Here is a 144,179-nt window from a genome sequence, read left to right as displayed (position 1 = left end):
AATGTGTTGTGTGGTCTAAGTTAAAATACCCAAATATAATCATTTTCAGGGCGACGCAGTGGAGCAGTAGGTAGTGCTGTTGCCTCACAACAAGAAGGTTGCTGGTTCGAGCCACGGCTGGGTCAGTTGGCGTTTCTGTGAGGAGTTTGCATGTTCTCCCAATTTAGCTTACCAAATTCACCTATATTGCATGTCTTTGGTCTTGTGGGGAGAAACTGTAGCACCTGGAGGAAACCCACGTGATCACGGGGAGAACATCCTAACTCCACACAGAAATGTCAACTGACCCAGGCAAGGCTCGAACCAGCGACCTTCTTGCTGTGAGGCGATACCCACTGCGCCACCGCGCGGCCTGCTAGAATCTTCACCTTAATAAAAAAATCTTTATTCCAGAACTCCTGAATGTAATGACAATGTACCGCAATAAGTGTATCACCGTTTCGTCAGCATTCACTCAAGTCAGTGTCAACTTTTGTCTACATTTCTTGACATGATAAAACCTATGGATCAGTTTAAAGAAAACCTTTTACTTTATTTGTGGGAGAATTTTTGTTGTAGTGACCAGATTTTCCCCCTCAGTTAAGACTATCAAAAAGGTTTTTCCAAAATTAGATACTATGTGGAGTAGAAGTTAGATTCTCAAGAAATAGTGATCTTATTTTGTCATTTTTGTTTCTGGAAAAAAAAAAGTTTACACTTGTCAAAGTGCTTCTGGTGACACCAAAGTCAAGAGTTGTGCCAATGGACTAAAGCAGAGAGCATTTAAAAACCAAATGTTCAGCTCATTAAATGTGTTTCTGATTAAATAAAAATGATTTGGGATTCAGACTTCTTCCTGTTGGTGCTAAACTGCAGTGCGAGTCTAAAAACTGGCATAAAATACAATGCTGATGAATAAAAGTGAACAATTTCCAACCGTTTTGTTCTGTGTTGGGCTGAGTTAGTGTTAAACGATGGGATAGATTGAATTTGGAATGGAAAGCATCTTGTGTTTCAGTGCTGCAGAACTGAAGAGTGGCTGCATCCGTGTGTCTGATTTAGCACTACACTGATGTCCAGGTGTTCATTAAACTAACAATAGCGTGCATACGTCACTGTGTGCTGTAGCCACATTCATTACCAATGCAGCCTGAGTTGTTAATGCTTTTTTTGTTTAAGGCAAAACTGGCCTGGATTTTAAATACAGATGAAATAAATTACAGAGGGCCAGAGCCTGGCATGCTGATATACGTGTGTGTGTTTGTGTGTGTGTGTGTGTGTGTGTGTGTGTGTGTGTGTGTGTGTGTGTGTGTGTGTGTGTGTGTGTTCATGTTTGTGGTTTTAACACACTTTCTAACTTCTGCTGATTCAAGCTTTCTGACGTTTTGAGCCAGTGATTTCACTATTACCTTGCGACAAAACCATTTACATACACAATTATTACACGGACCGACCAATTCTAGAGTCGCAAACTCCTTCAGGCATCCACAGTAACAGAGCAACACAACAGATTGCTCAAAAAAACACAGTTGTTTTCCACTTTGTATGCAGAACATGCTGATTTAGGGGTGAACGCAGGTGAAAGTGCTACAAATAGAAGAATTTGTCACTGTGGCGGGTTTAAGCAAAGCCTCTCATGATGCCCCTATTTGTTTTGACACTTTGACGGTAATTTTTTTAAAAACAGTGACACAACAAAGCTAGAAAGTAATCTTTGCATACACGCAGAGGACAGTAGGAGAAGCTGTTACTAACGTTCTGTGAAATTGAACAGAAAAACAGAAATAAAGTACCGGCGGAATGTCTTAGAGGAGAGTTTGAGTGAACAGCATCTCTAAAAGGATCTGACAGATGCTGTATTGAAGAGATGGTTCAGCAAAATAAAAATAAGATTTATTATTTACTCACACTCAAGTAGTTCCAAAGCTTTATGAGTTTCTTCATTCTTTTGAACACAAAAGAAGGTATTTTGGAGAAAGCTGAAAACCTGTAACCATTGACTACATTAATAGGAAAAACAAATACTATTGAAGTCGATGGTTACAGATTTCTTCAAAATGTCTTCCTTTGTGTTCAACAGAAGAAAGAAACTCAAACAGGTTTGCAGTAAGTAATGGATAAAATCTAGATAGGATACACGGCTGGCCGGAATATAGGAGCATTTTTATGACACTGTATAACAATACTTAAAATTTTTACAGTACTGTGACGGTTGGGTTAAGGATTGGGGTAGGGGTAGACGTTAAAAAATACAATTTATTGGGCAATTTAATTGATAACATAAATAATACTTGGTACAACTACTGTTTTTACAGTACTGTGACGGTTGGGTTAAGGATTGGGGTAGGGGTAGACGTTAAAAAATACAATTTATTGGGCAATTTAATAGATAACATAAATAATACTTGGTACAACTACTGTTTTTACAGTACTGTGACGGTTGCGTTTAGGGTTGGGGTAGGGGTAGACAATAATAAAATACAATTTTAGGGAAATTGAATAAATAATATAAATCATTTTCGTTTACTTCCGGCCACAATCATATCTGATCTAGCAACAACCTAAGTAAAGGGTGAAGAAATTATGATAGAATTTTCACGATTGTCTAATCTATCACTTTAAAGGCGCTTTGAAATATGCACTTTTTATTCGATGTTTGACATAATCTCAAACGAAACACGAAGAGAGGGTAGGACATAGTGTAGCTCCTCCCCTTTTTAATAAAAACAGCCAATAACATTTTGCTTTATCACCGCTCAGGGGTGCGTTTCCCAAACAACGACATAACTCGCGGCTGAACTATCATAGTACGATGCATCGTTTGGTAAAAGAACAATGTAGTGACGAGTGTTTCCCAAAACTGTAGCTTTTCTGTCACAGATCCATCATTTGAACCACGTTAGTTATAACGTAAAACGTCCACAATGACGCTCTAAACTTCTTAAAAAAAAAAAATTAATTTTTTGTGCAAATTAAATTGTTTTACACGCACACGCATTTACAAAAAAAATCCAATATTAGTTTTGATAAAAACATGCACTCGTCTTCCATATTAACTGAAATATATGTAAACGACACATATAGGACCTATATATGTTTCCTTTACAAATATCATTGAGAATATTCCATATAAAATCACAAAGCTTACACATTTTAATTTCATATATAAGTCATATTATTAATGGCAGTAGGCTTATTACAGTAGGCTATTTATTAAGAAGTGAAAAATAAATACTATTCAATATTAATAATAAACACAACTATTTGTTTGACAGGATGGACTGTACCTCGCTTTCACGTTGTTTTCAAGTGTAGTTGCTTCATTTTAAAGTACAGATGTCAAGTTTTATTTTGATATATTTCTTTTGACTGTGAAGCAAGTCTTCACTGAGATTCCAGTGCATTTGTTGACCACCAAACTGTCATAAAGACACACATCTGGTCCGAGCTTTTCCCTGGAGAAACGTAAATCTATAGCGATCGATGATTGGCTCGCGTACTAAAAGGCGGGAAATCATTCGCCATATTGACCGTGACCGCTTTTCCCATTTATAACTATATGAGTGACATTATTATTAAGTAGGATATTGTTTATTTATTTATTTATTTTTTGAAATGTCTACTTTCACAATTTGACGCATTCAAGCCACTGCAGAAATCTTCTAACCAACAGGCCCATCATATACAGTACATTTCTTAATAAATAACCTACTATTAATTAAAGCCACTAACGTTTGCTATATATATATATATTTGTTTTCACAAGCTTTGGAGAAGTAACAAATTCTGATTTTAAATAATAGGCCACCTATAGCTTTCATCATAAGCCATGGCTGAGTTCGAAATGGCATAAATGTTTTCAAAGTGCACTGCGACGGGAGCGCATTTGTCAATATGAAAATCGATAAAACTGAACTGTAAAAATACTTTGAAAGCAAATCACACCTAAGAGAGATGACCTTAATGTTTTTTTTAATCATTCTGAGTTGTTAGAATGTTCTAAATGAATAGGGCACAGGGGAATAACTGGGAATAGAACACAACCAGGAACTATACTTCTAACTACAGCTCTAGAGGTGTAGTTGCAAGCGTACAAGTTTGCGATGTAGTTTACAAATGTTCGTTGGAACGACCAATTTGGGACATGTCAAATCAACAAACTATGTTTTTAACAACGCAACTTGCAACCTAACGATAGTTTTCGGAAAAATGCACCCCTGGCCAGTAGGAGTGGTAGAGCGCAAGTGCATCAAATGGAAAAGTCTTGAAGGGGGTGGGGCATGTCAGACACTAGAAAACATTTGATTGGTCACAATTTGATAAGAAACAGAAGTATAAAGCATAAATCCACAAACTACATGCCTTACATGTTTATATTAGTTTTATATCTTATAAACACGAATTTTGTCACTGTTTTGGATCACACTAGCCTATAAATATGCTAAAAGCTAAAAATACTAAAACTAACATCTAAAAAACTTTATTTTAATTTCATAGGATCTTTAACGTGTATATTGAGATTTAAATTGACCTAAAAGCATGAGGATGTTTATTCATTTCTTGTCTGTAATGAAATAAAGCGAGAACACTGTCATCTCTCACAGCAATATTCTCATTAGAGCAGATTTAAATTAGATTAATTCAGCGCTGAGACTGTAAACGTAGTTCAGCTTTCTCTCAGAAGAGTCTGTTCATGTGAGAAGCGGAGGAGACATGTTTTAGATGAATGTCTTATTTTACTTTTCATGCTTGCAATGACAACATGCTAGCCACGGGTGACTGCATTATTGTAATTTAAGCTTATGTAAAAGGGGGGCTCATGGGCAGTCACCATGACGTTAAGCTCCAATTACAATTACAAGTCTGAAAATCTGTCATTGATCACAGGCCATTTGTAAATTACTTTCTGTTCAGACTATAAATTGATAGGGAAAATGTTTAGAGTTTGGATGAAATAATACATTTCAAGTTGAATTATTAATTAATATTAATTAATATTTTGAATTGAATTAAGTAGTTTTTTTAATTGATTCTGAAGTGCATGTCAGTGCATATTTCATATTTCTAAAAATAAGACCTAACTTTTCTTTTCTTCTAGACAAAGTCTTCCTTTCATGCTCACATTAATGTAAATAAAATAATACACACAATAACACAAAGCCAAAAGCACGGGTGTCAAACTCAGTTCCTGGAGGGCTGCAGCTACGCACAGTTTAGCTTTATCCCTAATTAAACACACCTGATCAAACTAACTGAGTCCTTAAGGCGTGTTTTAAACCTTAAGGTAGGTGTATTGAAGCAGGGTTGGAACTAAACTGTGCAGAGCTGCGACCCCCCACAAACTGAGTTTGATACCCCTAGCGCATTTAACGAAATGTGAGTGTTTTTTTTTTATTACTTTCTTTGTAAAACATTAAAGATGATATTTTACATAATGTCTCTATTTAAAACAAAACTTTACAAAACTTTTGTTGTTTTTGTTTTGTGGTTTGGCAATAAGTGTTCCTTAAAATATACTTTGTGTTTCATAGAATAAATAAATGGGGTGAACTATACCTTTAAATTTGTTTATTAATGAGAAGGTAACTATGACATTTAATCTCACAGTTCTGACTTTTATCTCACAACTCCGAATTTATAACCGAAATGTGAGATATACATTTGAAATATAAACTAAATATGAAAGATTCTGTAAATAGGTTAATTTCACAATTGTAAGAAATTGTATTGTAGTCTGACTTTCTCTATGTATTTTTTTCTCAAAATTTTGAGTTTAGATTTCACAGTTCTTCTAATTTGTGACTATTTCTAGCAATTGCAAGTTTTTTTTTTTTTTGCAATTGAGCAAAAATAATTTTCTCAGTAGCTTATTACAGGATATAAACTCACAATTCTTTGACTTTTTCTTGTGATTCACAGTTAATTTTTCATGACTCTAACTGAATATTTATAATAATGTTTCTTTTATTCTGAATTCTGAAATTCTGAATCCTCAGATTTCTGAAATTACAAAAATTTAAGTTTTTATTTGCAACCTTCTTTCTGACAGGTGCAAGTTTTGTGCATTTCAGCAAAAAGTCAGAATTGTGCAATAATATCTAGATTGGTATAAGATAGGCTTGTATAGGCTGGTATAAGATTCTGAAGGTATGATAACCTTGGATAAAATATATGACGGTTTCACTGTATTGTGATTACTGCTCTAAAATATATTCTTTTTGAATGTCTGGCTAAAAAACAAAAGTTTTTTTCCTCTTTGAACACAATCTATTTTATTTTGAGAAACTTATTTTGGAAAATTAAACATGTCAGGCTAAATAATTCAAATGAATCATTGACTTCTACTGTCTTCATTACGCCCGATTCACAAGGGGCTTCAGCGTCAAAGCTTGACAGAGGGCGTGTTTAAAGATTGGGCTGACGCGATCGTCAAAGCAGCGTCAGCCAATGAAATTAGTCCGCAATCGACTACTGTCTGAGCTGGTGTATTTGCATACAGCAATCTGATTGGCTGACGCTTCCGTTGGCGCTTGAAAAGTTGAGAAAGTCCCAGCTTTGCAGCGAGCAACGCCACCAAAGAGCATAGAATCACCAAGAGGCGACACTCTGTTGCTATTTGGAAAACAGCCACTAGATGCCGCTAGTGTCATGCGGTGGCCATTTTGGAATGAAAATTCCAAAAGGAAAACAGCATGGATAACTAAAACTAGACAGAATGAATTAAAGAGCCCATATTATACATGAAATAGTGTCATATGTAGGTTGTAAGGGTCTCCAACAACAGTCTAATATGCATGCAAGGTCAAAAAACACTTTTATTGTCTTATAATCTGCATTTATCTTTACCTAATTATCCCAGCGACTCCCATATGAATCGTTCAGCGATTCATTTGTTCCCAAACCCTTCCTCAGCGCGAAGCTAATCTGCGGTGATTGGACCAATGACAGCCTGCTGCCGTCGCGTTGCGTTTTCAATGTGGCTTACATGCGATAAGAGAATATAAAGAGTAACCGCGTGTACTGTACCAGGTTAACAAGTAACAAAACACAATAAATACATAATTTGCAAGCTAGAGTAAACGAGGCAACAATTTTAATCGCACTTACTTACACTAGTGAATAAACCTCAACCACTGACTCTTCACAGTTTCATCTTTGGGTAGAGACTGTCAATATTATCCATCTGAGCACAGCGTGACTTCATTCGACCGGCGGCATCTGTGTGTGTGTGTCTAGTGTTTTTTCTGTGTTAGTGGGCGGGGCCGCAGGTTTCAAATCTCCCGGATTTGCGCGCGTAACTACTGGCGAGGCTTGTGTTTCGTAGCTGCGTCATCGCGAAACACCTAATAACTCGTTATCAAGACGACTCGTTTGAAGCACTATGAGTCGACTCTTTTATAGATGAATCAATAATTTTAAACACTGTACACTTACAGATTTAAGCCTTAGCTGGATATTTCACTTCACTTAGAGCTGTGTTACACACTACATGAAGGGCATTTTCAAAAACCCATAATATGGGCTCTTTAAAATATTGAGTTAAATATGAGTTTAAATGAGTACATCCCCTTTGAAAAGTAACATTTTAAAACAATATCCCAACGAAAACAGACAATTTTCAAAATGTTGACAAGTTTAATTCATCTAATATCTAAAATATCTGTTTCACATATAACATAAAAGGTCAACAAAATAACTTCACTATTTTTTTTTTGTTTGTTTTACTCAAATTAGGGTGAAGCAAAAATGGGTATACACAACTAAAACTGCTTTATCTGGTAGTTTGTATGGCCTCCATGATTTTTAATACAACAGCAACAAAAAAACAAAAAATAAATACATTTGGAAAAAGTAGCTTTTTTTTAAATAAAAACTTTATTAGTCTTTTTTTAACAGACAACACTGGAAAAAAACTATGTACAATTATAATAGAATACTCCAACAAAAAGTGTACTGTTAATCTGTTATCAACATCCCATTTTGAAAGTCATGTTAATTTAATTTAACATGTCAGAATTAATATGTATTATGCCAGTGTGTAAACTATTAAATTAAAGTCATTTAAAGTAATTTCACCTAAAAGTGACAGTTTCAAGAAAACAAGTATAGTTAATATATTAAACAAGTTTGTAAAAATAAACTATTAAAAGTGCTGATAATCACCAGTCTTCTGACTGTATGTGTTGTATTGTCATCTTTCAGGTTGTATTTCAGCTTTGATGCGCTTTTTAAATGAATAAATAAAAAACAAAGCAGCTGCTTGCCATCGAGACAGCAATAAGATCCAATGGATGGCCGATCGCTTTCACTCCAGAATGGCGGAATCGCTGAGCGCTGCTGTTGCAATGGAACGTTCTATTGAGTGTCGCCTCTTGGTGATTCAAAGCTCTTTGACGCCGCTCAAGTAGCGCAGACAGACCCACAACTCAGTTCGGCAACGCTAGACATTACCCATTCAAGTGAATGGGATGGATTGACGCTGTTGCCCTGTCTGAATGGGGCGTAAGTTTCAAAAACATTTACAGATTTCACAACAATTTAAAACAGAATCTTTGGATATCTTTTCTGCTGGAGATACTGGTGTCCTAAAAAAACTTAAAACTAAAGTAAAAAAAAAACCTTACAGATACCTTACGAACAGTATAGCAGAAAATTTTGGCTATTTCAAAACCCAAACTGCGGTATACCTGGAAAACGGTTATCGCCCCATGCCTAATGTGAATGCAGACTTGGATTTGCAAGCTGAGACTGCACATCTCAGACTTGCAATGTCAGACACAATGCCCTCAAAGGAGGTAGTTATGTCACAGTGAAGGGTGGGGTTAGGGGTGAGATTGGGTGTAGGTATTAAAAGCTTTGCATGCAGCTCACCTTGCGTCTGCACCCAGACCCTTCTCGAATTGGGAGATGTTGTTGATAACTCATAGTTGATTAAAAAAATACACTTGCAGATTTGGAATAAAATTTTTAATTGAATTGTTAACTTCAATTGGCCAGATTAAGAACACATTGTGTTCTGGGGCTATAGCAAACCCAAGGCTCCCGTTATTTTATTTCCACGCCAAAATATCTTCTATCACAAAAACATTTTTCTTTGGATATTATTATTAACATTATTATTAACAGGCTGCCAAAATCAGCAATAAACATTAGCAAATATAAAGTCAGATTGTTTCTATACTTAAATAAACAATCACCTTATAGCAACATAACATTACTATTAATTAATACTAAAAATATTCTGTTTGTATTAAATAAGTTCGCAAAGTGATATTAAAGAGACTACAGGAATACAAGGACTGGTGACAACATGAATGTTGCACTGGTTTCAATTACAGCGGTGACATATTGCCTAGACAAAAATTAGGAAATAGAAAAAGGAAATACCTACGTCTTAATATTATTGACGCACTATTATGCACTAGAGCTCCTCAAGGCACCAGCAGTTTTTTCCCTTGGTGGCCTGCTGTGCATCAGATCATCGACGGCCCCCTCTGATGATTTTTGTCATGAGAGAGATCTTCTCAATTTTTAAGCCTATGATTTAATAGAATTCTTCCTCTTTGCCATTATTCAATCTTACTGATCTCTTGAGTTAAAAAACACTCTTTTTTCGCCTTAAAATGAGTTCAGCGGGGACTTGCGCTTTGTAAAGAATGTTCTCAGAGCACTTTAATCAGCGGCCTGTATTTGCCTTTCTTCTGTCCCTAATCTCTGAACTTTGAGAGGCAATTATCAGACAAAAGAAAGAGTCCTTTTTAATATAAGAGGAGCAGAGCACTCCTGCAAGTACTGTCATAAACCCAGAAGGACACATCGGTGATGACACAGGCAGGTGGATCAAAATATACAGCGCTGAGGTGAGAGAAGCCTGCAGGACTAGGAAATAACCCGACATACATTTGTTTTCAGATGTTGTCTCCCGGGACCACTTTACAAATGTCAGCCCCGAGGCTTGGACTGGACTCTGTCTCTGTAGCAATGTATGGAAAGGTCTGTTGGATGGATTTTTCGTTAAATGCGAAATGGTAGGACCACGACCCCACAAAACAAAAGCTGTCACTGTAGATCCATTAAACGCGTCGTTTAACACTACAAATAACATCATGAGAGAAGTCTTACCTGCAGTGTTTATGTGTTTGCTGCAATCCAAATTAAGCTAAAGCACTGCACTCTTGTGGTCAAACAACTCATAGCAGAAAGTAGCCTATCTGGACACTTGGAAAGGTGAAATAAAGTATACATTTTTTTTTTACTCCTAACTTTTAAATAGCCTATTTCTCCAAAATCCCGCTGGATTTGTATCAATATAGCTACTGTGGCCTATATGTTGTATCACAGTTTTGAGTACAACGAAATACAAACGAAAATGTACAAAAATGTATGTTGTATTTTTAAATACAACGAAATTGAAATTAATAATTAATAAATTAATAAATAAATTAATTAATTATTTGGCTGACTGACTGATTGACTCATTAGGCCTACGCCACTCAAGATTGAACTGCACTTTTTATGTGCATTTAATTATTACTATTGTTGTTGTTATTATTGTTGTAGCATGCTAGAAAATGTTTAAATACACTTCCTGTGTTTTATTTTGGGGTGTGTCTGTGTTTTTAACTTTTCTAGCATGCTACATTATTTTTTATCTCATCTAGTTGCTAGAGATGCGCTCATGAAAAAAAAAATACTATAGTGATTGATTCTAAAAGCTAGTGTGTTGGAACCATACTCAGGTCGTGAACTGATCAACTGTATTAAATACTCTCGTATACACTCACCGGCCACTTTATTAGGTACAAGTGTCCAACTGCTCGTTAACGCAAATTTCTAATCAGCCAATCACATGGCAGCTATTCAATGCATTTAGAAATGTAGACATGGTCAAGACGATCTGCTGCAGCTCTAACTGAGCATCCGAATGAGGAAGAAAAGTGATTTAAGTGACTTAGAATGTGGCATGGTTGTTGGTGCCAGATGGCCTAGTCTAAGTATTTCAGAAACTGCTGATCTACACAATCATCTCTAGGGTTTACAGAGAATGGTCAGAAAAAAAGAATATATCCAATAAATTGGACAATAAAAGATTGAAAAAACGTTGCCTGGTCTGATGAGTCTTGATTTCTGCTGCAACATTTGGATAGTAGGGTCAGAATTTGGCATCAACAACAAGCATGGATCCATCCTGCCTTGTATCAATGATTCAGACTAGTGGTGGTGGTGTAATGGTGTGGGGCATATATTCTTGGCCCACTTTGGGCCCATTAGTACCAATCGAGCATTGTGTCAACGCCACAGCCTAGCTGAGTATTGTTGGTGATCATGTCCATCCCTTTATGACCACAGTGTACCTTCTGACGGCTACTTCCAGCAGGACAATGCATCATGTCATAAAGCGCGAATCATCTCAGACTGGTTTCTTGAACATGACAATGAGCTCACTGTACTCAAATTGCCTCCACAGTCACCAGACCTCAATCCAATTGAGCACCTTTGGGATGTGGTGGAAAGGGAGATCATGGATGTGCAGCCGACAAAAAATCTCTGAGGAATATTCCCAGTGTCCTTGTTGAATGAAGGATTAAGGCAGTTCTAAAGGCAAAAGGGGGTAAAAACCGGTAACATTAAGGTGTACCTAATAAAGTGGCCTACATTAGTTTTGAATCACCACAGCAAATGAATTCAAGTAGCTTGCTTTAATATAGTAGGCTATGGTTAAAAACCACTAGTATTAAATGCGGTATTTTTAATGTGGATGTTCTTGTTAATTAATAACGTGATATGGGCTGCTAGAAAAATGGCTCAAATGTAGTTTGACCAGAGAGGTAATTTAATAATTATTAAGTGTGGAATAAATATTAACATAGTAATAAATAGGATTCTGGGGACGGTGTTGTGAACTTGTCAGTCTTTTACATTTTGAAAGATATTATTTTACCCTAACTGTTAGAAACTGTTGAATAAAAAAAGTATTGTGAATTTTAAATCCTCAAAAAACGGTACCCGAAAAGTCTATCAATAAGAGTAACCCGTCTTACAGTCAAGTGTAGTGTAGTACTTACAGTGCATGAACTACAGAGGGAGACAAAGACCACTTGCTGATAATACAGCTTTGCTTATTTGAGGTATTAAATATTTATTATCTAATTTTATGCAAACTATTTGATGTGTAAGGCAACACTTTATTGTACATTGCTACTTAACCTTACTTATATAAGTACATGTTGGTACTCACTTAAAATAGTTGGGTTAATAATAACCCAACAGGTAACCCATAGATTTGGCACCGAACTTCTGTTGGGTTATTTTTAACCCAATCCATTGGGTTGATAAGGTTAATGATACTGCTTAAGTGTGTGTATCTGTGCATTTTTACATCATGTACATATTACAAAATACAGAGCTGTTGTTTTCTCACCTTTCTCAACAAGATTATCAAGGAGGATTAAAGCTCGCTCTGTCCAGAGCAACCTACAATGAACAAACAAACAAAAAATAAAATAAACCACAAATCAACATGAGCTGACAGACAATATTTATCAGTTGAGTGGTCACAGCATCACTAAAATCTCACTTGAATTGAAAACTGGTCAAGGACATGTATGTTTAAGGGCTTTGTATTAATGTTTATTAGCATATATTACCACTATTATTATACAAAGCTAACAGATGTTACAATTCTTATATATATAATTTTTTAGCTTATATTTAACTGTTGTAGGACTTATATAACTGATTAAACATTTATATTAGCATCTAACATTATCAGGGTGTGGTTTCCTCCCTGTAGGTTAGTATAAGATGTAGGGGAAATGTAATTTTCAGGGCCTTCAATATAGTACACACAAACAGTAATAATAACATTTAACATTTCAATAGTTAATAATTAAGTACCTTCAAATGGATAATGAATCCTCTTCTGATGAAAGATGATGTAGCAAGCTTCTGCTCTGCTCTGCTCTTGTCCAGGATAACTTTCTCACATTGCGATCCATTCAGCGCCCTCTAGCGGCGAATAATAACCAATAATAATATAATGCTCGGATTCCGTACTTTTTGGAAAAACCAGCAACTTCCTGAACAAAATGTTGCACATATATGTGTCTATATTAGCATTTAGTTGTTACAATATAGTTTCCTAGCGAAAGGACTGTGTTTTTTAAGACAACATAACCTTCAACAAGACTGGACGCGACTCCGGTTTGATGTCTCTGCTGGGTCCTAAAGGCGAGAATGACGGCGGAATATCTCAAATACGTGTATCATTTCCTCCAAAACAACTGTAGAGATGAACACGGAGGCAGAGAAAGCGTTTTTATCCGCATATAGATCGGCTATGAAGCGTGAACGTTTATATCATCAATAATTTTGAGTCCAGGTGAAACAGATATAAAAAAAAACACAACACAAAGAGGCAATTTGATTAAAAAAATAACAACATTACTCCATTAGAGCTTGCATAAACTTTATATCGCAAGAGCAACATCACGTATGCATATTAATACATCGGTTCTGTGTCAGTTTAATCAGTTGACTGTTGAAATTTAAAAATTGTAAACCAACTGGTTGAGTTATTAAATAAATAACCCAGAAAAGGTTTAAAAATAACCCAACAAAGCACCAAATATTTTTAACTCAACCATTGAGTTAAATAAATAACCCAACGTTTTTTAGAGTGTAGTTATTATTATATGTTTGTGAAGTTTAACCAATTTAAAGTGTATAGCCATGATTATTAAGCAGTCAATATTTTTTTATTGAATGCATTGTCTAGTTTATTATACAAGACAAGCTTTGACAAGTGATGATCAGCTCCATCATAACAGGGTAGAGCAAGCTGGCAATGACCTATATAAAACAGTGCAAAAGGCAAAGTTAACAGTGAGACAAGCCTGCACCACTGGAGAAAAAGATTATAAATCCCACTCTAGAAATTCATAACAGCAACAGTGGAATAAAGGAAACACGAACATGTAGTCAATTGTTATTCTAACAAATAATTCGATTTTGTTAGTATTGTCAACATAGCAGTCTATCTGAAATGAAAAATATATAAAGGTATATAGATCCCACCCCTGCTGAACATCACTGAACAAAAACAAAAGGCTGCAACGTGGATCAAACTGCTGTCAAATCCAGTCAAAGAATGTCATAATTATATCCTTGCTGCAAGATCATTCAAAATGCAACCTTTCTGCAAATGCAATGACAGCATGGGCCACATTTACTGAGCAGAGAAGATATAAAAGATTTCTGCAGATGCTCCTACTGATGATAGGACAATTATAGAATTAGACCAAAAGCAGCTCACATGAAATATAATGTGGTTTGGTAATCGATATGTTAGAATTGTGTATTTTCTCATACTCCAAGTGATATAATGTACTGAAAGTCTCTCTACAACACATGCTCTCTGTTCTCAGTATTCCTCCAGCAGCTACAGCAATGAATACAGCATGTCAAGCATAAAATGTGTACATGCCTTTTTAGGGGGTTAAATGATTGCAGTAAATTGTAGTAAAGCTGGTCACACAAACATTTTAAGCTTGATTTTTATTGTCAATTAAACTTTTGAAATCGTCAAGGCCAGGGGCACACTTGGTGATTTGGGTGCCCTAAGCAATTTCAGGAATGGGGTCCTAGCACTGAATCTCAAAACATTCTCTTTCTCTATAGATAATGTTTTCTCTGTAGATTTATTTATTTATTTATTTATTTATTGTAAATAAACTGCTTGTAAATTCACCAAAAAACGATGTATTTACTTAGCCATTATTTGTGATTGGATTTTTAATATAAAATTTAAAAAAACATTTAATTCACAATTTATCAAACTAATCTTGTGACCATTTTGTATAAAAAAATGAGTAATTGCGGTTTGTAAATCAATGACCGTTCCTTTTCATTGGGAAAAGTTATTTTATTTTAACTGACCCTCTCTTAACAAGTTCACAGCACTCATCATCTAACAGGTGTTTGCACTGTGTTGCAATGCTTGTCTTATTTCGACTTCTTTCCTCCCTAAAGGTTCTCAAAAGTGTCACTCTTGCACGCTCTACTCAAATCGCTGGCAGTGTCTTTGAACTGCTCACATCTCGCCTACTGTATGTGCAGTAGGAAAAGAACGTTCCATTATTCATGGGGGTTCCCAGTTTTTAAAAGAAGTATTAACGTTACAATGTTAACAGTTACAGATAAATTTGATGGCATTTGATAGACAAATTACAAGAGAGCTATATGTTTAATTTACAGTAAGGTTCTGGGCATTGGTTGTGGCCCCCTAATTCCCTGGGGCCCTATGCGGCTGCTTACCTCACTTAACTAAGTCCCCCCCTGGTCAAGGCCTAAACTGACTACCACAAACCCTGGTTTATCACACTAAATGATTAATTTAAACATTCATGTCAATGTTTGCATCTGAAAGGAAAACCGTAAATGCACACAATAATTCAGTCGCAAAAATCAAATCCATGTCCTGCCTTTTCATTGCCAATTGTTCACTGCATGTCTTTAGTAACTCCTGACAGTAGTTTTTAACCCTTTATTGAACCATATATAATAATATATTAGTGGGCGAAGAACCATACATGGTAATATATATATGTGTGTGTGTGTGTGTGTGGGTATGTGTGAGCAATATCACACGGGTAGCAGTGTGATGTGGCTGTATATCGGCACTGGTGGGAGGCGTACGTTGTGTTCCACCAGTGACAATATACAGCCACATAGCACTGCTACAAGTGTGATATTGCATTTATACAACAGTTTAATGGCGCAATAGTGTATTTAAAAAAGAAAATCAAACACGGAGAGTCTCAAAACCCTATTGTATGACGAACTACTTTCTTACTACTCATTCACATCTGCAGCTGTTCAGAACAGCAGAAGCCGTTACTAATTCACCAACTTTCACTTTAGAGCTAGTATTTGAATGATTCTCTGGTGTAATGTCTAGAGTGATTTTGCTCACATTTTAAGATTTTAAGGCTGAACGTCATAAATTGCCATCAGTCTACAGATATTTCCCTGTGATTCGCTGTTGCAATTGGGAGATCACAATATTACTATGGTACAGTATAAATATAGCACTACAACATACAAAAAAGACAGATCGACATAGAAAGTCATTTACCTGTTTAATAATGATTTGATCAGCTGATGAACATCGTCAACCGTCTTTGCTCAATGACTCTTAGTCAAAATATTTGAAATAGGCACTATACGTTTAAATAAACAGCATAGTTGCAATCTAAACAACTACATTCTCGACTAAAAAAAAGCCTCAAAAGTACATTATGTTGTCCAACAGCAGCAATATGTGTCAAACTTTAGAGTGTCCTCTGCTTGTCGCTGTATGTGGGCGGAGTAATCGGCTATCAGCCAATCAGATTCAAGAACCAGACAAAACTGTTGTATAAATTTACATATAAGCGTAGTTTACCCAAACACGAAAACCTTTCAGGATTTACTCACCCTTTACTGTGGAAAAACGTTCTATAGTATTTGTTTTTCCTACTAAGGAAGTCAAAGTTTATAGGTTTTTAGCTTTCTTCAAAATATCTTCTTTTGTGTTCAACAGAAGAAAGAATCTCATAAAGGTTTGGAATCACTTGAGGGAGAGTAAATAATGAGTAAGTTTTCATTTTGAGTTGAACTTTCCTTTAACGTCAACAAAGGCATTGCGCTGTTAGTAAATCTGGCCCATGCATTCAATCACACAAAAGTCATCTGCAACTGTACACAGTATTTCCTCATTTATATGCCACAGTTTCACTTATTATTAATTGCAAAGTGGCACATAGCTGTTTGACTTTAAGCATTTTTTTTTTCCAAATTAAAAACACAAAATACTATCTTAAGAATCTTTGTTTAGAAAACACGACAATAAAAAGCAAGTTTCATCTAATTCTATCAAAAGAGTAAGAACAGCGTATACCAAAGAGGGAAAGGCTCAGGTGGGAATCGTGATGACAGTGATTGAGAAAGTGCGTGTGTAGGCAGTATGATAGCTCTTCAGCTCTTGTGTCTCTGCTAAGGCGAGAGTAGAGGACAGACACGTACAGATCCTCGTCAGTCTGAGATTAACCTCCGCTGAGACAGTGCGAGATAATGAACCAGTCCAGAGTTTCTTCCACACGTTACATTATCAAGACAATGGGGATTTGATTTGGCAGGTTTCCTGGTTTCTCAGAGCAGCTCTTGGAGAGATTTTGGAGGGCAGGATAAGTGCCTGCTCTTTATAAACCGGTTGATAAGAGTCATCAGTACCTGGAAAAGAGAGGTTTCTAGGTTTGATTAGCTTGCAGATTTTGTAGCAAAAAATAAACAATGCTACTGAACTTTTATTCCAGAATGAAAATGAGTTAAATATTTTTTACTATCATACATTTTTACTATGATTTACACAGGTAATCGCTAAAATGTCATTCTGTGTAATTTGAGTGTGTATACCAAAAAGTCAGGTGTATGTAGAACAAGAATCATTTGCATTTGATGACATGCTTTAAAAACTATTTAAGGAACATAGTGCAGTAATCAAATTACTTAATAAATGTAATGATGACACAAAACATGCATATATATAGTATGCATGTATATGCACTTACTGGCCATTTTAATAGGAACACCTGTCCAACTGCCCGTTAACGCAAATTTCTAATCAGCCAATCACATGGCAGCAACTCAGTGCATTTAGGCATGTAGACATGGTCAAGACGATCTGCTGCCGATCAAACTTAGCATCAGAATGGGGAAGAAAGGTGATTTAAGTGACTTCGAATGTGGCATGGTTGTTGGTGCCAGACGGGCTGGTCAAATCAAATAACCACTCGTTACAACCGAAGTATGCAGAAGAGCATCTCTGAACGCACAACACGTTGAACCTTGAGTTAGATTGGCTACAGCAGCAAAAGACCACACCGGGTGCCACTCCTGTCCGCTAAGAACAGGAAACAATTCGCACAGGCTCACTGAAATTGGACAAAAGAAGACTGGAAAAACGTTGCCTGGTCTGATGAGTCTCGATTTCTGCTGCGACATTCTGATGGTAGGGTCAGAATTTGGTGTCAACAAAATGAAAGCATGGATCCATCCTGCCATCCATCCATATATTCTTGGCACACTTTGGGCCCATTAGTATCAACTGAGCATCATGTCAACGCCACAGCCTACTTAAGTATTGTTGCTAACCATGTCCATCCCATAATGACCAGTGTAACCATCTTCTGATGGCTACTTTCAGCAGGATAACGCGTCATGTTACAAAGCGCTCATCATTTCAGACTGGTTTCTTGAACATGACAATGAGCTCACTGTACTCAAATGGCCTCCACAGTCACCAGAGCTCAATCCAATAGAGCATCTTTGGGATGTGGAGGAATGGAAGATTTGCATGCATGATGTGCAGCCGACAAATCTGCAGCAACTGTGTGATGCTAAAATGTCAATATAGACCAAAATCTGTAGAGAATATTTCCAGTTTCTTGTTGAATCTATGCCAAGAAGGGTTAAGGCAGTCCTGAAGGCAAAAGAGTGTTTAACCTAGTGCTATTAAGGTATACCTAAAGTGGCCGGTGAGTGTGTGTATATGAATATAGTATTTGCAGGATGGTCCCCCCTTCTCAGAATCCCTTCTCAGTTTTCAAATTCTAACTATCAGAAGAGTTAAGCAATTAATACTTGGTGGATTTTTAATAGCAATAAGTAAGAACCTTTGTTATTCTGACCAGTTGTTATTTATATATAAAAAATCTAGCTTTAAAAAATATTTTCAGATCTTTGTCGAATAAAACAGACATTAACAAACTACTCAAACCCATACCTAATAAATCCTGTAAATCAGAGAAACTGAGAATTTCCCAGTGGTCTGTAATTTTTTTCCATCATATCTGTTGCATTATATTATGCACACACATTATTTCAGTGAAGAATTAGTGCAGTTTTTATAATTGCAGTAATAAATCTACTTCCATGATATTTAAACTATATATCTAGCACACTCCACACTGTGCTCCATCATAGGAGGATGTTAAGCAGCCCCTCCTTCAAAAAATAAAAAGTCCTCCTCAAATTACAAATCACTCCAGTTCTGGTGTAGCATATCAGATAACATTGCAGGAAACTGCATAGAATTCAAAAAGGAAAAAAGTAAGAAAGGATGAATGGATCCACATCATATCACAGCTATCTGTGCATGCTCAAATTCCAAATCACTTTAAACAATGTAAAAATCATTGATCGCGGGGGTTTACAAAGAGAACAAACCCTGACCCCAGCATTAGCGCTGCTGTACTTCAGCTCTCATTGAATTATCTGGATAGGTCAGCAGAGGTTAGTACAGTAATTGCTGGACAGATGTGAACAGAGGAGTGGATGTGGATGAGCATGTTAAGAGAGGATGAGGAAAGGCAGAAACAGACAGCGATGGTGGAGGGTTCTAGTCAGCTACTCGGGATGAGTGGGAAACTGTTGATGATGGTTCGAATTGAGTGGTAAATTCAAAAATACCGTAATGGCGAGTGACTTTTATTCCGTTACAGCAGGGCCCGGGTTTTCTTTATTTTCAGAGGGAATGGCTAAGTAGTCTGTCCTGTAGACACATAGGTACAAAAGAAAAATGCAAAAGAGTCGAGGCCTCTTTAGCAAAGCAACAGTTGTGACACCACCTACTGTACCATCAACACTTTAGAGGAATAGTTCAGCCAAACAGATGAATTATATTTACCTACCAAGCCTGACTGGTATTGTTAGAAACACAAACGTAAACCTATTTCTTGATTCATTATGTTTTTTGTGTATTGTAATTGTTGGGAGCCTGATCTAGCTCTTAGATGTCTTAGGGAAACTAATGTATTTTAAATGATTCATTGATGTTAAATGATACAAAACGTAAACTTTTGGAATCTCTCAAAAGTATTTCTATGTTTGCCATGGAAAAACTCTGGGTTCTCTCATAAAATATTTGTCATTTCTCACAAAAGTATGTTGTTATTGCTAAGGTAGAGCTTTCTTACAATAAAAAACTCTTGTAAAAGTATTAAATTCAATTGCATTTCATTATGAAACTTGTTTTGCTGAAATACATTTTGGTTGTCTATCAAATATATTAAATATTGCTCTCCCAAGAAACCTTGCAATCAATCACAAAATCATGGAAATAGCTCTGTGTAATGATTCTTCAAATAGTTTTTTCATCTGCGAAACAATGCCAAACTTTGTCCCATGCAGCCCTTTACTTATTTAACACCTTTGTATTCTTCTGTTTTGACTATTGTAACTCTTCGCTGGCTGGAGTTCCAAAAGCTAACCTAAACAAGTTACAGTTAATACAAATTCTGTAGAATTCTGACTAGTGCAAGAGAGCACATTACCCCTATTTTGAACAATCTGCACTGGCTTCCTGTCAGTTTTCGAATTGATTTTAAAATCCTCATGCTTATGTACAATATTTATCTGAGCTTTTATTGCCATACACTCCTAGGCGTGCTTTACTCTCGTCTGATGCTGGTCTTTTAACTGCTCAGTCAATGCGGCTAAAATCTATGGGAGAACAGGCATTCTCTTCATTGGCACCTAAATTGTGGAACTCTTTAACCTCTGATATTCACAACGCAGAATCCCATATTGCAGAATAGAGTCTAGGTCTAGAGTTTAAATCATTTCTTAAAACTGACTTTTTAGGGTAGCTTTTATTTGATTTTTAGATCTATTACTATTATTGTTATTTTATGTGTTTTTAATTATTTTTTATTATTACTTTTTTGCATTCAGCCTTGTGTCTTTTGCTGCTGCACATTTTATGTCTGTAAAGTGCCTTGAGATGCTACTTTTAAAGGCGCTATATAAAGATAAAGCATTATTATTAATATTATTTAAAAACAAAGAAAAAAAGATCGGGATGACAATTTCCTTCTTTTTGGCTGAGCTATCCCTATAACACTCAATGACTGAATATTCAGTGATTTAGAAGTTTGGAGATCTCCATGTTTTCATCTGCTGGCAGAGTGTGGACAGCAATATAATCACAAATTTTAATAAATGACTGACAAACAAATCAATAAGAAATGACTGACAACAAATTAAACTATGGCAAAGAAGGAGCCAGAAGAGAAGAGGGGGTTAAAAAATTACCCAATGTTGTGTCTTATGTCAGTAAGAGTTCAATGAATATTGATTCAGGTGCAGGTAAGCCTGACGGGCCACTGCTTTATTTCCCATCTGCACTACATGACTGATGGGCTCACAGTAATGCACGCTTTTAAAGCACTCATTATCCATGTATGTGTGTGTGTGTGCGTGGATACATGGCTATATTTGTGTGTCATGATAGTCTATCATCCAATAAAACAACTCAATCTCCAGAATAAAGCAGGAAATTATCACCACCCGTCAAAAAGGTCCTCATTATCCCTACAATGTCATTATCATATAATTTAGAGGTTGATCAGTATGATCTTTTTGCTGATTAATCAGCCTTGATAACGATGGTCAGAACAAACTTTATCTACATGTTTTTATATCATTTTAAAGTTGATTACATGCTGCAGTAGCAGAGAAAAAACAGTGTGTAAGCCTAAGAGAGCTCTAATATTATAGCAGTTACAGTTTTTCTCAGTCACTTTGGTTTGTTTCTCAGATCAGAATTGAAATTTGCAGTAAGTGTATTTCTCAAAACAACACGTACATATAGCAAAACACAATAGATTTAGCTGCGGTCACACTGGACTTTTCTCCTCATAGACTTCTATTCATACGCAAGCGAATGCGTCAGACCAGAAACACAAGCTTGCGCGGCAAGTTTTCGCAGTTTGATGCATTGCAAAGTTCAAGCTTGGTGAACTCTGACCTGTGAAATCGCATCACTTGACTGCATGACACCAAGCAAGGATTGAAACATGACCTCTTGGACAGAAATTTAAAATATGGACCAATCACTTGCTTTTTAAATGTCTAGTCATGTTGTTTAATACCGCCCCTTTTCGCAGCGCCATACTACAGAATTTTACAAGCTCAAACTCTAGTGTGACCGCAGGTTTACCTGCAAAACCCAAAGTATTTTCGGTAACACTTTATAATAACTACACACTATGAATCATTTACTAAGCATTAGCATCTAGTGAATTCATTATTTGTTAAGCATTAACTCTACATTAATAAGCGTCAGTAAGCAGTTTATAACTGCAGCTACAAATGCAGTATTCTTGACTTATAATCACATTTATAATGTGCTTAATAATTATACTTTCATAATTTGTGACTGGTTAATTTTTCATTACTAAATTAAGTATTGCTTTATCTACAAACCATTTGTATTTAAGAGTAGTTGGAGGTTTTTAAGATCATTCAGAATGAGTTAGTAAATAATTAATAATCTATTAAAATTAACATTTATATATCTTATTATTCAGGCATATAATAATTGTTATATATTTGTTAATAAATACTTTATTAACTCAACTTCATGCAGTTTTGTGACCTAAAGTGAGGATTAGTTATGGTTTATAAATCTCTTGTAAATGACGATTAAAGGCTCAGTATCAAATGAACAATAATCTTTGCAATCTTATCTTAAAAGTAAATTTTAAACATTGCTAAATAACAGGAGTGTCATAATCTAACATCAAATCGGATAAAACAATAACAATATAATAATTTAGCAATATAATAGGATGCAATGTTTAAACTGTACAGTCATTTTACTTTTAAGATAAGATTGCACAGATTTATTCTTTATTTGATACAGTTTTATTTGTGTATCTTCAAATGAATAGAAATGAATAAAGTCGTTTATGTTCTTTTTCCTGTTTAGAATTTAACTGAGCCTTTAATTGCCATTTATAAGGGATTTATAAAGCATGAATAGTCCTCACTAGATTAGGTCACAAAACTGAATGAAGTTGAGTTAATAAAGCATTTATTAACATACAAATTAACTATTAGTATATGCCTGAATAATAAGATAGATAAATGTTAATTTGAATAGTTTATTATTTATTCACTAACTCATTCTAAATGATCTTAATAAACCACCAACTATGCTTAAATAACTGGTTTGTAAATAATGCAATACTTAATTAGTAATGAAAAATAAATCATTAACAAAGTATGAAAGTAAAATTATTAAGCACATTATAAATGTGCTTTTAAGTCAAGAATAAAGCTTATTTTTTTTAATTAATTAAAGCTTAGTTTATTAATGTAGAGTTAATGCTTAACAGATGATGAACTCACTATTTGCTCATGCTTAAAAGATGATTCATAGTATGTAGTTATTCTAAAGTGTTATCATATTTTTATTTATATATTTATTTTTTTGCTCTTTGTACTATAATTGTTTTGATCATAATAAAAAACAAACAAAAGTAGAAATGTGAACAATCTCCTTTGCAGTGGTGGAAAGAGTAGTGAAAAATCATTATCAAGTAAATCTACCATTACTTGCCCCAAAATGTAGTGCAAGTTGAGTAAAAGTATCTGTTGTAAATATTACTCAAAATATGAGTAAAAATATCCCTTTAAAAAGTACTCAAGAGTAGTGAGTAGTGAGTATTACAATGTGAAAAGTGTTTACATGCAGTTTGTGTAGGCATGTGTAAATGTATCATTCTTTAGTGCATTTACTGATCTTCCTATATTCGTTCCTTCCTTCCTCTCTTCCTTCCATTGTTTGTTCATTCTGTCCTTCCTTCATTCATTTGTTCCTTCCTTTGTTCCTCTCTTCATTTGCTCGCTCTTTCATTCATTCGTTCATTCTTTTGTTCCTTTCTTCATTTGGTCTTTTGTTCATTTATTCATTGGTTCGTTTCTTCCTTCCTTCCTTAGTTTGTTCAGTCCTTCCTTGAATCCTTCCTTCATTCATTTGGTCCTTCCTTCCTTTATTAGTTCGGTCCTCCCTTCCTTCATTCGGTCCTTGCTTCAATTCCTTGTTTGGCCCTTCATTAATTTGGTCTTTCCCCCCTTTCTTCATTTGGTCCTTTTTTCCATTTCTTGTTTGGCCCTTCATTAATTTGGTCTTTCCCCCCTTTCTTCATTTGGTCCTTCTTTCCATTCCTTGTTTGGCCCTTCCAAAAGGTTTGCTGCTTTTATAAAGCGCCCATGTCTTGAGGTTGTTTAGAATGACGCAATTTACTTTCTATGTGAGATTTTTTTGGACTGATTCTGATTTTTCTACTCAGCCAATCACCATAGACAAGAAAGAAATAAAGTAGCGATGCAGGTTGAAGGAAAGTAGTGGAGTAAAAGTACTGATACAGCACTAAAAATGTACTCAAGGCAAAGTAAAAGTACACATTTTTGAAACTACTTAGCAAATTACAATTCCTGAAAAAAACTACTCAATTAAAGTAATTGGAGTATTTGTAATTTGTTACTTTACACCACTGCTCCTTTGAGAGGCACCTTAGTTAGAAAAAGTCATCAAAAATGACAGCTTACCAAAAATATGACAACTTGTTTAGCCATTTTGCATGTAAAGAATTATGCTATGAACAAAATTAAACGATATATTAAATGTTGTGGGGGGTGAGACTTTTTATGTGCACAAGTGACACAATGATGTGAAGATTGAACGGGTAATTTTGAGAATTTCAAATGATCTGAGAAATGTACCAAAGCGACTGAGGAAAAACTGTAAAACTGTGGAAAAATACTAAGCCGAATCGTTTAGCGTGATGATGATGATGATGATTTTTTTATTACTAACTGTTTGCATTGTTTTATTTCTACTCTTTCACTTATTGACATTTATGCATTTGTTAGTCAGCGAAGTTGATATTCGTTGATCATTTTTGGTAATGCGATATATTGTGCATTGTGTGGACGTAAAAATGAATGTCAATTAAAGATCATGCAGTTTTTTTTTTTTTGCTAATCGTGTTTTGAAACCCTGTATGCTTTATTATGCAATCTTATTGAACCAAATTTAGGGAGTGATGCATCTTTACAATTTCAGGTTTACAACAGGATTTCTATCAGGATTTCTAAGGATCTTAGAATATTAAAATAGAACTCGAAATGGATCTAATAGTACTTCAATCTTTTGCATTGCTTTAACAGAACTGGTAAACGTTGTTTTATTATTGTCTTCAAATTGTGTTGACATCTGAAGTGTTGTTTTTATTTATTTTAAGATTTTTTTTATATTTTACCTCACAAGTTGTTTCATAAATCCAAAATTTGTTGATAGTTAAAGTGTTTTTGAAATTATTATTATTATTATTATTATTATTATTATTATTATTATTATTATTATTATTATTATTATTATTAATGGATATTGAAATTATTTGTATTTATTTAGCATGCTACTATTGTTTTTTCCATCAATTTTAATGATTTAGTATTCAATATTAAAATATTAGTTCATCCAAAACTGAAAAATCAGAAAACAAATTAAGATATTTTAGGTGAAATCTGAGAGCTCCAGGTTCCAGGTTCATTAAATACCAAAAAACATCCTCAAAAACATAAATAAATGAATGAATGAATAATTATATATGTCGCTTCTGCTGATGTACCTGTATTATCTCAGACGTGCAAACAGAAGAATCTGTGTGCGGACATCTAGGGTATACATCCAGGGTACATATCAGTGCACAGTGCTCATGAACGTGCACGCTATACTGACACTGAGAAGAAACTGTCAAATAAAGTCATTATTTTTGTTTTATGTGAGCACAAAAGTATTCTCATAGCTTGATAATATTCCGAATGAACCACTGGAGGCATATGGTGTGTTTTGAGGATGTTTTTTGGCATTTTTTGGTACTTTTTTAGGAACATTACTGCCTGTGGAGGATGAGAGAGCAGTCAGATTGCATCTCAAATCTCTTAATTTGTGTTTCTCAGGGAACAAACTGAGAATTAGAAATTAATAACATAATTTTCAAGATTGGGTGAACTAACACTTAAATAATAAATATATTAATATTTACCTATTTATTTGATTTTGTACATTATCATGGTTTACTCATTTTTTGAACCTATGGGTTATTGTTAATTATCATTATCGTTATTGCCAAAAATGCAATACTCACGCAGTGTCCTGCACTTGCTCGTCAGATTTGGAAATCTTCCTGTAGCAGTAGACCATCTCCACCAGCAGCCAGAAGGTGAGGAACACCAGCAGCACATACATCATGATCTCCGAGTACAGCGCCGTGATGTCTTCACTCGCTGGGAAAATGAGAGGGAATTTGAGCAATCAGTTGAGCAATCAGAGGATGTCTATCAGACTGATATGGTGTAATGACTTCATCCAGAAAGTGACTAAAATCTCAAGTGTACTAGGAATGAGGACAAGAGTGCACAATGCATGAGTGGGCAAGTCAAATTATAGCCGCACCGCTGTGATTCAATAGGAGAGATACTGAAGCCATTTCAGGTTAACAGGATCTAAATGCGTTAGTAAAACGTGTGCAACTATAAGTCGCTTAAGAGATGCAGGTCATGCTTTGCGTCCTTGTGAAACATTTGCAATGCAACTGGTGACATACAGTATAACAACTTCAGCTTTCTTTGTGTTTTTTTTTAAATGCATTTTTATTGTTATATGAACAAATCACAAAACTGCACTAGCATGCACAGACAATCTGTAAAGTATCAGAATGAAGTGAGTTTATTATTAGGTAGAGTTTATTTTATTTAAAAGTGGCCATATGATGCTATTTTTTGTTTCTAGAATAAAGCTAAAAACACATTTTCAATAATACGCAGTATAGAGTGCATATTATTGCAGCACCTCTTTTGCCAGTCTGTCTGAAACACTCGTTCAAGTGCATGTTGGAAATGTAACAGCCCTTACCATATTTGCTAGTTTCAGCTTCCGAGACTTCTGTAAGCACAAACAGTTAATAATGGCATTGCGTTTATTGAATCAGTTTGAGCTGTAACTGACTGAAGCCTTGCATTCTTTCTTTTTATTTTATTGCATGCTTTAGGTTTTATTGCAGTTTTATTTTATTGTATGCTTTACATTTTAAATGCTTTAATTAAGCAAAATAGTTTGGTTGTTGATCAATGTATTGTTTTCATAGCACCATATTCAACTCAAAACTAAAAATGTTATGCAGTTTAGTTATAGAGACCAGAAAACATCCTAAAAAATAAATAAACATAAGAAAACTGTTAACTATATTTGTGTAAACTAAAAATTCGTGAAAATGGGCTATGAGTATGTATCTCTGTAGATTTTCAACATGCATGAATAGATTAACTAAAGAAAAACATTCCACAGTATCATATGGCCTCTTTATGTAAGTCATTCAACCCAGGCTCATTCTGAAAACGTACCGCTATATACATTTCTGGAGAGTGCCAAATACGTCATAAGAGGTACGATTTTTGCAGCCGTCCATATGGAGTTAAGTGGTCAGCTGGTAAGCGCGAAAAGGAACGACATCATACCGCCCCGTAGCGTTTGTTCTAAAGACGAAATGCAGCCATAGATACTTCTGGCTACATAATTCGCGATCTCCAGAAATGTATATAAGGCTATGTTTTCAGAATGAGCCTATGGTGAAGTCATTTGTTCAGTCAATAGTTCATTGGGTAGAAATGGATGGATAAATAAACCTTAAAGAGCTATTTCACCCCAAAATGAAAATGTTGTTATTAATCACTCACCCTTATGTCCTTATAACAACCCCCCACCCCCACCCCAAAGGCCTCTGTTCATCTTCAGAAAACAAACTAAGATATTTTAAATGAAATCAGAGAGCTCCCTCATTCTCCATAAACACCAACTGTAATAAACATCCAAAGTCCAGTAAAGGAACACATATTACTGTCAAAACACTCCATGTGACTTCAGTGGTTAAACTGTAATCATACGAAACTCCAAAAACAACTTTTCTGCTTCTTTTTGTCTTAGCACCATTGCTGTCTATAGAGGATGAGGGAGCCCTCTGATTTCATCTAAAATAATCTTAATTTGTGTTCCAAACATCTCAGAGGTCTCAGGGGATTGTAATAACATAAGTTTAAGTAACTACTTAATAACAGGATGTTAAAACTAATTAAAACCAATCCCTTAATGCTTGTCCAAGAAGACACATCACAATAAATAACCAGTCCATAATACAATCATTCCCAGACATTTCATATCAACTTTCCTCTGAATGACAACAAGGCTCAAAGGTTATATGAAATACAGGAGATTGTGTTCAAAAAGAGCAGAGTGGTTCTCAGCTTCACTCTTGAGAGCAGAAGCCCACTCACATTGATATGACTACATTCATAATTCATCCACAGGCTGTTTTAAAATGTTTTAATAGATGAGAACCACTGTATTAATGTTAATGCAGCACATGTGACATATTAAATTAGCAATATGTGAATAACTATTAATGAAACCTAATTTTTACAGTGTACTGTATGTCTCATGCACTGCAGTCAACATCTAAAAATGGCATGAAATGTAAAAGAAGTTGTACTTCAAGTTTGTGGTTCTTGAAGGCTTTTTGCGATTCAAAATATGATCTAAAGCCACCACTTAAATACAACATTAAATATTTCTATCTGCAAACCGAGAGCACTCACAGATAGAGATAATGCATGCGCTTGCGTGGTTAAGTATAGACAAATATACATTAGACAAAGTATATTCGATTAAAGTGAGAGGAAGTTCTCTGCATTCTCAGCAATCTCAGGCATTCAGAGACTATAATACAAACCAGAATCTTTACATTACCCCTCACAACAGATTGACAGGTAAGTTGTTGTTTAGATATAGCCCTGAAAACAACTCCCTGCCTTCCAATAAGTAAGCTTAAATAACAATAAAACAGAACAAAGCACATCATTACTAGAACGACACAAAGAGCATGTCAAGACACATAACGAACCATAATGAAGGGCCAACACTGTACTGAAGTCAATAGCATCTGATTTTGGGGTTACAGCATGTTTGAGAATGGCCTGCATTGCAACCATCCAAATCACACTGCAGAGATGAGGTAATCAGATCCAATACATCCGGACAAACTGAAAGTGTGTAGCGTTGTGTGTTGCGCTCACTTACCTCGCATGTTTACCTTCAGATTGATTACGATGTTCTTGTTGGCGGAAAGCTTGAATGAATCAAACTCAAAGAAGCGAGTTACTTCACATTCGTATGTGCCAGTGTCATTTAAAGTGACATTTAGGATGCTAATGGAGACGTCCTGCATGTCCTTACTGCCCGTCCACGTTACACGGCCTTTCCATTGAGCATCTGCATCCTTCGGCTCCTGCGGCTCACGATCATACAGATAGATCTGTGTAGTGGATAGAATTATGTGTCAGAAATATTTATGTATTATACACACACACACTTAAAAGCTAAGAGATGATCACTCACAAGTGTTTTGGTTTTGTTTTTATGTTGGCCCGTGTAGAACCACTCCACTTTGGTGGTAGCCAGGATTTCCTCTCGCTTCATGCAGTAGATGCAGGTTAATTTCTTAACTTTGCCTACAATGGCCTCTCCATCGGATGGCACATCAACACACACCAGCCTGACCTCCACCACTGAGAAAACACAGAGAGGATTATCACATATTGACTGAGTGACACATTCATAACCCATCACAAAGATGCTGTTTAAATTCACCTCAGTCTATCTATCTATCTATCTATCTATCTATCTATCTATCTATCTATCTATCTATCTATCTATCTATCTATCTATCTATCTATCTATCTATCTATCTATCTATCTATCTATCTATCTATCTATCTATCTATCTATCTATCTATCTATCTATCTATCTATCTATCTATCTATCTATCTATCTATCTATCTATCTATCTATCTATCTATCTATCTATCTATCTTACACCACTATTGAATCTTACTTGGCCTTTGAAATGAAAGCTTAACACCTTTTCCAAAAACTGCACATACTTAATGGAGGTCAATTAAATCTGAGGGAGAGATTTCTCAAAGGAGCACCAAAAAATGAGAAACAGAGACAGAGGAGAGAGAGAGAGATCATTATACATTACAAGCTCCAAATTCCAGAAAGAGCTCACAGCACACTGACTCCTGGTCAGCCAAAAACATATCTCATAGACACATGCTTAATACTGAAAGCGGAGAACATGCCTGAACATGAACAGAGCAGAGGCCAGGCTGATGCCTCAGCGATGTGAAGATTGTTCTGGAGTGTTCGCTCGATGGTGAACATAACCTCCCTGCCATTGTTGAAATAGAGGCCATCTTACATAACTCACAGCCTCAAGCACAAGCTGTCAACACTGATCGCGCCTTTTCTGTTTGAAGGGTCATATGGGCCCATGGAAACACCAAATGTAGCCGTCCAGCATATATGAGCACAGACAATGTATAATAATAATAATAATAATAATAATAATAATAATAATAATAATAATAATAATAATGACTAGTTGTGACATCCTTCCCTACTGGTCAAAGGTTGCAAACTTAGTGGCAGATGAAATACAATGCTAAATCTATTTCTAAACGTATTATTCTGATAACAGCAGACTGAGAGGCAGTGTGAGTCAGTGACACTTATGGTACTGTTTACATCTGAATCAGTGCCATCTCTGTATGGAAAAACTGTATTTTTGTGCATATGCAACATTTGTGACTCATAATGTGCAAGAAGACATATCAGGGCTGGGTCGATAAACGATATTAGATCGAATTGCAATAAAATGTATGTCAATAACAATGATAAGCTGTGGACTTTTTTACTCTGTATTGATCTATGAGCCAATCACACTGAAGAAATGTGCAACAATGGGAGTACAAAAGTGTCTTAATATTAGAGATCGGTCACCGAAACTTTATCGACTAAAATGTTATGCCAATTTTTGTGGCTTCAGTCATTGTTGGGGTACTCTTTTAAATCTACAGGCATTAAGAACTTATATTGAAATATATATGAAGAGGTCAGATGCAAAAACCTCCAAACACCATCAAAAATGTTCTCTTTAAATGAACATTTTCCTCAGGCTCTTGTGTGTAGGATCAGCAATTTTACTTATTTAGTGATGAATATGTTCTTTTAGGTGGAATAACTGAACATAAACTTAGGAGACTGAGAAAAATGCTCATGTTAAATGAAATTTCACATGGTATTTAGAGGCTTTTGCATCTGAACTCTTCACATTGTTATCGTTCATCATGAAAAATAATTATGGAGATTGCATTTTTGACATATCGCCCAGCCATACCTCAAACACTGTCTGTGCTAATGCTCTGATCTATAAAGTTGTCTAGATGATTTCTGTATTAATGATCGTTAATGCTAAAGAATGATGTCTTTGGAAAAAATGGATTTGTGTAACTATTTGTATAGTTTAAATATTTTAGCATCATGTTGTGAAATACATTTTTAAAAATCCAACAACATCTTAAAATGCTGGAAATTGTGGAAATGCTGAAAAAATCATCATTTAATCTTTAAATGTTTTTTTATTTCACAATTAGCATACACATAAGGATGTTAAAATAGTGCACAGTAATGACACATACATTTGGTTCTTTAGAGTGTATGGAACATTTTAATAAAATAAATCACACTTCTTTTATAATTCAAAGAGCCTTTGTAAAATGAAAAGTGCATTTCTTAATAACGATGACAAGATTTTGCTTCTAATGCTGTTAACATTTTACATTGTACTGTTAATTTTACCCTACTATTTTCTTTCGTTTTTCTTTTTTAAATGACAAAGATGTCTGCTACGTGAAGTCATTGTTTAGGCTTTCATTTAAATTCAACATTTAAAATATCAAAACACTTACCAGCGAATATGAACAGCAATAGCAAATGCAATACAAGCCTCCCGTGAGTTTCCATGCTGGGAGTTGTAACAACAGGGCGGCGTCTCAGACTCACTTAGCCTTCCTGTTAGTACAGTGAAAAAAAGAAAAAAGCTTATGTAAAAAATTTAAGCTTAGGTAAAAGGCTTATGTTTATTGTTATTCATATATACATGTAACATTTAGATCCATGTGACTTATAGATAGAGGATTCAGAACCACGGACAGCGCCCGAAAACACGCGATTGTCAATTACTTACTATTTACAACAACTGTTTACAACACTGACACAAATCACAAAACTGTGAATGAAACAACGCGGACCTGATATTTCATGTATGTTTACAAGACGGACAGAACATTTTCATGATATTTTCCAAAATAAAGTTTGAGCTTTCTTACCGAGATACAAACATCCGCGAGCGCGTCAAACTAGAAGCGGACGCAGCTGCTGCTCCATGGCGACGCTCGACAATCAAAAGACCTGTGGATCTTAACGATTCCTGTCGAAAATTCGCGCGTAATGTAGAAATCCGGTGAACCCAAAACGAGCTGTTTCACAAGATGTCAGTGACAGGAAGATTACGCTTTCCTCCTGCATCCACATCATGAAAAGTACAGACGCTCCATCGTCAAACCTCAGCAGCTGGAGAGAACAGAGACGCTTGCCTTTGTTTTCTTACCAAGTAGCCACTTACTCATGTCAGACGTGCTCAGTGCGCATGCGCTGCTGGGTCTACTTTTAAACTGGCCTCTACAAAGTAAAGAAAAGATTCGAATTGAAACTTGTTTCACTGCCAAACGAAAGAGCACATGATTAGGGTGTTTTTTTCATGAATGTTATGTTGAAATTAAACATATTTTAAATATTATAATTATGAACTCGTTAATTACGATAATTGCAGTCCAAAATAACGTCTTATTTCAGAATGTTACCTTTTAGCGTTTCGCTCCTTTGGAAGTTGCGATTCATAATTTTTTTTTTTTAGTTTACAACTACACATAGCACTTTATATACGCCAAATTTAAGTTTATTTTATTACCTTAAAGTTTAAAAAAAATGCAAAAACACTCTAAAATGCTATAAAAGTAGTAGTTTAGGACAACATAGGTTTTGTCAGAATATAGTTTTAAAAAATTTAAGTTAGTTAAGGTTGTAAATAAGTAACATCACCTGCCTGCACGACCAAAAGGTTGAGCCTATTTTAAGTCACTATATTTTATTCAGAAGAGTACTAAACTTAACCAGATTTAACCAGAGCCATCTCTAACATCTGGTTGAAGTATGTTACAGTATGCCAAAAAATCCACAACACAAAAACAAAGAAATCACTCCTGCCATGTGGACTGTTTTTGATACGAATTTGCAAGGTTAGCATATTTATTTTGACATATTACACTCTAAGAGCCCTGACTTTACAAAGTTATGTTACTTGGTGCCATGAAAAATATTTACATTTACATATTTATATAGGGTGACACGGTGACCCAATGGGTAGCGCTTTCGCCTCACAGCAAGAAGGTCGCTGGTTCGAGCATCTGCTGGGTCAGTTGAGTGGGTCAGTTGCGTGGGTTTCCTCTGGGTGCTCAGGTTTTCCCCACAGACCAAAGAAATGCTGTACAGGTGAATTGGGTAAGTTATATTGTCCATAGTGTATGTATGTATGTAAATCGCTGCGTAAAAACATATGCTGGATAGGTTGGCGGTCCACTGATTAATAAAGGGAAAAAGCCGAAAAGAAAATGAATTAATGAATGTCTGAATGAAAATTTTATTTGTTTTATTTCGGCTAGAATAAAAGTAGTTTTAAATTTTTTTAAACACCATTTTAAGGTCAAAATTATTAGCCCCTTTAAGCTAATTTCTTTTCCGATAGTCAACAAAACAAACCATCATTATACAATAACTTCTCTAATTACCCTATCCTGCCTGGTTAACCTAATTAACCTAGTTAAGCCTTTAAATGTCACCTTAAGCTGTATAGAAGTGTCTTGATATCTAGTAAAATATGATTTACTATCATCATGGCAAAGATAAAAGAATTCAGTTATTAGAAATGAGTTATTAAAACTAATATGTTTATAAATGTGTTGAAAAAAAACATCAAACAGAAATTGGAGAAAAACATAAACAGGGGGGCTAATAATTCAGGGGGGCTAATAACTCTGACCTCAACTGTATATGTGTGTGTGTGTGTGTATATATATATATATATATATATATATATATATATATATATATATATATAATATATATATATATATATATATATATATATATACTTTAAATTAATACACTTAAAATGTTTGACTAATATGGCAGGGTTGTATACTAAACTAGCAGTATTCCACTGTATTGTATAGACAGGCATTGCCATTTGAGTTCTGAATGAGCCAAATAGGCTCAACACACCTGTTTACTGTAGTAAAAATCACTTTCTATATTCAAGTAAATTCTTTCCATGTTTTAAATAAATAAAACTGCCACTTTGTGTGGACATATATGTTTCTGACATATAAGGGACATATGTGTTATACATGTAGGTGACATGTTTTTGGCATATATGTGGTCAAATATGTGTCTGACATTTATGGGCCATATATGTATTTGAATATATGGGACAGTTATTTGTTATACACATAAGGGTTGGATATCTTCCTGGCATATATGTGGAAATAGATATTTCTGGCCAATAAGGGACATACCTTATGTGTTTTATATATATGGACATTTATGTTTCTGGCATATATATATGGACATAAATGTTTCTGGCATATATGCACATATGTGTTATATGAGTAGGGGACATATATGTTTCTGACATATGTGGGACATATATGTGCTATACATACATATAGGGGACATATATGTTTCTGGCATATATATGGGCATATATGTTTCTGGCATATATGTGGACTTATTTGTTTCTGGCACATAAGTGGACATACACGTTTCGGACATATTTAGGACATATATGTTTCTGGCATATTTAGGACATATATGTGTTTTACATATATGGACATATATGTTTTGGCATATATGTGGATAAATGTTTCTGACATATATGGGACATGTATGTGCTATACATGTAGGGGACATATATGTTTCTGACAAATATGGGCCATATATGTTTCTGGCATATATGTGTAATATGTTTCTGACAAATATGGGATATATATGTTTCTGGCTTGTATTTGTACATATGTGCTATACATGTAGGGGACATATATGTTTCTGACAAATATGGGCCATATATGTTTCTGGCATATATGTTGACATATGTTTCTGACATATATGGGACATATATGTTTCTGGCTTATATGTGGACATATATGTTTCTCACATATAATGGACATATATGTGCTGTACATGTAGGGGACGTATATGTTTCTGACATATATTGGACATATACGTTTTGACATGAGACTTATATGAACATATATCTTTCTGGCATATATGAGGACATGTATGTGTTTTACATATATGGACATATATGTTTCTGGAATATATGGGACATATGTGTTATTCATGTAGGGGACATATATGTTTCTGGCATATACGTGGACTTTCTGACTGATATGGGACATACCTGACGTCATGACCTAAATCTAATCTTATATTAATGTCTTATGATGTGGTGTGCCTGCTGGGACCTTTGTAACTTCATAAAAGTATATACATTCCTAAAAAGATATAGCCTTAGAATCTGCTACTGTTGTTTAGATTTTTTTTGGCTACTTAATAGTTCAAACCAAAATCCATGAGTGAGAACTATTCACTCCCAACAGTCTCTCCTATTCTTGATCATTGTAAACCCATGCCTAATGTGTGATTTGTTCATCGGTGGCAGTGGAGTCTTCATGTCCTGGCAAATGGAGCAACAGAAAGAGACAGATATGAAGCCCACACATTTAGCACAGATCAGTGAGTTGTACACTAACGTCCATCCTCTCCTCTCTCATAAACAACATCCATCAAGCGGTCAGAGCAGCACATCATCAACTGTGTGCTTCTCTAGGCTTCAATTGTCTCTGCTCTAGAACAGCATTTTATCTTTCAAACCCACACACTGGTCCTACTTATCCTACGCATGGTCGAGGGAAAAAGCTTTATCGCAATTACTGCAATTATTACATGAGTCACGGCAAATATAACCTTTCTATTCTGCAGTCACCACATGGATGACGACTACTGAAGAAACTGACATATTTAAAATGCCATGTTGAGCTTGAATAATGTGCAGTATGTTGAAATTAAAACTTGTAATGCAGTTTAAAGTTTAAAGCTTACAGTCTAGGTGTGCGTGATATTGACAAAATATACCTCATTATCTTTTTTCGCATTTTTTCATTAATAATGACTATTAAGGGATGTTTTGCTGGGTGTGTTTTATGCTGGTCTTCAATTTAATGATAGATAAACATAACACTTAACTGCCAGTATCAGTACCTATCTTAAAGTTCACCAAAAAATATCATTTCCTCACCATTTACTCAATAGGTTCTAAACATTTATGAATTTCATTCTTCTGTTGAACTCAAAACAGGATTTTCTGAAAAATGTTGGAAAATCATTGACATCAATAGTGCTTCAAAAAATATGGACATTAATGACTGTTTTTTCACCAACATTGTAACAGAAGAAAGAAACTCAAACAGGTTTGGATCAAGTGGAAGAAGGGTAAATGATGATGTATTTTTATTTTTAGGTGAACTATGCCTTTAATGAGTGAGATACCAATTATGTTCATGAGTGACTCATTGAATCATTGGCTCAGATGATTCATTGAAAAACAGATTTATTCAAAAGTCAGCCATCTATTATATTCATGAGTGACTCATTGAACCATTGGCTCAAATGATTCGTTTTCAAATAGATTTATTCAAAAACCAACCACCAATTATGGTCATGAGTGACCCATTGAATCACTGGCTCAAATGATTCATTCAATAATCGATTTATTAAAAAACAACCACCCATTATGTTCATGAGTGACTCTCATTGGCTCAAATGATTTGTTCAAAAATAGATTTAATCAAAAACCAACCACCAATTATTTTCATGAGTGACTCATTGAATCATTGGCTCAGATGATTCATTAAAAAACTGATTTATTCAAAAGTCAACCATCTATTATATTCATGAGTGACTCATTGAACCATTGGCTCAAATGATTCATTTTAAAATCGATTTATTAAAAAACCAACCACCAATTATGGTCATGAGTGACTCATTGAATCACTGGCTCAAATGATTCATTCAATAATAGATTTATTAAAAAACAACCACCCATTATGTTCATGAGTGACTCATTGAATCGTTGGCTCAAATGATTTGTTCAAAAATAGATTTAATCAAAAACCAACCACCAATTGTGTTCATGGGTGATTTGTTGAATCATTGACTCAGATGATTCGTACAAAAATGGATTTATTCAAAAATCAACCACCGATTATGTTTATGAGTGATTAATTGAATCACTGACTCAAACGATTCATTCACAAATAGATTTATTCAAAAACCAACTACTAGTTATGTTCATGAGCGACTCATTGAATCTTTGGCTGAAATGATTCGTTCAAAAATTGTTTTATTCAAAAGTCAACTACCAATCATGTTCACGAGTTACTTATTGATTCATTGGCTCAGTTGATTCGTTTTAAAATAGATTTAATCAATAACCAACCACCATTTATGTTCATAAGTGATTCATTGAATCGTTGGCTCAAATGATCAGTTCAAAAATAGATTTATTCAAAAACCAACTACCAATTATGTTAATGAGTGATCCATTGAATCATTTGCTCAGATGATTTGTTCAAAAATAGATTTATTCAAAAACCAACTACCAATTATGTTAATGAGTGATCCATTGAATCATTGGCTCAGATGATTTGTTCAAAAATAGATTTATTCAAAAAGATTGAAATCCCCCTAATTTACACAATAGAACAAATAGAGCATGAAAGGACAAACAAACACATAACATAAAACATCTGAGAATTAGGATAAACCTGTTTTCCATACATCCCACTAATCCACACGCTCTGAAGTACATATGTTATACTACATGTTCACACTCATGATGACTTATATAGCCATATGCATAAGTGTACATTCACATCTATATTGCTCTTCTACACAGATAAAATGAATCCTCCTTTTTTTTCTTTTTACTGGTTAGATATTTTGTTTGGATTAGATTCCTGCTTGGATGCGAACACAACGTAAGATTGGTGTCTAATCTTGCAATGAGAAAGTCAACGATTTAATCTGGCCAAAGTATTAATGTATAGGAACCTAGTGAAGCTTAATACTAAGGTCAGAGTTAAGGATTACAGATTTCATCATTGGGATTATGGCTGCTTTATTATGCCGAGCGCACAGGAAAAGAAAGCTCACAGACCTAGAAATTATTTCTACGTGACACACAGACCGTTGTGTCTGTGCCAGAAGATTTATAATCTACAAACACACACACACACATACACACACACACACACACATATATATATATATATATATATATATATATATATATATATATATATATATATATATATATATATATATATATATATACATATATATATATATATACATATATATATATATATATATATATATATATATATATATATATATATATATATATATATATATATATATACATATATATATATATATATATATATATATACATATATGTATACATACATACAGTGCTGAGCATATGAGTACAACCCCCCAAAAATCTTTCATTTAAATTAATATTTTCTATAGCATGCTTTACAATATTATATTTTTGCATATATATTAATTTAGTCAGTACTGAAGCCAAATCTGGAGCTAATCTAACTAAATAACTTATTTAGTAGGCCAAATTTATATGTTAGGGAAAAATATTAAATACATTTACTAAAAATAGCAAAAATCAAGAGAAGTAAAAAATATATACAATTGTGTTGAAATGCTGTAGTTTGCAATATTTTTTTTGCAATATTTTGCATGAATTTAATTGTATTATCTTTCCATTTCTGAAGACTAAAATATTATTTAATAAATATATCTGTTTAATAAATCTGTTTTGTTCAAATGCACCAATATAAATTACCCATATTCACTGAGAAAAGGATAAAAATATATTTTTTTAAATGGGGTAAACTCAATTATGCTGAGCACAGTATACATTTATTTTTTATTTTTTGAAAATGTGTAATAATTATATTAAGTTGCAGCAATATCGCAATTCAATAAAATTAAAACAATTAACCCTTAAGGTGCTGAATGTTATATTCTAAGGCATAAATATACCACAATATGTTTGCAGATATTTAGGAAACAAAGTGAACATTCTTGTTAATCTGAAAAACAATGCTGAAGTCAGATATTCTGTTTTGAAAATGTGTTTTCTGTGCCGGAATGCTGTCTTTGTTTTGGTAATTTTAACCTGCCCAATGCCAGTTTAGCCAATTATATTTCAGAACCCGGGGTTGCCTTGGTGGAAAACTGGGTCTTTCATTCATTCAGAAGGGCTCTGAAAGCATGTGTCTGTGACCAAAATGCGACCTCCGGTGGACAGTAGGAGACTCCGAAATGAGATTGATTCAGGGCCCTATCTTACACCCGGAGCAATAAGGCGCAAGACGTGTTTTCAAGATGTGTTGCTGTTTCAGACCAACACAACCCGACCTATATTAAAATGAATTTGAATACTATTTTGGCTATTGTTGTTATCCATACTTTTTTGCTTAAGATGACATCCTACAATCTTTTTTTTAGCTAAAATAGTGCTTAAAATGTCACTAAAATGCAATATTCATTATTAAATAGTAGCCTAAATTAGGCCTATAACCGCAAAAAGGTCCACCCCTTTCACCAGGCTGGCTACGGGCCTGCGAATGTAAAAACATTAGGTGAGCATGTAACATTGTAATCCCGTGTCCTAACAGTAGGCTTCCTGACCAGATTTGCAGTGATAAGCAATTTGGCTATTTGCACCACACAAAACACAACAGAAATTTAAATACAGCCATTCAGAAGCACAGAATAGTGCACTCACTGCGTTACAACGAAATAATAAGGTTTATCATCTATTTAATAGCCTACATATACCCTCTTTAACATTATTAAATGTACATGCTGAATCACTCATATTAGTTCTAATGTTCAATTTCAAACGGTTTATTTTATTTTCAAGATCTGAGGTGAATTATCTGCTGCTGCTTTCAGTATATGGCAATAAATATAATGTAAAATGGCATTCAAACTCACACTGACTACGTTTACATGGACATCAGTAATATAATTATTTGCCTTAATCTAATTAACACAATAATAAGACTAAGGTGTTCACATGAGTTGCTTTTTGAATGTTTCTTTCATGATCTCGTTTTACATGTTATAGCGCATATTTAGATTAACGTCATTGCGTCACCGCGCTATCCATATTTCCTCCGGAGTTTTATGTTATTTCAGGTGTTTCATTATCAATTTGTCGACTTTAACTGCGGTTTGACACTTTCACTTTCATTCGGACATGCCCCCCGAGACAAACAAGATATTGGATGCAACTATGAACTGCTGGAAGACTGTTGTTTTAATGGAAGTTCATACCGCATGTTGAATGGAAGAAAAAATATCTCAGCGTTTCCCGATGCAGGTGTCTGTCTGCACTGACTCGGTAGGTGCAAAGAGTGTGGTGTATGTGTGTGTGCGTGTGTGAACTATTCTGTCGCAAAACGTGACGAAAAGTATTACATGAGGTAATAATTCGATTAAGGTGTTTACATGCCTGTACTGCACTTCAATAATGAGACTAAAATCGGCATACTCCACACGTCTTAATTCGATTTCTCTTTAGTTCGATTATGACCTTAATCTGATTAAGTTTATTAAAAAATTGCTGTTTACATGGTCGAATCTTAATCAGAGTATTGTCTTAATCGCATCAAAACCGAATTATTGATGTCCATGTAAACGTAGTCATTGTCAGTTTTCTGTTGTTCACCTTTGAGAAATAAAAGCCGTTTCTAATTTATCAATTTGAGATGATGGTTAGAACAAAAACTCCTTTTAATATGGAAAATATTCCTTCTATCGGGTGCTGTTGCTTTTATTTAGAACACCGTTTAAATCACTCGCTCCTCTTCTCAATCTGGCAATCTGCACTTGCGTTTGTTTCTATCCAGGAGTGCAATACCTAGTTCAACCGCTGGGTGTCAAACTTACATACTGCACCACCTTTAACAATGTTAAAAGTGACATATGAACTTGGCAAGTGAAAAGCAACTGATCTCAGAACTGGCATTACCATTGTTACTGCTCATTGATGGAAGCAAGAAACATTATTGTTAAAAAAAACTTACAGCCTAATAAACATGAGCTGTACTTTTCAGCACATTAGTAACCTCAAAACTTAAAACAGTCATAGAAACTCTTCTAAATCTTTGTAAATAATTTAATATTAAACTTAAAAAATATTTCTCTTTACTCAAAACACTTACTTTAATCTTATATTTAACAATTTACCTTTGAATGCACCTCCACTATTCAGTTAGACCAACCAGAAATATGAATGTCCCAATGCAAAAAACAGTAAACTTCCTTGCTTATTTACAAATTTAAGTAGATTGAACAAACAAAAATGTAAACAAATGGTCAAAAAAATTCACAAACTGTACCATTTCAGCTTATGAAATAAAAGTAATAATTGTGGTGAAGTCAGCTAAAGCGCAGAAGCAAGATTTGAAAGTGATCTGTGTGTGCATAATAGCAGGAGAGCGAGATGCTGTCAGCAGGATTGGTCTCGGCACAGACTAAAAATGGCAGGCCTGGTGGTTGCTATACCCACGGTACAGGAAACCAAGGCAACAGGAACGCAAAATAACTGTGCGGAGAGAGGGAGAGAGAGAGAGGCCAGTGTAAAGCTGCAATCCAGCAGAGGATGAAAACCGGCCATGTGGTTATTAGTACATGGATGGTTAACAGTGTATGAGTAAATAAAAGCCCATCTGTTCTTTCTAGAAAAGTGTAGAACAGAATAATGCCTTAAAAAAATAAAATGGATGTGGGTTTAAAATTTATTGTAGGATTTTATGCCGATAAAAACACACAGTTGCTAAGACATTGATTGAAAGATGTTTGTCTCACTGGGCAATGCATTGGCGCAGTAGGTATGCTGTGGCCTCACAGCAAGAAGGTCGCTGGGTCAAGCCTCGGCTTGGTCAGTTTCATTCTGCTGTGGCGACCCCAGATTAATAAAGCTTGGTCCCTTTATTAATCTGGGGTCGCCACTCGCCACAGCAGAATGAACCACCAACTTATCCAGCATATGTTTTACTCAGTGGATGCCCTTCCAGCTGCAAGCCAGTACTGAGAAACATCCATACACACTCATTCACATACACACTACGGCTAATTTAGTTAATTCAATTCACCTATGGTGCATGTATTTGGACTGTGGGAGAAACCGGAGCACCCGGAGGAAACCCACGCCAACACGGGGAGAACATGCAAACTCCACACAGAAATGCAGACTGACCCAGCCGGGACTCGAACCAGCGACCTTATTGTTGTGAGGTGACAGTACTAACCACTGAGCCACCGCGTCGCCTATGTTCATCTCTGTTTTGTTTTTTTAGTTTATAGTCAAAATTTAAAAGCGTTCCTGCACAGAAAGCACATTTTCCAAGCAGAATATTCTGACTTCTGACTTTATCTGCTGTTTTTCAGATAAACAAGAATGTTCACTTAGCATGTTTCTTAAATATCTGCGAACATATTATGGTATTTTTATGCTTTAGACGAGTCAAAAACTTACATACAGCACCTTTAAAGATATGGTTCACCCCAAAATGGAAATCATGTGCCAAAAGGAAGATATTTTGAAGAATGTTGGAAATCAGTAACCACTGAATTTTCTACTGACAGTCGCTATCCAACTCTTCTCAAAATATCTTCTTTTGTGTTCAGCAAAAAAAAAAACTCTACATATATATATATATATAAATGAACAATAAAAAAATTATAATATATTATTATATTTTATATGTATTATATATTTATTTTTACATGTTTATATTAATAATATACTATATTATATATGATTATGTAATAATAATAATACAATATTTTTTATATTATATTATATTTTTATTTTGACCTTAAAGCAACACAGAGCAATACAAAAGCAACAACAACTATAAAGACAGAAAAGAAAAGGCAAACAAAACAAAAAAAAAAAAGACAAAAGACAGGAAAAAAAGAGTATAAAGCCATTATTACATCAGTTCCTCCAGTTTTATACATAGGTTACATATTTCTAGACCAGTGGGCACAGAACAACATGGAGATCTTGCAGACAATGACAGGGTCATATCATTAAACTTTTATCCTTCACATTTGACAGATAATTAAAAAAGGCTATCAGAAAGATAGTGTCTAATCTCTCTAAATGTAAAGTGCTAGAAAATTCTGAAAGCCTGGATTTAAAAAGTGGTTTTGATGCCTTTATCCATAGACAAAGAATCATTTTTTAGCTATCACCATTCCATATTGGACAGCTTTTTTAATTAGATGACTGAACCCATGAAGTGAGTCAGACCAACAACAAACAGTGATTGCTGGATCAGGGGCTACAAGAATAAGCCTTAGCCTCTGAAAATTTAGCTCCAAAACTCAATAAGTTTTGAACATGACCAAAAAACGTGTGCCAAGGAGCCTTCGGCAGATTTACATTTGTAACATTTAGAGATTAATACAATAATAATTAGTAAAAATCTGCCACTACAAAAATTCAAAGCCCACCAGTTTGGGGATTAAACAAACAAACAAACAAACTAACAAGTGACTTTTTTATATTTTCATTCATGCAAATGAAGAATACACAAAATATTTTCAAAGCAAAATAGAGAATTTCAAAAGTGTTCAGTCTGATTTCACACAAAGAAACTTGATATTTGGACTGGATGATCTCAGACCAGAGTTTGACCGTTTCCTGACCTGCTGTATTCTCAGAATCACTATGGAGAAGCTCAGGAAACAGCGAGGCCATTATGTTTCCGGACCTGCTGTATTCTCAGAAACACTGCATATGAAGAAGCTCAGGAAACAGCGAGGCCATTATGTCAGTCTGCATTCATTGAAAAGCACGGCACACTTCTAGTTTGCTACTGAAGCATTGACCTAGAGTTCTTTCAACTGTTTACAACATTCCTCCAAGAGTCTGTACTACTGAACAGAGAGACAGCGTGTTTCTAATAAACACCGGATAATACTCAGCGGTTTTCACTTACTACTAAGAATATTACATAGTCACTGTTTATTCCAATCCACATTTCGGCTGATACATGGATGTTGTAAATGTTTTCCATCAGGGAGCATCTACCACATCCAACATTCACATTCTGTTCCACCTCTATCTGAACTCTGCAAACCTACAGTACTAAATATCTCCTCTGACCTTAACTGAACTGACTGCGATGCTTAATGTGTGTCCATGAACAGTATATGTGTGTTCTGTATGTGTGTGTGAGTGAAGTTTTACTCAAGCCCAACATAGCACTTTAAATCGCAAATCATAAACAACAACGTGCACATGTGATCCAGTACGAGATCAATTTTACAGCTATAGTGATCACATCGGGAGCTTCAGTGAAAGAATTGAAGTCAGAAGTAGTTTTATTTTTACTCATTTCAGCGGTTTAGAATCTATTGCTTTTATGATACCATAGCCAAGAGAGCTCAAACTTTCTGTAAGTTCTGAAAAAACTACAAACACACAAACTAAAAAACCCAAATCTTCATCAATTTGAGAACATTTGTAAACATATTTTCACAAAACATGCAAAGACAGAAATGTGCTGCCAAAAGCTCAGACAGTTAGCCGTGTTGTCAGAGATCTGAGAGGTAGAGCCCTGCATGGGCCTTAAATCTAAACCCTAGCCCCAACCCTTGTCCTAACAGCTTATCAAAATGGCTCGAGTCCGACTTGAAGCTCATCTTTTTCCACCAAACAGCTTATACTGTTACAGCCATTAAAATAGATCTGATTTGTATTTAATAGAAAGTTGATGTTTTTTTCGTTACGTTTTATCAGAATGATTCATATCAAATGACATCAATATCCAAGTGGTATGTTGTCCACAATGAGTTTACTCAAGTTGTGCATTGTGCATAACCAGTTGGCTCATCATTTAAAGTTGTCACTATTTGAATAGTTGACGAGAAGTTTGCTTTTCCTCTAGTGTTTTTCACAGTTTTAAAGCTCACCATTGCCAATTTTTCTCTTTGCCCTGGGCAATCGCCCTTACTGCCCACGCCTAAGTCCACCACTGATTGTGTAATTCATCAGATTATTGGGGCTAAAAATAAAGAAACAAGAAACCATATGATCAGGACTTTAAAATAAACAAAAACTGCTGACTCTAAAAGGAAGCAGCTAGGTTCTAGCTAACTTTTTGGGGTCCCCTAACACATTTCTGATGTGGCCTGCACTGCACTATTTGCAGTATTTGCACATGCACATAAAGATGTTTTCTCAGTTTGTTCGTGTTTTTTAATTTGAATGTTTTCTCAACTTGCAATTTGTTTGAGCTCTCTTGGCCACCGTACAGTAGCTTTGTTTCCATCCGCCTATTTTTATTTTTGCACATTTTGGAATATCATATTAAAAATACTTAAAGAGCCCATATTATACATTAAAAAGGGTCATATTTCGGTTTTATGGGTCTCCAACAACATACTGATATGCATGCAAGGTCAAAAAACACTTTCATGGTCTTATAATCTGCATTTATTTTTACCTAATTATCCCAGAGACTCCCATATGAATCGTTCAGCGATTCATTTGTTCCCAAACCCCTCCTTAGCGCAAAGCTAATCTGTTTGTATTTGCTGCTAGGTTAGTGGGCGAGGCCGCAGGTTTAAATTTTCCTAGGTTTGCACGCACAACAATTGGGCGGAGCTTATGTTTCGTAGCCACGTCACACCGAAATGACTAAAGACTCGTTATGAAGACAATTCATTCTAACCACTATGAGTCGACTCTTGTTTTGGATGAATCAATAGTTTTAAAAACTGTCCACTTTCAGATTTAAGCCTTAGCTGGATATTTCACTTCACTTAGAGCTGTGTTACACACTACATGGAAGGTCATTTTCAAAAACCCACAATAGGGGCTCTATAATGGAAATGGTAGTAGAGTAGGATAAACATTTTATTCGATTAGAAAATCACATAAATTACAATGGAAACACATTTACCAAATAAATTCAAGCAAGTGCATCAAAAAATTTTTGTTTTTGTTTTAACATATTAGGTCATAAGAGAAAATAGGCACGATAGGATGACATTAATGGACAATCCAGCAGACCAACCACATTGTAAAACATCTAAATTGATGTTTTGGTTATTCTAAAATCTATTAACCAAAGTCTCAAATATGATAAAATATTTTAGCTATAATTATATATATATATATATATTGAAGTCAAATTGATAAGCCCCCTTAGATTTTTTTTTCTTTTTTAAATAGTTGTCTGGCAATATTTTTTCTTCTGGAGATAGTCTTATTTGTTTTATTTTGACAAGAATAAAATCAGTTTTTCATTTTTTAAAAACCATTTTAGGGTGAATATTATTAGCTCCTTTAAGCTATATATATATATATATATATATTTGGATAGTCTACAGAACAAACCATCGTTATACAATAAGTTGCCTAATTACCCTAACCTGCCTAGTTAACCTAATTAACCTAGTCAAGCCTTTAAATGTCACTTTAAGCTGTACAGAAGTGTTTTAAAAAAAATATAGTAAAATATTATTTACTGTCATCATGGCAAAGATAAAATAAATAAGTTATTATAGATGAGTTATTAAAACCATTACGTTTACAAATGTGTTGAAAAAAATCTCTCCATTAAACAGAAATTGGGGATAAACTGGGGGCTAATAATTCTGACTACTATATATATATATATATATATATATATATATATATATATATATATATATATATATATATATATATATATATATATACTGTATATATATATATATATATATATAATTACCCAACGTTGGCCATTGAATTTCAATAGACAAATGTCAGAAAAATGACTACAATGTAAATAATTTGATTGTCTTTCTTAGTTATAATGCAGCCACAGTGGTTGTTTATTAGGATCATTCTAGAAGATCTTATATCTACAAATGGACACAATTTAAAATGCTGAGTGCTACAATATGAATAATAAATGATGACACTTACAGGACAATGCTCCGTTAATGGACATACTGTATCAGAGGATGTTTATTCCTATAACGGGGCAGTATTTCTGCAGGTAAATCAGTGTTTCCTGTAATAAGAAGTGCCACTGTAACTGAAGCGTTGTCCTTTCAGGTATTGCAGCTGTCTGTTTTTGATAAAGAGAGCCAGGACAGAAATAGGCCTGATCACAGCTACAGCATAACAACCTGTTCATAAATAATGCAGATTAAACAAACAGAGCAAATGCTGCATTAGCATTTTCTGAATAAATACAGTGATTGTCTAGTTGGAAAATAAAAATATATTAAAGATTAATAATAATACATTGTTTTTCATTGTTACCGTTATAAATGTTTTAATACTGACTCACTTTCCTTAAGCTTATTCCTTGCTTTTCCAGGAGTACCCACAGCAGAATACATACACTCTGAGATACACTCTGAGATTTCTTTAAATTATAATAATAATAATAATAGTTATCATTAGAAGTAGTATTAAACTACAACAAATTCATGTCAGTATCAAATCCATTTTCTAAATTTGATTATTATATAACTATATTGAATAAGGTAGCTACAACACACCTGCCACTTTATTAGGTACACCTTACTAGTAAAGGGTTGGACTCCTTTTGCCTTCAGAACTGCCTTAATCCTATGTGGCATAGATTCAACAAGGTACTGGAAATATTCCTCAGAGATTTTGGTCCATATTGACAAATTTAGCAACACGCAGTTGCTGCAGATTTGTCGGCTGCACATCCATGATGCGAAACCCCCATTCCGTCACATCCTAAAGGTGCGATTGAGATCTGGTGACTGTGGAGGCCACTTGAGTACAGTGAACTCATTATCATGTTCAAGAAACCAGTCTGAGATGATTTGTGCTTTATCCTTCTTAACATGGCGCGTTATTCTGCTGGAAGTAGCTATCAGAAGATGGATACACTGTGGTCATAAAGGGATGGACATGGTCAGAAACAAAACTCAGTCAGGCTGTGGTGTTGACACAATGCTAAATTGGTACTAATGGGCCCAAAGTATGCCAAGAAAATGCCCACACCATTACACAACCACCACCAGCCTGAACCGTTGATACAAGTAAGGATAGATCCATGCTTTCATGTTGTTGATGCCAAATTCTGACCCTACCATATGAATGTCGCAGCAGAAATCAAGATTCATCAGACCAGGCAACTTTTTTCCAATCTTCTATTGTCCAATTTTGGTAAGTCTGTGCAAATTGTTGGCTCAGTTTCCTGTTTATAGCTAAGGATTGATGTGCTGTGCCTTCAGAGATGCTCTTCTGCATACAGTACCTCAGTTGTAATGAGTGGTTATTGGAGTTACTGTTGCCTCTCTATCAGCTCGAACCAGTCTGACCATTCTCCTTTGACCTCTGGCATCAACAAGGCATTTGTGGCCACAGAGCTGCCGCTCACTGGTTGTTTTCTCTTTTTCGGACCATTCTTTGTAAACCCGAGGGATGGTTCTGCATGAAAATCCTAGTAGATCAGCAGTTTCTGAAATACTCAGACCAGCCTGTCTGGCACCAACAACCATGCCTAAATGCTGCCATGTGATTGGCTGATTAGAAATTTGCATTAACGAGCAGTTACCTAGGTGTACCTTATAAAGTGGCCAGTGAGTGTATATACATTATAAATTAGCAATTAATGTGAATGGCACAAATATACACATATAATAATAATAATAATAATAATAATAATAATAAAAAAAATAATAATAATAATAATACTTTTGTTATTAATAATAATAATAATAATAATAATAATAATAATAATAATAATAATAATAATAATAATAAAATAATAATAATAATTGCAAAATAGAAATGTTATAACTTTAAAAGCCACATTCTCCAAAAGTGTATAAGCACTAAACATGAACATAACATGAACATGAACATCTATGCAAAATCTAAACATACATAAAGTTAGAATGCATGAATATGACAGTATGAGGGCCTTGTGGTCACTTTCTCTGTTTCAGCAGCAGATCACTGAAGCTGACAGCTATGTTAAGTGGAAAGTCGCCGTGTGTATCCACTGTTTAATCGCTGCTGATAAAGGCAGACGGCACACGGCCAGTGGAACTTTCTGTAGTGTGCAGTGAACTGAAGGACAGAGAGCTGTAACACTGATAGCAGCTCATGATCAGCTTTTTCCTCCATCTGCACACAGTCTGTTCCCCCTGAGGAATAGAGTTCAGCTCGGCATCAACTGTCAGATTACTGAGGCCTGGCACATTTAATACCACTCAGAAGTGCATCGCATGTTTAATTAGCAACTTTACGTTTGTTATGCAGACTCATTTAAAATGACTTTACAGCATGGATGCAAGCAAGATCTTTATTTATAAATGTTGATTTAAGATGGAAATTTAAGAAGGTAAACTATTTTAAACAATCTACACCATGTTCAAAATCTTGAGGTAAGAAATTAATATTTTAATTCAGCAAGGATGAATACCTGTATAATAATCATCATCATCACTGGAGGAATGATGCCATCTCTGCCATGACATTAATAAAAAAATATTTTAAAAATATATTAAAATGAAACTTAAATTATAACAATATTTCCAAATATTACTGTTTTTACAGTATTTTTGACTAAAAACTAGCCTAGTGGAGTGTTATAATAATAACAATGCTATCTCATGGTAATTTGTAACCTTTTGATTTAGTGGCTGAATCGTATGAATTCCTTCAATCTCATTCGTACAGTTTAGTACTATTTGATCATCCTCCACTGACGGTTGGGTTTAGGGATAGGGTTTGGTGCCACACCTCCTTTTTTAAAACCATACTGTACATTTGTGTATGAGTGAATTAGCTATAAAACTGACAATACGTAAAATAGTATGTTTCCTTGGGAGATCACGCTGAATAATAAATATCATTCCAATAATAATAATATTTATATTTATAATATTTATTTAATAATAATTCCACATAAATATTATAAACAAAAGTATTATAATAAATAAATATTAGGTCCCACTTTATATTAAGTGTCCTTAACTACTATGTACTTACACCGAAACATAAATACAATGTACTTACTGTGTTCATAATGTATTTGAGAAGACTTGTGGTGCTCTTGAGTTGGGATAGGGGTAGGGTTATGGACAGGTTTGGTGGTATGGGTAGGTTTAAGGGTGGGTTAAGGTGTAAGGGATGGCCAACAGTGTATTCACAAATGTAATTACAGAAGTTAATTACAGATGTAATTACAAACATGTATTTAATCAAGCATAAGTACACAGTAAATACATGTATTTACACAATTAGTACAATTGTAACGAGTTATTAATTTCTGTGGACGTACATATTAGTTAAGGACACTTAATATAAAGTGGGACCAAATATTATAATAAATAAATGCATACAATTAATAAACTGAAAAAAAGAAAGAAAGAAAGAAAGAAAGAAAGAAGGAAAGAAAGAAAGAAAGAAAGAAAGAAAGAAAGAAAGAAAGAAAGAAAGAAAGAAAGAAAGAAAGAAAGAAAGAAAGAAAGAAAGAAAGAAAGAAAGAAAGAAAGAAAGAAAGAAAAGAAAGAAAGAAAGAAAGAAAATGATCAAGAAAGTTAAGGCATCAAACTTTAAATTCATCTCCTTTATATGATTTTTTTTTATCTGACATTTTGTTTGTTTCTCTCCCATATTGCTCTGCTTTATATAGACCATTTCAATGTGGTGATATCTATGGCCCATGAACATATTCTGCTTGTTATCAAACTACTTCATAACTGTAATAAGAGGTAGTTCAATCATATCTTAACGTTAAAACAGCTGTCATAACAGTATTCATGAATATGTGGACCTTTTTGGATTCTCAGAAGCTATGGAAAATAAAAATGCAGAAAATATGTTAGGACCATTGTTATTATTTACATTTTTCAAAATGGTTTATAACAGCACATTAAATATCAGTAAAGCATTAAATATCTTCTTACTAGTTGTGAATGACAAACCAAATCAGCTGTTGCTGGAACAGTAACTTGTTAGATCAGGGCACAGTATTAGACTGTTATATTAGATTATTCAAGCATTTCCAAACATGATCCCTCACGCAGTCAGACGCTTGTCCTCATCTTTGTCCACGTGTTTGCCCTGCTTCTTCTTGCTGCTGGACTGTCCTGTTGCAGGCATGTGTTTCTCTGGTGCTCCTCCTACATCTGGTTTACATTTGCTGAGTGTCTGGATGTCTTCATCAGGACACGATCGCTGACCTGAGCTCAGTTTAGAAAGCCTGTCTCTCATCTCCTTCAGTCTCTGATCCACCGGACACTTCTGCAGCTCCAGCAGCATCTGTTCCTCCTACAAACAGACAGAGTGACAAACACATTTTATGCATTTACAGGGTTCCCACTCTTTTTGGCTCCTTATTAAACATCGTATGAAATTTCAAATTCACATCTGCACTTATGTTAGTATGTTTTTATTATTTCCATAATCCTGGACCAGGCCATATGAGCAGCTGCTATGGTGGTCATGGAGGAGTGGAGAGTATGAGACTGATTCCTGTAAGACCCCAGGCAGTGGCAGACAAGTCTTCGCATTGATCCTGAAGGGCCAGCCTGTTCACCAGCCGATGACCTCTCCCACACCTGTAGCTTCTCCACGATGGACGCCCAGTGTTCTCCAGGCTCTGGCGCCTAGAGTGCAGCTCTGCACAAGAAGTTTGACGAGAGGAGAAATGTTTTTTTCCCTTCACTTTCGTCAATTGGTGAAATTTGTTCCTCGCCACTGTCGCCACTGTATTGCATGGTTCGGGACTTGTGGAGCTGCACACCGATGTATTTGCTCTTCAGTGTTTAGACTTTCAGCAGTGAAAATTAAACCACACTGAACTGAACTAAACTGAACTTCAACACTGAAAACTGGACTGACACAGATTCAATCTACTATAATCTTCTATGTTACGCTGCTTTGACACAATCTACATTGTAAAAGCGCTATAGAAATAAAGATGAATTGAATTTAATTGAATATTTTGAGCTGAAACTGAACTAATTTTCCATGTTTTTTCCAGGACTGCAAAATTGGTCAATAATTATCCAGAATTTGCAGGTTTTCCAGAACTCATAGAAAGCCTGATTTGGCTCTCCGTCAAATATGACGTGGGTTTCCTGTACATAAGGTGAGTCAGGCTGTCTGTTACCTGTAGCGGACTGTCAGACTTTGCCTTGTTGTTCTCCGTTGGGTTGTGTGTGTGTGCTGGTCTGCTGAGATCAGACGAGAGCTGCTGGTAAACTTCATCAAGTCTGTTGATTTCTCTTTCCACACTCAGAACCTGAAGCGCAGGTAGACAGAAAAGAGGAGGTGTATCTCTGTTAGCGTTTATTTCTTAGAATAAATCAAACATAAGATGTGAATGTGCATTCACTCACTGGGACTTCAGTCCGTAGGCCAGATTGCCCTTGTCCTGAAACAATTTAGAAAGCAGAAACAAACACTGCACCAATGCTCAAACATTGCCTTGGCTAAAATGAATCCTGTGTCTAAAACTTAGGTAAACCGAATGACTATGCTTTTTATTTCACACTGCTCATATACAAAGTAGTTTAACCAAGATTAACACTCATAATTAATGTAAAGTCTGAATGCTATATATACAGTTGAAGTCAGAATTATTAGCCCCTCTTTGATTTTTTTTTTCTTTTTTAAATATTTCCCAAATGATGTTTAACAGAGCAAGGAAATTTTCACAGTATGTCTAATAATATTTTTTCTTCCGGAGACAGTCTTATTTGTTTTATTTTGGCTAGGATAAAAACAGCTTTTAATTTTTTATGAACCATTTTAAGGTAAAAATTATTAGCCCCTTTAAGCTCTTTTTAGCGATAGTCTACAGAACAAACCATCATTATACAATAACTTGCCTAACCTGTCTAGTTAACCTAATTAACCTAGTTAAGCATTTAAATGTCACTTTAAGCTGTATAGAAGTGTCTTGAAAAATATCTAGTCAAATATTATTTACTGTCATCATGGCAAAGATAAAATAAATCAGTTATAAGAAATGAGTTATTAAAACTATTATGTTTAGGAATGTGTTCTCTTCTCTCCGTTAAACAGAAATTGGGGAAAAAATAAACAGGGGGCTAAAGGGGGCTAATAATTCAGAGGGGCTTAATTCTGACTTCAACTGTGTGTGTGTGTATGTATATATATATATATATATATATATATATATATATATATATATATATATATATATATATATATATATATATATATATATATATATATATATATATATATATATATATATATATATATATATATATATATATATATATATATATATATATATATAATTTTATATATAAAATTATGCATCAGTCACATAAAATAATTGATACAGTATATGTTTGTTAAATAAAAAATGATAAAGCAAGTCTCTCACCATCAGCATGTCTGTCTTTCAGAGTGGGTTTTAGTTCCTGGAGGAGCTGTTCCAACTTGAAGTATTTATATACTTGAAGTCTAAAAATCAATTCAGGAAGTGAGTTAATGTGCCCTTTATATTTATATGTTCTTAAAGGTACAGTTAACCCAAACTGTTAACCCTTAACTGAGTCATCCTAGTGTTATTCTAATACCATATTACCTTGTTTGACCATTACCATTGTTATGATTTGTTTCTTGATTGCTTCATTGTGTTTAAATCACCTAATATCACAGATTGCTTTCTGCATAATCCTTGAAAAACCAGTGAACATCTTTTTTTTTAATCCCTAGCTTTAATAAATATTTTAGAGCGCAGACCTTTTGCTTACCACCAAATGAGAAATTTGTATGAAAAATAAATAAATTGTTTATACTTTCCCTATAAGAAATACATTTCCATAATTTTTTTGCTTTTGTGGTCCAAAGGGCATACAACACTGGAACAGCACCAGGATGAACAACAACAAAAAAAAGAATTTACAAAAACACAGAATTTAAATGTTTGGGTGAAATATTCTTTTATGTTAAACACACAGACTGGTCACTAACCTCTCTGTCAGCAGGTGTGGTGCAAAATGGGTTTCGATTGGTATTTTTACACTAAAGAAGTCCTCTACCAAAGTTCCAAAAGCCTGTGGAGTGCTTTCCTCATCCACCTATAGTAAAAGTTATATACAGACTTCATATATATTTCAAGCACATATGAATTAAATATATGCCCTACCTTTCCTTTCCTCTGGTCCTCGGTGAAAGAGTAATGAAACAACTGCATGCTTAATGCTGATATTGCAGAGTGAAAGGCTTTCATGAAGTCAAGAGATTTTGAGCCTGTAATATATAATATAGAGAAGAATAATGCATATGGCTGTTTTGCTTTGCTGTCTCTTGACTTTTTAATACATAGTAGATGTTACTAAAAGTTACTTATAGCTTTCAAAAAAAAATTCATAACAAGCATTATAGACTTTTATGATTTCATCAAATATTTTATTATTTCACCCCTTTTCAAATGTGTATGATCAACAAGTTGTTTCATTAATAACATTACCATTTAAATAAATACATTTTATTAAAAAATGAAGCAAGGACATTATAATGTAAAACATATTATATATATGTATGTATGGATCTCGAATTTGATTGGCTGATAGCCGTGTAATATCCTGCAATAACAGCCTCTTCACTCTTGTGTATTACTCTGCCCACATAGAGTGACAGCATATCAATAGACTCACTACAGTTTGACAAATATTGCAGCTGTTGGACAACATAATGTACTTTAGAGGCTTTTTAATCGAAAATGTAGTTGTTTAGATTGCAATTATGCAGTTTATTCATAAGGATAGTGTTTACTTTTACTTTTTATAATTTTGGAAATCGGCGGCCATCAGCCTGTCATACTGAGCAGAGCAAAGAAGGTTGCGCTGCTTTGGCTTTTTCGGGGTAATTATTGTGATATCCAGATTGCAACAGAGAAATACCAGGAAATCTCTCTAGACTGATGGCATTTCAGATCTTATCATTTTAGATGTTACGCTAGAGAATCATTCAAATACTAGTTCTAAAGGGACGTATTTTAAAAGCAATGGTTTTTGCTATTTTGACCATCAGCTGCAGATATGGCAGAAGAAAGTAGTTCCTCGCACAAAAGTGTTTTTGAGGGTCTCGGTCTTTGATTTCCCTTTTCATATACACAATTATGCTGTCGAACTGTTGTATAAATGCAATATCACACTCGTAGCAGTTGAGATATGGCTGTATATCGTCACCTGTGGCCTTGTGCCAACACACACCTCCCACCAGTGCCGATATACAGCTCATTTATATATATATATATATATATATATATATATATATATATATATATATATATATATATATATATATATATATATATATATATATATATATATATATATATATATATATATATATATATATATATATATATAGTTCAAGTCAGAATTATTAGCCCCCCTTTGAATTTTTTTTTTCGTTTTTAAATATTTTATAAATGATGTTTAACAGAGCAAGGAAATTTTCACAGTATGTCTGATAATATTTTTTCTTCTGGAGGAAGTCTTATTTGTTTTATTTTGGCTAGATTAAATGCAGTTTTTAATTTTTTAAAACCCATTTTAAGGTCAATATTATTAGCCCTTTTAAGCTATTTCTTTTCCTAATTGTTTACAGAACAAACCATCGTTATACAATAATTTGCCTAATTACTCTAACCTACAGTACCTAGTTAACCTAATGAACCTAATTAAGCCATTAAATGTCACTTTAAGCTGTACAGAAGTGTCTCGAAAAATATTTAGTAAAATATTATTTACTGTCATCATGGCAAAGATAAAATAAATCAGTTATTAGAAATGAGTTATTAAAACTATTATGTTTAGAAATGTGTTGAAAAAAATATTCTCTCTGTAAAACATAAATTGGGGAAAAAATAAAGGGCTAAAATAAATGAGGGCTAATAATTCTGATTTCAACTGTATGTATGTATGTATAAATATTTTTTTTACATTAATTCTAAATGGAAAAAAATATTTCACAAAATTGCATTTTATACTGTAATTGTGATCAAATAAATGCAGTTTTGTTGAGCATGGACCAACCTTTAAAACCATTTAAAATCATAATCTTCAAAAGAATCGTTTTTTTGAGTTTCTTTTTAAATAATATTTTTTTCATAAAAGTCTCTCCTACCTGAGGTTATGTAGGCCATAGAGTGTAAGAGAATGGAGATGAACTGGCCAGCATTTTGAAGCTTCTTGTCTACGATGTACAGGATTTGATTGGCTGTGTCGTAGTAGAAGTCTTTATGGCAGTAGGCCAGCAGGTTGTCGCAGTGAGAGACTGGCACAGTTCTGGCCAACAGCAGCATGACAGGAGGGAAGGCACAAGCTCTGTTCAGCAGGCGCACAACATGGCAGCCAAACAGGAAGACAGTGAAATGCTGAGGAGAGAGACTGTCAAGAGCAACCGGGATCAGGTGTGTAGCCTCACTCTCCGCTGAGCTGATAATCGCTGGAGGAGAAGGAAAGCAGATGTAGACTGTTACAAAACCTCTGAAATGTTAAAGGATTTTAAATGTCACCTAAAACAGACAATTACAAGAATATTGTTTATATAAATTATGTTTTCAAATGTATTATTTAAAATTTTATTTTGATTAAAAGTAAGGAATAAATTACATCTAGTCGGTTGTTATCACAGAATAGCATCCGACAAGTTTAGCAGCTCAACGTGAAAAGGAGGCAGTTGTATAAGATTGAAGGGATTTATTCTGCGAAAACAACTGCTTGGATGTATTTTATACTGCATATTACATGGCTACTTGCCACAAAACAGCTGAATTGATACATTAACCTACATACATTATTCAGTCACAAGATGATGCCAAACAGTCCAAAACAGCAATGTGATAAACAAGCATATACATAAGGATAAATAAATATGGATAAATAAATAAGGATAAATATGGATGTGGGCATATTCAATGATGGTCAATATGATTCAAAGTACCCAGATGAGCCTGTGTTATTAGTTTCAGTGGTTGTTATCTGGAAATAACATGTATTGGAATGTTGTGACTGACTAATGAGAATCAAGTATTCCAGACAGCCGTGTAATAAGCATAATTAATTTACATTTTGTCAAAACATCCATACCAATGATATTGTTCAAGCAAGACACTGCAAGTGAACAGGGTTAAAATATTAGACTAATAGTTGACCATACATTCAAAGTTGATTGATTACATTAAGAACTGCATACATCTTTTTTTACAAGTTCATACATGTTTTACAAGTCTAAAAGTGTTTTAATTTGCAAATGAGCCTTTATTTAATTAAATAATGCTTTAATTTGCATAATTTACTTGCACAAATCCTGGACATTGAATGAAGTAATGTTCAAAATTAGTTTTTTTCTTTTTTGACAGTTTCTTTGCAAAGAGAACTTTGTGAGTCTTTTTTAATCACCCCATTAATGTGGAAAAAGTACAGAAAAGCCAGAAAATAATGCAGTTTTTTTTTTTGGGTAAAATTAAACGTTAAAAGAAACAAAAAGTCAAATGTATATAATACGACATTTAATGTTTGTCAGTAAAAACCTTGAGAAGACAGATATGAATAGTGCTAAAGTTTGCTCTATGTAAAATTTACTAGGCTGGAGATTTATGGGTCAGTGCAGAAGAAACCAAACTTTTTAAAAGACCTTCAGAAATATGCGTTTTCTTTGAAATCTACTGACAAATTGATAAACGATAAAACTAAAACACTCAAAAGTGCAGTTTAGATATTTCTTTTCCCCCTTGAACAAAAACCAAAAAATCTACGAAAAGCCAAAAAGCCCAAAATTCATGCACATTGACAGTTGCCTGACTTTTGCCTGCAGTGTTTCACCTTCAGCCTACTAAACAAGATTAAACATTAAATCCAAATGCACAAAAGTGTACCCACCGTCTTCTGTTCCAGGCATTTGACTAAGAGTCTGGAGACATTCCTTTATTTCCTGCAGTGTTTTGGAGAGAGGCGTCAGAGACACGATTTTGACCAGTTCCTCTTCACTCAGGCAGGGAATTGTGCTCTGCTGTTGACCTGACAGACGAGAGCATGTTCTGTTAGCATCGCAGAAGCCTGAGGTCAAACACTGCAGACTGGGTTTAATAAACTCAAACCTGGATCTGAAGAAGCTGCCTCTGTATCAGCGCCCACTTTAAACTCTGTCATGTCTGCCGGGGAAAACTAGAAAATAATGAAACGAAAATATAGTTCAGGTGGATCTAAAAAATCATTATTGATACACTCTTGTGTCGATAAAGAGCTACTGTTTATGACTTTTTTTTTACTTCTGTGGCCATAAAAACTTTGAACTGGTGTGTTCAGATTAGATTCAGTGTATGATTTGTAAATGAATCATCTTCACTATGTGAACTGGATTAACTGATTCATCAAAAACAAAAAAAAATTAAGGATTGCTTTAATTTTAATCATGTACTTTATTATTTTTTTATAATGTAACTTTATTATATATTTAAAGATTTCTTTTTATTTTTAGTATATGTTTTTACATTTGTTTAGATTTCAGAAATCAGTTTAATATGCATTTATTTAGTGCAAATTCAGTCATTTTTAGTACTGCAGACTAAATTTATTTAGTTAGATATCAGGGCAACATTTTTATTTGTGTTCAGTTATGTTATTAATTTTCCTTCGGCTTAGTCCCATATTTATCAGGGGTCGCCACAGCGGAATGAACCACCAACTATTCCAGCATATGTTTTATGCAGCGGATGCCCTTCCAGCCGCCCCCCAGTACTGGAAAACACCCATACTCACACATACTCATACATTTCAGCCAATTTCATTTACCCAATTTGAACATGTCTGGGATGTGGGGGTAACCGGAACACCCGGAGGGAACCCACGCGAACATGAGCAGAACATGCAAACTCCACACAGAAATGCCAACTTGCCCAGCCGGGACTCAAACCAGCGACCTTCTTGCTTTGAGGCAAACGTGCTAACCACTGAGCCACCATGCCACAGTTATATTATTTATATTATTATTATTATAGTTTTCATCTATTAGTTTTGTTTTATTTCAATATAACAACACACCTGCCAGGAAGTTTCTAGTATATCTACTAACAGCTTGATTAGCTGGTTCATGTGCGTTTGATTAGGGTTGGAGCTAAACTCTCCAGGACACTGGCCCTCCAGGACCGAGTTTGGACACCCCTGGTTTAAGGTAAAGATATAGAAAGTAACTTTTGGCACTCTAGCATTTGATGGTATAATAATAAAAAAAATCTGTCCTGCGGCAGAACAATGTTTTGGTTTTGTTTAGATAAAACATTTATATGTGTTTCTAAATTATTTATATAACAAAAGTTGTGAGAGACAACTGTAGATGTCAGCTCTCTGCCTCCCCATCCAAAACAGAGGCTCAAGTTAACCAGTTTAAACTGAGAGAACTGCAAACAGTATTTAAAAGACATGGTCACACTGCACTTTTCGCCCACTAGACTTCCATTCATACGCATGCGACAGCAGCAGATAAGAAATGCGAGCTCGTACGACAAGTTTCGCATTTTGCTGCATTTGAAAGATCAAGCTTGGTGAACTCTGGCTTGCGAAATCACATCACGTGATTACGTGAGAAAAATAGAAGATCAAAACGTGACCTCTGTACAGATATTTAAAATATGGAGCAATTGCTTCATCAATGTTGTTTTTATCCAGACCCTTTTTGCAATGCAGTACAACCAGGGGCGTCGCTAGACCCATTTACTGGGGCACGTGCCCTAGTATAAATCGCCAGTGCCCCATATCTCATGCTTTGAGATACGACTTACTTTATATGTGTGGTAATCCCAGAATAAAGATGTTATTCTCTATGTGCAACCAAACCAACTCAGATGAATGCAATGCAGTTTAATCAAAGAACAAACTGAGCATGTGCGCAGAAAAAACATACCTGCGCCGCTGTGCGCATCACGCACACCGCTTCTGCTTGACTTTAGATTGTTTTCCAGTTAAATTTAGGATTAATTTCTGATATGTATTTACAATAATAGTTGGATAACAACAATAGTACTGCTATTTATTTATAATTTTATATATATATATATATTTATTTATTTATTTATTTTGGAGAAGGTGCTGTGCCCCAGTAGAGCTTTATGTCTAGCAACGCCCCTGAGTACAACAGAATTTTGTTGCACAAAATCTAGTGTTACTGCGGCTTAATATCCCTTTAACCACCCCACCAATAAAAAGTTTTTTGGATTGCATTTGATAACTTCTAATGTCGCTAGTTATCACACTCAATGCATTTTTTCAACACATCCCATAGTTTCTAAAATATTCAAAATAAAACATTTTTGAATCCTACGTTACCTTTATTTTTTGAAGTAGGCCATCAAATATTTCTGATTCTAGTTTTCTTTTCTTTTTTCTTTTTTTTTTTTTTACAATAAAACCAAAATCAATTGTAGTAGTGCAACAGGATTATATTTGTTTGATTTTTTGTAAACCAACAATGCTGTGTGTGTAAACCATCATTTAAAACAGTCATTCCTTAAATTACTTTAACAGTCATTACTTAAAACAGTATAAACATGGTCAACCGTTTGGTAGAGCGGCAATCAAAGGGATATTAGTGATTCATTAGATTTATCATATACATCATGTGTGCAAAAACTCGGTCCTGGAGGGCCGGTGAACAGTATAGTTTAGCTCCAACTTCCTTTAACACACCTGCCTGGAAGATCCTTGTATACCCAGTAAGATCTTAATTTGTTTATTCAGGTGTCTATAAATGGGGTTGGAACTACAATATGCAAGACACCGGCCTTCCAGGACTGAGTTTGGGCACCCCTGATGTACATGGTCCATCCCTCAAAATAAAAGGAGCAATAAGAAGGCATTTCTAGGTTTTGTATCCATTCAAAGCACTAAAAAAAGCCATGCCAATGTTGATATGGGTTTTATTACAGAAAGGTTTTTGTTAGTAGACTGTATTCAGTTTAATGTTTCAGTGTTTTTACAAACAGTGTTGTAAAATGCTTAAGTGTGGTCCATGATGAGTACTTTTTGCACCATGGTTGGAAAATGAATTTAATTAACTAATCCTAAAAACCAGTACATACAGTAGTGTCTATTTAACAAAGTAACCCCTTTTATAATAAAATATATCATTAGAAAAATGTAAAAAGGATCATTTTTGAAGTGAGAACGGCATTAGCTCACAAGATTAAACAAATAATGATTTTAATATTATTATCTCACTAAAAACAGCAAAAATTACTTTTTAATCACATACCCATTTCAACCTCTAACTAACCTGATTGTATCCGGTGTGCAGTTCACTCTCTCGAGTGTCTCTATGACTGTGTGTAGCTATGCTGTCCTGTTGTTGCCAGATCTCTCCATTCATCCTGCACAAAACCCCATCCAGCGACCTCAACACAGCCTCCATCAGCCCCATCCACGGCTCTGCTAAAAACACACACACAGTACATTCACTGACATAAGACTGTTGAGGATGCAGACACATCACAATTACAGCAAACCCCTGACTCACCATGAGCAGTTTCTTTCTTCACCTGTAAGTCATTGTCCAGTATTTTTTTCAGCTGATTCAGTTTTGAGGGTTCCATATTGTCTAGTGTGTCCTGAAAATATAGAATACACAATTTTATTATAGTTATCAAAACTAGAATGTGTTATCATTTTCCATTTAAATGCAATGCTCATCTTTTTATAGTTGACCTGTCTTACCTTCAGAGTATCGATTTGCTGGCACATGTTTTTGTAAAACTCCTGTGTGTCTTTGCGGTGTTTTGCCATCTGGGATGCCAGATGCAAATTCTGATCCTCTAACTTGTCATACAGCGTTTTCACATTGAACTCCTCCAGCTCCATAAGCGTAGCTCTGAAACCTTCACATGTGAGTTCAGTGTGTTATTTGACAGATTTCACCAGTCTGTATGTTTTGTTGTGTTATTAATGTTGTGTATTTCGGTTACCTCCTTTGCAAACAGCAGGTTCCTCTGATTCAGCTCCCTCTCCCACTCCTCTAAGACCCAGCGATTCAGAGCTGTCCACACTACAACACAACACCAGCACACTTGAAACAGCACACATTATTGATCACTGTAATATTACAGGGTATAAAAAAATTAATATGCAATTTTAGATTAACATAGCATTATATGAATAAAAAGGTCATGTAAATGAACAAATAAAAAAAAATTGCGCAATTAAATATCAAATATTGACCACTATATTATAGATGTTGACTAAACTATTGATGAGACAATAAAGATTAGCCTATTTAATTTACTTTGCAGTGCTATATCAGTTCAGTATGTTCACTATGTTACATAACTGCCGCCTGCTGGTCATGTCTTTCTTGTGTTAGACCATTTTGTGTGGTACCGCACAACACTGCAGCATTGCGTGTGGTCACATTCATTCACTTGCGATTCTCAGTGGCGACATCTGTACACATATGCGACTATAGGAATTCCAACTCCTATAAGTCTTTGCACTCACACACCAATTCCTGATCTCCCCTGATTACTCACATGCAGCTGGAAGCTCATGATGGACTGATTACTAGGACTATAAAGGTGCCTCATTCACACAGACTCTTTGCTGAGTCTTGTTATACTGCAATTGCCTTGCTGTGTTTTTGACCTTTGTTTTGTTTTATTGTTCATGTAGTTTTAGCCTGTCCTGACCACACTCTGACTACGCTTCGGATTAACTACATACTCCTTTCTGTCCCTGTTTTGACCTTTGCCTCCCTGACAATTCTTAATAAACTGCATTTGGATCCTCAAGCCCGCTGTCCCCCTCTCATTTCAATTGTGATGATTAAATTATCTTCCAAATAATATTCTGATTCAAACGTAGACCCAAGAGTATAAACATTTTACTATCAGTCATTATTGTTTCAGTTATTTGCCAATTTCCAAAAAATGTTAAAGGTGAAATATAGGTGCCTCTTTAGTTTTCTTGCATGCTCTAGTAAAATGCCTTTAACCAACACAAAGCAACCCGAGTGGTAAGCAGCTGACATACCCATCAGGATTATAAATATATTCAATAGGAACACTGGGTTCACCCAAGCTCCGCCACTTAGGCTTTGGCCTCCCTTGAGCGATGAGGTGGGATCGATTAGGCCTCAAGACAAGAGCAGAGGCCGTCAACACTATTATCAACAACACCAGCAGGGACAATATGCCTATGGAGAAACATCAAACACAGTTTATTAAATATTCCAGTTAGAAAGAAAAATGCCACTGTTTGTTTACTGGCTTACCTATGATGAGTCCCCAGTCTGGAAGCAGGTTCAATTTGTGTTGTTTGACAATGCCATGTCGCACAAGTTGTGCAGGGGTCGTGGGCTGAAATGCAGCTGTGGTGGGGTTGCACTCTGAGCCCTGCTCACTTACAACCACTATCAGACTCCAGTCAGGCACTGCGTTATCCAGGAACACATATTTTCCTGGCTCCATGAACACATGCGCAAATCTATAAAGATGGATCACATATTGAGAGCTACATCATATAAACCATTACCTAGAGTAAAGTCTGCTTCAGCTCCACTGACACAGGGTGTCCCTCAAAGTTCGGTTCTTGGACCACTATTGTTCATCATTTATATCTATCCACTTGGTGTTTTTTTTTGTTTTATTTTGTTTTGTTAAAGGAACACTCCACCTTTTTATTTTTTTTGAAAAAGGCTCAACATTTACAAGTGTCCTAGAGTTAACCAGTTATTTGAACCATATTTGAATACATTGAGAAATACACTATATAAATAAAGCAATGTCTTTAACTTATTTTGTCGTACCTGCTAGAATTTAGCTTTGTATGCGTGACGAGATGCTGCAGACGTCTGAAGGCCCCAAAATCCCAGCCAGGATTACTGCTGAACAAGTGGTCCTTCTGATAGACTGGGAAGTGACTGTGGCGGCGATCTGAATTAAAAAAAAATAAAATTAAAACTGCATATCAGTCTAAACATCACTACAATAGTTTCATTTAATGACCCTACAATTGAATTGAATTTAATAACTCAAATAAGAGAAATCTTTTTTATGCACAGATCATCATGAGTTAATGTGTGACTCACAAAGAGCTAAACCTTTCATTAAGATACTGAATCAGCTGTAAATAAAGAGTCAATCTTTAATATTAAAAGAATAAAAGCTTTTGGATGTATGTATTATCAACATTAGTGCTGTATTCGACAAAGTCATACCGGTGTGGTTGATGGTGAGCTGAAAGATGAGCATGTCATTTGGAGACAGACATGCTATGGGATTTGGAATCCTTGGAAGAGGCGTAGAAACCTCATTCTGATCAGCATGTCTTTTCCTCCTGAAATCTCTCTCCAGAATTTCAACTGGTTCTACATGGACATACATTAAGCATTAAAAATGTGAATTTTAGACCATCCTGATCATTTAAAAAAATGGTTTGATGAAAACCAGTCCTTATTAAAGTGTCTGTTTTATGCTTTTTTATGTTTACATGGAAAGGTTTTAAAAAATCTGTTCAATTTTCGAATTATATACATTGTAGCATCAGCTCTTTTCTTAGTCTCTGAAATGGTTTGCTTTCACAGCACAGAATACATTGAAAACATATACCAAACTTTTTCTGGCCTCAGAAACAACTACAGTATTTGACAGTCAATATATGCTGGCATTTTGGTAATCTGTTACAAACCTTACACAGAAAGTAAGACTGAATTTACTGACTCACTTTAGGCAGTTCAAAATCATTTTGGATTTTTTGCCTTTTGGAAGATTTTGATCATTGAAACCTTTCCTTTCATTCAAATTATATGTGAAAATAAAACTTGTGGTTTTAAATTTGTAATAAACAAGTTTGTGGTTTTAAACCTGTACTTAGAGAGGCTTGTGGAAAATGCTTAGATGAAATCAAAATATAAAAGTAGTTCACCTCTCAGTAAAGAGTCAATAAGTATAGGGTCTTTTAAAATCCAACCAAACACTCCCTCAGGAGCAAACTGGGCGAAATGGATCCTTCCAATGTTCTTGACGTGAACATCAGGTCCTAGTAAATTTATCATATTCTAAACGAAAAAGGAAGCAAAGTTATATTTACAATGAGTTCCCATCACTGATGCATAACAGTACAGAGTTTCTCTATCAAGTCCTGAACTCACTCTGCTCCAGGTTTTGCTTTCATCTGTGGTTTTAATTCTCAGTGTCAGCTGTCCGTTTGTATCCAGTCTAGCAGAGAGCACCGGCAGTGCAGACACACATGAAGAATTGCACAGCTCCTCTACTGAAACGTACCTCTCGCACTGACAACTGCACAAAAACAACACATAAACACTTCCCTCTAAACAAAAATCATCACAATAATATAAAGTATGATTTAGAGTTATTGTTCACTTAATAATAGTATTAAATTCTTGAAACACTGAAACATTTTTTGAGATGTCAATAGATGTGTGTCCACCAGTGTGCAATTATCTGTCTTTATGGGATTAATGGAACTCCTTTTTATGCAAATCCTTCCACTTTATATTAGGTGGTCTTAACTACTGTGCACTTGAATCAAAAATTAAATACAATGTACTTACTGTGTTCATAATGTATTGCAGAACACTTCTGGTGCTCTTGAGGTGAAATACAGGTATGGTTAGAGACAGATTTGATGGTATGAGTAGTTTAATGATGGGTTATGGTGTAAGGGATAGTCAACTTTGTAATTACGGGTGTAATTCCATGCAGGTATTTAATCAATCATAAGTACAATGTAAAAACATGTATCTACACAATAAGCATATTGTAAGTACATACACTTAAAGACACCTAATATAAAGTGGGACCCACTTTTTTAATCCAAGATGTGAAAAAACACTGCTGAAACAGGGGGGTGGTGGCTTCACGACACGTTAAGATAACAATACAAAGAATGCAAACTTACATTCCCATCTCTACATCTAGGGTCCCACCCTGAGGTCCACATGTGATGTTACAGGAGTAGGTGGACGGAGCAACACATTCCAGAGTAGAGGCCAGTCTGGCCTGACCTGCCCCACAGCGCTTCTTCACCTACACAGAGTGCAGATCTGCCTTACTGTCTGATCACACAGCTATACTGAAGACTCATGGAGCTAAAGTGCACTAGACTCACCTCAGGCTGACAGTCCAGCTGACTGTCTGCAGCAGAGCTTTTAAAATCCAACTCATTGTAGAAAACAAAACCCGTCATGCACAAGCACGACCCGTCTGAGTACTGGAACGCACGGTTTTTGCCTGTGCAGGTACAAGAGGATGCCCCTATGAAAAGAAACACAATGTTACATGGTCTGGGTTGTTATTTGTTTTTGAATCCTCACATGACACATGTTTTATACATGTTTAAGACAACTGTCTTTAAGTGTCATTCGCTTTGTTATGGCATTTTAAATGAATAGATGACATTGGTGTTGGCAAAGTCCCTTTACGGCAAGTCATTTCACTCGGCGGCCATCTTTGAAACGTCTCTTGGGCAGTATGCTCAGGCATTCTGTCTGAATGGGGAAACATCAAATTCTCCAAAACTACTTGCCAAGCTTACGATTACATTTCATATGAGGAATAACCAATAAAATTAAACAACAACTGTCTATTTAGTTTCATTTCTAAATGTTTATATCCACACAAAATCTGCTGAAACTAATGTCTGGCCCAAGCCCCTCCCCCGGAGAATTGTCATTCTATAGCGATTGCTGATTGCCTCTTGTACAAGAAGGCGGGCTTTATTTGCCATATAGCGATTGCTCATTGGCTCCTGTACTGGAAGGCGGGGCTTCATTCGCCATATTGACAGTTACACTTTTTCCCATTCAAAAGTATATGAGTGACACGTCTTGTGTATTCTATAGTCTTTGGTGTTAGATGTCATGACAAAATTGACATAAGATCACATAAATTGACAAAATACATGGTAACCTGTCAGTGTCTTAAAAGAATAAGTGAAATAAAATAAAAAGAGAAATAAAATTTCTCATTAAATCATTTTATTTTGTCAAATATTTTTATAACAGTCATTAATCATATTTTTTCTTGACCTCAACAACAATAAAATAAATTTAATTTGTCATTAAAACGTTACAGTTTTCATAGAAATCAGTATTAAAGTGTTTCACTGAAGTGTTTCATAATGTGTTTTTAAGTTTCCTTCAACAGAAGGTCAGATAATAGATAATTAATTTTAATATTTATACACACACACACACGCACGCACGCACGCACGCACGCACGCACGCACGCACGCACGCACGCACGCACGCACGCACGCACGCACGCACGCACACACACACACACCACACACACACACACACACACACACACACACACACACACACACACACACACACACACACACACATATATATATATATATATATATATAAACAGGTATTAGAGAAATTAAATTAATAATCCAATAACAGTAATAATTAAAATGGACACAATTGTATTTCTTATGTCATTTGCAAAATCTTGCTTTTTAAGCTTAATTTTTTTTCTCAAAAGTGTTTTTAATAAACATGTTAGATATGAAACATATAGTACAAATAGTCTTTTACTTTTTCTTTTTTTATACAACAAACAAACAAAACCCATCGCACAGCTATATATTTAGGTTCTATAAAAGTTTATTAATAATATCAAAATAAAATACAAATAAATGATAAAGATTATATATATATATATATATATATATATATATATATATATATATATATATATATATATATATATATATATATATATATATATATATATACATATATAGATATATACAGTATATATATATATATATATACACATATATAGATATATACAGTATATATATATATATATATATATATATATATATATATATATATATATATATATATATATATACAAAAGAGAATATATATATATATATATATATATATATATATATATATATATATATATATATATATATATATATATATATATATATATATATATATACAAAAGCAAAAATATAAGAAAAAGTTTTACTCTTCTAAAATAACTGATCCGTTATCTTCTTTATCTAAAATAGGTTGCCAAGTGATATAAATAACTAGGTATTTGGATTGACGAGAGATTAGCATTTGATATACACATTGACAAGTCATTGAAAAAGCTTAGGCCAAAATTAGGTTTCTTATACTGAAAAAAATTATTTTCATTTTAAGGTCTGTAAGAAATTAGTAAAGAGTACATTTTGTCTATAATTGATTATGGTGATCATCTATATATGCATGCAGCCGCTTAGAAAACTAGATTCTGTTTATCATGCAGCAACACGCTTTGTCACAAGTGCAGACTCACGAACGCATCACTGTGTTTTGTACGATTCCTTAGATTGGTTGTCTTTATATCAAAGGAGAATACATTTGTACTTATTTACTTTAAAGGCTCTTTTAGGTAAACTACCATCCTATCTTTCTTATTTGCTAACATTTCACATAAATAACCAACACACTAGATTTGGTTCCTGTATTTGTTTAACAGTCCCAAGTGTATTGTCAGAACTTGGCAAACATTCTTTTTCCTTTTATGCTCCTAGGGCTTGGAATGACATGCAAAATCAGCTTAATCTTGACACACTACTGATTCTGAGTACTTCTAAACATCTGTACAACTTCTTAAAGGATACTCGTAATTGTTTTTTATGATCTGACCTTTTTACAAATGGGGATTTTGTCATTTTGTGGTATTGTTTTTTGTGATTTTTATGTGAAACTTTATGTGCTGCCTGCCGTCTTGACCAGGTCTCACTGGAAAAAGAGACAGTACTGTCTCGATGTGATCTCCTGGATAAATAAAGGAAACAATAATAATAAAAAGTAAGAAAAATTCTATATTGGATAAAATATATTGTATATATATATATATATATATATATATATATATATATATATATATATATATATATATATATATATATATATATATATATATATATATATATATATATATATAATACATACATACATATATTGACATTCCAATGTCAAGTGGTGTAAAAGTTACATAAGCCATTGCTTAAAGGTTGGTGGAAGTTTTTCCTTCCATTTGAGCAATTTTAACCTCATAACTGAAAGCATAGCAAAGGCAGTCACATTTATCTTACTTTTTAGCTTAATTTTAAAGGTTTTTTTAGTGATCCACAAAAATGGCTCGGTAGACTTACATTTATTGACGAAAAAGTTAGTTTGGGTTTCTGAGTTATATGATTATGACTTAGTAATTTGAAAATGGTAACCAATTATATTTAGTTTATGTGCAGTTATTGTATATGTCCATTTGTTACTTTTAGTTATTATTTGATTTCTACTTCAATGAACACATTTGAATAAGTTATTTGCCAGTCAGCTTTATATAATGATTAAATAATTCCTTAGGTCTAAATGCTGTAGTTGAAATAACAACCAAACACTTTGTTCCTACTTCAATTACATTTTAGTACTTCAAAAACAACTGTATGATGTTCACTTTAGATTTGATATTTTCTGGGAATTTATTGTTGCAGTTACACAGATTTTCAGTTATTTATTTTCGTTTTTAGTTTTAGTAAAAAAGCTTATATTAAAACTCAAATAATTTATGTTATTAAAAATTCCATCCCACAACCCCTCATCTTATGATTGTAAAGGAAAACTAAACTGGCATGTGTTTTATGCGAACAGCATCTGAAGCTTGACTCCAGCATCAAGGTCTGACCTGCATCTGAAGTAGATGAACTCCCACAGGGGAAGCAGGCTCTCTGGGCGTGCAGGTGATTGAAGGTGCCTGGTGGGCATTTGTGACATTGCTCGAGTGATTCTGCACTGTTGCGGTTTCCATATGAGCCAGGCGGGCAGGGAACAGGATCAGCGATGCCTTGTGGACAAAAGTACCCTTCTGGACAGGGTTGATCACTGTAATGGTGTGAGCCTAGTAAACAGATCATTAAATCAATAATCATCATTGTCCAGTGCTGCTATTGTTTGTGTAATGGTAGATGTTCAGTGAGGACCTGCGGGGCAATGATGTCCTGGAGGACAGAGGAGGCACTGGAGGTGAGGGGATCGACTGGGCCGATAAGTGCCAGCCCCACACTGGACACAGCTGCTCTCCTGAGACTTCCTCAGCCCACTAGTGTTCAGCGGCATCCAACCATCCGGACAGGACAGCATGGCAGAGCTGTTGGCTGGACAGTAACTTGGAAAAGCACATCTGCAAAAAGAGAAAAGTGTAAATGTGTAGCTTTTTCAAATGTATCTGGATTAGATGTAACTCTTATGTTACAATACAGACAGCATTGGTGCTCTAGAACTGCCAATTTCAGAGTGTTGAATGATATTTTTCCTTGCATTGATTGGCGCAATTATGCATTTACAATGGTATAAACCGTTATGCGGGGGTCAAATGTATATTTATGGTGGCTTGAGAAAGCCGACATACTGTTATTCTATATAAACTTATTATTCTTCTGTCTTCTTCTTCTTCTGAGACTAATTTCTATATGCATCTTCTCCTACACCACTCATACTACAACCACCAAACCTCCAAATCTTTTCCAGCTGATCCGACTTACAGTTTTCCGAAAACTGACCTGGAAAATTTAGAAAAGTTTCATTGACTTAACATTGGGTCAAACTTTCCACCAGACTGTCGTACAGACTCATGCTGCAGTCACTTTTGTGGGTGTGAAATTCTGTAGTACGGCGCTGCGAAAATGGGCGAGATTAAACAAGATTATTAGACATTTTAAAAAGCGAGCGATTGGTCCATTTTTTAAATTTCTGTACAGAGAGGTCATGTTTTGATCCTCGATTGGTCTCACGCAGTCAAGTGATGCGATTTCGCAGGGCAGAGTTTATCAAGCTTGAACTTTCCAACGCAGCCATCTGCGAAACTTGACGCACAACCTTGTGTTTCCGGTCTGACGCATTTGCGTGCGTATGAATGGAAGTCTATGGGGAGAAAAGTCCAGAGTGACCGCAGCTTTAAGGTTGGGCTAATTTAACTCAGACTGCCAATCTACCAATCACTGATGACCTTTCAACTTACTAGCCACACCCTAGCAACCACTTACAGCACCCTAGCAACTGTCCCATAGACTTCCATTGTAAAAAACTGCCATTGACTTGGACATACTAACAACAGACCAATTCATACTAACAAACATAGTAATCATACTAGCCAACATGCTAATTCATACTAGCAACATGCTAATTTATACTTTAAACATACTAGCAACATGCTAATTCATACTAGAACAATGCTAACAACTTGCTAATTTATGATAGAAACATGCTAACAACATGCTAATTCATACTATTCATTCATTCATTTTCTTTTCGGCTTAGTCCCTTTATTAATCCGCGGTCGGGAATCTTCCTAACTCTCACCATCCCCCCCCCCCCCCCCCCCCCCCCCCCCCTAGCAGCACCCCTGCCCAGAGGAACACACACAAACACACAGGGAGAACATACAAACTCCACACAGAAACGCCAACTGACCCAGCCGAGGCTCAAACCAGCAACCTTCTTGCTGTGAGACAACAGCACTACCTACTGCATTGCCGATGCCAATTCATACAAGAACTAACAAGTGCTACGCAAGTAAACCTCACCCCCTGGCCACAGCAATCTCACTAGAGTCTGACTCTAAAGGCTGTGGTCTTCACTGCCATTGTTAATGCATCTATCAGAAATACCAGTTTCAATCTCACTTAAAGTCCGGTGAATAGATGTGAAGGGGAAACACTTACACTTGCTGTGGTGAGCTGTAGGTGTGAGACCCTTCAGGACAGTAGTATCCTGCAGGACACGGTGTGGGCTCTCCTGTCTGGGCTCTACAGTATGAACCTGCTCTGCAAAGGATCTCAGTCACTGAGCCTGTATAATGGATCACTTTATTACACTTTACAGTTATAACTTGACTTATACTGCAACTTCTGGGCTTCGACTAGTGTATTTGTTAACATAGATATGCACCTGCAGGACATTGGTAAGAAGATCGACATGGGATCCCTGCTGTATTAGGCTGGCCTGTGGTGCGAGGGTCTGGGCAGTAGGTTCCAGGAGGGCAAACCTCACACTGGCTGGCAGACGCTGCCCCTGCCTGTGGCCTCATGGTTCCTGCAGGACAGAACACTGGGAACCCTGTCCCACTACACCAATGACCCGGTGGACAAGGGAAGCTTGAGAAATCTGTGAGCCCTGGGGAGACCACAATAGTCGTTTAAGGTACATTACCACTCTAAAAGTGTTAAGGAAACACAATAATGTTTTGAAATATTATTGCAAAATACAGTTTTTTACAATCGTTTTTTTAATACATTTATCAAGTTTCCTCTTAACACGGTTAGCACAACATCCATCTTTGTAGGCTATACAATGAACACATTTCTTGTTGCTTTGATACAGAATGCATACAGGTAACACCAATTTCAAATGCTTGAACATCTTTTACACACAAGCTCAACCAAGATCAAAACAAAGTAAGTTTACAGTCAAATTTACAGATGCCTTCACACTGTAGGTCAGATAACAGATAACATCCTGTTCTGAACATAACTTATATAGGTTAAAGTCAAAGTGAACAGCTGTTCAAATCGTGAACTGAAACACAAATATATTCCCTATAATTTATTCCATTTCCAATGAGAAACAGCTTATTGCAGTTATGCAAATATATAAATCACAGCAGATTCTCATCTAGGAATCACACTCAGGTTTTTCCAATTACATGATCATATGTTCTTAAAAGAGGACTCTTTGGGCTGATCTTGTGTGGAAAAGGAACAAGAGAATTCTTCCCATGCCTTGCCAGAGAAGATATCAGGTGTGATGTGGATGAGAACATGTGGCTAATTGCTGTAGATTACTTTGTTTTATATTCTAATTGCAGTGCTTTATCGGTAAGTATATCTTGCAGTGATGTCCTATTGCAAATAAAATCTGTACTGCAGCAATTCTGTGTCTGTATTTGTTTTTTACATAAACTGTACATTTTATAAAGCTACTCTGAGATAGTCATTCATTTTTTGTATTGAATTTCTGCAGCAAAAGAAACAAAATGCGTGCCTTTACTAGACCCAACAAAACAAAAGTGTAGAGAGGCTTCAAATATAAGGGCAGACCTGACACAAAATAATGCAGATCCTGTATTTTCAGCTGATGATAGTGTTTTTTTGTCAATGTGTTATGATTGACTAAATGTTCCTGTTGAAAGAGAACATGTGTTAGTGTTTTGAATAATTATTTGATTTTAAAACATGTGCGCAGTGTTTTGTAAGACATGTTGTATTGTCTTAGTGTATTATTGTGTTTTGAAAATTTGTTTTGGGGTTTAGTTTACAATGTGTGATTTTGAGCAAGAAATTAACCGTTTTGCCAATTGTGTGTTTTAGGTGTGTTGGTGCATTAAGACTTTAGGAAATTTGTTAAATGTTTTGAAAAAACTGTCATAGCAATTGTAAATAACTGTAATATAACCTTTTTCTATTTTATTTAAATAAAAAAAAAGTTATTTATTCCTGTGGTGCAAAGCTGAGTTTTCAGCAATCATTACTCCAGTCTTTACTGTCACATGATCCTTCATAAATCATTCTAACCCAGTATGCAGGTTTTGTTTTTAAAAGATGTCTAATAGATGTCTAATAGACGTCTAAACATAGTCATCTTGGCTAAAACAAGGCTAAATTTGGGCTGTCAGTGAAAATCTAATAGACGTCAAAGAATAGGCCAAAACTAGTCATCAAATAAACAGAAATAATTGACTATACATAAAGTCTGTCTGATCTGTCTATTTGACGACTAGTCTAGTTTTGGGCTTTTCTTAGATGTCTAACAGATTTTTACTGACAGCCCAAGTTTAGCTTTATTTTAGCCAAGCTGTCTATGTTTAGATGTCTATTAGATGTCTATTAAACACAATATTGTCTGCTGGAAATATACTGATTTGCTACTCAAGAAACATTCTGTAATACTATCTATTTTGAAAATTTACTGTCCCCAAACTGGTGAATAATAAAGTATATAATTGCATAAATATAATATATGATAATATATAGTATGTTTTAGATAGTGTGTCAGACCTGTGGAATTACAGAAAGTGCCTGCTGGGCAGGTTACACAGTCTCCCTTGCTTCCTGCCCCAGAAGTGGGCCTGTATGTGAACATGGGACAAGCTCTGGGCCCAGGCCGCCCCTCAGACTCATAATCAGCTATGCCATCACAGTAATACCCTGGCGGACACATCCGTGGGATGGGATCACCTTTAGGAGGATAGAAAGCAAAAGTATGTTCAAATATTAATTAAAAAATTAATGTAAATCTATGATACTAAAAACTATATGGTACTTTACGCTGTGAAATTTTAATTACAATTTCACTTCTTTTTCAGCTTAGTCCCTTTATTATTCAGGGGTCGCCACAGCCGAATGAACAGCCAACTTATCCAGCATATGTCTTATGCAGTGGATGCCTTTCCAGCTGCAACCCATCACTTGGAAACTCCCATACAGCCTCATTCACACACATACACTACAGACAATTTAGCTTACCCAATTAACCTATAGTGCATGTCTTCGAACTTGTAGGGGAAACACAGGGAGAACATGCCAACTCCATACAGAAATGCCAACCGACCCAGCCAAGGCTCGAACCAGAGACTTTCTTGCTGTGTGGCGACAGCGCTACCCACTGCACCACCACACTGCCCCTAATTACAATTTGTCATATTTAAAGATACCAACTGACATACCCTCTTGGCACCAATGCTTAGGAGGACAAGGCACACAGTCACGTAGAGCACTTGCTCCAGGGCTTTCTCTTAAAGTGTTGGAAGGACAAGATAAAGGTTCCTCGATGCCCTCAGGGCAATAATAGCCTGTCCAAACAAACAGGAACAGAAGTAAACAAACCTGGAGAATATCTCAGATAGGGATAATATAAAATGGATTCTTCATCACTTTATTCATGTATTCTTGCTGGATCCATTGAAGAGTTTATACGATAACAAATAACATACCAGCAGGACATGGTCCAGCACACTGTGCTCCCCACTCACACTGGTCTCTGTTGATAAGAAAAGTTGACTGAGGGGTGAAATCTGAACTGCCAGAGATGCACAAAAATCCAGCAGCACACAGGCCTTTAACCTGACCAGCCCTGAGGAATAATCCGACACAAACACTCATTATATTCACTTAACTTTCATTACATTAAGAAATATTTCGTAAACATTATTGAGTGTGTAAAAAAAGTGTGTTTTAAGGGACAAAAGGGGTCATATTTCACAAAATCCACTCATATGATCTGTAGACTTACTTGCAGAACTTTCCTGGTGGACACGGCAGACACTCTCTCTCCTCCTGTAGACCCCCGACCTCAGATGGGGTGTATGTGCCATTGGGACAGGGCTGAGGAACCATTGTGGCTGCAGTTGAACAGAATGCAATAATAATGTACATGCTTTAGCATTAGAAAGGGTTACAGCAGCACGGATAGGTTACCTGCAGGGCAGTAGGAGTGTGGCGGGCAGGGCCGGGGGTCACCAATAATTGCCTCCTCACAGTAAAAGCCTGGACGACAGGGGATGCAGTTATCTGAACCCGGATTCGGCTGGTACTGTCCTGTGGGGCAGGGCAAGGCCAGGGGTGAACCCAAGGGACAGAAATGACCCTGAAAGAGCAAACCCTGTCAGTCAGAATACAAGAAGCAGATTAACAAGAGACAGAAAAAGCTCAAATGAGGTCGAACTGACCTTGGGGCAGAGAAAGGCATGTGCGGTGGTGGAGGAGAAGTCTACAGGGCAGTAAAAGCCTGCGGCACAGGGCCCAGTCGGAGAATCCAGGCCCTCGCTGGCACAATAATGCCCTGCTGGACAGGGAAGACAGCTTTCTATGGAATAACCCCCTGCGGGAAGGTCAATAAAGAGAAATATTATCAACACAAAGCACTGTATATTAGTAAATAAAGAAGGTAAATGATAAAATATTCATGAGCAAAAGCTTCCATAGAATATTGGAAGCGCATGTGAATTATTTATAAGTATATTGCTATAGAGAGAATTTATATGAGCAACTAAAGTTGAATCTCTGCAGTACTATTTGCTAGTTTAAGCAACATAGCCTATTGTTTTTGATGGCTCATTAATTGTGACAATGACCCAGATAAATTATTCATATGCATCTAAAAACTGTTCCTCTAGTGGTTTTTGAATGTGTATAATAACTGCTCTTTTGAACCGCTTTAATATCTCTCCTAAGAGGCTTTAAATGTGTTTTATATTATATTAAATGCTACATTATATTAAACTGAACATGTTGGCCTGTACACACCGGTGAGGTTACGAATGCTGCCTGCTGGGCAGGGGAGAGGCATTAGAGTTCCAGAGGGGCAGAAGTGACCCTGTGGACATGGGCCATTCCTGAGGTAGCCAGTTGTATTCAGAGGTGCTGGATTTGGAGACCCTCCTTGACAGAAATAACCCTGCTGGCATTGCCCTAAAAACAAAGCAACAATTAATCTACTGTATGTGAAACAGTCACAGAAAAAACATCAGCATGGGGTGAAATCAGACCCTGTGGCTGTGATGTTCCAGCCGAACTGCAGTAGAGGCCGGTTGGACAGGGCACACAGGCAGCCTCCGACTGAGCTCTGGTAACCTGTCCAAGTGTGCCCACAGGGCAGGGTACAGCTTCAGCAGTGCCAACTGGACAAAAATGACCTGATACAAAATGGAAATAGCATATTGTGAGCAACCACTATCATATACAGAAATAATGAAATAATCAAATTTATTTCATTCAGAATATGGCTAAGAAATGTTTTTATGGAGAAGAGGTTGAACTTTTTCTTTCAAGACTTCAAGAAAAGAAAATACTTAAAAAATTGTAGCCAAAGATGCAGTATGACATGCCAGGTAACATTCCTGTCAGTTTAACTGTGATCAGATTATAAACTTGGGATTTTGCTTATTTAAACCCAAACAGCAACTTTTAAAAATGAACAGTTGTTATTAACTTATGCTTTGCCCCGATTTGCCTAGTTATACTATGCCCTAAAAGTATTAAAAATTATTAAGGTAATTTTCTAGTGTACAGGAGGAAAATGAAGCAGCACATCGATTTGAAAATCTGCTTGTGTGTTGTCTCAGTTAAACAGATAGTTCTGAATGGATTCTGTCATCATTTACTCAACCATAACTTGTTCCAAACCGGTTTGAGTTTTTTTTTTTTTTTTGCAGAACACAAAAGAAGATATTTTGAAGAATGTTCCATAGTGTCCATAATGGGAAAACAATTACTATGGAAATCAGTGGTTATCGATTTACAACATTCCAACAAGTCAAGGGTAAGTAAATGATGACAGAATATTCATTTTTGGGTGAACTATCCCATGAATGACCAAACCTATCTTTATAAAATAGTTTATATACTATTGATAACATGAATAACATTAAATAAGAAATGGTTAGATTATGATAATTATTTATCATTAAAATGTATTAAAATGTAACCACTATCTCCAAGCTCCATACAAGCTTTGCATATATCATTTTTAATATATTTTAATATGTGAGCAATATAAGCAATCAGAAAGTGAACTAGTAGAACATACGAGTTCCATTGCAATATATCACCATACTGTACAATTATTTAGGACAGACTTATTGTACCTCCGAATGCAATGGGGACAAAGAGTAACATTACAAAGCTTAATACATATTTGAAACATATAATGCTTAGTGTTAATGTTAATAATGCATTAAGCAAAGCTAAAATAAATAACAAATGCAGCTTGGTTAGCATGATGAACTTCAATTCAATTGTTCAAAATAACTGCTAACTGCCAATACCAATTTCATGATGAAAGAAAGGATTTGCAGCAGAATGCATAACATAATAAACATAATTACTCATGATCCATCACAATAATCTCAGCATGGGACTCACCCATGGGACACGGGGAAGGCTCCAGTGTGCCAGGGGAAGGACACATAGTGCCTGCTGGGCATGAGAGACAGCGGGCAGCACCAGGAATACTGCTATATGTGCCAGGCTCACATGGCACTTCCAGGGAAGCACCGATGGGGCAACTATGTCCGCTTGGACAAATATAACCCTGTAGTCCATCTATCGGTCGAGCACTACGACTGCCATTGATACAGACATATCTGTAAGAGGAAAATAAACTATTTAAAGAAGTGGCCAAAAGAGGGACATTTGCTTTTATTTTTATAATCGAAATATGAGGAACATTGTAGTATTTGAGGAACATAATATTTAACAGTACAGTATTTAACAAAAATAATAAAAAAAATAAATTAGATTGGGAAAAAATCTGTTTGTTCATATGAAATATGGATTTTAATTTACTATCCAAAATAATAATTTCTATTTCAAAAGAAATTCATTATTTTACAAGCATCCACCAGGATTTAAATGCCTGACGGATAATCCCCATCCACAAATAGAAACAAGCCAGTTGCAAAAGCACTGCAGCGCCACTCCACAGTTTATTTGCTTTCCTTCCCAGCCTCAATTGGATAGAAGCATGATCCACAGAGTCGTTTTAATAACTTATCTTCTGGAGCAATTTCCTGACTCATTTGCACATTATGTAACATATCAGTAATGTAGAGTATCAATCAGTAGTCCTCAGTAATGGACAATAAATCTTTACCATCTGAAATCAAGCCACTGAGATCCATTAGCAATACATAAGTGCGCCCGGTTGGCTCAACTCAAGTGGATGTGGGTGTACAGTTGTCAGATGACCGTGTTCCGCTCCCGAAACGCACAGATATAATTACCCAGCATCACAGAGAGCTGCTTGTGATGGATGGACCATAGCGGTCTGCTCACAGAAGTGCCCAGGAGGACACGGCTGGCACTGCTCCGGCCCACTCAACCCTGGGGAGCTGGAGAATGTGCCGGCGGGGCACGGGAGAGGAGAGCCGATACCAGTTGGGCAATAATAGCCAGGTGGGCACATGTTGTTGCCTGAAGATTCAATCTGCAGGATCACACATTGCTAAATGAGTTTTTCTTTTTCCACCAAATGTGCAGTGTCTTTAGTAAATGACAGAACTGATGCTATGGGTACCGTGTTTCCAGTGCCGTCGGGGCTTGTTGCACCAGACGGGCAGTGAAATCCATCCTGGCAGCGTCCTGTAGGCTCTGAAAGACCATGGCGAGCACAAAACATGCCTACATAGATGGAGTACAATGATTTAGATTGTTTTTACACAAATGTACTACCATGTAAAAGTTATCATTAACATTGTACACTGCCAAATATTATTACAATTCAAAATAACTAAAGGGACACTGATATATACAGTCAAGCCTGATATTATTCATACCCCTGGCAAATTCTGACTTAATTTACTTTTATTCAACCAGCAAGGTTTTTTGATCAGAAATGATGATCCCAAAGTTGATGTACAAGAGGCGTCATTGTGGTAAAAAAACTATGTCTCAACTTTTATTTACATTTGAAGTCAGAATTTGCGAAGGGTATAAATAATTTCGTGCTTGACTACATAGGTTGACGTATATATTAAAGGGATATTTCACCAAAGAATTCCTCACACTCAACAGTATTTTAAACTTAAATTAACTTCTTTCTTTTGTTGAATACAAAACAGCAGTGGTGGAAAGAGTACTGGAAAATCATACTTAAGTTAAAGTACCATTACTTGCCTAAAAATGTAGTGCAAGTAAAGTAAACGTATCTGTTGACAATTTTATTCAAAGTATGAGTAAAAAGTAGCCCTTTCAAAAGTACTCAAGAGAAGTGAGTTTTACGCTGCTGAAAGCTGATAAATTTACATGTAATTTGTGAATGTGTGTAAACGTAACATTCTGTAGTGCATTTAATTATTTCCTAGCAGGCACACAACATCATTCATTCATTCATTTTCTTTTCGGCTTAGTCCCTTTATTAATCAGGGGTCGTCACAGTGGAAATGAACCAACAACTTATCCAGCATATGTTTTACGCAGCGGATGCCCTTCCAGCTGCAACCCATCACTGGGAAACAACCATACACACTCATTTACATACATACACTACGGAAAATTCAGCTTACCCAATTCACCTGTACCCCATATCTTTGGACTTGTGGGGGAAACCGGAGCACACGGAAGAAACCCACGCGAACACAGGGTGAACATGCAAACTCCACACAACATCATGAGACATTAATATTGGGTTAGATTTAGTTTGTGATGTCGGGTGGCCAAAATTCAATGTCTAGCCAGCATCTGAGGACAATGTTATTTTGATGTTCAATAACGATATCAAATAATGCTGATATTTGGTTGATTTTAGGTTGTGTTGTAAAGTAACCAAAATCCAACGTCGAGCCAACATCTTAAACCAACCTCATATTGACATCAAATACTGACATTTATTCATCAGGTATGGCAACCAAAATCCAACATCTGATAGACGTCATAGTGGTAACGTCCACACAACGTCAAGCTGTAACATCATTAGACGTTGAAATTTGGTTGATTTTAGGTTGGATGTTGGGCATTGACGTCGGCCTGACGTTGAGTTCTGATGAAAACCCAATTTTTATTTTCAAACAAAATGCAACATTACCACGACGTTGGGGTGCAACGTCAATCTGACGTCATGTTGCCTGCTGGGTGTTTAAAGCCATTTCATCATCATACAGTAAACATCTGTGATTTTCTCATCAGTGACACGCATCTAAACAGTCTCTTGGTCAATGTGTGTAAAGCTTTTGGACATCTTCTTGAACACTTTTAATGCTTCCAAACTGTTTGCTGCAATTATAAACTGCCAATGTTTTGAGGTCATTCAGTATGATGCGATTTATCTTGAAGCAAAGTAGTGGAGTAAAAGTACCAATACAGCACTAAAAATGTACTCAAGGGAAAGTAAAAGTACACATTTTTAAATCTACTAAGTAAAATACAATTCCTGAGAAAAACTACTAAATTACACTAATTTGACTATTTGTAATTTGTACTTTACACCACTGCAAAACAAGATATTCTGAAGAATGTTATAATCCAGCAGCTAACATCCATAGTGGGAAAATAAATACTATTGAAGTCAATGGCTGCTGCATTCCAACAGTTTTTGAATATACTGTAGCTTCTTTGGTGTTCAACAGAAGTGGAGTGGGGGATATATAAAGAATTAAAAATTTTAGGTGAACTATGCCTTTAATGTATTTCAAAATGTAACTGAATTATCCAATCTTTTCAGAATCATTACTCCAAACTGTATTGTCACACGATCCTTCAGAACTCTTTCTAATATGTTGTACATTCTTCAATATGCATGCTTTCTTGAAATGTCACAAACGAAACATTTGCAATGAGTAGCACATGCAAATGTTTTACACTCTCAAGCATAGCTTTACAATATGCTTAATAAACCTGCATCAACACAATATTATGCATAAATAAAATATAAATGTAACTAGGCCAGAAATCCCTTTTAGCCACTATTTGTTTTATTTTCACATTTTCTCCAGTTTAACCTGATGGGCATGGCAGACACTCCTCCACACTGGCCGTCCCAGACTGTGGCTGCAGTGATCCTGGAGGGCAGGGAAACTGAGTGCCCTGTGATGTGCTCATGGGGCAGAAATGCCCTGGTGGACATGGAAGAGGCTCTGCTACTGCATCCCCTGTGTTGTAATGCAATAGGATCTATTGTAATAGATTTATACCTGAACATAAATGGCTTTAAACAAATCCTCTTGTTGATAGAAATGGTAACGCACCCTGACAGTAGAAGCCTAATGGACATGGCTCACAGTTTTCTCTGTGGCTGTTGCCCATGACAGAGCTGAAAGTGCCTCCGGTGCAGGCCAGGGGCTTGTTTGTGCCAGCGGGACAGTAGAAACCAGCAGGACAGAGACTCTGTTCAGGACTGCTGGAGCCCCAGTCACAGTAGTAGCCTGCTGAACATTCACCTACAGAGTATAACACAATTAGACAATAATAGACTATGACACAGGGTTGCATCATACAACTCCAACTCTGCCATCATGTCAGTGCTTTAGCAGTACTGTTTCCAACCGGGGGTCTGTGAAACTATCCTTTCTGCAGATGATAGGCGCAACAGCTATTTTATTTATCATTTTAAATGTCCATTTGAATGAAATAATAAAAGTGCTTGACCAGATCAGGATGCAAAAAAAAAAGAAAAAACAAACAAAACAAAAGGAAACTTAAAATAAATAAAATAATATTTACAGTGCTCAGTATAAATGAGTACATGCCCTTTTAAAAATTAATATTTTTATCCATTTCAGATTGAATATAGCCAATATATATTAGTGCATTTAAACAAAAAAAATATATATTATATATATTAAACAATTAAATCCAATAAAATTAGATTTTTTTTGTAGAACAATAATACATTTGCATTTAAACAAGTTATTGCAAAAACAACAACAAAATACTAAATTAAGAAAAAAAATTATGTTTCTCTTGTTTTTTTTTCTGTTTATTCAAATTTTATTTAATATTATTCCCTAACACATTCATTTGTGTTCACTAATTTCTGGACAGTGATCCTAAGTATTTTGTGAGATTAGCTCCCGATTTGGTTTGGTACTGACTAATCTGTTTATCTAATATTTTAATGATATTATAAATCATAAATTCAATTAAAATTATAAAAATTCTGCCTTGGAAACTAAAATAGTTAAAGTTAACTAAACTGAATTAAACTAAACTAAACTAAACTGAACTAAACTAAACTAAACTAAACTAAACTAAACTAAACTAAACTAAACTGAATTAAACTAAACTAAACTAAACTAAACTAAACTAAACTAAAAAAGAAAGAAAACATAACAGAATTTCTAAAAAAAAACTGTGAAACTAAAAGTAAAACTTTAATAATACAAATAATTTAAAATGGACAAATGAATAAATACTGTAAATATTGCTGAAACAAAACTGAGTACCTGCTCTTGTTCCCAGCAGACAGAACGCCCCCGGTGGACACAAACTGCCAGTGCTGTTGTCAGTGGGGTTGGGAACTGTTGCTTGCACAAAACAGAGGAATCCAGGAGCACAGGCTCCAGAGGGATTGGAGAGCCCATCTGAACCACAGAAATAACCCATAGGACACACCAGACATTGCTCTGCAATTATAAAGAAAAACAGATACCACAAGCATTACAGATATGAAAATATACACGCTCTTTTAATTGAGGAGAGAATAAGTCACCTGCTGAAATGAGGCCCAATGAATCACTGTATGTGCCTTTGGGACAAGGAACAGGGTTTCCAGACTGCGTCTCATTGGGGCAGTAAAATCCTTCAGGACAGATTATAGGACTGCTGACCCCAGTCGAGCCACTCGTGAGATTAATGCAGTGGAAACCAGCAGGACACGGTTTACACTCGCTCTGCCCACGCTGATCTTGAAACTGACCTGCAGTCAAACAAATAAAAAAGACCCAGGAGAAACGTCATTTTGTATTTAAACTCCTCGAAAACACTGAGCCATAAAATGTCAATGGAGCATTACCAAAATAGAGTATTACAGTACCTCCAGGACACGGCATGCAATCGTCTGTGGCCTTTCCCCTAGAATCAGGACGCCGGGTGCCCACTGGACAGGGAGCTGGCACAGCACTGCCAACCTCACAATAATGACCTGGAGGACAAACACTGCCATACACAGCTAACACAGGAGCTGCGCTTGGAGATCCCTCACTGCAGTAATAACCTTTAGAAGTAGAATATGTCATTAATAATTAATCACTTTCAAAAAGTGTAAAGACCTGCTGTAGATGTTTGTGTTCACACCTGGTAAGCAGGGTCCACTGACTGCAGTCAGACCTGGCTCTGAGCAATAAAACCCTGGTGTGCAGTTTTGGCACTGGCTTATTTTGGACAGTTGATGCAGATTGCTGTAAAAGAATGACATTTATTTATTTATTTTTATAGAAATGAAAAAGAATAGGTGGGTTTTCTCCGGGTGCTCCAGTTTCCCTCACAAGTCCATAGACATATAGGCTATAGGTGAAATGGGTGAGCTAAATTGTCTGTAGTGTATGTGTGTAAATGACGGTGTATAGATGTTTCCCAGTGATGGGTCGCAGCTGGAAGGGCATCCGCTGCGTAAAACATATGCTGGATAAGTTGGCGGTTCATTCCGCTGTGGTGACCCCTGATTTAAAAAGGGACTAAGTCAAAAATAAAATGAATGGATGCATAAAATGAATAGATTTTTTGTAAAGGGATAGTTCACACTAAAATGAATATTCTGCCATCATTTACTCATCTTCCATTTATTCCAAACCAGTTTGAGTTTCTTTACTATGTTTATTTAGTTTTTAAACATTATTCAGAATATTCTTTTGTGATCAGCAGGAAAAAAATTTGAAAACCCTTAACCAAAACTTAATAACCAAAGAAGTTTGAAACCACTTGAGAGCAAAGCAACTAGTGAATTTTACATTTTGTGTGAAAATTATGTGATGCTTTACCCATTGTGATTTTTATTTTTACATGTAGCCTCTTAGTTTGACTGAAAAAAGACAAAGTTGTCTGAAATATTGGTTAACCTAGCAAATGTGCATTCAAATCTTTCAACAATTACTCATTTTGGATTATGAAAATGTATGGTTTGACACCCTGAGTAGGATTGGAATGTTGAAAATGCTTATTTTTTATAATGCTGTTCACATGTCAAGTGGATATTAATAATAATAATAATAGTAATAATAATAATAATAATAATAATAATAATAATAATAATAATAATAACAGCAACTCCAAAAAATTTACAATAATTAAATAATAAGTAGGGATGTTCAGATCCGATCACCTGATCTGAAATCAGGCCCGATCACACGGTTTCAAACTCGATCAGAACGTACCTCCCGCACTCAAATATATGTATATTTATATATTCTGATTATTTTTAACACAGTTAGACCTCTTTCTTGGCTTCACACAGAAACAGCAACACGTGCAGCATGACATCACTTTGTTGAAGACACTATTGGTTAAAGGCAGGCAAAGTAGAACACAGAAGCAGCTTGAAGTGCAAAGCCCCAGTATGTCTGCGGTCTGGAGGTATCATGGAGGTATTGATGACAACAACATTGCAATAACAAACTGTGACATATGTAAACTTGGGATTGCAAGAGGTGGAAAAGAACACATTTTAACACACATTTAACACAACAAACCTGATTAGGCACCTCAAAAACAAACACTCGACACAATAAAGTGAGTTTACCCAGGTAACTCAACCAAAGACGAGACAGCCCACACTGCAGGAGAGTTTGAAGAGGGCAGCAAAAATGCAAAGTGACAGCGCGAAGGCACAGGACATCACAGCCAAGATAGCACAAATGATCGCAATGAGTGACCTGCCATTCGCCTTTGTAGAGAACCCTGGATTTCTTATGCTTATGGAGCACGTAAGAATTGATGTTATTATTACTTGATTGTTCAAGCTACATCACTGAAGTGCTCTGTTTGTTAAATTAGTTGTTGAATGTTAAATTAAGGTGATGATGAATTAAATAATTTAGGAAAATCCTGGATCTGTTTCTTCGCTCTTCTTTATTCTTTTTTATGTATTATAGAAGTATCAGATCGGGTTTTGGTATCGGTAGATACTCAAAACTGAAGGGTTTGGATTTCTACCTTCAAATCCCTCTCAGCGTGAATCCACGTTTATCCTTTTCTCATCATCCTGTTTCTCATTACTTTTATTAAATATAATTATCAGAATCAGAATCAGTTTTATTACCAAATGTGCTTCACACACACAAGGAATTTGTTTTGGCTACAGAAGCTTCCAGTGTACATAAAGTGACAAGTGACAACACAAAATAAATAAATATGAAATATGAACAAAATAAATATGAAAAAATTATTTGATTATTTAAATGAGTATTTAACTTTGAATTGATTTTAACTAATGAATAGGTAACACACTGCTTTATGTAAGAATGTTCAGTGTATTTGCTCCACTCTTTGTCGGTCTATTTTAACTTTGTTCCAGAAGACACACAAACTAGGTCAGAGGTCACTGAGACCTTGTGTGGAACTGAGGGCTGAGGACTGGAAGCAACTGTTTCTATTGTTATTTCTATGAGTTAATACTATCTAAAATGTCTAAAGGGATTTTGCTATTTTTACAGTTAATTATTTTAAGGTGATTTGACTTTTTATTCAAGATAGACTTTGTGTAGTAAGGATATTATAACTGCCTGAATGTAGATTATACCGGTTTTTAACCAGTTTTGATAAAGACAGCTGAGAGTACACTCAGCCTTGGGTAAGAAACAGATTGTACTTTAACTGTGTGTGTTCTATTTGATTGTGGATCCGTTTCACAGGTCTGGAGTCAGCTCTACACAGTCTAGTGGATGTCTGACGTTTATGTTTAAGATATTGTTCAGTACTGTACGCACGCACCCACATGGACATTTTCCTAGCCTATCTGTGTTTTAACCAATCAGGTTAGAACACCTATATGTGTGACGCAGCTAATGACGTTATGTGAGAGTATAATTGTTATTGATTGGTGATTGTAAGCAGATCGGCCTGCGAACTCAGCTTGAGTGTAACGCCCTTCTGCCATAGAACTGCAAACTATCTTCTGTAAATTTTTCATTTTTAATTGCATCTTCGACTCTGAGTCTTCTCTCCATCTGACACATCAGACTCTTTCTTAAACTATTTATCTTAAACCCCAACAGTTTAAATGGTGGAAGATGCGGGCAACGTTTGAACGCTCCAGTGAGATCCTTATGATCAATCAACAAAAAGAAAGGTAGGAAGAATTAAAATATATTATAGATTAGGGATTGTCTGTGAAGTAGTTGGTAGTAACGGAACCCTGTGGGGTTCTCATTCAGATGTAAATGAAAGGCATCAGTGGATTCACAAAATTTGCGGTAAATTTATGTGGAATCCCGTAGAGAGCTGGTGCGTTTTGCGGTACACCAATAATGATTCTGATACGTATAACAGTAGTTGAAAGGTGTACCTCCTCCACCCAGAGTTAAGTAGTCAGTTGAAGAGTGTGTAAGAGGCTTTCGAAGACATTCTCGGGGATAAAACTTGAACTGGTTTTTGTATTTAGAAGTGACTAAATTAACAGTGTTATAAGTTCCACCACTGCTATCATGCTGCTTCACAGACAAAGGGCCTGCCCGACTTTTAAGAATAGTGTAGGTCATTCTTTGGGTCAAATCTGTACCTAAACTCTACAAAATCAAATGACTCAGACTCGAGGGCGAAAAAATCTGATCAGGACATCCCTAATAATAAGTAAATAAAAGTAGTACGTAAATAAAATTCGATATTTATGTACTATCCTGTCAAGGTATTTATGTTTATGCATTTAACACACACTTTTATTAGAAAAATTGCACACTGCATAACATTTGTGCATTTTAAGGGTTTAAGCCTATAAGATATTTCTGCAGGGAATAATGCTACAACTTCATAAAAGCACACCAATATAAAAGAAAGGATCATTAATTTTTTAAGATAATTAATAATACAGCTGACATCTACCTGTTTATCTACATTATGATACATGATAGAAAATTGCACGGTCAAACTGTCCTATTGGAGATACGAAACTAATAGCGATCATTATCTGTTTATCACCCAACCCTAGTGTTTCATATCATCCAAGATAACAAACATTTACACAGACAAATCAGATATCTAAAATATGTATTAATCTAATCAGTGTTGTCGTTTTCTGATTTCTGAGACATGCTACTGTTTTATTTTGTAATGTGTCACACAAGTACCTAAATGTGCCCTTGGGACAAGGTATTCCTGCAAAACTTCCAGCGGGACAATAAAATCCTGATGGACACTGTATTCCAGTCTCATTATCATTCGGAGAGGGAAGAACAGCTCCTCCAAAGCACAAAAATCCAGCACTGCAGGGGCCAGTTGGTGACACATTTCCTGGACAGACACACAAATCAGCACCATATTTCAGACCAAGAAGGATTAGCATGTTCTCTCAGTGGAAAATAATCATTGTTCTTGCATTTTACCTGACCCCATACAATAAGTTCCAGGTTCACACTGTGAGCATTCGGAAGAATCAGCCAATCCAGATCGGTTCCCAAAACCTCCCGGAGGACATGGGTGTTGATTGGATACCCCAACAGGACAGTAATATCCTGGCTGACATGGGAATGGATAGGTCATACCTGTGACAAAAAAAACATCATTACGCAAAGGCATAAAGAACAAACTAATGTCAAATCTCACACGTACCTTGCTCAGGACAGAAAGAGCGGGCAGGGCAAATGTCACATCTGTGTTGGCCTGGACTGGGCTGAAAAGTACCTGGGAAACATGGCCTCTCCACGATGCTGCCCTGATAGAGAAACAATGACATGGTAAAGTTTTAGGAAGGTCACTCTGTCAATTTTATATTCATAGTCTTTTTATATTAACTATTTAGAATGATAAATTAGGACAGTTGATTTAAATGAACTCGTTTTCAATAAATGCATACTTTTTTCCTTTTTTAAAGGTCTTAATGTTTATTTAATTCTAAAAACATATACATATTTAAATTATAGACTGTAAAATGCCTAATTATATGACCTAACATTTTATTAAACTATGAAATGGTTTGATTCTACAGTGGTTTACTAAATTCTTGTGTATAATTTAGCCTAACTAAACAATAAAACAAGCTATTAAAAAGATCTATATCCTAATTTTGTTTATTACTTTGATGAAGTTCAAGAGAACAAACATATAATATAAAATATTATATATAAACTTTTAAATGTTTTCCCCTGTATTCCATGTCAAAGTTTCATTAATATTGTAACAGAAGTAAATAAATAAGTAAATATGTTCAAAGTTGTTTAAACAAACACTGAAGTTAGGAAAAGAGCTAAATTAAGCATAATATTTATATAGCAACAACAATAAAAAAAACTAATTATTTAATTAATTAAAACTACTATTAATAATATAATAATAATAATAATATATTAATAATAATAATGATAATAATAATTATTATTATTATTATTATTATTATTACTATTATTATTATTGTGTAAATATTTCCATAATCATTGTCCCTGTATTTTTTGCCACTGGTGTCAAGTAAATAAACAAACAAATAAATAAATAAATAAATAAATAAATAAATAAATAAATAAATAAATAAATAAATTTATGTATATATATTTATGCCTTTTTTTAAATAAAAGTTTAAACATGGTAGTTTAAATAATCAAATATCATAGGTGTCACTGATGGTTTAATGGATAAATAATATAAATATATACATAAACAATATTTAAAGTTATTTAACATTCATGTGCAAGTGCACAAAAAACTATATTTCATAAACAAAAAAAAAGTTGTTCAAAAGCTCAAAAGCTGTGTTTGAGTCTTACCCTCTGACAGAAGTGGCCTGCACCACACACATTCTCTGCTGGTCGGGATGTGTTCTGTCCTCCAGGGCAGTAATATCCTTCAGAGCACAGGCCAGAGGGCTCAGTTAGGCCTCTCTGCTCGCAGAAATATCCCGGTGGACATTCAAGGCAATCGCCTGCACTGGATCCTCCAGCAGAGCCTGGTGAGCAATAAACCATAGAGCCATAAAGATACTGGAACAGTTCAAACCATAAAGTGCCTTGTCCCATTAGAAAGTGATTGATAAGTCTCCAGTCGTGGTGCTTTAAAAGCATTTTAATTGGTTAATACCAAGTAAATTGCTAATAGGCAATAAAATTAGACACAGGAGGTCAAACAGGATATATGTTTAAACAAACTGTATTAGGACTTTAAAAATAGCATCCAGATACTGAAAATTTGCTACAGAATATAATGACCAGGATCAATTTATTTAGTAAAAAAAAAAAAAAAAAAGAATCGATGTATCCTTATGTGTATGCTTATTTTCTGTTTTTAAGTTCACGTTCCACACTATTATATTCATCAAACAAGTTGAACAAAAGGTGGGAAAAAAAAATGTTAGTATATATAAAAACTGCATGAAACAATATTAAGAGTTCACTTACAAAAACAAAACTTTTTTTTATATTTTTTTTATTTTGCACTGAAGATTTATAAAAAATAAAAAAATTTTATAATTGTTTTTGTATATATTCTGTTTTTGTAAATGAACTCTTCATATTGTTTCATATTAGTTTGTGTGTGTATCACATTTGTGCTGTTGTATAGTCTTACATCTGTTTGAAGAACACAAAAGTGTGTTGCTGACTACAACGAAAAAATATACACTTTGAACCAACTTTAAAAACTACTGCAATTTGTTACAGCTACATTTGATACAGCTCAAAATATTATTAAACTTTGGTTCAAACGATACAATTTTATTTAAATTAAATAAAAAATATTTATTCTGGCCAAGAAAATAAATACATTTACACAAAGTAAAGTTGTTGTTAAATATAAAGAGACTAAATATATTTTGTTACTTTAGTACAAAGTAGAAAACTGCTGGTTTGAAGTAAAAATATTACATTGAGAAGCATTCATGTTTTTAAGTTTACCTAGAATGTCTTTTGTTTTTTTGCTTTATGCAATATAAAAATTTACTTTGAATGAAACACACAGCAGTTTCACTTTTTTTCAATGTAAATGCATTGTGAATAATTGCTGAATAGCTGCTGCAACTGTTGTAGGTTAACTTACTCCTCACTGTGCCATGTGGACAGGACAGGGGTTGTGGTGTCCCTTGGGGACAGTAGTGTCCAGGAGGACAAAGCACAGCACTAGGGTTTGAGGATCCTGTCGGACAGAAGAATCCAGCAAAGCAGAGTCCTACAGGAGTGTACAGGCCAGTCTGATTACAATACGATCCGGAATCACAGGGCTGAGGAACAGACGATCCCACTGGACAGTAAGACCCTGCAATACATATTTATTGAGTGTTACAGTAGTTGTCAATATCAGCTCATTGTGATCTTATAGAGATGACTGATATCCATCCGATCTTGAAATACCTCAAAATAGCGATGCCTTTGAGACAGAACTTAACTGAATTAATTTGCAAAAGATCCTGCTTACATCTGATATTAAAATATGTCATTAGATCACAAGTAGATGAGGAAAAAACATTGGTGTAGTCCTGGTGTACTCCTGGTGTTTCCATTTACTTACCCTTCACTTTTTTTAAATCTATTTCAGTTTTTCTTCTGTTGAACACAAAATAAGATATTTTAAAGAATGCTGGTAGGTGGCACCCACTGACCTTCATGGTATTTTTTTTACCAACATCCAACATTCTTCAAAATATCTTTATTTGTGTTCAACCAGGGTTTCTGCAGATTTCATCATGTCAAATTTAAGAAAGTGTACTGGGCTGGACCCTTTTTTACCTTCAGAACTGCCTTAATCCTTAGTGGCATAGATTCAACAAGGTACTGGAAATATTCATCAGAGATCTTAGTCCATATTGGCATGATAGCATCACGCAGTTGCTGCAGATTTGTCTACTGCACATCCATGATGCGAATCTCCCGTTCCACCACATCCCAAAGGTGCTCTATTGGATTGACTTCTGGTGACTGTGGAGACCATTTGAGTACAGTGAACTCATTGTCATGTTCAAGAAACCAGTCTAAGATAATTCGCTCTTTATGACATGACGCCTTATCCTGCTGGAAGTAGCCATTAGAAGATGGGTACACTGTGGTCATAAAGGGATGGACATGGTCAGCAACAATACTCAGGTAGGCTGTGGCATTGCCACGATGCTCAGTTGGTACAAATGGGCCCAAAGTGTGCCAAGAAAATATCCCCCACACCATTACACCACCACCAACAACCTGAAACGTTGATACAAGGCAGGATGGATTCATGCTTTCATGTTGTGGACGCCAAATTTTTAATTTTGGTGAGTCTGTGCGAATTGTAGCCTCTGTTTCCTGTTTCCTGGTGTGGTCTTCTGCTGCTGTAGCCAATCCACTTTAAGGTTGGATGTGCTGTGTGTTCAGAGATGCTCTTCTGCATACCTCAGTTGTAACAAGTGTTTTTTTGAGTTACTGTTGCCTTTCTTTCAGCTGGAGCCAGTCTGGCCATTCTCCTCTGACCTCTGGCATCAACAAGACATTTGCGCCCACAGAACTGCACTCACTGGATATTTCCCCTTTTTTCTGACCATTCTCTGTAAACCCTAGAGATGGTGGGGCATGAAAATCCCAGTAGATCAGAAGTTTCTGAAATATTCAGAGCAGCCCGTCTGGCACCAACAACCATGCCACATTCAAAGTCACTCAAATCACCTTTCTTCCCCATTCTGATGCGCGGTTTTAACTGCAGCAGATCATCTTGACCATGTCTACATGCCTAAATGCATTGAAATACTGTCAAGTGATTGGCTGATTAGAAATTTGTGTTAACGAGCAGTTGGACAGGTGCACCTAATAAAGTGGCCGGTGAGTGTATGAATACAATTTCAGCATTTTACAGGGTTAAATGTTAAGGATTTTTTTCTAATGCCCTGGTTTTAATGCCATGATAAAAAAAATTGTCTCGTCAAAATAAATCAAACTTATCTAATTAAGTAATTTTTTTAATTTGAAATAATGTGTCAAAGCAATCAAACTTTATTTTTTTTACTTTTGAAACATGTTTAAAAAATATAATAAACTAAGTGTACACACAACAGTCTGTCCAGGTAAGTGTCCTCACTCTGTAAGGAAAATAATTTAACCATATTGGTAAATAGAGTTTCATTCCGCTGTGGCGACCCCAGATTAAAAAAGGGACTAAGCTGAAAAGAAAATGAATGAATGAATGAATGAATGATTGAATGAATGAATGAATAGAGTTAGTAATAAAAAAAATGTTAAAGGTTTTATTGAGATGGATTGTTGGTGACCATATGAGTGTTTGCCTGATTGGACATGAGAAAATTAAGACCTGTTTAAAATGATTTAAGCTGTACAACATATTATTTCAGTGAATTGAAGACTTTTTAATGCCTAAAATTTTGTTTTTGATCTTTTAAACATTTAAAGTTCTAAGACCTCGCAGACACTCTGTCAACAGAAAAAAAGAAACTATCCAAAATTGTTCTGAATATTTTGTTTTGTGTGAAGAAACTCATACCATTTTTAAAACACTTGAGTGTGCATAAATGGTGAGGATTTTTTAGTGAACTATCTCTTTAAATAGTATACACTCATCAGCTATTTTCTCAAAGAGTATTTAATGATTTATACAAGGATCCTGTCTCTCTAAGCCCCTCCTCTGAGTGCTTGGTCACATTGTTCAGTGTGTTGTGATTGGTTTACCATTATCAGTGTGTGTTGGAAATCAAACATCCACTTCTACTGTGCATCTTTCTGTATAGGCTTTCTTAGCACTTGTGATACATTATTTTACCATTTTAATTCAAAACCTCTTCCTCTGGAAGTGCGTGTAAAGCTTTGACCTGCACACAATGCAAAACATTGTTTTCCTGACATTACAAAAACATAAACCAAACTCTTCTAGGCCTCACACACGAACTACAGAGTTTGAGGGTCAAAGTTGTTTGCTTGTAGACAATGAAGACCATTGACTAACATTATGCACATTTGTTATAATCATATGCAGGTTTGTGCAGGAATTAAAGCTTTAATTACTGACAACTTGTTTCAAGCTGTTTTGATTTGGTTCATTCTTTTGGGAGGCATTAACTTTTAAACATGCACCATGATTATTGCACACCTTTTAAATTAACAGCTACATTACACATTCCATAGGAGTTAACACCCAAAACATTTAGTAATAAATAAACCAATGTGTGTACCTGTAGGGCACAAGTCTCCTTTGAAGCCAGTGCAAGGTTCTGTGATTTGTAGAGGTGCTTCAGACTCAGTTAAATCTAATAGAGGTCCGGGATCCAGATCAGTCCAGACTGCAGCACCGTCTCCTTGAAAAAGTGTCAGTCAGTTTTAACAGGCTCATCTGTTATCTTATAAACAATTTATTACCATATCTTCAATCCTACCTGGAATGTGGATTGAGCAGGTTATGTTGAGCTTCAGAAGGCAAAGATCATACTTTTGGAGATGGGATGATGGTATGAGGTCACAAAAACAGGTCTGCTGAGACGGTGTGGCCTGAGGTCTGGGAGTATCTGCACCTTCAATGCAATAGTGACCTGGAGCACAAGACCCTGAAGAAGTGCAAAAATATATACAGTTAGATCCATAAATATTTGGACATCGACACAATTCTAACATATTTGGCTCTATACACAAACATAATCCATTTGAAATAAAACGAACAAGAAGTGCTTTACTGCAGAATGTCAGCTTTAATTTTAGGATATTTACACCCAAATCAGGTAGGAATTACACCCAACAGAGTAGGAACTACAACAGTTTGCATTTGTGCCTCCCACTTGTTAAGGATCCAAAAGTAATTGGACAATTTACTTCTCAGCTGTTTTATGGCCAGGTGTGTGTTTTTCCCTTATTATCACAATTACAAAGAGAAGATAAAAGGTAGAGAGTTAATTTTAAGTGTGCTATTTGCATTTGGAATGTGTTACTGTCAACTCTCAAGATGAGATCCAAAGAGCTGTCACTATCAGTCAACCAAGCCATCATTAGGCTGGAAAAACAAAACAAACCCATCTGAGAGATGGCAAAAACATCAGGCATGGCCAAAACAACAGTTTGGAACATTCTTAAAAAGAAAGAATGCAGCAGTGAGCTCAGCAACACCAAAAGACCTGGAAGACCACGGAAACAACTGTGCTAGATGACCAAAGAATTCCAAAGAGTTTCAGGCAATATTTTCTGCTCAAATTAAGCCAAATACTTCAGAACTCATTGAAAGGGGCTTCACAGTGCATATTGAGAAACGCCAACCCAGCCGAGGCTCGAACTAGCGACCTTCTTGCTGTGAGGCGACAGCACCACCTACTGCGCCACTGCGTCGCCTGAACAGCCAACTTATTCAGCATATATTTTACATAGCAGATGCTCTTCCAGCTGCAACCCAACACTTGGAAACACCCATACACTCTTGCATTCACACTATGGCCAATTTAGCTTATTCAATGCACCTGTACCACATGTCTTTGGACTGTGGGGGAAACCGGAGCACCAGGAGGAAACCCACGCCAACACTGGGAGAACATGCAAACTCCACACAGAAATGCCAACTGACCCAGCCCGCGCTCAAACCATGTGAAAAACATATTAAACTAAAACAATTGCTGCAGTTTTTAAAGCCTTAAAACTGATGTTTTAGTTCTTGTCTGCTAGGTGCTTTTTTAGGGGTCGAGTGGTGGTTTGGGATTTTGAATCTGAATATAGGAAAAGGGTATCGAACCACTGAGCTACAACATAATACTTCAGTAAATTTAAGACATTTTAAGCTATAAAGTTTTATTATTAAAGTTGTATACTTTTTAAGACCCAGCAGAAACCCTGGAGTTACTTTTTGGTTTATGGTGTAATATTAATGATCTGCCAACCTGAGGGTTGAGTGGAGCCTGGCGCAGCGCAATATCTGCTCGGAGGGCAAGAAGAGCAGTCATTAAAAGAAGCGGCTCCTTTGTCCTGGAGAATGAAACCAACAGGACAGGGTAATGGAGCACTGCTCTGCTCGGGGCAGTAATGTCCTGCTGGACATATATCTCCATACATCTGAGAGACTGGAGCAGGCTCTGTGGCTCCAGAAGAACAGAAATGACCTTTAATGGAAGGAAAATGACATGTAAAATTAAGATACACGCCATTAGGGCAGACTCTAAATAGAATGTCTAGGATACTGACCGGCGGAGCAGGGTCCAGAGGGGCTGATTAGTGCACTGGTGTTACAGTAAAATCCAGGGGGACACGGAGAGCAGTCACGCTGAGACTGCAGTCCCTCAATCACACTCGCAGTGCCTGCGGGGCAGGGAAGTGGAATGGTGCAACCCTCCAAACAGTAAAAACCTGGAAGATGAAAAAGATAAAGTTTCCATGAGAACAAATAAAACACTGCTTCATGGAAAAAATTCAAAAAGGTTGATGAATCCCTTGACTACTTTTTGGAGATTTGAACAGATCTATGTGTGTTGAGCATCACTTAAGACCACATTAGCACCGTTTAGCTTTAATTGTGTGGAAAAACTGAATCATTTTGAGCTTTTGACTGCTAATTTCATCTTCCGGGTTTAAAATCATCGTTGGGGTCATCATCATTCAAATCTGTGAACTGCTGGTTGAGTGATGGCACATCAGTGTCTCATTATCATTCACTGACTAAGATTATAAAATAGGAATAAAATCATGTGTCTCCTCATGTTTTGTGTTTGAATTTTCATATGAAATGATGAGTCAATTGACAGTTGCTCACCCCCTCGTTTTCTCCTGATTTGAAAGCCACACCCACTCCCCTTCCTTGTGTGGCATGAAAAAATTCTGAGGTAGACTTAAACTGAAAGAGGTCGGGGTTCATGACTCTTTAAAAATATTTTTTAATAAGTTGTTTAAAAAAAAAGGAAAATGTGACATTTTATGAGAGTTCTTAAATCAGAAAGAAACTCTTTAACTTATATTGCATGACAAAATTAATAAAAAATAAATAAATAAATAAATTTATTAAAAAAAAAATTATTATATATATATATATATATATATATATATATATATATATATATATATATATATATATATATATATATTTAAAAACTAAAAAGTAAACTAAATATATTTCCTCTTTTTTAATATGAAGTTGAGAAGAAATATGAGTCAGACATTTGTTGACAAAACCTGAAAGAAGCCTGAAAGATTAAGTTATATAGTGTATATGGGACATTCTGCCAGAAACATTGATGTCATCCCAAAAATGTCTAAAATGGACTGATGGTTGATTTCTTTTGGTTTCTGATGGTTGAGTTGTTCTGTAAAGGAATATGTGATTCATTTGGTTCTCAGATTTTTTTCTTTATTAAAAACACTTTACAAATGTCATTGTCCTTGTCCTCAGCCCAACTGAACCTACAGCTTTAATAGCTTTGTTATGCTAAAAACTGTTACTTAGAAAAAATACTTCAGAAACAGTAAGTTTAAGTTGTTATCCTTCACATCAACTGATTAAAAACATGTTCTACAAATTCTACAAATAAATATGACAAATATATAATGCAAATAAATTTACAATTGTCCCCATGTTTCCGTCAGTCCTGTTACATTTGCATTAAATTTAACATAAAATGTTTGCAATACACCTTTAAGGCTATGACTCGGACGTGACACCATTTGATGTAAAAGAAGCTGACAGTGATCAAGCATGTGTTCTATCATTGAATTGTATGATTTTATGCTTGTTTTTGTATGATTTTATTTGAGGACGACAAGCTTAAAGGTCAGGCCCTGTTACATTTATTATAAGTGAAAATGTACATTTCCGGTAAAATGTCCCATATATATATGTGTGTGTGTGTGTGTGTGTGTGTGTGTGTGTGTGTGTGTGTGTGTGTGTGTGTGTGTGTGTGTGCGTGCGTGCGTGCGTGCGTGCGTCTGTGTGTGTGTGTGTAAAAAATTATAAATAAGTGAAAGAAATAAAAAATGGCACCTTTATGTTTCTCAAAAGTATTGTTATTTGAATTAAAAGTACATTTTATTATAATACTGTTTTACTGAAAAAATAAAAAATAATCAGGGTAATGGCAATACAGCATACATGTCTCAAAGCATACTTCAGTCAATGCAAAATATAAATACAGCAGTGGTGGAAAGAGTAGTGAAAAATCAGTTAAAGTACTCTTACTTGCCTAAAAATGTATTGCAAGTAAAGTAAAAGTATCTGTTGTAAATATTACTCAAAACCTAGATTTAGGTTGTGATGTCAGGTGACCAAAACTCAATATTTAGCCAGCGTCTAAGGACAATGTTATCTTGATGTCCAATAACCACATGAAATGACGTTGATATATGGTTGATTTTAGGTTGTGTTAGAAAGTTACCAAAATCCAACATCGAGCCAACATCTTAAACCAACGTCATATTGACATCAAATACTGACATTTATTCATCAGGTATGACAACCAAAATCCAACATCTGATAGATGTCATAGAATCAGAAAGAATCAGAAAGAGCTTTATTGCCAGGTATGTTCACACATACGAGGAATTTGTTTTGGTGACAGAGCTTCTACAGTGCAACAGGATTACAGAGACAGGACCAAAAACAGATAATAAATATATTTAAAAAAATAGAAGTAAGTAGTGAGTGCAAATATACAGATTGACAAGTGTATGTACGTGTTTATTACTATATACAACGTTATATGTGCAGCTGTTATGTGCAAATTGGCATGTAAAGTGTGTTGTTAAATAAGTGTATATGTGTATAAGAGTGTATAGTAAGTAGTGATGTTGGTTCCGCAATTATTATCATCAAGTGTTCATGAGATGGATTGCCTGAGGGAAGAAACTGTTTCTGTGGCGGGCTGTTCTGGTGCGCAGTGCTCTGTAGCGTCGACCAGAAGGTAAAAGTTCAAAGAGGCAGTGTGCTGGGTGTGAAGGGTCCAGAGTGATTTTGGCAGCCCTTCTGCTTGCTCTGGATAAGTACAGTTCTTGGGGAGTAGGAAGGGTTGTACCAGTGATTCGCTCAGCAGTCCGAACTATTCGACGTAGTCTTTGGAGGTCGTATTTAGTAGCGGTAACTACTAATTAATAGTGGTAACATTCACACAACGTCAAGCTATAACATCATTAGACGTTGATATTTGGTTGATTTTAGGTTGGACATTGACGTCAGCCCGATTTTCATTTCCAAACAAAATGCTACATGCCCACGTTGACGTCTTGTGCCTGCTGTGTGTTTAAGGCCATTTCGGTCATCTCATCAGTGATATGCATCTAGTCTCTGGGTCAATGTGTGGAAAGAATTTGGACGCTTTTGGACATCTTCTTGGACATTTTTAATGCTTCCAAACAGTTTGCTGCAATTATAAATTGCCCATGTCTTAAGGTCATTCATTATGATGCCATTTACCTTCTACTGTATGTGCGATTTGATTGGACAGGAATCACAAGACAGATTTTTTTCTTCCCCCATAGATAAGAAGAAATTAAGGAATGACTGCAAGTTGAAGGGAAATAGTGGAGTAAAAGTACTGATACAGCACTAAAAATGCACTCAGAGAAAAGTAAAAGTACATATTTTTAAAACTACTTAGTAAATTAAAATTTCTGAGAAAAACTACTCAATTACAGTAGTTTGAGTATTTGTACTTTGTTACTTTACACCACTGAAATACAGGTTTAATATGTTCTTTTCTTTTAACTGATTCTGAGGTGAAATATGTCTCAGACATTTCTAAACTGGCATTTGAGGGTCTCAGCTATATAGTATTTACCTGATGGGCATGGTTGACAGGAAGGCTGTGATGGCAAAGGCTGATAAGTACCAGGCAGGCAGATGGCAGGCTCGACACTACCATACGGGCACGCGTGACCAGACGGACACTGGCGCTCTGAACAGACAGATCATAAAGGTAAGAGACTGGCAGTATATAAATAGTGGATGTCTAGACATCTCATGGCACCAGCACTAAATAATTCAGACAGCAGTAGGGCAGGCCTGCAGAGATGCTGTGGTTAGTCACTAAGATAAATGGCAGGAGGAAGCAGACGTTGTCTCCCTCTATTTATGAAAGCCACTCTGTACATCCGCTAGCCCAGTTTAGCGGATGCCCAGAGGACAATATGGATTTCTGCCTCGTCAGTATTGCCTCCTACCGGGTTGATGTCCTGTTGGAGATCCTGGCGGACAGAAGCTGCCCTCAGGACAGAGGAGCTCCGCTGAGCTCTGACCCCAGTCTGGACAGTAATATCCAGATGTACATGGATGACAGTCTGTCTCGGATACAGCACCCCGCTGGCCCAGAAAGAAACCTGGGATAATACAGAACAGCTACAGATCAGTAGCTCACTGACATGAGATTTCACAGAATACTGTAATTGTACTGCTTCAAAATATTACAAGATTTACTACATAGTTCGAAGAAAATGTTTGAGGCAGGTCAAAATGCTGGGTTCCAAACAATTCTTTCATATTGTCCCAACACAAATTGAATAAGCCAACTTAATCTCCTAGGGCTTTAGTGGCCACATACCTGGACAGCACATAATAGCTCTTAAGTGGCTATTTAAAATACTTTGAATGTTTTATTTTTTGTTACAGACATACCGTGTCATCCTGCAACTGTTTTACAGCATATGGAATGTCCCAAACACTATTTTTAACTGTCCAAAATGGGCACAAAATGTTGTTTTTACTCTCTGATAGTCAAAACATGTTCAAAAAAATATGTATGTGTTATTAATGCATTAAAAAACAGTCAGGAAAAAGTGTTTTATGGAAATTCGGACCACGAGTCCACATATATAGACATCATTTTTCTCTAAAAGTACATCACATCAAAAGGTTATAATTAGGTTTTATTCTAATTAGGTTCCAATAAGCCAAAATAGCAAAGAGAAATAAAGAATGCATGTAAAGAGGTTAATTGTTTTTACAAATTTAAGTGTTTGAACATAAAACAATTAATTTGTCTCCAAAAACACAAGAAATGTGTTAATTCAGCTCATTTTCAATGAGTAGTTTGAACAAGCGGCAAAAATAACTTTTTAAGTGTATATTTAATCATAAAACAGTAAAAACTGTTATACTGTATTGTGAAACATTAAAGTGCAAACGTAAAGTGACTGTTTTCTATTTTAATATATTTTTTAAAAATATTTTTTATTACTGTAATGATAAACCTAAATATTTAACATGATTTCTCCACATGATCCTTCATTATTATTAATAAGCTGATTTGATGTTCAAGAAACATTTTGTGCATTTTTTCAGGATTCATTAATACAAAACTCAAAAGAACAGCATTTATTTGAAAAAAAAAAATGTGTAGCAAATATTTTGTAACATGTTGTTACTGTCAGTTTTTGATAAATTTAATGCAACCTTTGTGAATAAAAGTATATGCATGTTCATCAAAAAAAACTTACATAAACATAAAATATAAATAATATGAAATTATAATATAGAAATAATATAGAATTTGTGGATCATGTCAAGCTCCCCAAACTAAATAAATTAATTAATAAAATAGAAATAAATAGCAAGAAAAGTACTGTAGTACTGTACATACTACTAGTGAGTTCCAAAGTACCTAACTTTAGGCCTAAATTAGGAAAACATCTTGCATTTTGGAGCATCTTGAAAATCCATTTTAAACCACTCTACCGTGAAAAGATTGTTTAGAACAAAACTCATGCTCCTCTTTTCTATAAAATATGAATATACAGTAACAATCTATATGCTTATATTGTTTAGAAAAAAACACTGTGAATTCTGTTAAATCTCTCTCTTTTATCCAACAGAAAAAAAAGAAGTTTACTTTGAATATTGGTTAAAAACTTTACCTGGAGGGCAGGGTTCAGGTCGAGCACTGCCAACGGGGCAGAAATGTCCTGCTGGACAGATATCACCAGTGAACTGAATGTGAGAATAGACATCCTCTGCTGAATGACCAACAGGTTCTTCGCAAACTGGAACAAAATTATTACCATTACAATCAACGACTAAAATGAACACCCAGCAAATGAGCACCAAATGAGAGTAATAACCTAATGAAGTAGTGTATGAAATAGTTTTGCTTGCCAGTTGTTCAATAACAGTTTTTTAAAACAAAGTTATGTCCGAGAACGTGATATGGTTTAAAACAATTATAAAATTGCAACGATTACTGATATGATTAAATATCTAAACATGAACTCTTATGTGCGGAATCTGAGGTGCTGCATTTTGAAATGAGCAGCTCATGATAAAAGTGTTTTCTATTCCAAAGTTTGTAGTGAGAATGCTTATTAATGTTTGTTATTTCTAATATTTTAACAAAAGAGAAAAAATTTAAAAACATTAATTTCCATTGTGTTTAAGGTTTAATGAAAAAAATATATATTTAGCTATGTAATTTTACTGTTGTTACATAAACAAATATTTTGATTATTATGGTTATGATCACTGTGATTGCTATTATCGTTATTAGTTTTTCAAAGAATTTATTATTATCATCATCATAATTATTCATATTAATTAAATATCATTTTAGAATATTAAACCATATATATAATGAATCTAAACATTGTAACCATGCCTTATTCATAATATAACGCCAACAGATATAATGCAAAGTGCTAATATCACCACCCTGGTTATGATTTTTAGATTCATTACACTGTAGTAAGTAGAGAAAATGACCTGTGTTGTTGTAGTACTGTGGTGCAGGTGTGTGTGATCCATGAACGCAGTAGTATCCTGGACTGCAGGGCCCAGAGGGTGAAGTGAGGCCAGATTCAGCACAGTAATGTCCCGGAGTGCACGACTGACACATCTCTACAGATGCTGCTCCTATTCAAAAACACACACAATGCTAGTTTCAATCATCCATATTTAACAGTGCGAGCATGCTACATCTGCTGGAATAAGACCTTCTAATGAGCCGAATGTGCCCAGAGGACAGGGCTCCATATGGCTGGCACCCGCTGGGCAAAAGAAGCCAGGTGTGCATCTGCCTCCCGTTAAATCTCCAACTGGCTCTGAGAGCGAGGCACCCTGGGTACACATATAACTGCAAAATCCCAAAAATGAGCATGAGGAGACAGGCCTGTATTATTCGAGAGGACATTAATAAGTCCACTCACCCTGGAGAACAGTTGCCTGTAGGGGCGTCCAGGCCAGAGGAACTGCAGTATTTACCAGGAGGGCAGGGGACACACTGATCCTTGCTGGACAGGCCCGACTGACCATTAAAAGTGCCCACAGGGCAGGGGAAGTGCACGCCAGAGTCTGAGCCTGTTTAAAATAAAATCAAGTATAGATTGAAGAAGCATTGCAGTGTCTTAGTCTGGCACTCAGAGTGGTTTTGTCAGTACCTGGAGGGCAGTAATATCCTGCAGGACATGGTACAGGTATAGAGGTTCCTCCTGTTACTGTGTCTGAAGCAGCACAGAAATATCTAGCTGGGCACAGCAAACACTCTGCCTATGGATATAAAGTAGATAGAGTTTTAATCTTCCGTTCTCATTCACTTACACTGATTTTTAGACATTAAAAACAGCTTGTTATGCTGCGTTTTATTCTCTTATTATATTATTTATTAATTTTTTTTTTCGGATTAGTCCCTTTATTAATCAGTGGTCGCCACAGCGGAATGAACTGTAGACTTATCCAGCATATCTTTTATGCAGCGGATGCCCTTCCAGCTGCAACCCAGTACTGAGAAACATCCATACACTCTCATTCACACACACACACACTACGGCCAATTTAGCTTACTCAATTCGTCTGTAGCGCATGTCTTTGGAATGTGGGGGGAAACCGGAGCACCCGGAGGAAACCCACGCAAACGCAGGAAGTACATGCAAACTCCACACAGAAATGCCAACTGACCCAGCCGAGGCTGGAACCAGCGACCTTCTTGCTGTGAGGCGACAGCACTACCTACTGGGCCACTGCATTGCCCTATATTATATTATATTATATTATATTATATTATATTATATATTATATTATATTATATTATATTATATTATATTATATTATATTATATTATATTATATTATATTATATATTTTTCTTTTTATGCTTAGTCATGAACACACTTGTTTGTAGATCAAGTAGTTTGATAGTTTTCTGCCGTTTATTATTTCTAGTCATTGCTCCATAGGTGACTGAATCAGATGTTCTAAAACAATCTCAAAAACGAGCGCATTTCCGCATTGCAGAATAAGGTCAATAAAGATCACAATAAAGTTGTTTTATTAGTCATAAAAGTCAATTGAAGTGCATGGACATTTTTGGGATATCTACCAATGACATGGTATACCATATTATACCAAATATTAGTATGTAATTCTGTTCAAAAACTAGTCAAAAAGTGATTTCCATAAACAATCTCCAACACAATTTACTGTTATTAATCATATAAATGTTGTGAAATTTTAATATGATTTGTCTATGTTTAATTTATTTATTCATCTTTTGAGCTAGCTTTATTTTTATTTTAGTTTTATTTTTAGTTTCAGTAATTTATGCTATAACATGTCATAGTTTTCTTTTACATTTCTGCTTCGACTTAAACATTTCAGTTACTTTTTGTATTTTTTAATTAATCTAATATCTATACTGATCATTTATTTTATTTGATTTTTATTTGAATTCACCAAAAAATGTAATTAAAATAAATAATATTTATACTTATACTTTATTTGATTTAATCTTTATATAAATTAATTTCTAATAGTTTTCTTTTGAGCAAATAATGCCAACATTTCTGAAAATAACAACAGTAACACATTTTAAGTAACACATTTCTATCTACAACCAAGCCCCTCTCTGAGCTGACCTGCCCATGGAGGTTCTGGTAAGTCCCAACCGGGCAAGGGAACTGGACAGGGCTGCCAGGTGGACACATATACCCAGATGAGCAGATGTAGTTGGCAGGCTGGCTGGAATTTTGACCCTGTGGACAGAAGTAGCCCATCTGACACAAATGAGAAGGAGAAGAGAGCCCCCTGCTGGAGCAAGCAAATCCTACAAAAAGAAAAAAAAAGTCCACAAATGAGCACAGGCCATACAGAGTCTGAGGTGCCTAAAGAGCAGCACTGACCTGGAGGGCAAAGCAGACAGTCAGACAGCTTAGTGTTTCTGCTGCTGTTGCTAAAGTGACCTGGTGGACATGGCTCCGGGGATGAGGACCCTACGGGACAATAATGTCCTTGAGGACATTCACCACCTGCTCCTCCATCCACAGGTATAGAGGATGTGGCTCCAGATAGACAAAAGTATCCAGCTGCACATGGTCCAGACACAGCACTCCGTCCAGCAGACTCACAGAAGAAACCTGCCAGGAGGAGAGTTTGTTGGATATTTCTCTACGTTTTGACAGATGCTGAAAGCATAAGAGGCTGTAGCTGAAAATGGTGTGACTCCAATGCAGAGAGAAAGTAGGGCACCATCACCCTCTGAGAATAAGAGATGCGTAACTCTGAGAAATGACTCGATAGGAGTTCAGTCGACTGTAGAAATGGTACCTGGAGGGCAGGGTAAACAGTCTTCACGGCTGGCCATCCTCATATGGGGATTAATAGTCCCTGCTGGACAGGGGTACTGATGCTGTAGATGAGTGCCCATAGGGCAGTAATGGCCCATTGGGCATTCAATGCCCTCCGATGGCGAACCATTGGCAGGACAGTAGTAACTGTAAGTGAAAAGAGATACATTTAAAAACACTATAATGTTAGTTTCACACTCACTTGATTTCATCAAACTATGGCGCATTTGCACTCATCTCATCACAAATGTGCACACAGCATGACAAAACATGGGTAATATATTGTGTTTACAGTGACATTCTAGACTTCTGAGGGCCTTAAGCAAAGGTTTAAGTGCGCATGAACCCAAAATGATTAACCACTCCTTAACGAAAAGAATTGTTGTCAATCATCAAAAAATATAAACATTTAAAAAAGCAGAATTGAAAAAATGCTAATTAAATAAACAATAAAGCTTACAAAAAATAATAGTGTGCCATATAGAAATCAACTCAAGCAATTAAATATAAAAATAAAATGCTGATTGGTCCTCCTCACAGTATGATCTAAATATACACTGATTCATTTTAAAGTTGCTATAGTTATTCAGTGAATGACACTTGTTCACCTAAAAACTCATTCAACTGAGTTTGAATCAAGACCAAGTTTCACTCTGTTGTATTATAAGCACAGAAGCCATTGTGAACAATGTCTCTTTTTTTAGATCAAGCACATCCATCAGTCATGTAACAACAACACATGATAGGGCAGATTTGAAGATTGCGTAGGAAGGGCAACAGTGGGTCACTTTGAGCAAATGGCATAAGATGCAGTCTCGAGTTTATCATAATCCCTGGGAGCCAAAATCTAATTTATAAACACGGCATACACACAAAACAAGGGTGGAAACGTGTGTACGCCACTTCCTACGCAAAAGTTGTGATCTATAAAGTATGTAAGCTCTGAGTAAACATAATTAACTTAAATATTGACTTAACTGAGCCACTTTAAATCCTCATTTGAGCCATAATCATTAATAAATCAATTCTGGCATACGTTCACTTTTAGGAAAGTTTCTTCAAGAGAAGGCTGACCACTAGTGGCACTCTGTGTGTTTTATTTTTTATTTAGAGTGCTATTATATGCACAACACTATGAACGGCTAGCAGACAGATTCTTTTCAGAAGAAAGCTGATTGAGCCATTCATTCACTGCCGTCACTGTGCTTTCACACTCAATATAAATCAAGTTCCAGTTTAGCCAAACTCACACAGATGTGCTCTCACAGTCTTTTTTTAAATGTTAAGCATGGTCATGTACTGTATGCACTGTAAAAGTATGTGTACCCTTGGGGACAGAGACTGCAGCTGTTCTGTCCCTCTCTGCTGCTGATGGAGCCTTCTGGACAGGCTTGAGGAGCGCCCGAGCCTTTCCAGCAAAAATAACCTGTGGGTTGAGTGGAAAACGAGATGAGGTGGGCCGGTTTGAGGAGAAGGTGGGTGTTTTTTAATCTGCCTTGAACTGGGAGATCTGTCAATTACCTGTCGGACACGGTCCTCCTCTGTGATCCGTGACTGGGCTGTTGGGGAGTACGGCTCCCTGTTTGCAGTAAAAACCTTCCCAGCATTCTCCACTGGGTGAAGTCAGCCCAGATATGTCACAGTAATGACCAGCAGGACATGACAAACACTCTTCCTGTTGGAGAACGGTATGTGTGGCCTTAGTATGAGTGGATGTTGGCAATAGGACTTGGTGGTATGCAGTTGCATTTTTAATATAAAAGACAGAAATAATTCTTACCACTTTGACAAGTTTGGTTTTGTTACTGAACGTGCCCTCTGGACAAGGCTGAGGTTGAGCAGTGCCTTGTGGGCAAAAGTGACCCACAGGACAAAGTCCTCCTACTCCTTGGAAAAAAAAAATAACAACGCATTCATAATATTACATTTTTTACATTATTTTTTATTAATATATATATATTTCTGTGTGGAGCTTGCATGTTCTCCCCGTGTTGGTGAAGGAATGAATAAGATATACATTTATTAATGCCTTTATTATTATTATTATTATTATTATTATTTAAATGCACTATGCAATCATAATAGCATATCAATTTATATTCCTAATTAACATTTTTTCAATAAATATGATGTCACTATAATACTGTCCAAAATTCAGGTAACACTGTAGATTAAGAAACACAGAATGAATTTAATCTATTTGCTTATTATTATGTATATCATATATTAACTGTTTATTAGTATCTTATTTTGCATGACCATGTTATAAATCTAGGGCGTCACGGTGGCACAGTGGGTAGCACGATCACCTTACAGCAAAAAGGTCACTGGTTCGAGCTTCAGCTGGGTCAGTTGGCATTTCTGTGTGGAGTTTGCATGTTCTACCCATGTTCGCATGGGTTTCCTCCGGGTGCTCCGGTTTCCCCCACAAGTCCAAAGACATGTGCTATGGTTGAATTGAGTAAGCTAAATTGTTTTGTAGTGGATATGTGTGTGAATGAGTGTGTATAGATGTTTCCCAGTGATGGGTTGCAGCTGGAAGGGCATCTGCAGCATAAAACTTTTGCTGCATAAGTTGGCGGATCATTCCGCTGTGGCGACCCCTGATTAATAAAGGGACTAAGCCGAAAATGACTGAAGAATGTTCTAAATCACAGAACCCTATCTCAAACCGAAACATACAATACTGTAACTACCAAAGTAACTACCTTACTACTGATAAGAGTTTATTGAGAAAAAAATATTCATTAACTAATATACAGTATGCTCCCTAATCTAATGTGTTAAGTAACAAATAGGTCTGCACTCAATAATTTATTAAATAAATCACAGGAGGAAAGACAAAACAAACGTTTCAGCTGTGTTCCTTCATCAGTGACACTGTCCGTGATCTATTTAATAAATCATTTAGTGTGGACCTTTACAGTAGGCCTACTTGTTATTTGAAGAAATTTGGTCACCGCACCAAACTTAACTCGTAAAGTGTGATGATTTACATTTGACTAATCTAAAGCATTATCAGAACATTTAATACAATATAAGAAAATCCTCATAAAAACTATAAGCTCTTTGAAATTTAAATTCTTTTTCAAATATTTCCCAAGTGCTTGCGGAGAAGAGAATTATAAACACATATTTATTAGCATATTTTATTATTAAAAGGTATTTATACTAACTCGTGTCTTTCGTCTTCACCATGATGATGACAGTACATACTGTTGAATTTTACTTTTATTTTGTAGTATACCAATATTCAGCTTATACTAACCAGGTTAGTTAGGTTAATAAGGCAAGTCAATGGTTTATATAGTGGTTTGAAAAAGAATTTCACAGGAGGGCTAGCAATTTAGTAAACCTAGCTTCAGTTACCTGTGTTCTGTGTGTGGGGTTGAGGTGAGATGTTCCCGTGTGCACAGTAATATCCCTCTGAACACTGTCCCGTGACGGAGCTGGAGTTCTGGAGAGAGCAGTAGTGTCCTCCGTCACATGCTCTACACTCAGAGAGGCTAATCAAACCAGAGTCAGGACTGTATGTTCCTGCCGGACAGGGCCTTATATCATACCCTGTGCCTTCAGGACAATAGAATCCTACAGATAGACAACAGAAAAAAGTGACATATGATTCCGACACCACTCTGTAATCAGTCAGCGTGCTTGTGTAACGTGTTTCTCCACTGTGTGGTGCTGTTTGCTTTTTAATTGTGTTTCGTGAGCATCTTCTATGTTCAGGAAGATAACACTAATTTCACTACTAGTCTAGGTGTTTTATACACTGAATATGTTCGGAATAGCATACTACCATACTATTATTAGATAAACATGATAAACAGTTGTGGAAATTCTTAAGTGACCACTTGGAAATTCTAATTTTCTCTGGATTTACTAGACCTACAGTTTTATGGGCATCATACATTTAATATCTGCTAATATTTAAATGTTTATGTCAAATGTTAAATTATATATATATACAGTTAAAGTCAGAAATATTAGCCCCCCTTTGATTTTATTTATTTTTTATTTCCCAAATGATGTTTAACAGAGCAAGGAAATTTTCACAGTAGGTCTGATAATATTTTTTCTTCTGGAGAAAGTCTTATTTGTTTTATTTTGGCTAGAATAAAAGCAGTTTTTAATTTTTTAAAACCCATTTTAAGGTTAAAATTATTAGCCCCTTTAAGCTATATATTTTTCCGATAGTCTCCAGAACAAACCATCATTATACAATAACTTGCCTAATTACCCTAACCTGCCTAGTTAACCTAATTAACCTAGTTAAGCCTTTAAATGTCACTTTAAGCTGTATTGAAGTGTCTTAAAAAATATCTAGTAAAGTATTATTTACTGTCATCATGGCAAAGATAAAATAAATCAGTTATTACAAATGAGTTATTAAAACTATTATGTTTAGAAATGTGTTGAAAAAATACTTTCTCTGTTAAACAGAAATTGGGGGGGGGGATAAACAGGGGGGGGCTGATAACTCAGGGGGTTTAATAATTCTGAGTTCAATTGTATTTTTGTAAATGTTGCCAGAAAAAAATAGAAATAGCATTTTTCTCAAACCCATGCCATTTAAGTAAAATAATAAAATAGGTTTTTCCTATAAAAGGTCTGATAACATTTCTTCCAAATAGGAAATAAAAATATTGTCCTTTACAAAACTGTATTTTTTTACAGAAATTCGGAATTCAAATTAAGGTCAAAATAAATGTTTTCATTTGGTGTTGTGTTTGAAAGCTAGGTTTATTCCATTAAGCATTTATTTCTTAACTTTTCTAGTTAAAACATTGGTTTTGTGACATTATATTGCATCTGAGGGCCTTTAAATTTGAAACAAATGTTATCAATAGTTTCCTGTATAAAACTAAAATGTTATTTTACTCAAACACAAAAATATACAGTGAAAAAAATCTATAAATCCAGAGAAAATGAGAATCCCTTGATGTTTACCATGGCTGTGAAAACCAAAAACACAACAGAATTTTATGCTTCATCTATAATCATTGTTTGATATATTTTACACAAACATATTGTCTACAATAAAACCAAAATAATAACTAGATGCCTCTATCATAATTAAATGTGCAATGTGACAAAGTCATGTGGCAGCACACAAACAGTTGCATAATGCATACTGTTTCACATACTTCTTAAAAAAACTGTAGGCAGCAGTAAGCAGTATATTAGTACTCCATTCCGAACATAGCCAAGGAGAGACCAAAGCACCAACCAGCTGGACACAGCAGCCGGCCTCCATCAGCACAGTACCAGCCAGCGGTGCACGCCCAGCACTGAGAGGCTTGAGGGACAGTGACAAACGTCCCAGAGTGGCATGGCACAGGTCGAGTGGCTCCTGGAGGACAGTAATGACCCTCTGGACAGACGTGACCAGTGATCCCATCAGTGGGAGTGGGACTTTCTGCTTTCTCAGTACAATAAAATCTTTGGGTGAAATAATGGCATAGGTTAAGTCTGTGCATTTGCGTTGCAGTTCAGAGAGAAGCATTGTTTTGATACACACCCATCAGAGCAGAGTCCACTGGGTGCATTCAGACCAGTAGAGGCACAGTAAAAGCCTCCAGGGCAAGATTGGCAATCCTCAGAAATCCTTAGACCTGTACTGTTAGACCATGTTCCCACTGGACAGGGCACAGGACTGGCAGTGCCTGTAGTAACATAGGGAGAGCTTTAAAATACTGCTTCTATGAGCTTTGAGCTTCACACGTTTGGCTTCACATATGTATAACAAGTTTAAAAGCTCTATAAGCTGTGATTAAATTAAATGGAATTTATTTACATAAAAAATTTATAGATTTATTACAAGTGTGCTGCATTTGTAAATTAGGACACATTATATAGTAGTCAATATGGGCATCATATATATTAATTTAATATCTGCCAATATTTTAATGTTTATGTCAAATATTAAATTATATATATACAGTTAAAGTCAGAAATATTAGCCCCCCTTTGAATTTTTTTCCCTTTTTAAATATTTTCCAAATGATGTTTAACAGAGCAAGGAAATTTTCACAGTATGTCTGATAATATTTTTTCTTCTGGAGAAAGTCTTATTTGTTTTATTTCGGCTAGAATAAAAGCAGTATTTAATTTTTTAAACACCATTTTAAGGTCAATATTATTAGCCCCTTTAAGCTATATATTTTTTCGATAGTGTACAGAACAAACCATCATTATATAATAGCTTGCCTAATTACCCTAACCTGCCTAGTTAACCTAATTAACCTAGTGAGGCCTTTAAATGTCACTTTAAGCTGTAAAGAAGTGTCATTAAAAATATCTAGTAATATATAATATAAATATAAATACTGTCACTATGGCAAAGATAAAATATAATAATCAGTTATTAAAAATGAGTCATTAAAACTAGGTTTTAATGTGAAATTTCTCTGTTAAACAGAAATTGGGGAAAATAATAAACAGGGGAGCTAATAATTCTGACTTCAACTGTATATACATATATATATACACACACACACACACACACACACACACACATATATATATATATATATATATATATATATATATATATATATATATATATATATATATATATATTGGTTTTTTTGTAGTGAAATTGAAGGGCAATAACTGCTAAGGTCAATGACAATGGTTTTCCAATGACTTGCCTATAATTCATTTAACTTGCCTATTTAACCTAGTTAAGCCTTTAAATTGCACTTTAAGCTGAATATGAGTATCTTGCTAGTAAATAGTATGCACTGTCATCATGGCAAAGACAAATGTTTTAATACATGCTGTTTACAGATACACAAAATAATTATCAAATTATGTATACCAGCCACACTTTTAACAGTCTAACAAACTGTATACAGTGCTCCTTATTGCTAAATATATTCTGATAAGCATTTAAGACAAAGCTGCTGAAAGCTCTTTTGATGGCTTTAGGACAATACCTTTAGGACAATAGTGACCGACTGGGCATACGGCCCCTGTAGGACCACCCATAGGACTGTGAGAATGGGAGCCCTCTTTGCACCAGAAACCAGCCAAACACAATCCTACAAACAATCATTTTAACACAGGGCTTCTAAAACAAGAACTTGGCATTTTGTGGTTATTTATTGCACTAAAATATCACTGCTCTCACCTGTAGGTTCTTCAAGTCCAACATGTGGACAGTAATGTCCTGGCAGACACAACAGACAGTCCCTTTGGCTGTCCATAAGCTCACGGGGGTTATACGTGCCAACAGGGCATGGAAACTGTTCAGCATAACCAGTTCCTTCAGGACAGTAATGTCCCTTTGGACATGGCTGCATGGCAGACATATTTGCAGCCCCAAAATTCTCATTGCAATAAAATCCTGGTGTAGGAGAAACAGAAAAGGGCACAAGCATCAGTATGTATTTCAGAAATAGAAATGTGGGAGTGTGTCACACAGTTTGCTTTAGATAACTACAGCTTGCCTGCTTCACAGATTGTACAGTTCGCCTGTTTCTGCTTGTCCTGATATGTCCCACTGGGACAAAGAATTGGGACAGGGCTTCCTGGGGGACAGTAATGACCGACCAGACACTGCAGAGCTAGGTCATCTGTCTGACCAGGCAGGCACCAGTAACCTACCAAAAAAAAAGGACAAGGACAAGATCTGGAAATGAACACTTTACCAGACTGTTGTTATTTTGAGCAGTGATGGTGTTTGTGGTTCTCACCCTGTCTACAGGGGGCAGTAGGAGCCTGAAGGCCTGTGGTAGCGCAGTAGTGACCGGCTCGACAAGCCTGACATTCTTCCTGGCTCATGAGGCCTGATGATGAGGAGAAAGTGCCCGCTGGACATGGCTGTGGTGCACTGGAGCCCTCATCTGTGGAAAAGATTTAAAAAAGTGAAACAAAAATGATTTTTTTTTAAAGTTTCCAACTATTGTTGAGTGTTGTTAGTTCTGGAATAAATCTTTCAATTTTTTTAAGTCTTGGTTAAAGTGTTTAAGCATGAACCCAGCTGAGAGGTTAACCATGATTAAATTATTCATTCATTTATTCATTTTCTTTTTGGCTTAGTCCCTTTATTAATCTGGGGTTACCACAGTGGAATGAACCGCCAACTTATCCAGCATATGTTATACGCAGCAGATGCCCTTCCAGCTGCAACCCATCACTAGGAAACATCCATACACCCTCATTCACACACATATACACTACGGACAACTTAACCTACCCCAATCACCTAAACCACATGTCTTTGGACTTGTGGGGGAAATCCACATGACCACAGGGAGAACATGCAAACTCCACACAGAAATGCCAACTGACCCAGCCGACCTTCTTGCTGTGAGGCGAACATGCTACCCACTGCACCACTGTGCAGCCCATGATTAACTTAAATAAAATTAATAAAACAAAAAGACCTAAAAAACTTAAGTGATGGAAAAGAACTACAATTTCATGACCCACTGACACTAATATAATCAAAATAATAATGAAGAATAATGAAATTAATTTAAAAGTTTTTAATGAAATCTATAGATAGAACATCTTTATAAATGTGCAAATTTAAATAGGTTGAACAGATTTTTTAAATAAAAATATTGGGATGAAATCAATTTACATTACTTTTACAATTTACTATTACTATTTATTTACTATTACTATACAGTTACTATTTACAATTTACTGCTATAATAAAGATTTATTTTTAAAGCTTAATTAATCAAACTTTTCAATTACTTTCAAGTTAAGCAACATTACTAATAATTAATATTATAGTAATTATAAAACAAAATATAATGAATAAAATATTATTATTAGTGCATAAACTCAGCAAAATGCTCTATCTATTTTCTTGCTGATTTACTGTTTCTTTCAAAATAACTTTTAATGTTCATTCATCTGGCTAAATTTCCTTCCTCAGCCCTTACCATCATGGCCTCTCATTCATCCCCATCCACTGAATTGGCTCTACCACTATCTCTCCACTCCACTAATAGCTAGTGTGTGGTAAGCGCACTGGCGCCATTGTCCTGTGGCTGCCGATGCATCATCCAAGTTGAAGCTGCACACTGATGGTGGTATGGAGAGACTCCCCTCATGATTATAAAGTGCTTTGGGAGTATGGCCATACATGATTAATGTGCTATATAAATGCACATAACTTACTACACACTATGACATAATAGAAACAAAACTATTGTTAGGACTTATGTATTAACAATTTAAGCACAATTACATAAACAAAAACCTTAAAAACAAGCTCTGGAAATCATCCGCATCATGTAGTTAGACTATAAACTATATAAGACTATATATGTTTGTGTGTGTTTAACACTATAAACTATATAGATCTGGCTTAATGAAACAATAACTTCAATGAATTCATTTTATTTTCATTACACCATGATGGCAGTACAGAATGGGTTTGTTGGCATGATCCTGAACATTGTATAAGCATTTGTTTAATGTGTCATAAAGCAAAAAGAAAAGCTTTTAAGATCACGTGAAGACATTTTATTTAAATAAACGTGATTAATACATAGACATTCTTACATATAGTGACATCAATCAGCGCCAGTATTTACCACAGTAAGTTCCTGGAGGGCAGATGTTCCCCGTGATGCCATCTGTAGGCCTGGAGAAAGAGGCTTCTCGTGTGCAGTAATAACCAGGAGAGCACGGTCCACTCGGCAGGGCTAAACCTGTTTCAGAAGGTCAGGTATAAACAAGAGTTTCACAAAGGCACACAGGCTAGTTGTTTTGCTATGTATCAAGTGATCACAGACCGGTTGCATTGCAGAAAGCTCCTGGAGGGCAGGACAGAGGCTCAGAGGTCCCCGAAGGGCAGTAAAAGCCCTCCTGGCATCTGCCCCCCGTGGAGGAAGCAGGGCACAGGCAGTTAGCGTTAGTGTAGTTGTCCAGGTCAAAGGGCTGAGGGTTCCAGGCAGCAGATACACAGAACCATCCTGTGCATTGATTTCAATGGTTAAAATTGAAGATGTTGTGAATAATGTTTCAGTCAAGTGATGCACGTACCGGCTTTGCACTTGCCAGAAACAGCAGACAGGTGCTCTTTCTCACAGTAGTGGCCTGGAGGACAGGGTAAGCAGCTGTCCAGACTGTGGGTCATCAGCTCGGGGTTGTAATAGCCTCGTGGACAAGGGAACTGGTTAGCATGCTTTGTTCCTGTAAAAAAAAATATAATAATACTGAACTGTGTAATTAAATTTTTCAAAAGAATATTTGGTCAGCTTTTTTCACCAGTATTAAGTTAAAAATCTACAAATGTAATAATATTCAATACATGTATTCTATATGAAAATAAGTTTTAATATTAGTGGTCGAGCGATATGAAAATTCTGGCTTATAGTAATAAGCGAACAATTAACTTTTTTTGTCAATAATATAATATTCGCTATTTTTTTGTCTGAATAAATAGTACATTTAAAAAAAAAAAAAAATTTAAAGACTATTAAACCAGCTATTTCGAATGTTATCACTCGATTGAATGGGCATTATCAGTGGTTATCAGCTGACACAGGGTTTCTGCAGGTTTCACCAAGTTAAATTTAAGACTTTTTAAGACACTTTTAAGACCATTATAAATAAAATTTTAGACTCACACAGGGCAAAACACTTATGAGTTTTTCTAATGGCCCAAATGGAATTTTTTTATTTGACCTATCAAAAAAATTTATAATTTAATACATTTAATAGTACAGTAATACTTTTACTTAATAATAAATAATTTTATTTAATAATAAATGTTTTAAAAATGTTGTTATTTCTTAGCAACATATTTTAAATAAGTTCTCAAAACAAGCAAGCTCTACATACACTTGTTTTTTTCCTAACTTTTCTATAAAACAATACATTTTTTTAAACAATTTAAAAACAATAATAAACTACGTGTATGCCAGAGTATCTGTCCAGGGCAGTGTCCTCAGTAATAAATCCATGGAGAACTATTAAACAAATATTATTGTGAAGGAAAATAATAAAACATTGTGCTAAAAAAGTTATGTTTTATTGAGGAGGAATGTTAGTGATGGCCAGATTGAGTAGCTATACATGAACAAAGGAAAATTAAGACCTGTTTAAAAAAAGATTTAAGACCTACAACACAATGTTTCAGCAAATTTGAGACTTTCTAAGGCCTTAAATATTGTTTTTGAGATTTAAGACTTTTTAAGACCCCGCGGATACCCTATGACAGATATTGGCCGTAGAGACCTTCTGCGCCTACATGCATCCGTTATCATCCATCCACATGGTAAATCAGCTATAGATCACATACGGCTGCGGCTGGAAGTTAACGAGAATTATTTATATTATTTTTTAAATTTCCTATTAATTGTTTTTATTACCGTCTACCCCAACCCTGAACCCAACCATCAAAGTAATGTAAAAACAGATCTGGATCTGGACTCTTCTCTATTAGTATAACTGATTAACCATGTGGATAGATGGCAGACTTCTGAGACTACCAGTAGGCACAGAAGGCCCCTACTGGCCCAATTCTATTAGCTGATAACCACTGATAACGCCCATTCAATCGAGTATTAACATTCAAAGCGGGTGACTGAACTGACAACATACTGTATGAATAAATTATAAATAAATCACATTTCTTTTAAAATATCTAAAATCAACAACCTTCAAGGAACAAATACTGTATTTTAGGCAACCATATTTATGACCTTAAAAATCTCACTCGTCTCCTAAAATCTTTTTTTAACTAAAAATATTTTACAAATACTCATTAGAAATTTGATTTTTCCACAGTGTATGCAATAGATGTTTCTTTTTGTTTTAATTCATTTATATTTCTTTCTGTCTCTTACCATCAGGGCAGTAGAATCCAGCAGGACAGGGATACAGATTGTAATTGCTGGTACTCTCTGGACAATAGTATCCAGCATGGCATAGACTGCACTTTATCTGTCCTGTCAGGTTAGTATAGGTGCCCGCAGGACATGGAACAGGCACGGCACTGCCAGCAGGACAGTAGTGTGCTTGAGGACAGAGACCACCTTCAGAATCAGAACCTATACAAACCATAAGAGCACAGTCAAAACTACAACACAACCAGATGAGTAATGACGGCTTCGGTTTAACAAACACAGTCGCACCAGTGGATGATGATGCTCCAGCCGGGCAGTAAAATCCCTCTCGGCAGGGTCCAGATGGTCTACTCAAGCCCACTGAACCACAAAATAGCCCGGCGGGACACACAGAGCACCCTGAGACCGCAGTGACATACAGACTGTAAAAACAAAAAAGAAATCTGTTCATATGGTCATTCAGTCATATTAGTGCAGTGGAACCATTCGACCCTCTGAGTTACCTGTTTGAAAAGGTGCCAAGCGGGCAGGGTAAAGGAAGGCTGGTGCCCTCAGGACAGTAATGACCCACAGGACATGACCCACCCACCCCTGTGCTAATATTTGCATCAGGATTCTGGAAGTTTATGCCTGCAAAAGTCAAGCGAATGCACATAAACCACATACGCCTTAGTACAAATCAACAAAAATGAGACACTAATAACCATATTTTCCGGAAACCAAGAATCACCTGATTATTGTATCAACTGAGAACTTGTAGAGCAGAGATGCCCAAACCAGGGCCCATGGGCCAAAGTTGGCCCTTTGTTTCCTTTGATTTGACCCGCCACATGGAAAATGATTGGGAAGGGTTGGGGAATGCCTTTAACAGAGGTTCTCATTTCTATTTTAATGTAACATTTTGTTTGTTAGCTTTATTGCTGAGCTACAAAAAAGCAAACTGAAATTATATGTTTCGATTAAATGTTTTAAATGAATCAGATTTTTAAAAAATGTACATACTGTCACTTAATGAATAGAGGACAAAGCAGAAGACATCAGCGTGCAAATCAAGGCAAAGGCAGGATCAGCATGACTAGTGTATTCAGCATTGAACAGCATGGAATTTTGTTTGTGGATTTATTGTAATAAGCTTGTTAAAATAATATAAATTTTTGAAAAAAATTTGAATGCATTAGCAAATACTGTTAAAGTAATTTTTTCAATTTATTTTTAAATATTATGAAATAAAATAGGAAATGATCCATGGCAACTTTAGTGTAATACAGTTTGCTATATTTACTTTCGGCCGACAGCTCTCAATGAAGCATGGATATCGGCCCTTCATAAGAAAAAACCCTGTTGTAGAGAACATATTAAATGTGTAAAAGACTCAAAACAGTGGCAGAATTCCTCTGTCACCCATGCAAACGAACTAATAACTGCTGTAAGGAAACACATTTCTGAAGCATGTATTGAACTAATTGTAATGAGCAACATCACAACCAAGACATCGTGTGCTGTTTTTGGGGTCATTTAAATGTCTTTGGTTCCTGCCTTTGTCCTATTTCAGTCAAACCAGGACATTGGAAGTGCACCAAGACGTTTCAGCTATTTTGGAACATTATTTAGGAAATATTTTTTAGAAAATAATTTTTTAAACGATGCGCAGTAAGAAAGTAATCACCACCTGCAGTGATTTTTTTAATCTTACTAAACATGCTAAGTGTCAACACACAATCGAACCAGATTAAAATTTCATTTATGAGAAAAAAAATACAGATTAAATGATAATATAAAATAGGATACAACTATTTAAATAAAACATTTACAAACATTAGCCGCAAATATATTAGTTTCTCTCATTAAACTACAATTAATTTAAATTTAACAGTAATCTAAAAAGAGAATGTAAATATAAAACAAGGTAAAATTACAATGGTGATCACAATAAACAATGTTAATTATATATGGAGAGCCTAAAACAATTTATGTAAATGTATTCACAAATGCTCCAAATCCACAATACAGCTCCAAATACAGCCTTATTCCAAAATGGATTAATCTATTTTCTCAAAATTCTACACACAATAGCCCATAATGACAATGTGAAAAAAGGTTTTTTGAAATTGTTGCAAATTTATGAAAAATAAAAACCCTGAATAATAACATGTACATCAGTTTTCACAGCCTTTGCTCAATACTTTGTTGATGCACCTTAGGCTGCAATTACAGCGTCAAGTCTTTTTGAATATGATGCCACAAGCTTGGCACACTTGTCTTTAGGAATTTTTGCCCATTCCTCTTTGCAGTACCTTTCAAGCTCTATCAGGTTGGATGGGAAGCGACGGAGCACAGCCATTTTCAGATCTCTCCAGAGATGTTCAATAGGACTTAGGTCTGGGCTCTGGCTGGGCCACTCAAGGACATTCACAGAGTTGTTATAAAGCCACTCTATTGATATTTTGGCGGTGTGCTTTGGGTCATTGTCCTGCTGGAAGATGAACCGTCGCCCCAGTCTAAGGTCAAGAGCACTCAGAGCACTCAGAATACATTGCTGAATTCATCTTTCCCTCTATTCTGACTAGTTTTCCAGTTCCTGCTGCTAAAAAAACATCCTCACAGCATTATGCTGCCACCACTGTGCTTCACTGTAGGGATGGTATTAGCTTGGTGATGAGCGGCGCCTGTTTTTTTTTTTTTGTTTGTTTTTTTCAAAACGTAATGCCTGACATTCACTCCAAAGAGTTCAATTTGAGTCTCATCAGACCAGAGAATTTAGTTTCTTATGGTCTGAGAGTCCTTCAGATGCCTTTTGGCAAATTCCAGGCGAAGGAGTGGCTTCCGTCTGGCCACTCTATTATAGAGGCATGATTGGTGGATTGCTACACAGATGGTTGTCCTTCTATAAGGTTCTTCTCTCTACCCCAGAAGAACTCTGGAACTCAGACAGAGTGACCATTGGGTTATTGATCACCTTCCTGACTAAGGCCCTTCTCCCCCGATCACCAGCCAGCTCTAGGAAGAGTCCTGGTGGCTCCAAACATCTTCCACTAACGGATGATGGAGGCCACTGTGCTTATAAGAAACTTTCAGAGCAGCAGAAATTTTTCTGTAACCTTCTCCAGCCTTGTGCCTCGAGACAATCCTGTCTCGGAGGTCTACAGACAATTCCTTTGTCTTCATGCTTGGTTTGTGCTTTGACAAAGCACTGTGAATACTGATGTACATGTGATTTTTCAGGTTTTTAATTTTTAATAAATTTGCAACAATAAAAAAAAATCCACATAGTCATTATGGGGTCTTGTGTGTAGAATTTTGAGAAAATAAATTAATTGAATCCATTTTGGAATAAGGCTGTAACATAAAAAATGTGAAAAAAGTGAAGTGATATGAATACTTTCCGGATGCACTGTAAATCACTTTTAATTAAAGAAAAACAATTTACATTTCCGGAAAATATGGTAACTTAAATCCCAAAGTCTATGTAACTTGACCTACCTGCGAAGCAAAAATACCCAGCCTGGCAGGGACCAGTCGGTTCAACTAGTCCCCAGTCTTCACAGTACATTCCTTAAAATGACAGGTGTGTGTGATGAACATAAAACTACACCAGTGTTATTAAAACTGCCAAGGGTGTAAGTAAAGCAGGGGCACTGCTCTCACCAGCTGAGCACAGTAAACACTGCTCTACTTGGCTTTGTCCTGCTTTAGGGCTGTATGTGCCTGGAGGGCAGGGGAGGATGTCCTCCACTGTGCCCCCCACGCAGTAATGCCCCTTTGGACATAACTGGAGGTCCTCACCCTCCAGACACAGCCATCCAGTGGGACAGTCACTGCATTCTGCAGAACCTGCGTTCACACACATTAATAACACAGGATTACAACTTACCCTACTGGGCTTTGAGATGATATTGTAAATGAGTTGACGAGTGTATGAGCTGAAGGCAAAGAACTAACAAGATGCATAAAGTTGTTTATGAATGTTATTCTGAATACCAATATATATAATAATTTGAATATTATGCACTAGCTATGGTTATCAATATTTATAAAGTTTTATAGCTTTATTACCTTTGAGAATATGCTTAGACGTAAGGATGGACCAATACCACTTTTTTTAAAACCGATACAATATTTTAATTTGTGTACTTGCTAATTGAAAATTGAAATACTTTAAATACAAAGGCTGGTCATTTTACAGGTGATGAGGGATAATAGTGGTATTGCAGATTTCAAATATAGACTAAATATTAAAAAAGGAAACAAGTTTGACAACAACAGATACTATCAATGTGGTAATAAATGCCCTTAAATAATGTAGACTAGTTGACTAGCTAGCATTAAGTGTTTATTGAGATCTATTGAGATTATGGTCTGTCATGTATAGGCTGTCTGATCTTTACAGAAGCCGTAATGCAGACACATGCACAGTGAACGCAGTCATGTTCAGCTCTGATGAGGCGCTTTTATTTAGCCTGTAGTAGTTTAGATTTTTTACATATAATGTTCCATTACTTTAAATTTCTTCCATTTTTTTATTTATAGTTTATCTATAAAATGAGTTTCCCAGAGATGGGTTGCAGCTGGAAGGGCATCCACTGTGTAAAACATATGCTGGATAAGTTGTTGACTCATTCCGCTGTGGCAACCCCAGATTAATAAAGGGACTAAGCAGAAAAGAAAATGAATGAATGAATATAAAATGAGTGCTAGCTTGTTTTGCTGTGATCATTATGCAAGGATCATTTTGCATATTCGGTTTATTCTTAAGTAGCCTTTAAATTCGTTAATAATGTATTTTATAAACGTATTGTTTATAAGGACTAAGCTATTAATATATAATACATTAATTAATACATTAGGACAATGAAGTCAGGTAGGACAACAAATCACATCCATGTAATGAAATACTGTTAAGTGATATTGCTGCATGGGATCAGCATTTCATGTATGATACATGTAAGAGTATTTTAACCAAGTATCGACCCGATACTGGCATCAGTACCGGTGCATCCCTATACTTATAGGCTATTTTTTGTAGGATTTTAGACCTGTGTTGTTTTAGCATGATTTATTATTTTATAAATAATTACCCATTTGAGAATAAATAGAATTCTGCTTTCTTGAAAGTGTAAAAAAATATGGTGATGGTAAAGAACATATTTCAAAGATTTTCGGATACACGATACCCTGTAAAAAATTTCCAAAAGCACAAACTAATGTTCTGGTATATCTTATGGAGGGGGATCTAGCAGTGCTTAATTTAAGCCAGATCTTGCTGGATCCTATTCTGGAAAATATCTCCCTCACGCATTTGCTCCATGCAAATCACCTCTATTTGTGTTCGCAAAAACTCTATTGCGTTTTACATTGTAATTTACTCAAGTGACTTAACAACTTAATTCAGCATTTGGTGTGAACCCAGCATTAGTCGGGCTATGATCGTTTAATAATATCATGTTCCGGAAAAATTAAAAGTGTGTGGTTTGGGTTGATCACAATAGCTTTTATTTTAGTTAGTTTTGTTCCAGAAATTATTCTTTACAAAATTAAGCATTGGGTTCTGGCCAGTATCAACCCTAAGTTTTAAAAATCCCATTTTCAACATTCAATCATTTATTTTCTTATCCTTTATTAATCTGGGGTCGCCACAGCAGAATGAACCGCCAACTTATACAGCACATTTTTACGCAGCAGATGCCCTTCCAGCTGCAACCCATCACTGGGAAACATCCACACACACTCACTCATTCACACACATACACTACAGACAATTTAGCCTACCCAATTCACCTCTACCGCATGTCTTTGGACTGTTCCCCACATGAACGCAGGGAGAACATGCAAACTCCAAACAGAAATGTCTACTGACCCAGCTGAGGCTCAAAACCAGCAACTTTCTTGCTGTGAGGCGACAGCCCTACCTACTGCGCTACTGTGTCGCCTCCATTTTCAACATGCTATTACTTTAAACCACATTAACCTTAATTTTCCATTTCACTACATGTGTAACATGCTAAAATGCAGAACTGTGCAAATTATGCTAAAGCCACCATGAATAGAAAGCTTAATGTTTTGGGATCGAGAAATTTAGCGTACATACTCTGCATATTCTGCTTCAAATGTATATAACACACACCTGTAAGGAAAGTAATTGTATACCTGTGCTATTTGAATGTGTTCCATCAGGGCAGTGCAGAGGAGATGCACACCCCTGTGGACAGTAATACCGTGTTGGACACCGGTTTCCTGTCAGCCCATCATCAGGCATGGCCGTTTTAGCACCGCCTGCACAATAAAAACCTACAGAACAAAACAGGTTGGTTAATCTTGATTATTTTAAAAACAAAAATCAGTCTGAAGGGAACTGAGATTCTGCAAATTTGTACCTGGAGCACAATTTCCGGTGGGCTGAATGAGACCAGATCTGTTGCAGAAAAATCCAGCAGGACAGAGCCAACAGGAGGACACACTTTTGGACCCCAGAGCATTGCTCCAGGTTCCGGGAGGACAGGGGAACTCGTGAGGGTGCCTGGTGCCTGCCGGGCAGTAATAACCCATGGGGCATATGTCACCAAACCTGGAGCTAAACTGTAAAAGAATCAGTGAATGAAAGAATAATGATTCGATCCCGGATTGAATCGCACTGATCAACATGTGTGATGGACAGTATGTGGTTACCGGAGTGGCGACATGGGATCCCCCAGTGCAGTAAAACCCAGCCTCACAGGGACCTTGAGGTGCAGTTAGTCCAGGAGAGTGGCAGTACTGACCAGCATCACATGGGCTGCAGTGCTGCAGATCTTCAGCCCCTGAACTTGCAGTGTACGTACCCTTTATTTAATGACAAAAGTCACTGTCATTTATTTAGCAATATTAAACTGATCAAAGTGACAGTAAAGACATTTACCATACAATGTACAAAATATTTATATTTCAATTAGTGAAATTTCTGCTATGCTCTCAATACTTGCTCTGCCATAATAATCAAAGCAGCAGCAGTGTAGCAGATCTATACCGCCAAGACCAAATACATCAACATTGCCATATATAGTACCATAGTAAATCCCGAGAGTGTTCATGACAGAAAAGCTGTTTATTTATTTCATTAAAGTAATTTCTATTCGTTCAAAAAAATCCTGAAAAAATAGCATGGTTCCACATAAGTATTTGAATAGCTGAGTTTAAAGAATGTTGTAGCATCTTTAACAATTTGCTAGCCTAAATTAGTGTTGAACATGTTGCATGAATTAAAGTGTTTCAACATATTTTACCAAAGGACCGCATTTAAACACGTTGCTATATATTAGCATGCTGTTAGCACTTTTAACATGTTGTTATCATGTTTAACATTTTATTAGCATGACTTAGCACGTTACTAGTATGTTTTTGGCATGATTTAACCCATTGCTAGCATACATTAGTTTAAAATGACATGAATTAACATGCTGGCAAACATGTTTTGGGCACGGCTATTGATAGCATAAATTAAGATACTGATAGCATTTTTATAACTTTACATGTTGTCTTATGTCACATTTTACCAGATGGCTGACATTTTAGCATAGTGTCATTATATATTAGCATGTTTAACATTTTGTTTACAAGTATAACTTTTTTATTACCACGAATTAGCATGTTTCTAGCATGGCTAGCATCTGTTTGCATATATTAACATATTTACGCATATGTATCATTGCTAACTTGAAATATCATGTTTCCTGCATGTCTAGGAAGAGTAACTATGGCTGTATCCGAAATCGCCCCCTAAAATCCCAAATAGTGCACTACTTGGGGGAGCAGCCATTTTTAGTGGTGTTTAAAACCATAGTGGACATAATTTAAAGTCCACTCAATCAATCCCACAATGCAAAGTAATAATAAGTCTACATGCCATGTACATACAACAGCTAGAAAATCCCCATATTGCTTTCATGGTAATGAATGAATTTCCGCATCTGACCACAATATGGCATCTAAAACACAATCCTATCAGTGTGTGGTTAAAAATAACATTGTTTAAAGAGCCCTTATTATGGGATTTTGAAAAAGACCTTCTATGCAGTGTGTAACGCAGCTCTAAGTGAATGAAAACATCTAGCTGAGGGCTAATTCTGAAAGTGCACCGTGTTTAAAACTATTGATTCTTCAACAAAATAGTGGACAGAGTCTAACAAATGAATCGTGTTGGGTTCGGATCTTTTGCTTGATCGCATCGGCGTCGACATGGTACATCACCAAATATGTAGTACCGGTTCCGATAAAATGTGAACGTGCATTTCCCTTCAGACACTAGTGGAGCGCAGGGGAGCACGGGACTGATCATGACGCAGGCTTGTAATCATGTATCTATTATAGATCAGTGCTCGTACAGCATCTCTCAGGTTAAAGCTACGGTCACACCGGGCTTTGTGTGTGCGAAATTCTGTCGTGCGGCGCTGCGAAAAGGGGCGGGATTAAACAAGCTTATTAGACATTTAAAAAAGCGAGCGATTGCTCCATGTTTTACATTTTTGCCCAGAGAGGTCCTGTTTTGATCCTCGATTGGTCTCACGCAGTCAAGTGATGCGATTTAGCAGGTTAGAGTTCACCAAGCTTGAACTTTGCACTGCAGCAACCTGCGAAACTTAACACATGACCCCGCGTTTCCGGTCTGACGCATTCGCGTGCGTATGAATGGAAGTCTATGGAAGGAAAAGTCAAGTGTGACCGCACCTTAAATCTTTATGAGGCTATTCACATATTGCGTCCAAAACCACATTGAAAACGCCACGCGTGCTTCTTCCTTTAGCAATTAAAATATGTTTCTGAACTCACGATCCTCTGCTGTTTGCCTTTGCTATGGCCACCATCAGCTGTTCCTCACACGTGTGGTCAATTTTCAAAATAGTTCAACATTTGCCACTGTGTGGATTAAAGGTGCGGTCACACTTGACTTTTCTTCCCATAGACTTCCATTCATACGCACGCGAATACGTCAGACCGGAAACGCGGGGTCATGCGTTAAGTTTCGCAGGTTGCTGCGGTGCAAAGTTCAAGCTTGGTGAACTCTAACCTGCTAAATCGCATCACTTGACTGCATGAGGCCAATCGAGGATCAAAACAGGACCTCTCTGGACAGAAATTTAAAACATGGAGCTATCGCTCGCTTTTTTAATGTCTAATCATCTTGTTTAATCCCGCCCCTTTTCGCAGCGCCGCACGACAGAATTTCGCACACACAAAGCCCGGTGTGACCGTAGCTTAAAGCTACGGTCACACCGGGCTTTGTGTGTGCGAAATTCTGTCGTGCTGCGCTGCGAAAAGGGGCGGGATTAAACAAGCTTATTAGACATTTGAAAAAGCGAGCGATCGCGCTATGTTTTACATTTTTGCCCAGAGAGGTCCTGTTTTGATCCTCGATTGGTCTCATGCAGTCAAGGGATGCAATTTAGCAGGTTAGAGTTCACCAAGCTTGAACTTTGCACCACAGCAACCTGCGAAACTTAACGCATGACCCCGCGTTTCCGGTCTGACGCATTCGCGTGCGTATGAATGGAAGTCTATGGGAAGAAAAGTCAAGTGTGACCGTAGCTTAATACTGAATGTGTGTCATTGTTATTACTTGGGGTTAGTGTTAAGAGCCGAGCAGTATGCTGGTGTTTAACTAAATCACAACAGACTGGGTCATCGGACCAATCACCGCAGATTAGCCTCACATAAACGAGGGGTTTGGGAACAAATGAATAGTTGAACGAATTATATAGGAGTAGTTGGGATAATTAGGTAAAATAAATGCATATTAAGGTGCGGTCACACTTGACTTTTCCTTCCATAGACCTCCATTCATACGCACGCGAATGCGTCAGACCGGAAACGCGGGGTCATGCGTCGAGTTTCGCAGGTTGCTGTGGTGCAAAGTTCAAGCTTGGTGAACTCTAACCTGCGAAATCGCATCACTTGACTGCGTGAGATGAAAAAAGAGGCGGGATTAAACAAGATGATTAGACATTAAAAAAAGCGAGCAATTGCTCCATATTTTAAATTTCTGTCCAGAGAGGTCATGTTTTGATCCTCGATTGGTCTCACGCAGTCAAGTGATGCGATTTCGCAGGTCAGAGTTCACCAAGCTTGAACTTTGCACCGCAGCAACCTGCAAAACTTGACGCATGACCTTGCGTTTCCGGTCTGACGCATTCGCGTGCGTATGAATGGAAGTCTATGGGAGGAAAAGTCAAGTGTGACCGCAGCTTTATTCAGACAATGACCTTACATGCATATCAGCCTGTTGTTAGAGACCCCCAAAACCAAAATATGACGATTTATAATGCAAAATATAGGCTGTTTAAAGTAATGTTTGTATACATGACCAAAATCAAAAGTCTTTGTTTCATTACTAATAGAAAGAGAACGTCATGGCTGATGCGCTATCCAGAGCTTGCAGTGTTGGGGGTTGGAGTGAGTAAATTATATACATTGTAATTATGTATATAATTTTTTTTGAGGGGGGAAGTGTTACGTTTCACGTATGTTTTGTTTGTTCTGTTTTGCGTGCTCTTCTTTTTCTTCCGCTGTGTGTCATGTGCTGGTTCTAGGTGTGCAACCATTGGTCCAAGGAGCTGTCAATCACCATCGACACGCCAATCAAAACCGGGTCCGCTCCGTATAAAAGCCGTGCGCTTGCGCTGTTCTTGAGGAGCGCTTGGCTTACAGCCAGACTCCTCACTTGTGTCGGCCAGCCTGTTCATCTGTGTTTTGCTTACGGTTTTGCTTACAATTTGCTGTATTCTAGTTTTCTCTTTATCAAGAGACTTCGTTATTAGATATGCTTGTGCAGCTCAATAATTATCTAGTGAGAAATTGAACGATCTTTGTGAGAATTGGATTATATGAGATTGTGTTTTGCTAATGGCTAACAGTGTGTACTTTACGAGAACTCTAGTATTGTGAGCCGCTTAGAATATTTATTTGTTAGTTAGTTTAAGGAGGCGTTGCCACATGTGTAATTTTGTTTTGAAGTTATGAAGTTTAGTTAAGCTTCGTGCTGAAGATTACGGTTTTGTTTCTGCATTTTTCTTTGGTCAGTCAGTTTAGTGGGTTGGGGTTTAGTTAGATCGTTTTGTTATATTTATTTCTTTGTTTTGGCAACACTCCTATTTTCTTTAATTTGATTATTTAACATTACATTTATAATGCATTCTCTATTCTTTGTCTGACATTCATTAAATACTTAATTTGTTTCACTTAACAAGTGGTCGTTGTATTCTCTGTCATCCAGCATCAGTAGACTCACTGAATGTTACGTTTTCATCCTCTTTAATATCTTAACAACTTAAACACGTAACACTCGCTAAGTGTTAAATAACTATCACAGGGTCTGTCCATGTAGTTGAAAATGTAATGTATCTGAGGGATTCATCAAACAGCAAAGCATAAACAAAGCGGCATTCCTTCTGGTGCACAGAGTGCACGATTTCACTCACTTGTTTCATTCACTCATTAAAGTGGACTATATTAGTGGACCAATATTGAGAATAGTGAATGAGGGTATAGGGGGCGATTTCGAATACAGCATAGGTTTTGCTAGTAATAGGCTAAAAAAAGTAGAACAGCAGGTGAGTGGAAGGTTATGAACCTAATAGATGTGAATGTAAAATTTATTATTTAAAATGTTTGCCATATTCAATGAAAGTCCATTTTACACAAAGACATAAGACTAATCAGTTATTAAGGATACAGCATATACTGTGGAGTCAGAGAATTAGTAAGAATTAGTTTCAAAAATCTAGAAGATGCCATTTAAAATTTTGTCTTGGAAGAAGAAGAAGTGGAAGAATCTTATATAGCACTGGTGGAAGAATCCAGCACAGTGTGCTGTATTTGACAAGCCAGCATAATAAAAATAACAACCCCAAAACTTTGTGTATAGATGCAATGATACTGTATATTAGATGAAAAAATAGACTTCATACTCACAGGGGGGCATGGGTGAGCAATTAGGGAGCCAGCTGGACAGAAGTGTCCAGGAGGACACAGGGGCTGCTGGGATAGGCCTGTCTTGTTGCACAGTCTTCCTGACTGACACTCGAGACAGGAGCTGTGGCCTCTTCCCTGATAAATAAGTGAAATGCAATAGGTGCTTAATGTTACTTAGAGAACATACTTAAACTGTGTAACTTACTGGTTGGAAAGTTCCCAGTGGGCATGGTTCGGCCCTCACAGCTCCTTCCAAAGAGAAGTGTCCCTCCTCAGCTTCATGCTGGACTGGTGTGGCTGAACCTCCACTGCAGTAATACCCTGCAGAGCAGGGACCAGTAGGGGATGTGGAGTTTGTTCCTAAACAATAATAACTGAGAAAAAATAAGCACATAGTTTCAACATTATCATTCATTTACTCACTCTTTAGTCAAATTGTTTTAGTTTCGTTGTTCTTGAAAGCACGAAAGACAAACTCAGAAATGTCTCAATGTTTTTCAGTAGCTAGCTATGCAGTGTGGGAATTATACATTGACGATCAGGGGGGTAAAATGTTTGTCAATTGTTAGTTTGTGTAATACATGCTTCGGTCATTTATGTATTTACTTTTAATTACATATAGTTTATTAATAAAATCTATTTAAGTTTCAGCGTTTTGACGGATATTTAGTGTATTCTGATTTGTGTGCTCTCTGTGATCAGCTGTTTATGGTGGCCGACAAACTGTTATACTACATAAACTTATTATTCTTCCGTCTTTTTCTTCTTCTTCTTGTTCTTAGTCAATTTAAGGAACGCATCTCCTCCGAGATTGTTCATACTACAACCACCAAACTAACTCCAAACCTACAAACTATACTGAATTAAGTTGCTCTATCTTTTACAACTGATCCGAGTTTTGGCTTTCCAAAAACTGACCCAGAAATTTCGGAAAAGTCCTGTTGACTTAACATTGGACCAAACTTTATGACCTCATAACCTTATGCCAGACTATCATACAGACTCAAAGTTACACTCATTTAACACAGACTACTAATCTGCCCATCACTGATGACCTTTCAACTTACTAGCCACAACCTAGCAACCACTTACGGCACCCTAGCAACTGTCTCATAGACTTCCATTGTAAAAAACTGCCATTGACTTTACATTGGACATACTAACAACATACCAATTCATCCTAGCAATATACTAATCCATTCTAGAAACTTACTAACAACATATCAATACATACAAGAAACATACTAACAAGCATACTTACATACTAATCATACTAGAAACACACTAACAATATACCAATCCATACTAAAAACATTCTAACAATCATACTAAGATACTAGCAACATGCTAATTCATACTAAATTCATGCTACCAACATGCTAGTTTATACTAGAAACATGCTAGCAACATGCTAATTCATACTAGAACCATGTTAATAACATGCTAATTTATGCTATAAATATGCTAGCAACATGCTAATTCATACTAGAACCATACAAATTTATGTTAGCAACTGCCAAGCAACCACTAGTAACTCCTTAGCAACCGCCTAGCAACCACTTAGAACACCCTAGCAACACCTTAGCAACTGCCTAGCAACACATTAGCAACCACCTAGCAACACATTCTCAACTACTCAGAACACCTTAGCAACTACCTAGTAACGCCTTAGCAACTGCCTAGCAACCACTCAGAACACCTTAGCAACCACCTAGTAACACCTTAGCAACAACCTAGAACACCTTAGCAACTACCAAGCAACACCTTAGCAACCACCTAGCAACACCTTAGCAACTGCCTTGCAACGCCTTGGCAACCACTCAGAACACCCTAGTAGCGCCTAACAATGCCTTAGCAACGCCTAGCAACCACTCAGAACACCCTAGCAACTGCCTAGCAACACTTTAGCAATCACTCAGAATACCCTAGCAACGCCTTAGCAACCACTCAGAACCCCTATCAGCCGCCTAGCAAGAAACATGCCAATCCACACTAGAAACTTACTAACATACTGTATGTACTTATCTCTTTATGCCAACTGTTTTAAACTTCTTAAACTACTTTGAACTACTTCTTAAACTTTGAAACTCTCATGCCACCATAAAGTTTGTCTACAAATTTACTTCTCTAGTTTGGATGTTACTGTAGGTTAAACTACAAACTATGCGTCTAATTAGATTTTATTTTCAGGCTAGATATAGATACAAACACCTATTTTAGAAGAAAGTCTTGTGAACACGATGTCTATTGGTGCTCTAGATCTGCCACTTTCAGACCTTTTTCTCGAATAGACTGATTGGTGCAATTATGCATCAACAATGGTTTGAACCATTATAGGGCGGGTCAAATGTATATTTATATTATCTATTATTTTAATTATTAACATTATTATTTAAAATAGATCAGAGTGAGGCGACGTGGTGGCACAGTGGGTAGCATGTTCGCCTCACAGCAAGAAGGTCGCTGGTTCAAGCCTCGACTGGGTCAGTTGGCGTTTCTGTGTGGAGTTTGCATGTTCTCCCTGTGTTCGCGTGGGTTTCCTCCGGGTGCTCCGGTTTCCCCCACAAGTCCAAAGACGTGGTATACTGTAGGTGAATTGGGTAGGCTAAATAGTTTGTAGTGTATAAGTGTGAATGAGTGTATAGATGTTTCCCAGTGATGTGTTGCGACTGGAAGGGTATCCGCTGCGTAAAACGTGCTGGATAAGTTGGCGGTTCATTCCGCTGTGGTGACCCTAGATTATTAAAGGGACCAAGCTGAAAAGAAAATGAATAAATGAATGAATAAGGATCAGAGTGAAATATTTCTCAGTATTAAAGAAATGACCCCCCATACATCTTGTTTTGACCTCCTTCTGGCGAGAACCAGCGTTAAATGGGGGGGTCAATCCCCCCCAAACCCCCCTGTAATTCACACCCGTATTATATTAAACAGTCTTCATTTGTTAACAGGTTTGGACCTACGTAAGAGTTTTGAGTGAACTGTCCCTTTAAGAAAGTAAACCAAATGCTTATTTATAACACGCAGAGTTTAGCAGCCATACCCTGGAGGACAGCGGACACACTGCTCTGCATGCTGGAGACCTGTGCTGTTACTGTATGTTCCTGAAGGACAGGGATGTGGGTGAACCGAGCCCAGTGGACAAAAACTGCCAGCAGGACACACACCCCCTTCATGGCCATCAGAAGGAATCTGTCAAAAAGAAGATTTGATTATTAAACATCAATCAAAAGCGACATTAAAGGTTAAATCAACGGACAGTTTTATGTAACAATCATACTGGACTGGCAGATCCCTGTCTACAATAGAATCCTGCTTCACAGTCTCCTGTGGGTTCAGATTTGCCCAGTCCGGTGCAGTATTTTCCCCCGCTACACGGGGTACACTGTGATGCTTCACTCAGGGCTGTCCTGGATCCATATGTACCCTCATCACAAGGCTCTGGAGATGAGCTTCCATCAACACAGTAGAAACCCTGACAATTACAGAAAAAGAAACATACTAGACCATGATATACAATATGATGGCATACCAACCTTTTTATATACAGTATGTTTACCTGTGGGCAGACAGTAGGAGTGTGTGTGGCCAGAAAAGGACAGTAGTGACCGGGAGGACATTCCACACAGGTTTCTCCTTCATGGCCATATGACTCATTCCTGAAGAAGCCTGACTGGCATGGAAATGAGTTTGGATGTCCAGTACCCGGAGGACAGAAGTATCCATCAGGACAATTTCCTGTCTAATAGAAATAATATGTGTTAAAGGGATATTTCAACCAAAAGCAGCTCTCTTTTGCTTTCAATGAAAGTATATTAGGCGACACGGTGGTGCAGTGGGTAGCACGATCACCTCACAGCAAAAGGTTGCTGGTTCGAGCTTTGGCTGGGTCAGTTGGCATTTCTGTGTGGAGATTGCATGTTCTCCTCATGTTTGTGTGGGGTTTCTCTGAGTGCTCTAGTTCCCCCTCAAGTCCAAAGACGTGCTACAGGTGAACTGAATAAACTAAATTGTCCGTAGTTTATGTGTGTGAATGCAGGAGAGTATGGGTGTTTCCCAGAGTTGGGTTGCAGCTGGAAGGGCATCTGCTGCGTAAAACATAGGCTGGATAAGTTGGCGGTTCATTCCACTGTGGCGACCCCAGATTAATAAAGGGACTAAGCAGAAAAGAAAATGAATGAACGAATGAAAGTATATTGAGAACCTAACACAGCCATGGTTACCATTCATTTATGTGAAAAAGAGCAGCTTGCACATTGTTCTAGAAATCTCCTTTTGTATCCCACATAAGAAACAAAGTATGATGGATTAGGAAAAGTGGCAATATATAATGCATGAAAATTATTTCCAGGGCCATTTTTTTACTTTCATAAGAACATGTTTAATTATTAACAGCATCTATATTATTTTTAACATCAAATACTTAGATTTACGCAATTACTTTAGTTAAGCATAGCACAATTAACTGCTTCCAATAACAATGAACTGCTTCAAATTATAAACATATTTTACATTTAAAAACTCATTCAGGAAATCATTGCAGCAAAGGGCTGGAATATTATGATGATAAACATTATTGTTTATTTGTGCCCTTGAAGTTATATTACTAATTATTAATAAGATCAATTTGTTTTAAAATTGTGTTTTAGGAAACAACAAGTCATATTTTGGCTAGATAAATGTTATTAGTTTAGCATCACTCCTAATTTACTCACTCAAGCTGCACCATCTGTAAAACTTTTATTGTATCTGCACTTCCACTTTTTTGATTCATGAAAGTACAGAAATCAGTCAGTAACCCAGCACATAAAACTCAGTGACTAATTCAAATGGCCGCTGCTTACTTAAACTAGAAAGATATGTGTGATTGGTTATAATGAACAGTGTTACAGTTACAGTGTTTAAAAAGAAATCCAACATCCGCATATTTTTTTTTCTCCACATTACACTTTGAATGCATCCATCATAGTCATTCATTCATTCATTCATTCATTCATTCATTTTCTTTTTGGCTTAATCCCTTTATTAATCTGGGGTTGCCACAGCGGAATGAACCGCCAACCTATCAAGCACATGTTTTATGCAGCGGATACCCTTCCAGCCGCAACCCATCTCTGGGAAAAATCCATACTCACTCACACTAACACACTATGGACAATTTAGCCTACCCAATACACCTGTACCGCATGTCTTTGGACTGTGGGGGAAACCAGAGCACCCGGAGGAAACCCACACGAATGCAGCGAGAACATGCAAACTCAGAAATGCCAACTGACCCAGCCGATGCTCGAACCAGCGACCTTCTTGCTGTGAGGCGACAGCACTACCTATTGCGCCACTCCGTCGCCCATCCATCGAAGTAGATTAGTTTAATTTGACCCCTTAATCTTGTTTTAATATGGGATATTTGCTCATATTAGGAATGACATCTGATTTATTGTATTTGTATTAATGAAATTGGACTAAATAATCAACATAAAGGTTTAAAGAGTTTCAATAAACTATGAGTGAGTCATACTGGCTCAATAATAGGCTCTTCCTGTGGATTCTCTGTGTAGCAGTATTTTCCTGCCGGACACTTTGTGCAGTCTGAAGGGTCACGTAGTCCTGGTTGTTGACTGTAGGTTCCTTTGGGGCACGGAACAGGATTAGGATCCTGACAAAAGCGTAAATAATAGAAAAGAAAATAATTGCTATGCTTCGTGCCATTGATCATGTGACATAATAATCGACGACGGCCATAGTAGTTCTGAACCCTTCGATGATACTTACAACACTTCCACCAGGACAGTAAAATCCTATTGGGCAGAATACAGCTGAGCGCTGGGGTTCACGATCCAGGCCCTGTGAGCAGAGGAAACCTGGAGGGCAAACCATTACTCTGAGCATGGCTTCTTCACTGGTGGTCTCGTTGCTGCAGTAGTGGCCTGGCAAACATGGCAGACACACTTCTGATCCCTCATCCTAAAGAAAAGGCCAGAAGAGAGGGAGTCAGATCAATCAAATGGTGCATTTATTTGTTAAAATGAGAAAATATACATTAGATTACAATACTGTCTGGCTTACAGAATAACTTCCTGTTCCGCAAACTTTTGGATGGATTGTTGCCGGATGAGGACAGTAGTAGCCAGCAGGACACACGGAACAATCCTCTGCTCTACGCCCCCCCTTTATCCTGCGAAATGTAGCCCTGGGCATAGGAAGTCAAATCCACTCAAGTCCAGCTTTATATCAGTTATTTCAGCCAGTGGGAGAGTTACTCACAGTGGGCAGGAAGTGGGTTTGGATGTGCCCTCCTTACAGTAATGGCCTTCTGGACAGACCTGACAGTCCTCTTTTGCGCCATTACCTATATTTGTGCTGTAGGTGCCTGACGGGCAAGGGTGCTGTGAGCCATATAATGTACCTGTAGAGACGCACACACAAACGTACATTATATCATCTCAAATGACATTAATCTGTGTAATTACCTTCAAAATGGGGACTGCAGAGGGTCTACTTAATATATATAGCAAACAAATTAAGATCTTTGTTATGCAAAAATCACAATAGTAGATAATATGTATCAAATTATAATTGTTCCGATCACCAGCGATCTAACTTTTATAGATCGCTGGAGAACATTCACTGTCACCCGGACTACAATCCTGTCTCCATAAGAACTACAAATCCTGTCATGCACCCATAGGCGAGGGTGAACAAACTCCAGGGTAAAGTCTGGTTTAAATGAAGTAAAGTACAAGTATACTGAATCATTCCCATTTATGAAAAATTGTTTATGCTTGAGAACTGTAAATAAGCAGTGTAATAGCCTAAAACTACTCTATTAAAACGCTTATAAATAAATAACACATACTTTCACATTACTTTCCTTAAAAAGTAAAGTAACACATTTAGCTACTTTTTAAGTGACTTTAGATTATAATGTAGGCCTATTACTTTTCCCCCAACACTGCAAATAAGATCAATATATGTCCTGTTGTATTTTTCAGACCTTTGAAATGTAAAACGAGTACTCCAAATGATTGCCTAAACAAGATTACTACACTAGGCTAGACTACTACATTACAACTACCAAAATAAGGCATTTCATTTAACGCTGAAAACAAATAAAACCAGAATAATATATTATTATACCTCTCTCGTAATACTCATTTTATTACTTTTGTCCTTGACCAGCAAATCAGAAAAGTCCGCTGGCCAGCACTTTTGGTTTCGTTTTCAGAGTTGCTGCCAACTCCAGTCAAAAACAGCGCTCATCAGTGCAAAGTGCGGAGTTGGACAGTTCCATTTTTGTGCGGAGGGGGGCTTTAAATTTGATTGACAAACTTACAAAAAACTAAAGTCTTCTGTTAATCATCAACATCATATTCCGCCTTACACCTGTTACACGTTTTCAATGCAGTTTTTTCTTTGCAGCTATCTCCGTGGTCTCTGGCCAGGGGGAGGCTAAGCCTTCCCCCAGCCTTACACACGCTCCTCCTATGCATGCACCAAACACACACCTGTTCCAGTTCTCCTTTGATTACACACATACACAGCTGGGAGCTGCTCAAAGACTGATTACTTGGACCATATATACAGCACACGCAAGCATGCCTGCCCACCCACCCACAAAGCATGCATGCACGCACGTACATGCTTACGCACACACACACACACACACACGCACACACTTTGCTGAGTCTTGCTGGTATTAACCCTTTAACTTTACGAAGCGTTTTCTGGCCTAGTCTCCATGTGTATTATCCTTGCCTTGTTCTATAGTTTACATTGTCTGCCGCCTGCATCGACCATCTGCCTGTTTCCTGACTACGCTTCTGGATTACCTTGTATGTACCTGTTTGCACCTGAGAATGACCAACTGCACATGGATCTTCAACCCCGTTGTCCAGCATCCGTCAGTTACATTAATAATCAATATATTTTCTAATATGTTTTCATACATACTAATGATTTATATTCTTGATTTACATAATAATAACAGGTTATTTTGCTGTAAATAAAAACTTTAGATAATTAAAAAACACTTGGCAATGTGAGTCAGAGGAGCTTCTTGTTTCCAGTTGTTTGGTTCTATGATGTTCTAATCCAGAGATATTCTTCTTTTTTTTAGTTGATGTGTATGGGTTGGGATGTCATTTTAATCATACATTTACTTCCCATTGTTTCCATCACATGCATTGTTTGTATTATACTGTAAGCCAAACTTGAAAGAATGTTGTTTTTTTTAAAGTGGAAGAACATTCAGATGTTTGTTGAAGTACCTTCAGGACAGTAGTTTCCAGAGTTGCATCTCCCAGAAGGAGCGCCCACTCCTGCCAAACAGTACCATCCTTTCGGGCAAGGACGACACTCACTTTCTGACTCCAGCCCGCTGCGATCACTCCAGGTGCCAGCCGGACACTTGTGCTGAGTAGGGAACATAGTGCCCGCGGGACAGTAATGCCCAGGAAAGCAAAAGAGAGGAGGCCTCTGGATGCCTCCAGTGCCTGTAAAAGCAGACATTGTTAAATAAGGAATAAATGAAAATACATAAATTCAGCTGAAGGTAGTCTGACACCTCGATAACAGGCATAACGTGGAGGACACTGATGGCACTGAGAGAGGTCAGTGAGATCCGTGCGGTTACTAAGAGTACCAGGAGGGCAAGCGTTGGATGGCTCATTGGGTCGAGAAGAACCTGGTGGACACACAAACCTGAAGACAAACAAACAAAAAAGCACTTTCAATGGAATACAGGTTAAAAAATGCTTTCAGTGTGACCAGGCAGATGCTTTCAGATAGATGGAGCAAAACCATATAAATCCAGCCTAAGCCAATTGTAAACTACATGATTTTGACCACAATTTGGAAGTTTTACAGCAATTCTGTGTATAAATATTGCTCACTATCATCAAATATACCACAGATTGATTATGTAAAATTAACATTCTTGCTAGGCTTGCATGATTAATTGTTTTTAAACTCAAATCAATTTAAAAGGGTTCGATTTTCAAATCGCATTAACTGCAATTATTTCGATGCGCTATGCAAATATGGTATACAGCATATCATTTTTGAAAGTTCTGACAGTTCGTAAGCACATTATCCTGAACAATGTGGAAAATATTACACAATCTAAATGTAAAGGTTTTAAGGTTTTTTATATATATATATATATATATATATATATATATATATATATATATATATATATATATATATATATATATATATATATATATATATATATATATATATATATATATATATATATAATTATACTGAAATTATACTACTATCCTAATTATAATTACACTGTAAAACCCAACAGTCAACTTTATCAAATGAAATGAGTGTAGTTAACTCAAAATTTACTAAAGGTTAATTCTACTAATTTGAAAAGAGTTTTGAACTCAGTGTTGAAGGTAATGAGTTAATAAAATACTTCATTACTTCAACTCAAATAGAGTAAGTTCACAGTACTCATATAGATTAGATTTTTAACTCAAATGGTTTGTAGCAATCGGTTTCCTCAAATGGTTTGAGTTGCTTTCACTTATTGGGTTTTACTGTGCTCAAATTGCTTCGTTTACTCAAATGGATCAAGTTCACAGTACTTATTAGGATTTGTTTTTGAAATTAAATGGTTTGTTGCAATCAGAGTTACCTTAACCTTTTGGGTTTTACAGTGTATACTATAAGAAAATGACTCCAGTATTACACTATACTAATTTGTCATGACATCTGACAAATTTTATTGGAAAAAATGGCAACAATACTTTAAGAGACTTTAAATAAACAGCAGCATAGTGTAGCATACTTTGTGATTATGCTTGATCTTTCTTTGGTGCTGTTAAAACCACCACATCAGACCTGTAGCTCTTTTATGAAATGGTACTAAATCACATTTTAAATTGCAAATCAGATAAATCGCAATTAGATTTTTTCTCCAAATAGTGCAGCTCTAATTCTTGCTGTGACCCAAAAGTGACATGGTTTACAGCTGGAAATGTCTATACAGTATGACGAGCAGCAATCATAATATTCACTAACCCTGGCATACAATCCACATCAGGAAACTTCAGTGCTACTTGTGTGCATGCTTTGCCGGGATAGCAAGGCCTGCAGTCTGCCAGAGCATCCTGCCCCTCTAGAGGATTAAATGTGCCTGGCTGACAAGGTAATGGGTCACTTGTTCCCTCTGGACAATAGAAGCCTGGTGGACACTTTAAACAGTCCTTTACGCCTATGATGAAAACAGAGACAAATATCAACCCAACAGTTGATTTATATGGATGTGCTTTAATGAGAATGAGGGATTTAAGATAGAAATCTCACTCAGTGCCCCCTGGTGTGGGGTAAAGGTTCCCTGTGGGCATAAGATCTCACTGAGTGTGCCTGCTGGGCAGTACCTCCCACGAGCACAAAGTAGGCCAGGACCTGCAGAACCTACAAATCAAGGAAGGCTTTAAGTTTACTGATATTTTGTCAGTCAATTTTACCCTAAAGTAATCCTAAAAGTTGGCTTTTACAAAGGTAAACAGCAAAAGCAATATGGACATGCATACATATAACACAAGAAAAATACTTAAAAAAAAATGCAAATTATAAATGATACAGTAAATGCATAAAACGAAAAATGTGAAATTTTATAAATGATTTTGTACCACTTATAAATAAATATACAATTTTGGCTTTTATGTGATGTTTTAAAATGACAAATATTTAATTGGGATATTTAATTGAGATAAAGATTTTTTATTTAACATTTAACATTTAAAAATGGGAAATTATTTCAGAATCGATTTTCACAGGACATCACGCGGTATCCGGTTTCACTCAACGCAGTTAATCTTCACTTCCACCAACACAGAACTCCCCATGGAGAATTCACCCAGTCAGCTGTATGTTTAATGCAGATATGGTTAGATTGTCACTACAGCTGTTTTCTAACAATAAGAAGACTGCATTTTAATTACAAGATTATTATTAGTATTATTAGATTATGAAATTATTTGTAACCTATTATTATTAAGGGTAAAAGGTATACTGATATTAAATTAAAACCACCAAGTAGGTGGTCTAAAAGTCGTAATTCATTCAAAACATTTATGGATCAGAAAATAAGAAATTATTAAACTGATTGCATTTATAGATGAAATACTTACCAGATAATATGAGAAAATTAAATAAAGAATTTTACTCATGCTGGAACATTCACATTACAAATAATATACGTTTATATTCAAAGCAGCATCAAAGTAAAAATAAATCCATTATTGAGGAAATAAACTGAAATAATAGGCGAAAAAGTTGTAAACATATTATTTTCTTGATAAGCAATAACTTATTCCTATTCCTAATAACTTAAACAATCATTTTCAAACTCATTAAGCAGTTCAGTGTTGAAAGAGAAACACTTGGACACATGTCCAATACTTTAATAGACTTAAATCACAACGTGCAGTGTTAATATTTTCAGTTGTAAATTTTCCAAAGAAGTCTCCAATTCATTCAAAGGTAAACCGGAACTAAAAATACACTGCGTTGCCGATAGGGGTAAGTAAAGTGATGTCATTGTAAAAAGGGTCTATTAAATTTCCTTATTTTTTATTATACTGTGTTTTGACAGCATTAAAGTAAATCATATGGGGCTACTTATTTATAAAATAAATTACTTTTCAATCCTATTTTGAAATCCAAATAAGGGATATTATATTATATTATATTATATTATATTATATTATATTATATTATATTATATTATATTATATTATATTATATTATATTATATTATATTATATTATATTATTTTTTATTATATTATATTATGTTATATTATATTATATTATATTATATTATATTATATTATATTATATTATATTATATCATATCATATCATATCATATTTTATTTTATTTTATTTATTTTATTTTATTTTATTTTATTTTATTTTATTATATTCTATTATTTTTTATTATATTATATTATATTATATTATATTATATTATATTATATTATATTATATTATATTATATTATATTATATTATATTATATTAGATTATATTTTATTATATTATATTATATCATGTTATATTATTTTCTAGATTGTGACAGGCCTTCAAACACTTATCAAAATGTTATTTCTTTTAGTACAAAAAAAGGAAATGGTGATGTGCTTCAGCTTAAAGACAAAGTTAGAATAAAAAACAACTTTTCCATCTTCTCTGTGCTCCTGACCCACATCACACACTCTCTACAGCACTTTACAGGAAACAGCTGAGGGCAGGAAACCGTTCAACAGCAGTAGTTCATGTGGGTTAAGAAAAATAAAAGTTTCATTGCACTTCTATCTTCTCTAAACACACTTAGAATATTTAACTATTTAATCGGTCTCTACAAGATATATATACAACAACAACAAAAAACAATAACAGGCATACTGTATACAGAACTACACAAGTGTGTGCATGAATGTGATGAATATGTGTGTTATGGGTTATGCCCTAACCTGTGGGACAGTAGCGACCCTCAGCACACCTCTTGCAAGCTGCCCTACTTGTCTGACCCAGTTGTCCTCCTGCGGTTCCAGCAGGGCAAGGTGACCCGTGCGGCACACCAGTGCCCTCCTCACAGTAATACCCTTGTGGGCACAGGAACTGGGAGCTTGGCCTCCGAGAGGTGCCCTCCAAACAGTAAAACCCTAGCAAGAACAAACACATACGATTTTCACATGCAGTTTCTTGCCTGCTATATAATAGTGAAGTACGCCATTTCAGATACAATCTGTGTTATAGGCGAGATTTTTACTGCAATTCTTTCTGTAGTTTTCTTTTTTCACCAGTAGGTGGCGACAAAATGAACATTCTTGCTAGGCCTGCATGATTAAATGTTTTTAAACTGAAATCGCGATTTAAAAAGGGTTCGATTTTCAAATCGCAATAGAAGCAAATAATTTGATGCGTAATCAAATATGGTAAACAGCATATCATTTCTGGATGCTCTGGCAGAATGCAGGCCTTACAAGTGAGTTATTGGCTGACTCATAAATCACATAGTATTGCATAAAACAGTATGAGAAAAAGCATTGTCTGATTACACAGTACTAAAAACAATGGGAAAATGAGAATCTGAAGAGTGAACTAGACACTTTACCAACCCAAGACACCATTGGAGAGAGTTTATAAATGGAACTTAATCAAAACAAATGCACTTTCAGACATGCACTTTCATTAAAGGGATAGTTCACCCAAAATGAAAATTCCCACACTATTTACTCACACTCGGGCAATTCTAAACTTTCTTCTGTTGAACACAAAATAAGATATTCTGAAAAATGTTGGAAGAAAGCAGTCAATGACATCCATAGTAAGAACAAAAAAATATGATGGAAGTCAATGGCTGTTTTTGTTCCAAAATACTTCAGTATGCCTTTGTAAAGAAGAAAGAAAAAAACTGAAAAAAAAACCCCACTCAAACTAGTTTGGAACAAGTGGAAGATGAGTAAATGATGAGTAAAAGAATCATTTCTGGGTGAACTATCCTTTTAAATTCAACAAACCAATTTCGACAAACCATTTAATTGAGGACTTTTGTATAAGGCATAATGGTGTATCTCAGTTAACCCAAAACTTCAAACCCCTTACAAAAGTGTATATATGGAAATGTTTCGATCATAAGCAAAATTACAAAAGCTCAGATTTCTATTTGATTCACTGAATTTCATCAGTGGACATTCATTAAGCACTGATAAATGTGATTGCGCCTTAAATTCCCAATCGTATGGATGTCTATAGGAAGGGTTGGTTTACACTTTCTACTTTTTTGTCGATCTTTACCACACTTTATCCAACCAATACTGAGTTAAAATGTAAGCTACAATGTTATTAGACAAAATTCTTAAAAAATGTATTGAACTCACAAATGCAGAAAAGTTACATAAAACTAAATATGACATGTTATTTTACAATAAATATTAAATAAAGTTTGAGCAACTTATTAAACAGTAACTTTGGTAGTGACAGTCAATTAACAGATGACAGAGCATGCTAAGTTTGATTACTATCATCAACTAATCTGTTTTGGTCAAAGCATAAGTAGTTCTGATATTCAGAAATAAGATATGCTTAAGCTCTATCTAGAGTTTGCTATATTTTGTTGCACCATTACAGTGTTCTCTTCTGTGAGCTGTCTTCCAATTCAGCACATTTATTAGACTTTTTTTTAATGAAATATTTCTATTTAAGCCTTTGGGTTTGCTTTACAAATTGATACACAACCTGAAATATATATGACAAAATAAGAAAGTTCAACATCATCAATAGAATGTAATCTTAATGTTAATAACAACTTAACATTAAACGTAGATGTACAATTAATAAACACGCTGTAAAAATGCAGGATTCCTCCCAATTCCTTCATGTTGTTCTTACAAATTTAAATGGATTGAACCTAAAACAATTAAGTTAACGAATTGTGTTGGTTCAACTCATATTAAATAAGTGGTATAAACAAGTCCTTTTTTGAGTGCAGTAATAATTTAAGTTCACAGGACTAAATATTTTTAGCTTGATGAAAACACAGACCAACTTTAATTAGATTAAGCTCAAGGAATTTCTTAAACTAACTGCTTAAGATTAGCAAATGAATACTGAGGTCACAAAAATAAATAACCTGTAAAAATAATTACAAGTACCTGCAGGACAGATAGCACAATCCCTCTCTCTTTGTAGCCCCTCTTTCGGTCCATAAGTTCCTTCTGGACACTGTATCGCAATATTTGCCACACAGTAATGTCCTGCAAAAACAAACCTTGGCACTCAAAATGTGGCACTGAATGTGAAAAGCATCCAACCCAACCTGACACACAGACTCACCCGCAGGACACACAACACAGTCTGATCTCTCTCCATCTCTGTATGTCCCAGAGGGACAAGAGATAAGCTGTCTTGACCTCGGACCAAGATGAGACTGTCCCCTTGACCAGACCGGAGTCACTGTACTCCTGCAGACTGAGGAACCATTGCATTTTTTACACTCAGTCTGGCCCAGCATGTCTGAATAATAGCCCACGGGACAAGGAAGAGGCGCAGACATCTTTTTATCCGGACAATGGCTTCCTTAAAGAGGGAATTGAAATTGAATTCTGCGTCTGTAAGCGTGTATGCCTGTTGTAACACTGACGCTTGTGTTTATTTTGGCTTTAAAAGGTGCAAGACATCAAATGCACGTGAATTAAA

At 36.0% G+C, this 144,179-nt stretch overlaps 4 protein-coding genes across 6 annotated transcripts; all 4 read right to left on the bottom strand.

The window, feature by feature from the left end:
* Nucleotides 1-16,105: 16,105 nt before the first annotated feature.
* scn3b (sodium channel, voltage-gated, type III, beta) lies at nt 16,106-32,464 on the bottom strand. Of its 3 annotated transcripts, XM_056473613.1 has the most exons (8): nt 32,153-32,461; nt 31,733-31,835; nt 29,318-29,487; nt 29,000-29,234; nt 26,783-26,812; nt 26,016-26,154; nt 19,489-19,570; nt 16,106-17,250 (listed from the first exon to the last, which is right to left on the bottom strand). In XM_056473613.1, the coding sequence occupies exons 2-7, from the start codon at nt 31,785-31,787 to the stop codon at nt 19,507-19,509; spliced, it is 693 nt and encodes a 230-aa protein (XP_056329588.1). In that variant the 5' UTR covers nt 31,788-31,835; nt 32,153-32,461; the 3' UTR covers nt 16,106-17,250; nt 19,489-19,506. The 3 variants fall into 3 exon arrangements, with proteins under 3 accessions (XP_056329588.1, XP_056329590.1, XP_056329589.1); XM_056473615.1 differs by lacking the exon at nt 19,489-19,570 and having other exon boundaries at nt 32,153-32,464; XM_056473614.1 differs by lacking the exon at nt 26,783-26,812 and having other exon boundaries at nt 32,153-32,459.
* Nucleotides 32,465-50,644: 18,180 nt separating this feature from the next.
* LOC130242137 (zonadhesin-like) lies at nt 50,645-95,731 on the bottom strand. The gene is made up of 50 exons (XM_056474158.1): nt 95,560-95,731; nt 94,081-94,248; nt 93,880-94,002; nt 90,774-90,989; nt 89,510-89,688; nt 88,362-88,464; nt 88,136-88,294; nt 87,881-88,043; nt 83,898-84,001; nt 83,638-83,817; nt 83,314-83,520; nt 83,048-83,227; nt 81,851-82,042; nt 81,605-81,754; nt 79,186-79,289; nt 78,893-79,095; nt 78,033-78,253; nt 76,658-76,804; nt 76,416-76,580; nt 75,839-75,990; nt 75,588-75,756; nt 75,403-75,511; nt 75,104-75,243; nt 74,837-74,962; nt 74,169-74,348; nt 72,064-72,288; nt 71,838-71,964; nt 70,098-70,297; nt 69,803-70,015; nt 66,207-66,352; nt 65,997-66,124; nt 65,227-65,374; nt 65,001-65,133; nt 64,294-64,443; nt 63,883-64,009; nt 63,349-63,560; nt 63,108-63,270; nt 62,048-62,127; nt 61,800-61,960; nt 61,603-61,693; nt 61,363-61,517; nt 58,193-58,259; nt 57,975-58,112; nt 56,218-56,538; nt 54,230-54,333; nt 54,055-54,161; nt 53,462-53,541; nt 52,443-52,477; nt 52,214-52,345; nt 50,645-51,369 (listed from the first exon to the last, which is right to left on the bottom strand). Exons 1-50 carry the CDS (start codon nt 95,729-95,731, stop codon nt 51,118-51,120), a joined length of 7,707 nt encoding a protein of 2,568 aa, XP_056330133.1. The 3' UTR covers nt 50,645-51,117.
* A 7,052-nt stretch (nt 95,732-102,783) lies between these two features.
* On the bottom strand, nt 102,784-104,654 carry LOC130242136 (signal peptide, CUB and EGF-like domain-containing protein 1). The gene is made up of 3 exons (XM_056474157.1): nt 104,491-104,654; nt 103,019-103,127; nt 102,784-102,938 (listed from the first exon to the last, which is right to left on the bottom strand). Exons 1-3 carry the CDS (start codon nt 104,626-104,628, stop codon nt 102,784-102,786), a joined length of 402 nt encoding a protein of 133 aa, XP_056330132.1. The 5' UTR covers nt 104,629-104,654.
* A 1,836-nt stretch (nt 104,655-106,490) lies between these two features.
* On the bottom strand, nt 106,491-117,234 carry LOC130242135 (multiple epidermal growth factor-like domains protein 11). The gene is made up of 14 exons (XM_056474156.1): nt 117,018-117,234; nt 115,210-115,359; nt 114,960-115,139; nt 114,759-114,875; nt 112,899-113,048; nt 112,653-112,805; nt 112,334-112,549; nt 112,140-112,244; nt 110,720-110,864; nt 110,429-110,640; nt 108,568-108,786; nt 106,979-107,085; nt 106,720-106,873; nt 106,491-106,624 (listed from the first exon to the last, which is right to left on the bottom strand). The coding sequence occupies exons 1-14, from the start codon at nt 117,232-117,234 to the stop codon at nt 106,491-106,493; spliced, it is 2,259 nt and encodes a 752-aa protein (XP_056330131.1).
* Nucleotides 117,235-144,179: the final 26,945 nt, after the last annotated feature.

The sequence above is a fragment of the Danio aesculapii genome, chromosome 15 (genome assembly GCF_903798145.1).
Source record: "Danio aesculapii chromosome 15, fDanAes4.1, whole genome shotgun sequence".
NCBI lineage: Eukaryota > Metazoa > Chordata > Actinopteri > Cypriniformes > Danionidae > Danio > Danio aesculapii.
Note: the sequence above shows the minus strand (reverse complement) of the source record. Positions and strands in the feature narration are given on the sequence as shown.

Coding starts and splice junctions, on each gene's coding strand:
- LOC130242137 (XM_056474158.1), bottom strand. CDS start 95,731: ATGTATGGAGATATATGTCCAGCAGGACATTACTGCCCCGAGCAGAGC. Junction 70,016..70,097: donor AGGACATCATTGCCCCGCAG/GTCCTCACTGAA, acceptor TCTGTTTACTAG/GCTCACACCATTACAGTGAT. Junction 61,694..61,799: donor AGCAAATCGATACTCTGAAG/GTAAGACAGGTC, acceptor CTATATTTTCAG/GACACACTAGACAATATGGA.
- scn3b (XM_056473613.1), bottom strand. CDS start 31,787: ATGGAAACTCACGGGAGGCTTGTATTGCATTTGCTATTGCTGTTCATA. Junction 29,488..31,732: donor ATTGCTGTTCATATTCGCTG/GTAAGTGTTTTG, acceptor GTGTTTTCTCAG/TGGTGGAGGTCAGGCTGGTG. Junction 26,813..28,999: donor TCTGAAGGTAAACATGCGAG/GTAAGTGAGCGC, acceptor TTGTGCTTACAG/AAGTCTCGGAAGCTGAAACT.
- LOC130242135 (XM_056474156.1), bottom strand. CDS start 117,234: ATGGTTTGTATAGGTTCTGATTCTGAAGGTGGTCTCTGTCCTCAAGCA. Junction 114,876..114,959: donor AGCTTTCTGCAATGCAACCG/GTCTGTGATCAC, acceptor CTTCTGAAACAG/GTTTAGCCCTGCCGAGTGGA. Junction 112,550..112,652: donor CTGTACAATCTGTGAAGCAG/GCAAGCTGTAGT, acceptor CTCCTACACCAG/GATTTTATTGCAATGAGAAT.
- LOC130242136 (XM_056474157.1), bottom strand. CDS start 104,628: ATGGGCTACTTCTGTCCACAGGGTCAAAATTCCAGCCAGCCTGCCAAC. Junction 103,128..104,490: donor ACCAGAACCTCCATGGGCAG/GTCAGCTCAGAG, acceptor TTATATCCATAG/GCAGAGTGTTTGCTGTGCCC. Junction 102,939..103,018: donor AGGATATTACTGCCCTCCAG/GTACTGACAAAA, acceptor TATTTTAAACAG/GCTCAGACTCTGGCGTGCAC.